Genomic DNA, 126,276 nt, shown 5'->3' with positions numbered 1-126,276 from the left:
AGAATGAAAGGTAAGTGTAAATGATGCTTGATTGCATTTTTTCATTTTAAGATGCTGAATGTTGTTGCGTCTTTCGGCTATTCCCAGTTAGGGGTCGCCGCAGCGGAACTCCGGTCTGCTAATGATTGGCAGTAGATTTTTACGTGCCGAGTTGCCAGCTCTGACGCAACCTTTAACGAAGGTGCGCCCATTCACGCATGTCTCCACACAGAAGACGCTCTAGCTGAGAATCGAAGAGGACAACATCATACTGTGAGGCGACAACGCTACCTCAGCACCAAAATGCTGAAAGTGATTTTTTTTTAAATGTCCTAGTGCGGTTTTTAGTTCATGCACGTTATAGTTTGTTTTGGAAGAATTCCCTGATATTGGGTTAAAAATACAGGTTCTGGCTTTAACGGAAACGTGATTGTTGCTGTCCTGTTGATTACTAAACCATGTTTTTTTTCCGCAAAGAATTTATTTTTATTGTATGTTATGACGTTCTAACTATTGGTAATATTATATATCTAGTACTTAAACGTCCTCCCTGTAATCGTTTTCTTCTGTTGATCTGCTGGACTGGAACTGATTTCGTTATGGAGGTTATTTGGGGCTTTTTTTGTTTTGCATGCCAGAAAGAAGAGTTTAGTAGCCATGCCTAAGAGTTGTGCAAATGATATTTCTGATAGGAAAACAAGTGTTCTTCAGTTCAAGGTAATTCTTCTTTTACTGGTTTTGACCACTATTTTCCATTGTGAGGTTTAACTCTTTTCTGTGACTTGCATTCTCTTCACATTACTAAAGGAAATTGACATATGGAACACACCTGATTTGCTGTAGTAAAGAAGCCTTCCATTCAAGGAAAGCATAGAGGCAGTTTACAGAAGTGTGGCTCCTTGTTCACTTTAAAGGAAACTCCTGTGTAAAGTCGATACTGGAGGTATTTTTGTGGACACATGGCACAAACCAGTCCTGAATAGAGGTTTGTATGGTGAAGTACGTTAATGGAGTTGAAGGCTGTTTGGGACACTCAAGCAAATTCTTAAGGAATGGGAACAAACAATGCTGTCATCCAGCTGAGAAAAAGAGTCATAGCTGATGAACTATATTATTGTTTACTAAATGTCTTGCTGTTTTAAACAATATTTGGGCATGTTTTTTGTGCCTCACTGTCTACTGTACTGTTGTGATATGTGAGATTTGTGAACCTTTCTCCTGGGCTCTCTGCTGAAAAGACCTTTAGCCAAGTCTTATCAGTCAACACTTCTAAACTTTTTCTTTTGTTAAGAATCTGGTTTCTGGTTGGCTGGGTTTCCATGACTATCTACTTTTCTGTTGAATGTCTTCACTCACTTTGTGATAGTGTTACATTTTGCCTGTGCCCCAGAATGGTGTTTTAGTTGGTGCAGAAAAATTCTTCTGTTATGAAAACCTGATGCTGTACATTTATACTTTTTGGAAGTGCTGTCGGTGTGTATAATGGTGAAATTTATTTTAATTTCAAGTTTCAAATGGGAGAGATTAGTTGTGCCGCTCAGAAAAAAAAACTGACCATACACTTTACCCACTGGTTACTATGAAAACACCTTTTAGTCCTTGAATGTGTTTGAAAAGTGTAGTGCAACTCCTTGCTGTTCTAACTTAATGCATATCAAGTTTACTTGCTGTGGGTTGTTTCCATTTTTTTTTTTTTTTGAAAACAAAATGAATGGAGTTTTTCTAAATATTATTTGTCTTTGCAGGTTTCAGTCTGAGGAAATGGTACCATTTGCTATTTGACGGTGGCACCTTCCAGAAGAAGTTGTATAGCTGAAGCTTTTGGCTTTATCTGCTTTTTTCACAAGTCCAGGCAAATTTTACTGTGGTATTTTGTGGCAACATGGGTGTTGGTGTGTTGAGCTGAATATTTGTTTCTTTGTAATCTAAGGTGTTTTGATGCGTTTCATCTTCCCCTCCCACCAACAATTTAGTATTTCTATGTAATGCTGCTGCAGTAAGCCCCCTAATCTTCATGGGCTGTGTATATATATGTATTTACGTGTCTGACTGCTTTCACCCTGTGCTTTATCTACACAGAGTTAAAGCTTATAACTGTAGTGCTTCCATTTTGGGGGTCATAGAGCTCTGAGTTAACTAAAGAGCAAGAGCCAGAATGCTGAGAGGCCTCAAATCAAGTGCTCTTTAAATCTTTATTTTTTTTTTCAGCTTGAAAGCTGATGCATTTAGGTCTGTATTGCCATGCACTTGTCTTAAGGTCACAATTTGCCTACCCAAGAGTGGAGGAAACTTGTGCTCCTATGCAGACCCACTTTTGGGTGGGGGGAATAACCAGTCACTTAAAATGCATTTTTAAAATAGCGTCTTGTTAGGAAAGTTTAAAGTGGTATCCCTAGTGTTCACACTTCCATCCATCTCAATGTTCTGGTATGGCAGAGTTGGCAATGGCTGACATGTATGTTTATTCTTTGGTTAGTGCACACCTTCATGCATGTAGTTAACAGTATAATGTCATGACTATTAAAGTAAGGACTGGATAAAGTGTTTTAGACCTTCACCTACATGTGAGTGGTGTAACACAATTGGTTGCTTAATCCTCCCATTAGTTGTAGACCTCTAAATCTGACCTTCCTGTAATCTGATTTAAAACACTACTCACCAGGTGTGTGCTCTTTTCAAACTGAACTGTCTTGTTAGCTGGTGCGTATATGGTGCTGATTGTCTGTTATGTACTGATTTACTACTGGATGACAGCTATTCCTTTTCCTGTAAATGTCTTTTGTTACATTTCACACTGAGCTGGCTTCCTTCATATAGTTAGTCTTTAGTCTTATCTACCCAGATACACTTGGTCTTGATGCTGTTTACTGCTTCTGGTTCTCTACTTGTATTAACTGCACTTTCTCCCTTCACACTGGTTTACCTTTTTGTTACTGTGTATGTTTAGTGAGTTTTACTGCAGTGGCTATTACACTTGTTTCATTCTCCTAGATTCCCAGTCCACTAGCTATGATGACATTTCCATTAGTTAACTGAATCTTGGACAGTGGCTGGAGTGTTGATCAGTCTAGTGAGTCTCAATTCAGATTCTCTGAACTGGATTTTAATATGTGTCTTGTTACAGGTCTACTGACAATTCAAGTGAGATTCACTGGATTGTAATCCACAATTACTCATTGAAAGATTAGTGTATCTCATTTGTCTTGTGATCACATGTAATTGACTTCACATTGGGTTTCAAACTTAATGTGTTAAGGCATTGCAAGTCACTTCTGTGTGCCTGACAGCAGTAGTATTGTAATGTAATATACAAATACTCCTCTAATAACTCTTATCTGTGACTACATTACATGCAGAAACTTAAGATACATAACACCAATACAATTTTTGCATGGTGTCTGCTCCATCCCCACCACATTCATGGTCACACTATCTCGGCTATAGTACAGTTCCCCACTCTTGTCATTCTAGTTGATAGTAGCAGTAGTTGACCACCTACAGCATGAAACAGGTTGACTAAATCCATGTTTAACCAACTGTTGAGAACAAATATAGATGTGAAGCTGGTGAGATGTTTGTCAGATTGCTGAGGGGAGAAGTATTGTAAATAGAGTTGGGTGAATGAGATGCTTGGGGGGGGGGGAGGCAAACAGTTGGAAAATTGTAGGGATAGCAATATTAGCATATTGTTCTGAAATAAGCCACATCTGCCTATGGTGGTCAGAGTAGGGGTAGAAAACAGTTGAGATTGGGAAATTTATGGAAACACCAATAGGATAACAGTGTAATTCTATGGGCTAGGGCTTGTAAAGGCTCCAGGCCCATTAGCCTAATACACACCTGTGAACCTAAATGATAAAATGGAATGAAAGGAAAACAACATGGAGGGAAGGAGGGCTGATTGAACCTAGACTCTGCACAGATTAAGTGAAGAAAACTATTTGGGGCCATTGAAACTGTCAATACATTTTTGGGAACTGTACTGTAATTGTCTTGTGAAATTCAATATGCCATAGTGGGATAATGCGCAATATTTGTGCACTTAGGCCCTTTACCATAACCTTTTATTCTCTGCTCAGTCATTTACATAAGTAATTTTACTTGCTTCATGTAATTGTTGGGGGTCAACAGTGGTAAAATGCACGCATTCTGTGGCTTAAGAGAATTTTTCCTAATTATTTAGTCTTCTGAAAAAATTTTAGCACTAGGTTGCTGTAGCCCCATGAAGTGAACGTTTTAGGTTTACAGCAATCCAGTAGCTGTAGCTGTTTCCTTCTAAAGACAGCCTGTGTTCTGTAGTTTTCAAGGTTAAGTACTGTAAGCTAAAGTGAACTGTTTCCCTCCCAAGAATTGAGAAATTAAAAAAAAAAACAAAGCAACAGTTTTTCCTTTGGTTGGTAAGTAGTTACTGAAATTTATGCAAACTGTACCATCTCCAGTGTCGTTGCCAGATAACTGTTTACGGATTTCTTTCTGTATACTTGATTATGCCATTGTTGAAAATATGCAAAGCCGTCAGAGCTACATCTTTGCCTACTCAAGAACTGAAGTGTAGTTACTTTATAATGAATACTATGAAAGGCTGTTTAGGATACATGTGCATAAAACATCTGTGTAATTCAATAAAATGCCCCCCCCCCCTTTTTTTTCTTTTAACTTCCTGTATTAAGCCTTCCTTTGCTGTCCTTTAGAAAGGGACTTTCCTTGACTTTAAATGTGAAAAATATATGGTCGAAGTATTCTGGAATTACCCAGGAGGGTGGTGTCTTGGATAGTGTTACACTGGGGATTTCCATTAAAGTTGGATAGTGTTAAACGGGCAATTTCCATTAAAAGTTGTATTCTGGAATTACCTGGAAGGGTGGTGTCTTGTGTAGTGTTACACTGGGGATTTCCATTAAAAGTTGTGTAAGGGAGCCCAGACCTGAATTTCTTCACTTCCTAGTATTGTCATTTAAGTGACGGACAGCTCTGGGTGTGTTTAAATCATGGCTTTTAACAACTCTTGCCCGCTGGTAAGTTTAGTTTTCATGAATAGGCAAGGCATACTACCTAAAATGATTTCCGTCATCCTTTGTCCGCACAACGCAACGTACAGAGGATGTTAATCTTTTATTCTACTAAGAAAAGCAGGAGAAGTAATTGGGGACAAACTAGCATTATGGTAGGAGTGAAGCTTGGATAAGCTGTTCTTGTGTTAGTAATGAGACTTCACTCCTACCTGTTAAAGATAACGGACAAAGGTAGGTAATCAAGCTATATCATTTAGTTTTAAAAGTATGTAACTGTAGCCTAAGGGAAAAATAGCTGTAGTTATGTTTGTATATGTGTAAGTTTATATCCTTGCATCCTAAATATTTAAGAAAGGGATTGCTAGCCTGTGTGACTGCGGTAGCGTTGTCCTGTTCGATTCTCAGCTAGAGCGTCTTCTGTTTGGAGACATGCGTGAATGGGCTTACCTTCGTTGAAGGTCTAGGCTGGCAACTCGGTACGTACAAATCTGCTGCCAATCTAGCGGACCGGGATTCCGCTATGGCGATCCCTAACCGGAAAAAGCCGAAAGATGCAACACAATTGCTAGCACTATTTGAATGCTTGCACCTTCAAGGAAGTTATTTTGACTGGTATGAGTAAAATCAGGACGGTGTTTCAGATCTTGATCCAGTAGAGATGTTGAGTTCACCAATAATAAAATTGTGTGCCTTTATCCCGTGTAATGTTTGTTTTTTTGTAAATTATGATGCATTTTGATAGTATAAAGCTGAAACCATCACGAAACCACACCATCGAACACAAAGCTTACAGTACACACAAACCAGAACACCTACACCACAAAACTCAATACACCAAAACACCACACAGAGACACACCTACACTATACACCCTACACATCCTTACTTCTTGTACAAACAGTAAAAAAAAATCATACAGCCAACATACACACTCATACCTCCACCTCCCTACCCTAACGCACTGCTACAAGTTAAAAAAACACTCACTCACCTTTAACTGCAGACACTATCCCAGCCAAACACCTCCATAAGATAATGCAAATGCATAAGAGTCCTAGTTGTGCTTATGCAGTTTTGTTATTTTGAAGTTTTGGCTTCATAGATGCTAATTGCTGAAATTCAGTATTTCAGTAATTTGTGATTATGAAAGTGAAGTCATGTATATAATATGGGTCCCCTTCAAAACATCTAAAGCCCATAACATCTAATGTCATAACCGTGAGACCAGAACATCTAAAACCCATAACATTGCATTTCATAACAGTGAAAATCACATGAAAATAACATCCCCTCCACATATAATCACGTATGACACCAAACACACTTTTTACTATGTTTCTGTGGGGTGGGGCTGGAGGTGCTTGATAGAGTGGGGTTAGGAAATTAACTCTTTCCCATTGTAGTGTGATCTTGGAGTTGGTATATTTCTGGGGGGGGTGCAGGGGGGGCTTGCCCCTGTGCCGAAACATAGTAAAAAGTGTGTTTGGTGGTATATGTGGAGAAAATGTTTTGTTGTGATTTGTAGTGCTAGATGTTATGAAATTTGATGGTTATGGGTTTTGGGATGTTCTGTTCACAAATGTTATGAAACTAGATGGGTTCATAGGTTGGTACTAGGTTATCAGCCGTAGGGACTATACAAGCCTAGCCATAACAATTCCCTGGCTATTTCTTCCCACACTAGTTACTTCCCTAGACCCCTGTCTAGCAGGGCGACTGACATGATCCCTGGGGTGAATTTTCTTTCTCCCATCCAATCATCAAGGTTCTTTTTGAAGAGGGACAAAGAGGAACTCTGCTTGATATGTATGGGCAATCTATTCCAGAGTCTGGGGAGTCTCTGGGTCAGGAACCTATCCCTCTAGCAGGTTTTGTTTATTGTGATGACAAGGTTTAGATCCCTGGAGCGTGTGGCTCTGAGGGATTGGGATTTCTTTAAGTGTAACATGTCCAACAGCTTTGGGTTTGACACTGTCTTGTATGTTGAGCAGAGATCGCCTCTGAGTGGACGATATGCGACAGAGTATAGGTGGAGTTTTTTAAGGCGGTCAGCCTGTGATTTTTTTTACTGAAGTATTTCTGCTGCCTTTCCAGTTGTTGCAGATGTCTTGAGAGGTACATACCAAACGGGGCATTGTATTCTATAATGGGTCTAATGAGGGATGAGTACAGTGGGGACAATGACCTCCCTTTTTCTGGATGAAAAGCCCTTGGTGATGAGGTGTGCCACATAGAAGGATTTCCTGACTGTTGTGGTGATGTGGTTAGCGAAGGTGAGATCACTGTCCACCTGTGTCCCTAAGTCTCACCACACTTTTGGTGTTTAGTGTACTGCCACCTATATGGTAATTCACGGATACATGTTTTTTTCCCAAAGGGGATAACTATGCATTTCTTGGCATTGAGCTTGAGCCCATGGCTCTGGCACCAAGCATCTGTTTCTGTAAGGCCCTTTTGTAGATTATCCACATCATTTGGGGATTCAATAATGGCTCCCAGTTTGCAGTCATCTGCGAACTTTGTTAGCCAGAGTCCCTTAGTGTTGGCCTGTACCTCGGAGAATTAGATGCCAAACAAGAGCGGTCCCAGGACCGAACCCTGAGGTACTCCACTTGTCTGGAGCTGGATTTGGAGTCTGCTACTTTTACAGTATGGGTGCTACTTTTACAGTGTGGGTTCTATCAGTAAGCCAGTTAGCAATCCATTGGGTGACTTAGGGATTAATGCCCAGCTTAGTAAGCTTATCTATGATTCCAGAGTGGGGGTGGTGTCAAAGGCCTTGGCAAGGTCTAGATCGGCTGTGTGGACCACCTTACCCTTGTCCATGGCTCTGGAGACTGATTCGAAATAGTCAGTCAGGTTCAGGAGACAAGATCGGCCCTTCACAAACCCAAACTGGGTGGGGTCCAGTGCTTGAAGGTTGTCAATGTCTTTGTTTATATGTTCCATGATAATACACTCCGTGGCCTTGCAGATAAGGCTTGTCAGACTGATGGGACAGTAGTTTCCGGGATCCAAGCTGGATTCCCCCCTTGTGGAGTGGGATAACTGTAGCTCTGCACCACTCAGTGGGCATGAAGCCTGAGGTGAGGCTATGATTAAACATGACACTTGTGCCAGTTCATATTGTAGTTCATGTAGTACACAGCCCGGGATGTCATCTGGTCCCATGGATGCTGTATTCTTAGATTTGGAGAGTGCATTTATTACCTGTGTGACCATTATTACCAGAATTTGGCAATCTTCCGGTATTGAGATGGGCCATTTAGGGGGTGAGAGGGGGGTGAAGTTTGCACTGAATCGATCTGCCAGGATATTGGCAATATCCTTGGGATCAGTATATTTAATGCCATTCTGTTTTAGCTCACAGCAGATCTGAGCATTGCCATTTAGATTCCTGGCATAGTTATAGAATGCCTTGTGGTTGTCTTTGGAATCTTTGGCAATTTTACTTTCGTAAGTAGCTTTTAGAGGATTGTATGAGGGATCTCAGTTTCTTACTGAGGCTGGTAAGGGAGTTTTTTGCATCCTGGGATTTTCCTCTTTTCTGCAACAGTTTCTTCCTTTTGTTGTAAAGTTTGTTTATGGCAGGGGACCACCAGATTGGCTTCCTTTTTTGGATGAGAGCATCTTGGTTCTATTTGGGATGGCACAATTCATGCATGAGTGGATGTGCTCGTACAGTGCCTTAGTGTAGGATTCAGCAGTTGAACTTTCAGTTCCTGTCTCCATGGGTGTCATGAAGTTTGTCACTTCTAACTTGAGTAGCATGAAATTGGCTTTGGAGAAGTTTTTTATGGAGGTTTCCTTACTGGGGGTGGGGGTGAGATGTGGATGGTGGGGGTGAGATGTGGATGGTGGGGGTGAGATGTGGATGTTAAGGGTGATTAGCTTATGGTCAGACCTGACTATTGAGGGGTGACCATAGGTGTGGAGCATCAATTTCCCATGTTGGTAATGAACAGGTCTAGGATATTGGAGCCCCTGTTGGGACTGTGGATTAGTTGATCCAAGGCATTGGCATTTATGAATTCCAAGAACTGTTGGGCAAAGGTGTTTGTACATGAGTAGTTTTCCCAGTTAATGGCAGGGTAGTTAAAATCACCCAGTATTAGGGTGTTTGGTTCTATCTTAATATTTTCCAGTATGTTTAGAAAGGTGTAGTGAGAATCTTGGGGTATGATGGGGGATCTGTAGCTACAATTTGGATTGCAGTCTTACCTAGTCTAGTGTTAGTTGCACCTGGAGAATTTCAGACTCATTGTGTTGGGCAACTAGCCTGGTGGTGTGAATATCTTTGGTGAATATTGACACTCCTCCACCTTTAATGTTTTGGTCCTGGTTTGATGGCCGAAAAGTGTGGCAAGAGTTGTAGCCTGGTATTGCAGGGGTGCTCTCTGTAGCCTTGAACCAGGTCTCAGTTACTGCACAGATATCAATGTTCTCCATTTTTAGGAGTGCCTCGAGAGAGTGCATTTTGAGGTTTAGACTTCTAGCATTGAGTAGCATTACCTTCAGATTTTGCATGCTTGTACCTGTTATGGTGGTGGTTTCGTCCTTTGAACTTTGCCTGAAAAAGGCAATATAGGGGTGGCAAGAGCCTTAGCCAGTAACGTGAATCCCAGGGCGACAGGTGCAGACCATCTCTGGCAAAGCATAGTGGTCTGTCAGTCATGTTGTCCCAGGCAGATGGATACTGGATCCCTTTTGAATGACACCAGAAGCTTAGCTAATTGTTGAAGTCAGTCATTTTGTCCTTATATTGTGGTATCATTCTGGGCAAAGGCAGGATGCTACTCAGGGCTAGGGTCATACCTGCCTGGGCCACATGATCTGAGAGCTCTTCCATGTCTCTTCATGTAGTTCAGGGAGGTACATCTCAAGTCATTCACTCCACCATGGACAATGACATAGTCATATTTGTACTTGTTGTGGAGTGACTTGAGTGAATGTGTTATGTGGCGGATCCTGGCACCCAACAGGCAGCTGACTGTAATTTTCTCCTTGTTCAACCTGGTGAGAGGGACATCAGTGTGCCGGACTATAGAGTCACCTATGACTAAAGTGTTAGGTACATTGTCTTGCCTTAAGGGCTGTTGCTGGGTGGCACAATGGTGTTGTGAACTATGTGACACTTTGGTTGTGATTGGTGTTTGTTTGCGTTTCAGCTTCAGAGGTCCTTGTTGCTTGGGCAGGTTACAGTTAAGGGCCTCTGCATATGTGGATTTAGTGTTACTATATGTGGGTGTTTGTGGTGTGGGTTTAGAAGGGCTATGTGTTGCTTGAGGTGTAGTGTGGGTGTTGACCTTCTCCTCTTGACTGTCTAGCACAATCTTGGGTGGAGAGAGCTTTGCTTCCATTTTGGCTATGTAAGTGCATCTCTCGCAGGTTGTAGTGTTGGGTGGTAGGAGGAGAGGGTTGTCTGTGTACATGAGGCAATTGTTGCATTGCTGCAGTATGCCCAGATTCACCAGGTGGACAGGAGAAATCACTGGAAGCTGACCCTTGGACATGCTTGGTTTGATGCTTTTTTTGTAAAGTACAGGAGCTGTTTTCCCTTGACTTAGAAAGGTACTTTGCAATTATAGACTGTTTAGTGCCTACTATTAATTTTTCCTTATTACAAGGAGAGTTGAGTGCTTGTATCAGTTTAAGGCTTTCTAGTGCTTTCCAGCAGGTATTAGAGAATGTGCTAGTCACAGGGATGCTTAAAGGTAAGATGAAAAAAAACAATGCACACTACAGTGTGCACTACAGCAGTTCGATGTGAACGCAGGTAACTTAAGTTTTACCTGCTTAAAAAGTTAAGGTTTTGTGGAGAGTTACTATTTTTAAAACAGCAAGATGGGTTGAAAGGGGTGGTCACTTTTGTATTCTGGTACTATGGAATACAGTAGGATGGCCAATAAATTTAAATAGTTGAAGGGGAGGGATTTCAAAAATGATGATTTTGTGATTACTCACACAAGCCAGTGAAAGTAGAGAGGAAATGAGATATATGGTCATATTAACATAAGAGGCAGGCAACTAGAAAGATGGTGGTATTTAACAAGACAACTGTAACTCGGTTGGAGGGCGGGGAAAAATTCTGCCTGACTCAGAAGAGAGAGCGCTGTGGTCTCTTTTGAAGTTTGCATATGCTGTTAAAGCAGAATGTAAGTAAAACACAAGGTAAAGAAAACAAACCACAGTATTCAAAATATAGAAAGGCAATAAAGTAATACAAAATACAAAAAATAAAAGCAAACTAACCTTTCATTCACAGCAAAGTGTAGCAGAGTCGGGATGAGCCTTTCTGGTAAAGATGGTATGGGTTTTAGATGTTTCAAAGTAAACGTGCTATCTATCTATATATATATATATATATATACATACACACACACTCACTCATCTGTCTCTTCTAAAACAAATTAGATGTGTGTGTGTGCAAAAGGACTTCTCCAAATGTTTGAAAAGGGGCAGGGGGTAGTGTTTCTGAACTGCTGGCTCTAAAATTAAGGCTTTATTTGTAAAGTGAAATTTTCCTAACAGTTAACTTTGCCTTGCCACATCAGTCTGCACTGCACTTGGGTCTAACCCCTCATCTCCACATATTGATAAACAAAGCTCAAAATTGTTACATTGGTGTGGATGATTATTTTACAACTATGATATGTGATCCAAAATCCAAGACTCATTCCACTGGAAACACTACTTCAGGGTTGTTTAACTTCTGTATTTGTGGGTGAAGGTGGGTAATCTTGATTCTATAAACTAATGGGCATTTTATTTCCAGTCCAAACATTCATTCCACTGGTTATGGCTAGTATATAAGTACACAGGTGTAATTCCATTCCTGGCAAAGGCATCAAGGTAGGGAACAACTCTTGTTTCCAAGCATTTCAGCACCACAGGAATCATTTCATTGATATATATTACTAGCAAATGCTTAAAACAAGCCCATGTACATATTTTTCTACACTATACATGGACATCATTAATGGAAGTCAAAGCAGATCTATTCAACACTTTTTGAAAATGCCTTTTTACCAGAATCAGTTTTTAACCCAAATTCAACATTACTCTGAATACAAAACCAGTCTGGAGTTTGTACTGTATTTGCATAAAAATAACATCTACCATCCCTTTGCAGTGCATTTCTGTATACAAGGGTCACAGAAAAAACATAAAGAGGGTAAAAGTAAGGTATGTCTGCTGCACCAAGGCACAATCACTAAGGAGGCAAATGGCTGTTTGCAAGAATGTTTCAAAACAAGTAAGACATTGTAAAGAGACACATTGTTCTCTCTCATAACTTTTAGTTTTGTTGTCATAAGTGCTGTTTCCTTTTTACAAATTCAGTGCATTAGGTGTACTGGGATGGTTTTGAATACTAATCTTAACTGGTTCAGCAGCTGTCAATGTAACGAGGTAGATCTTATTTATTTTAATTTTTGTGCTGTTCTTTTGCTTAATGAAAGTTGCTACTTAACTTTTTCAAATGCATCTTTTAACATCCCCAGTAAATCTGCTTATCTTATCCAAGAATATTGAAGGAATATGTATTGTGGAACAGGCTTCTTTACAATGCATGAATGATTTCAGAAGATGGTTTTGGTTTGTGTAATTTAAAGCTAGATAGACTTGTGAATTAGTATTTTGAGTTTCCCCATGCAGTATACACTTTTTCTTCAGGATTGCTAATGTAATTCAACGCATGTAACTGCAACACTGACTTGAGAACTACAGGGCTTGGATATCAGGTTTGTTTACATTGTTCCTGTCAGGTGACCCCCCCCCCCCCCAACATACATACACACACCCACCCATGACCATATGAAGTAACATTCAGAGACTGTACTGGTAGTCAGCAGCAGTGAGACCTTCCTGTGTACAAACATAATAATGCCCCCCCCACCATCATTATGGATACTGTAATGAACTGATTTAGTTATTAGCAGTATTTAAAGCAATGCTGCAGCATTAAATGACAGGCTTTTGACTGGATGTACTGCAAGAATGCCCTTTTTAATTCAGTTTGGTGCTGTAGGGAGTCGCTGCTGAAGCGTAAATGTCATCTCCTTAACATAAGTTAAACTGTAACAGATGGTAAGAACTCATAAGGTACAGGTCAATCAGTGCAAACTGCTCAATATTAAAGGGATGTTTTCTATTACCATCTCTGCTGCATGTGGTATTCCATTTTCTACTTCCAGGTTTTCAGTTTGTTCTGCTCTGTATGTTTTCATAATTGAATTGCCATGTCAGCAGTTTGCTTGTTGTACTTCCATATCCTTGTTCTTCATGAATCCTCCTGAATTGTATGACTTTGCGTAGGCACAAAGTCAAGTAAGACATATCTGTATAACTTTTTATTCAGTCATTCATTCCTTTCTTCTTTGAATAGAACAATCTGACCAGTACCTGGGTGTGTGACACAGAGTGGTAGATTCCTGACTGCATCCTAGCTGCCTGCGGTTCAACTAGCAGCCACCGCACTGAAGAGCCACTCAAGGAGGCGTGAATGGGGTTTGGTCTGCTCATTTCTTCCAGGTTGGAGAGGTTGTGTCCACTTGGGGGTGCATCTAGCCATGCTAGCTTTCTGATGGAGACTGAGAAGCTTACCATTTGTACCTTGGAGGGGCAGGAATGCTCTCTTATTGTATGACCCTCTTCTTGTTCCTGTGGGTGTGTGATAGAGACAGATAGGGAAAGTGAAACAAAAATGAAGTATTGTGTTGATAGTTCTGCTTTTCTCAGCTTCAGCCCTACCTCCCTCTCCTTCCTTGAAGACTGAAATGGTGTATTCGTTTTTCTAGTCTGAACCTTTTCTTCTATATTTTTACATCTTAGGTCTGGCCCCCAGTTTCTTCTTTGTGGCAGATGCCTAAAAAAAAAAAAAACCTTGCTTCTTAATCCTTCTTCAGCTTCTGATGCCCTCAGTGTCTTTGTTGTCCTGCTCTTAGGTATTGCATAATTAACACTATTTCCCTATCTCTAGTTTTCTATGTCTTGTATGTGCTACCCACATTGCTAATGCTTTATTCTAATGTAGCAATAGCAGCCTTCTCTTTTTGCCTTTGGTCTTGATATATCGGGCTATGACTTATCTACACAAGGGGTATCACTTCCACTTTCAAATACTGAAATATTGAATTTCGGTATCTTGACATGAAAATGGAGAAAGTGCACTCCAATGCAAAAGTAAAAAAAAGTAAAAAACAATCACTGTATTCAAAGTTCATAATACTGAATTTTCAGTATGTGATGTTATGTTTTTAATACATCCTCTACCACACAAACACATGCAACACCCAAACAAAACCCAATTAATCTATGTATAAGCAGGGGGCAAGCCCTCTCCCACTTGTCATGAATAACACAACAAACCCACCCTATACTTCTGTTACACAAACACACACTACATGTGTACAAAAATCACCACTTTCAACACTTACACACCCACCTACCCCAACCTACAAAAAACTTTAAAAATAACTTCCTACCCCAAACCCTTAAACAGTAAACACCTACCTGAATCTCTGTATATAACCACACATCGGCTGTCATCTCTATATCCCAGACCACACTGCACCTAAAAGAAACAGCAAACCATAATGCAAACACCGTACCACCACCACTACTGCAGATTTGATAACCTAACACGATAAAATGCAGTTTAGAATAACTGCACTTTCGACATTGTCATCTCAAGATACTGACATTTGATATTTCAATATATTGAGATTTGAAGGTGGAATTGCATAAGGTGCTTCAGCTGAATTTGCAGTGTGACTGAACAAAACATGCATAAAGCTTAAACTAAATCTACCAAGTCAAGTATAGTTATTCCCCACAATAGGATAGTAGTATATATGCAGACTTATTCAGCTGGTCGTTTGCACAGCATTTTATATGTAGATTCACCTATTAAGTTACACTCTGCTCTAGTTTAAACACAACTGCTTCACCATTTGGCCATAGCTTAATTATGCAAACTTTTGCTCTTGTTCACAGCTGTACTTCAATGCATACAGTCACTGGCCTACTCTGAACATCAGGCACTGTATTCACTGATTGTACTTAGACATTTCATGCTTTAACTGCTTGTTTGATTCAACATTAGTGTTCTGTTACTGTATCTTTTTTAATATGCCATACACAGTCTAGTGAAAACAGTTATTGCCTTTGAAGCCATACTGGTGAATCAGCCAAACCAGTCCAGTGACAGCTCTGTGCTACCTCTTAACTGTCCAAATTTTTGCCTCATACTTTTGGTCTGTTCCTCATAACACATTTTGTTTTCTAACAAATAACTGAGGATAGAAGTCAGAAAATAATGGCAGCCTTAGACTTTCAAGCTTTATACCCTTCAGAAAATTAATGCTAATGCAAAACCTGTTATTCTGTCAACTGTTTAATATTTAAAAATTGTCCCAATTTTTGGGCCTTTGTCCCCCCATTATTTACTGCTTTGTCCAGATTACTTGCTCTTAAGAGGTTGAGAGGTATGGCTCCTGTGCTTTACACTTTTATGAAGTGACCTATTTTAATACTTTCCTGTAACCCTTGATTTCTTTCTAAAAAGAATATATTGCATATGATATAATCTTATTTTGTTCGTAGTAAGCCTGGAATTAACTTTTCAATGCTATTATTTAGTCTTTTCAAAAATATGTTAAAAGTCTTAATGACTTCTTCATCTGTGACATGAAGAAATGTGGCACACTAATCTGTGTTGTGTCCTAAAGGCTACTTGGTGAGTTAGAGTAGAAAAATATTAAATTCAGGACTTCCTCTTTGCTGAGATGTTTTCATTCAGCTCCAGAAATTTTGGTGGTTCTAGGTTCAGCTTCTTGAGTGAAAAAATTTTGCTGGTTTTGATGAGTGATGGTCCTACCATTGCCAGTCAATATGTGATGGTCTCACCACAGCTAAACCAGTATGTGACATCCCCACACTGGGCCAGTAATCAAGGAGCCTGAATCCTCACCACTAACACTGGAGAGGGATATGCACTTGGAATCCAAATTGATACGCTCAGTATTTCCAGATGCAGACTGTTCGCATCAAGCACAATCTCTCTTAAGAGTGCACACGGAGCACACACAGCCCACAGTCTGATTTCTCTATATTTGTCTCCCTCAAGGTCTTCAGTAACACTCCTCATTGGTGCAGCTGTATTGGGTCCTCAGCTGAGTGTCCAAGGCCAATCCTTCATCAACCTTTCTGTAAACTCAGTGTTTCATGTCCTTGCCATAAGTAGCTGATACACACTGAAAGATTTGATTCTTTACACCCCCACCTCACGAAAGGCTAGCACAGATTTACCTGATGTACCCCCTTTTGCCCAGAGTATAAGGTAGTTATCATTACCAGCAGACACAGGGTGTCCAGTTATACTGTGTAGTAATAATAATATAAATGATAGTAAATGATCAAGATGGATAGGTCTTCTGGAGTGGCCCACCCATTGTCGCCAAATAAATGTAAGCACTCTCAAAGGTTAAGTATTTTCTACAAGGACCAGCCGTAATAAAAACTTTAAATATATTAAAAAAGAGGATGAAAATACTGTGTATATATATATATATACATAACATACACACACACATTTTTTTTCACTGTAAACCACAGAGTTCAAATCACAGGAGATATTAAAAATGACATTGATGGACAGATTCAGATAAAAAGATCTAAACTAAGCTTCACTATATTTTCCTGACTGAATCTAAATAAATTACTGTTCCATAATAACTTACTTGGACAAGGTGAGATGAAATACATGAGCAGTCTTTCTAATCATGTTCCCCAATACAGAATACTCCCTACTCAGAGATTACTTACTGTAAAATATAATATCCAAGATGGCATGCAGAATGACCTTATCTTGTCACCTACTCTAGCTTCTCACAGTAACCCCCTTTGAAGCTGAGACAAGAATTTAGCATAGACAGCTACAATACACATTTTTAATGTTTATGTCAATGCCTGGGGCTTCCCCTCTTTTTACTGTGCTATACGAACAAAAGCTCCTTCCAGAACTAATGTTTCTGACCCTATTCAGCACTGTGGAGTGATGTTTTAATGGTTTAACAGCTCATTTACATTTCCCTTATTTTTCTTTGTTAGCTGGTTAACCCTTGCTGTCCCTGTATTCTCTTAAAAACATACATTTAATTAATTTACAATGATGCATGTATATTTCTTTTCATTCCAGCAGGGTGCACTCCTGATACATCTTAACACAAGCAAACCTCACAAATAAATTTTCAGCACAAACGTCTGTACAGATCAATTTAATACAACTGACATATAATTATTTGTACATTCCAGCTAGCTGTACTGGTACAAGTCATACATCTACTGCCCTACTTCTCCCAGCATGGCTGGTGGTACCTCCTGTCATCACACCAGTGGAAACATGGAGAGCAAAACAAGTGAATCTTTGCAAATGTGAAGTTTGGAAAATGTGTGCAGCTTGAACAATGTATTATTTAGTGCTCTTAGTCAGCAAAAAATGAAACTAAGGGCAGTGTACTCTTAAACTATGATCAGCTGTACATGTTCTTAATTTACTCAAAAAAAAAGTAAACCTATCAGTAACATTTTTCCTTGTAACAAACTGCACAATCCCTATGTGTGGTGCATTGGTACTGGTGATGCATCCATTTTATAATTATATGTTTATACAGTAGTAATAAAGCAGTCTCATATCAGACAATCAATGTCTACATTTAGTTATCAATAACTTATGTGCTAAGCATGCAAATTCAGTTATCACAATCAGCTATTCTAATCAGCCTTAATCCCGGTTCATTAAACAGAAAACAGTTAAACACAGTTCGTTAAATAGAAAGTTAAACACACAAGTTAACTGTTCACAACCTAATTTGAGAATCAGTTCATGACCATATCATTTTATTTATAGTCTACTACAAGTCTTAACAATAGGACCAGTATCTTATCTTGTATGGAGTCTACTGTATTAAATAGAGCAAGATCTTGGGTACTTTGTTTCTTGTTAACATCCTCTTCAAGCTCAAATTCCATTACAACATCCCATGCAGCTACTTTTCTTACTATGAAGTTCTGTTTCTGATGTCTAATAGTTTTCAGTTCCAATTATTAATCTCTGTAATCCTTTTTTTCACTTCTCTTATTGATGGTGTGTCTGTGTTTTTTCATTTTGTAATTATAAATTTATTAGCCACTGACAATACTAAAGATAGAAACATTTTCACTTCTTTAGTACATGCTATTTTGCACCACCTCAACAAGAAACATCTGTGCTTAGGTTGAGTGTTGGCCCAGCTTGAGGCACAACAATATAAGAAATCGCAACGGCAGTGTAGCAAGAGCTGAAAATTTAAACGTCCCCAAAACAATCCTGCAATGTAAGCTTACAACTAGAGACATCATGAGATGCTTTAATTTAATCCTTTTGCTCTAAACCAGACCCAGGCCTGGTCAAATGTGTTACTTTACATATGAAGTCTATAACCATGTGAATTAAATCTGTCTTGCTGAGTTTGTGCATATCTAGCAAATTTAACATAGTCTGATTTTTTTTTTGTGCAACTTGTATCTCAGTCAAGCCATTTTCATTAATGCATCCTATATTTTTTTTTTTTTTGCATAAATCTGTATGTGTCATGTTGCTAGAATACAATTTCTGAGAGCAGTCCCCATGTAGATTCCTGATTCTTGCCAAGAAGATTGCCTGATCTCATGCAGCCAAAAGTGACTGACAGTCCCAACTAATGGGCGAACATGCATATTGCTTCCAACATACTGCCTGCCCAACTATAGTGTTACCCGGCACATGGCAGTAAAATGTCATTCCCATGAGCCCTCTATGTGTTACACCCCAATGTGCATGTGTAGCATAGTTTATACAAGCTGCTACTAGCATGTAAAGAGGAGTGGGCTTGCAGTGTACTGAGGACTGTTAATACTTCCTACTGCACTTACTTAGATGTTGGGGGTGTGTGTGTGGGAACATTAATAAAGAGCTGGATCACTACTGGTTTAACTACCATCATCAGGATTACAGGACATGTGCTGTATCCTGTTCAATATGTTGGAGAAATCCAAATCCAAAACTTCAGAAAAGACTCACAAATGGTTTGAATTCCCCAACACTGGAGATGTACTTCAATATCTAGGTCATTATGTAAATTTGGTGAATGATAGAAGAGGGCCACATTCTTACTTCCACCATCACTAGTTTATTTCACAGTCATAAAGTCTGTCATTTCATCACTTGAAACTAATACAGAAGTAAACTTGGCAGAGATGTAAATGGATACGCCTTTCCCCTCTTATTAGACCTATAAATATGTCCACAAAACTTTTCAGTTATAAATAAAATATCAAAATAATCATTTACTAAATAAGCTTCCAAGTCAGCTAGTTTATTGTTAATACTTCTTGACGTGGAGCCTCAATCCTCACCATTGGCAACAGCTAGGGGATGTACACACTGGGAGGATGACAAGTGCACACACAGTAAAGTGCAATTTCCCTTAAGAGCACACAGAGATCACAGTCAGTTTGGGGATGGTTTCTCCCTAGCTCACCTACTAGCACAGCTATAGTGTTGAGATCTCAGCCGAGTGGCCAAGCTAAGACCTCCAACTCTGTCCAACCATTGCTTCAAGTCCCTCCCCAAGTAGCTGATACACATACACTTTGAGATTTGATTAATTTACAGACACACGCACCTGGGAAAGGCTGGCACAGGTTTACTAGCTATGCCCCCTTTTGCCCAGACTATGAGGTAGTTCCAGCTGCCACCAGCCACCCTTATCAGCTACAAGGCTCTTAAAGGGTGTCCAACCCTACTGTGCAATGTTGCTATTAATCCAAATGGTAGTCTGACCAAGACTTGAAAGGCTATTTAGGACTGGCCTGTACAGTGTCACCAAATACATATGCAAGCACTCTTAAGAGCTTAAATATGTCTCATAAATAGCCACAAAGGTAGGTTTAAATATATTTAATAATAAATAACAAAAGAACAAGATGATACTCAGTAAATCAACACAGTCACTTCAGAGCTCAAATCACAGGAAATATTTTTAAAACAACATTGCAAGTCTAAAAGAGATACTGTGCCCTAAATCTTACTTACAGCCAGGCAAGTGCAAATGGTGATGATGAGTGGATGTTCTTGCTAGGTCCAAGACAACATACAAAATGCCAAGTCCTCTTTGAGAGAGTTCTTAAATTAATATCAAATATTACTGCTGGGTTAGCTTGGATGACATCACTTTTTCTCATCTGACTTCACTTTCCAAGCTAAACCTCTTTTCTCAAAACTTACACAATTTAGCAGATGTCTAAGTTAATACATAGCCTTCAGATGTTTGCACCTGCTAGAGGACATAAAAACAATCAAACACTTAACAAAACAATGCAGAAGACACCCGAGTTCTAGACATCCTGTCTCCTTGATGCATTGAAATTATATTTTATAGCACAATCACCAAAAAAATTAATTTCAACTTATTTTCTTGAAGTTTTGCAAGTTAACCCTTTTATGTTCTAGTTTCTACTGTTACGAATAATATACATTTGCACAGGTATATAGTTTATATGCATTCTGCTATTTTTCAGTAAGGTACACTGTGGACACATCCTTGAAGCTCAGTAGTATACAAACTTTGTTCAACACACACTTCTGTACCAGTAGTTTAATATACACATAGCGTATAGTTCTCTTAAATTTGTAAGACAAGCATATGAACTATGTTGGTATTCACAAATGACTGATTATTTACAAAATTCCAGATAGTTGGGCTGGCAGCATCACAACTTCAAGTATTAGTTAACATTTTAAAGAGTTCCTTTTTCCATTCATAGTAGTCACATCCTTCACTCTAAAAAGTTTTAACATGAACATTTTTCTTTAGAACAGACCTGTCTAGTGGGCAAGGCATGTGGCTGTACTGCTAGCAACAGCACTCACTGTTTAATTAGCATTTTGGCACCAGCAGAAGTGAATATGAGTAATTGCAGGCAGGCTGCCTTACTTTGGGAATGTGATGTGACAATTTTTCACTTGATGCTTGCTCAGTGGAGAAGACCATTTGACTAGTCGCATATGAATAGCTCAAGTGGGAAAAGAATGGCCATACACAGAGTTGCATGAATTTGCTTGCTGGAATGCTTTCATCTTAGCATGTCTCTAGCATGCAAGTTCTAGCTTAGGCATCTAAACTGTCTTGCTGCATGTGATGGTAGAGCACTAGGCACTTGTTTTGCACTCATCTGTCTTTGATCATGTGAAGGTAAGTCACCAGACATGCTTGCTTTGCACCCATTCTTCTTGATCTTGTGATGGTGAATCACTAGACATGCTTGCTTTACACCCACCCTTCATTGATGATGTGATGGTAGATCACTAGAAAAGCTTGTTTTGCACTCATCCTTCTTTGATCATGTGATGATAGAGCACCACACATGCTTGCTTTGCACTCATCCTTCTTTGATCATGTGATGATAGAGCACCACACATGCTTGTTTTGCACTCATTCTTCTTTGATAGTGTGATGATAGAGCACTAGAAAAGCTTGTTTTGCACATATCCTTCTTTGATCATGTGATGATAGAGCACCAGATGCTTGCTTTGCACATATCCTTCATTGATCATGTGATGGTAGATCACTAGAAAAGCTTGTTTTGCACTCATTCTTCTTTGATCATGTGATGATAGAGCACCAAACATACTTGCTTTGTACCCATCCTTCTTTGATCATGTGATGGTGGCTCACCAGGCATGTTTGCTATGTACCCATCCTTCCTTGATCTTTATATGGTAGATCACCAGGCATGCTTGCTTTGCACTCTTCCCTCAAAGATGATAGGAGGTGTTTACTCACCATACTGTTGGTTAGGTGTGATCAGGTCTCACAATCCTACGAAAGTGGGTTCAAGATGTGATATTACTGAAGAGAGAAAAACTTTAATGGACATTTGGGGAAGCCTGTGGTCATCTAAACCTAAGATCAACAAAATTGTTTTTTGGTAAAGTGGACCAGTATAAGAAGAAGAATTGAGGATAGCAGCTGGTTAGGGGAGATAGGAGATAATAGGGGCTTTATGGATTTTACCTTGTTGGCAAATCATGCTGGATTAGTTTTCATGTTGTTGCTTTTTGATTTTTTTGTTCATAAAAGGAAAATAATGGTGTAGATTAAGACTTAAATTGGGGAAGCAGATAGTAAATTTTCAGACTCCAAGATAAGAGACTACAAGTAGGGTAGCAGTTGGAAAACAGAAGAAAAAGTCACTAAAAAGTGAAGTGTTACAGACCTCAGTGCTGGGACTAGTTCTGACTACTATATTTATGGAATATATATCACATTAAGTTTGAGAACAACATCAGTTTTATGTTGATAGCATGAAGACTGGTGTAATGTTTTCAGATGGAGGAACAAGTTTTCACAGAGGCATGCAGCAGCTTGTAGGGTTGGTGGAAACCTAAACCAGAGATTTAGTGTAAAAAATAAAATGTGTACTTTGTGGGGAAACCTATGGAAAACAAATATTCATGCTGGGTGGAGTGACATCAAGTAGGATAGAGTCTCGTGAGAAGAATATGAGATTTGTAATCACCCCGTGGCTGGTGTGCAGTACATTTTTAAAGAAATTGACGATGGTCAGATGGATGTTAATTTGCATAGCACAACGACTGTATTCCAGAAGTGCTGGAGTCATCCTTCTGTTGCACGGGTTATTGGTAAGGCCCCATTCTGTCCAGTTTCAGTAACTATACAGAGATGGAAACACTGGAATAGCTGGATGTACGTGTGTTTAAGCAGATGTGGTTTAGATAACTGCATTATTAGGAAGTAACTGAATTGTGTGAAGTTAAGAAAAGATGAAGGAGATGGGTATGTGTAGCCAAAGGAATGGTTCATAGGTTAGTACTAGGTTAACTGCCCTAGCAAGCCATTTTAAGCCTAGCCAGTTATCCCCTGTGAGATTCACACCCTGTACCTTGTGTTTGTGAGGCAAACACCTTAACCATTAGGCCACCCTCCCAATGCTGGGGAATGTAAAAGTCAGTTTTGAGGAAATAGCATGTTATGAAGAGATATCTTTGTACTGCATCTCTGTAGAAGAAGTAGTGCAGTCTGACTCATACAAAGGGTTCAAAGCCTGAGACAGAGCAAGAAGGGTGGGGGAAGCAGCTATAAACAAAAATGCGAACCAGAAACCCTCATGTATTCTCTTATAAAAATATTAAGAGCTAAGTTCGTTAAGGTCAAGAATAGCATATTGGAGAGCTACACCATTAGCAAAATACTGTGGTAAGGCTGAGTGTCTTGTTTAACTGACAGCAGAGCTTAAACCAATAAATAAATGTACCAGATGCTAAATGTCACAACAGATATCAGCAAGATAAGATCAAAAAAGTGGGTGAAAGAAAAACATAATGGCTGGTATTCATAGTCACTTCCACAAATGCGACAGGGGTATTCCTGATGCTTATGAATGGATGTAGCAAAGACGAGATTTATAGAGGCCATTTGCGATAAAGCAAAAGGCCTTAAAAATAATGAGATGCAAATGAGAGCTGTTGTAAAACATAGTATGCTAATTTGCAATTTATAATCAGATATCTGCACGGTACACACATCCCTTGTTAAATTCAATGTTTCACTTTTAATATTGAAGTTGTAATCTGTGAACTTGCCCCTGTCATTTCTTTAGTAGTTTGACAAGTATGCACAAGCACTTCCCTGACACAAAAATGAATTATTTCCCCCAGCAACCCCTTCATTAATTTGTATTAAGTATGCACAAGCACTAAAATGATGCAATAAATAATTTTGCCTAGCAATCTCTTCAGCAGTCTGACCATGTATGCACAAGCACTTTCCTGATACCTAAATGTATTATTTCCCCAAATGTCCTCTTCAGTAACATTTCCTAGTATGCACAAGCACCAAAACGAAACATTCATCCAAGCAACCCCTTCAGTAAAAATGTCCATGTATGCAGAACCACCACCCAATCTCCCCATGCATCTCCATATTCTGCAAGAAAACCTGTGCTTACTGGTGTACATTCACGACTGTTTACATGCTTAGTATGCAAATGAGCTCATTATAGATTCATTTCTATGAATGGAGCTCACACATATGTGTAAAGCCCCTTAACAGCATAGCAGTTTCCCCCTTATTACTTATGAATTAAGCTTGTTACACTTTTGTGATGGGGTGGAGCATGTTCATAGAAATTCCTCTGCATTTCCATAATCATCCTGAAAGCCTGGGATTTACATAGCCATGTAGTGCTGCTCTTTGTTGATCACCTCTACGAAAATGCAAAGCCCCTGACTATGAATATTGCCCACTGTTTAAAAACAATGTGGATGAGCATGTGGCCTCATGCCTCAATGCCTCGAAATAGTGCACATATAGCTCTGCACTAATACACCACTGTATGTCATGCCTGCATCCCAAAACATCCGCAAAAGATACAAAGGGTTACACAGTAGTACATATTAGAGAAGACACAATCCCACACATTTTTGAACAAAGAGGCTAGAAAAAGATGTAAAATACTAAAACAGTAGTTTAGTCACAACAGAAAAGAGTAACCTGGTAGAAAAGAAATGTAACATAGCAAGAATTCTATGTAATACAGTACATTCCTAAAGACGAGACCTAAAAGCTTTATAATACTATATACCACAAACATACTGCTGAACTTCTCAGCACAAGAAATCTAGACAAAGCCAGAAGTAATGGTGTGAAAAAGACCTGACAGTAGGGACATGTTTTAAATATTGTTCCTATAAACTTAGAAAGTTGTTAAAATAAAAGTTTTGAATTATATATTTTCTGAAGTATAGAAAAAGTCTGAAACTCAAATGTCTGTCAATTATAATTATTTAGTGACTTTTAATGATTCAAAGATGGCTGCCATTCTGTAGACACTGCATATCTACAGCTCTTCAGATACTCGGAATAAAAATTAACCCTGAGGATATACTGCAAGTTTTTCTACACTAATTGTTGGCTAAAATTAATCTACTACAACTAAATATCGCTTGAGAGGTGAAGGAACCGGAGGAAATTAAACAAATTAACAGGATTGGATCTGATTGACTGACTGACTCTGAACAGAGTAGTAAACAAAGGAACTGTCTGAGTAGTAACCTTGGATATTTACCATTCAGTTATACTAAAGATCTGCTTTGCTCCACAATGTCAAAAGAAGATAAAAGTATGGAAACAACAACAACAAAAACCAAATTATCAGAACTTCAGTCACCAGAAAAAGATTTAACAACAAAAAGGCAGAAGATTACAAAACAGCAGGAACTTTCAAAAGCTGGAATGAAAAATAAACCGGATCAACTGGCTAATATTATGGAAGATATTAAAACTGCTTTGTTACCTATCCAAGAAGCTTTGAAAGAACTATCAAACCAGGTGCATTCTTTTGGTGCCACATGCAGTCAAATTCTCGAAAGGATGGATAAATCAGAAGCCAGAATATCTGAAAATGAGGACAGAATAACATTGCTTGCAAAAAAACAGACATTCATGACCTGGATATTCAGTCTATGCAAAATAAAATTCTGGATTTGGAGGCACGATCCAGAAGGAACAATATAATTATCAGAGGAATTCCAGAATCTATCCAATACAATGATTTAATTTCTACCATGACACAAATACTTGAAATGTTGTTCAATGACTCTGACATAGCTAAACAAATAGTTATAGAAAGAGCCCATAGAGCTCTCAGAGAAGCACAAGCCTCAAACATACCTAGACCAGTATACGTCAAAATACTCAACTACCAGGATGTAAACAAAATAATTTTAACTGTTAAAAAAAAATGGAGGTTATATTATGTGGCAGAATAATAAAGTTTCTATGGCCCAGGATTTACCATTGCAAATAAGGCAAGCTAGACAAGCATTATCTCCATACTGTAAGTTCCTCATTGAAAAGAATATCAAATTTCAAATGAAATACCCTAACATATTAATTTTTACAGTCGATGGCTCCAAATACTCCATATCTACAAAAAAGAAGCAAAAGTTACCTTTTTGAAGATTTTTAAGTCCCTTCCAGCTTCGGAAGCTTGATCTGGCCATCCAGTCCGTTTGCAGCAATGTGGATGCTGGGATTCCATGCTTACTACGTCTCGAGGCTTTAAAATCCTTTGTTTGTTCTCTTTTCTTTACCAGGCCCCTTGGTAAATGTTTACTTAGTTTCTTTTTACAGCTCCAGCTCGTCCACGAAGATTTTCCAAACTTTTATGGCTCTTACGAACTGAGCCCCTTCGCGAAGTAACAGGAAGTCCTTTGGGTGCTGCTGAGGGTCCGCTTTCGAGGTGGCATCCAGAAGTCCGTCCTTAATGGTTCCCCGTCAAGCTCCAAGACAGGATTACAAGCTCAGGAAGTAGGAAGATCTCTGTTGAGGAAGTGGAAGCTATTTGGACTGTAAAACGAGCATTCGTGGACATTTAAAGTATGTAATATGTTTTACTGGTTTAAAGGGAACTGTGAATTCATTCAGGTATGATTACAATTGAATTAATAATGTACTGGCTTAAAATGTGTTATTTAACTGATTGCTTAGAAGTATTATAGCTTTACCATAGTTATTCTTTTTCATTAGGTATGTTATGCTGAATATTGTTGTGCTAATAACCTTGTAGTATATTTTATTATTTGTTTTTCCTGTATTACTGATGTGTTTTAATACTGCAAATGTTTAGATAATAAGGGGATTTAGTGTTGGGATAATTAGTAGATAAAGAGACCATGAGACATTATATTGTGGGCTCTCCAGGAATGTGAAGGTTATCTTGTTTATATACTGGCATGTGGTTCTGACTGTTTTGAGGACTGTGTTACTCAGTCATCATTTCATAAATTTAACTATATTACCCAGTAAAGTGAAGTTAGAGTCCTATTTTTATTCACCTTATTTGCTGACATTACAATTCTAGATAATTTAGACTATATAAATAAAGTCAGATTTAATATTATACTTAAATGTTAAACATTTGCTTTCTCTGTAGTTCTTTTTCTCTCTTCTAACTAACAGTACATATGGTGAATTATCTTTAATTTAATAATGTTATTGTTTAATAGGGGTAGTGTCACATACTTGATTATTTTAGATTTAAATATGGTTGTTAGATAACTTAATGAGATACAACTAATTAGTATAAGTAATAATATATGAGAACTATTAGTGAGGTATGATAGTAACTATAAGTGTAATGAAGACCATTTACTTAATAGGCTTAACTAAATAGTGTGTTCAAGAGCTGTGGATATTCATCAGTGTTTATTAGGGAATGTTTTGGTTAGGCTTTGTAGAGTTAGATGTAGCTTTTATAGGTTTTTTGCATGTTTTTGATGTTATATTTTGTAAGATAAAGAATAGATGTTTAGTAAGGTTATTTGCCCATAAAAGTTTTAACAGTATAAAAAACCTATGTACGTCCTGGTCCAGGAGAATAGTGGATAGGCATTGGTTAGGGATGGGATGTCAAGATTGCTTCCAGACAATATATATTGTGCTATTATACTCAAATTTAGTACTGTTTCTCAATTTTAAAATATCCTTAAATGAATTAAAGATCTTAGTATGTGGATAATAGACTCCTGGAATACTAAAGGGCTCCAGAACATGAAAAAAAGGAAACAATTTCTTCATTTATTTTTCCAGTCAAAGGCATATTTTATTTTATTACAAGAAACCCACTTGACCAATGACCAATGTGCTGTCCTTAAGGATAAGAAATGGATTAGAGAGGTGGTAGCTTCAGAAGGGACAACTAATAGTGCAGGAGTGGCTATTATTAAAAATCAGTATCAAGAGAAAATTCTAGATTTTAAAATAGACAAAGAGGGAAGATGGTGTTATGTGATTATTTCATCTACACTTTATGATAAACCTGTGGTACTTCTTAATGTATATGCCCCATGTACCAATCAACAACTTTTTATAGCATCACTTTATTTTATCCTGAATCAATATAATAATTGTTATATAATAATAGGAGGTGATTGGAATACATATCAAGATCCCAAATTAGATAAATCAAGTTCACACAGGTCCTTTAATAATCAAGCAGTGATAGCATTAAAGGAACTTAAAACAGATTTTAAATTATATGACCCATTTAAATACACAAATAATCTAATAAATTCAAATAACTTTACTTTTTATTCAAGTTGTCATAAAATGTGGTCTAGGATTGATTTTTTCCTAATTTCAGACGTACTAATTACTTTAGATCCCTGTGTATCAATACAAGCTCGACACTTATCGGATCATTCTAGAATCACATTCATTTTTAACAAAGACACTAGAAATAGTAGGCGTCATAGAGGTTATAATTGGTCTCTAAATCCATATTTATTAAATAAAGAAGATATAACTAAAGAAGTTCAAGAGACCTGCAATCATCTACTAGTTAATCTCTCTAAACACCGGCATCCATCTGATATAGAATGGGCAACGACCAAAGCACAAATAAGAGGAATCTTTCTTCAAAAGGCTACTTATTATAAGAAAATACAAACTAGAGACATACAAGAATTGGAAACTAAAATTAAGTTACTAGATCAGGATTTAATTGGGAACTATAGTAAACAAACTGAAACGGAGTTATTAAAATGTCAAAAAGATCTTTTTTTACTACAAAATAGTAAATTGTCATTTTATGAACAGAAAATACTGGTAAAATACGCTAATCATATTCAGACCCCATCAAAAGCACTAGCTCGTATCATTAATCAATCGAAAATACCTTCTCAAATTTCTGAAATACAGTTTAATAATAAAAGATATACCAATACTGAAGACATTATGAATACCTTTGAATTAATATTCAATCAAATCTATGGCGAGCATCAGGAATTACTTAGAAATAAGAGTAATAACGATTTTCTGCAGAAGATTATCTTTCCAAAAATTGGTGATGAGTCTCATGAGAGTTTAATCAAACCAATTTTCTCTGAGGAGATAACAGATACAAGTAATAATTTGAAGCCACATAAAGCTCCAGGACCGGATGGTTTGACTTCTGAATTTTACAAAACTTTTTGTGATATCTTGGGTAAAATACTTCCACATGTATTTAATTATATAATTAATAATAAAATTAATGATCCGCATTTTAATGCCTCGAAAACAATTCTTATACCTAAAGAGAATGCAGATCTTCGAAATCCGGATAACTATAGACCCATTTCACTTTTAAATATAGACATGAAAATTATGACATCTATTTTAGCCAATAGATTGAAGAAGGTAATAAACCTAATAATATCTGATGAACAAGCTGGTTTTATAAATGGCAGACAAACTACTGATAATATGTTATCACTTCATACACTAATTTCTTATGCCACTCATAGAAATCTTAATGTTTACGCACTCATAATTGATGCTCAAAAAGCTTTCGATAGAGTTAATTAAAAATTTTTGTTTGATATTTTATCATATTTCAATATACCCCAAGACTTCATTTTAACATTAAAAAAGTTATATAATAATCCCTATACAACTTTATACATTAATAAAAATTTCTCAAAAAGAATACAAATTAAGAATGGTACCCGTCAAGGATGTCCGCTATCTCCTACTTGGGGTATATTGTCCTGAGTTGAGAGAGCTCAGCCTCCAGTTTGGCTAAATAGCTGCATCTCTCGCAAGTATTTGTGTTATGTGGGAGGAGGAGAGGGTTCTGAATTAGAGAATGTTTCACTTGAAAGAAAGTTACTGTTTGTCGTTTTTGCATTTAGTTACTTGTAACACATTGCACTCAAGTTACCTGGCACTTGCTCACTAAAGCAATTATATAAGTCAGCACTAAAAATTAAAAGCACTACACCCTCACTCCCCACTGGCCCTTGTTTTCAATTAAGGATTTCCCAATATTATTCTAGCATGTCCAAAGGTCAGTTGTCAATCTCCTCTCCGGTCCAGCTGGTGAATCTGGGAATCTTGAGGCAATGTTATAACTGCCTCATGTACACAGACAACCCTCTTCTCCTCCCACATAACACAAATACTTGAGAGATGCAGCTATTTAGCCAAACTGGAGGCTGAGCTCTCTCAACTCAGGACTGGCAAGACCAGACAGGAGGAGAAGGCAACTACACACACCACAAAACCAGCCTCACATAATGCTACCACTCCACTGAATCAAACACATAAACACACAAAGACATACTCGAGGCTCTGAGTAAAAATTTACCTAAACAGCAGAGGCCTCCAAAGCAGACACCCAAACAACTGCTACCTCAAGACACCCCACAAGCAACACATAAACCACAAAAGCAGTGTGCAAAGCAGTCACAGCCCTTAAGGCCAAATACAACACCAAACATACTTGTCATAGGTGACTCCATAGTCAGACACACTGACGTCCCACTCACCAGGCTGAACAAGGAGAGGGTCACAGTAAGCTGCCTATCGGGCGCTAGAATCCGCCACATAACACAAGCACTCGGGTCACTCCATGGCAAGTACAAATATGACACAGTCATTGTCCATGCTGGTGTGAACGACCTGAGACGTACCTCCCTGGACTACATGAAAAGAGACATAGAGGAGCTCTCTGATTATGTAGCCCAGGTAGATATGACCCTAACCCTGAGCAGTATCCTTCCTTCACCAAGAATGATGCCACAATATAGAGACAAGATGATCAGCTTTAACAATTGGCTTAATGTCTGGTGTCATTCAAAGGGGATCCAGTGTCTGTCTGCCTGGGATGACATGCTTGACAAGCCACGCTGCTTAGGGCGGCTTGCACCTGTCACCCTGGGATTCCGGATATTGGCTAAGGCTCTTGCCACCCCATAGTGCCTTTTTAGGCAAGGCTCAAATTCTAAACCTACCACCCTAGAAAACAAAAATGGGAAGAAACTGAGGGTAATGCTGCTCAATGCCAGAAGTCTAAATCTCAAAATGCACACTCGAGGCCCTTCTCAGTATGGAGAACATCGATGTCTGTGCTGTAACTGAAACCTGGTTCAAGGCTCCTGAGAGCACCCGGCACTATTAGGTTTTACCTCATATCATGCGTTCGCCCCAAAACCCGGACCACACCACAAAAGGAGGGTGTATCCATATTCATAAAGGATACTCACACCTCCAGGTTGGTGGCAACGCATCAAGCTTCAGAAACCATCCAGGTGCAACTAACCATAGGCAAAACTGCTCTACAAATTGTAGCATGCTACAGGCCACCCTCTCAAACTCAGGAACCCCACACAGCCTTCCTGAAGACACTGGAGGGTATAAATGTTTCTCCAAACACCATCATATTGGGTGACTTCAACTACCCGAATATAGACTGGGAACATTACTCAAGCCCTAACTTTCTAGCCCAACGGTTCCTGGAGTTCATAAATTCAAATGCCATGGAACAGCTAGTCACTGTTCCCACGAGAGGAGAAAATATACTAGATCTCATTGTCACAAACATGGGGACAAAATGCTCCACACGGAAGTATATCCCTCATTGGTGAGATCTGATCATAAACTAATCTCACTGGAAATCCACATCCCGCCCCACCCCAAGCAAAAAGACCATAGTGAAGAACTTCTCTAAAGCAAACTTCACACTACTCAAGACTGGTGTGGTATCCTTCAAGGCCCCTGAGCCAGAGGAAACCACAACCCAAGCTAGGGAAGCCCTTACAAATGCCTTCTATGAACACCTCCAGGACTGCATGGATCAGGCAATCCCAAATAAAACCAAGACTCTTTCCACAAAGGGCAAACGTCCAGTCTGGTGGACCCCAGCCATCAACAAACTTTACAATAAGAGGAGAAAGCTATTACATGATAGAACAAAATCCATAAAAGGGAAGTCACCCCTGATCATTATTAGTAAAAAATACGAGCACTCATAAAATCAACTAAGGCCAATTTTGAGAGAAAATTGCCATGGATTCAAAGGACAATCATAAGGCCTTTTTCAGCTATGTTAGGAACCTGGGTGGAAACTCCCAGTTATGCTCAGAATTAGTCCAAAATGATACAAAATCACTGAACCCACAGGCATTGCCAACATACTGGCAGACAGGTTCAGTGCAAACTTCACCCTCTCCCCTAAAGGAGAGATAACTATCCCAGCCGAGTGTAGCCTCCCGGACATCTCAAATGCGCAGGTGAAAGCTGCTCTCTCTAAAGCTAAAACACAGCATCAATGGGACCGGATGGTGTCCCCGGCTGTGTGCTACACGAGCTAAATGAGGAATTAAACCCGCACATAAGGCAGCTGTTTAATCTCAGCCTTACCACAGGATACGTGCCCAAGGAGTGGCGTGACGGCAACTGTGGTCCCACTCCACAAAGGCGGTGCCTCTACGGACCCTGGTAATTACCGCCCCATAAGCTTAACAAGTCTAGTCTGCAAAGCTATGGAGAGGATCATAATGGAGCTCATAAACAAAGATATAGGGGACTTGCAGACATTGGACCCGACCCAGTTTGGCTTTGTCAAGGGAAGATCATGCCTTTTGAACTTGGTTGACTTCTTGAAACAGTCACCAAGGCCATTGATGAGGAAAGGCAGTCCATACAGACTACCTTTACCTTGCAAAGCTTCGACACAATACCCCACTCGGGTATTGTAGAAAAACTTACCAGCTTAAATGTAAACCCATATGTCACAAGATGGGTTGCAAACTGGCTTAAGGACAGAACCCACAGGGTTAGAGTTGCTGGCGCTGTGTCAGACTCCAAGCCGGTCACAAGTGGTGTCCCACAGGGCTCGGTCCTTGGCCCCTATTGTTTGGCATCTACTTCTCAGAAGTACAGGCCAACATGGGAGGACTTTGGCTGACAAAGTTTGCAGACGACTGCAAACTGGGCCATAGTGGAAAGTGCATCGGACACGGATATCCTTCAGAAGGGACTCACGGAAACAGATAGCTGGTGCCAGAGCCATGGCCTGAAGTTAAACGCCAAAAAATGTATAGTCATACCCTTCGGGAAAAACAAGGTAACCCCAAGCTACCATATAGGTGGCAATCCACTAAGCACAGAAGAGGTTATCAGGGACCTGGGGACCCAGGTTGACAGTGGCCTTTCTTTTGACACTCACATTGCTAAAGTGGTTAGAAAGACCTTCTACATTGCCCACCTGATCTTTAAGGGATTCACATCCAGATCTAGTGAGGTCATTGTTCCCCTGTACTCTTCACTTATCAGACCAATGATCGAGTACAATGCCCCATTCGGGATGTATCTCACCCGACATCTGCAGCAATTGGAGAGACCCCAAAAGTTCCTCACCAAAAGGATAAAGGGACTCCAAAATCTGTCATATGCTGCCAGATTGAAGAAACTCCAGCTCTATTCAGTCGCATACCGTCTGCTCAGAGGTGACATGTGCCTGACATACAAGGCCATGTCCAACCCGGAATTAATGGACATGCTCCACCTCAAAAAATCCAAATCCACCAAAACCACTAGAGCAAGCGACTTAAACCTTAGCACAGATATAAATAGGACGTGCTGGAGGGATAGATTTATCACTCAGAGACTCCCTATGCTGTGGAATAAAATCCCGGTCCATGTGAGGCAGAGCACCTCGCTGACTCTGTTCAAGAGAAATCTAGACCTGTGGATGGGAGATCGTAGGTTTACCCCAGGAATCATCTCTGTGTCACTGCTGGACAGAGGCACAACAAACTAATGGGCACAGTATTTTTCATATAAGGGGTGGCGTAAGCCACAATAATTTGGGCTAGGCTTATAAATGCCTTAGGGCAGATAGCCTAGTATAAACCTATGAACCTATGAACCTATATTATTCAATTTATACTTAGAACCACTATTTTTACATATTAAGCAAAATATTTATCATAATGCTCCAATAATATATGGTATGAAAATATCCATGGCTGCTTTTGCTGATGATCTTAATATTTACTGTACAATGCCTGTTTCAGATATTAAGAAAATATTAAAAGCAGTGGAAAATTTTGCAGAAATATCTAATTACAAAATAAATTTAAAAAAAAAACAATTTATTTCCTTTAAAGACGCCTACACCCTTTTTGCTTTTACCATTGATAGGTCAGTTAAAATCCGAAGAAAAAATAAAATATTTGGGTATTGTTTTCTCAACAGATAATAGAGACTTTTATGCGAACAATGTTAAGCTAATTTAGGATCATATATTGTCTGATTTAAAAAGATGGAATAATCTGAAATTACCAATAATGGCAAAGGCTTCAATTATTAAAATGAATGTACTCCCCAGAATATTATATATTTTTCGAGCTACTCAAGTCTCAATTTCTAGGAAATTCGTTAAACAACTTCATACGGAATTAGGTAGATTTGTATGGGAACCTAGGAAAACTAGAATATCTTATGATAAACTGATGACTCCGAAAAATAAGGGTGGTTTAGAATTACCGAATTTTGAAGCATATTATTTAATAATAAATGCTAATAGAATTCTAAGAGTGGTTAACTTTGACAAGTCCAGTACTAAATGGTCACCCAAGTGGTTGATTCTGAATTACAAACATGCTGTTAGATTGGGTATTAATTTTAAGGCATTACCTTTTTTAAATAAAGATACCTTTAAAATGTACGCTTTGATGGAACATATTAGATTATATATAATATCAATACAAAACCTGTTTAAATCACTAAATCTCTTACAGTATATGATGACTTTCCAACCATTTCACAAGAACCCGAATTTGAAAATCGGTAATCAATTGATAGATCTTAAAAAATTCCCACTTATAATTGATCTAACCATACTTGATTTATATCCTTTTCTTGGTATCGCAATACACGACATGTTAAGAGAGATGAGCCTTCCTAACTCTTATTTAATTATAATGAGACAATTAAAGGATCTTTCAATAAGTTATTTTAGTAATTTCAAAATTAAAGAAGAAGACTTAACCATTTGTTTAAACTTATGCAAACTCTTATGCAGGACTTCAAATTTATAACGGCTTCATATAATTTGATAAAAGACGTGAAATATAATAACCAAATACTCTTATCCAAATACTGGAAAGATAAATTATTACCGATTGATGATAATAAAATATTGAAAGCAATTAATTTAACCTTAAAATCAGTATCTCTTCAAAAGCTATTATTTACTCAGCTGATGATATTTAATAACGCTTACTACACTCGTCTCAGTTTGCATAAATTCAACTCTAAAAATTCACCTAAATGCCCATATTGTATCGATCAAATGGCTAATCTTTTACACATGTTCTGGAGCTGTAAATGTGTATTCAAACTTTGGAATTCTTTAAAAATTCAATTACAAAAAATGGGTTATCAACAGTCCACACTTTCTTGGGAGTTTATGATATTCCTCCGAATAACTTGGACAGATCCCAAATGATCATACTCATAAATATTTTCTTGTTAATGAAGCTTTATATAGCTACAAATTGGCTGAATCCATCTCAGACTTCATGGGAAAACTTTAAAAGTGTAGCGATAAAACATATTTTAGCACATAAATTACTAATTAAAGATCATAAGAAAAATATAAATAATATAAAAATATGGGAGCAAATCTTTAACATTGTGTTAGCTTAATGTTCTAATCCACTTTTCCCCGGGAAGTACATACTTAATATGGAGATTAGTATAGATAAGTCTTATATTGATACTAGATTTTTTTTTTTAATACCTTTTTAGAATTTTATCTTAATGTATAATGATCTTATGTAACTGTTGGAAGCATTCATGTATATAATGTACATATGTTGTAGTATTGTATTAACAATTGGAAAAGAATAAAGATTTATTGAAAAAAAAATAATTATTTAGTGACTTCAATCCTCAGTGATTTACCAGAAAACCACACATTTTATGAGGAACAAACCAAAAATATCAGGCAAAAATCTGGACATTCTGTGAAAATCTGGACAGTTGAGAGGTATGGCCATAAAATGCAATACAGCAGTACAGATAAGCAGAAAGGAGAAAAAATTTCATGATAAGAAAATATAAAATTGGCAGCAGCTATGGGACATGCCAGTCTTCACTATCTTGTGAATGTAGTATGTGTACAATTGCATTTGGGCAGTGTGCCATCCAAAATATAACCCCAGCACCCACCACAAAGACACAGCATGCTGAAACAGGCCACCCCACTCCACATGTGCAATATTAATATGCAGGCAGTGCAATAGAGGGAATGACTCAATACTGAAGTAAAACCCCAGCACAAGTGCAGTCTTGTGTGTCCAAATAGAAGCATGACAACAAACTCACCATACAAGATGTCAGTCATGGCTAACACATTGAATTCTGCTAGGGGCAATGAGCCTGCCTGTGATGTGTGTGCAGGAATGATAATTAATGAACATGCATATGTGCAATGTTTGGAGACAAAACAGTCCTGCACACTTACAAGCCCAGAGGACAGAACACAATAGAAGTCATACACCATGTTGATTAACATGTAAAGGAATAAATAGCTAGCCAGACTACTAATCTTCACCACATTCCATGTATTCTTCTACATGTGTGACACATAACATTAAAGGCAGTGGAACATAATGAGACGTCATTCAACATGCATACAGTCCATACTACTAGCATATATTTGTCAAGGAAGGTACATGCCAAACAATGGTATGATACATAGACATGCAGGAGCCACAGACTAATTGAGGTACCTAAATATGGCTGCAGAATGGGGGAGATATATTGTAACAGCATATGTAAAACATGTTTATCTTTTTGTTAACCAGGTAAGCTCATTAGGCGCAACTTATTTCAGAATTATTCTAAGAGTACTGGTCTGTGTAGGTGATGAGCAAAAAAAATTACACTCTGCAAGTGTACATGAAGGAGTCAATTCTATGACTAAATGAAGTCATATGTAATACATAAGTCATAGAAGGCATGCGTATGCATATATGCAACAGATTTCATTACAGGGCACAAGAAGTTTTACAATCCCAACCGCTGCAGAACAGCAAAGTTCCACATTTGCAAAAGCCACTGAAATTATATGAGGCAGATGCACCAACATCATATGATCCCATGAGTGTGTTATGGTGTAATCCAACAATCATTTCCACACCACATATTTTGTTCCAAATAAAAGTATGACCGTATAAGGTATAACAGCTAATACAAACAGCCGGTAAGTAAAAGGGTCAACAAGCAGCACAAGTGCAAATGAATTAGCTAGTGTATACTGGCAGGACCAAACACGACAGGATGAGAATCGCTGATCAATGTTTAGTCCCAGGTACATTAATGTTCACAAATAGGCAGTAAAAATACATGCATGGCCAACTATGTGGACTCTGAAAAGTTAAGCACTGTGCAACAATGCCAAAACAAAATGCTCTGTATGTACAATAATGGTGGTAATTAGGACGTTAGTCACAATGCCACAGAGTATAGAAATGACAAGATAGCAGCTGCCAATATGCAATATCAAAAATAATGTAAGAAATGATATAACAGAAAATGTTCAGATGCACACAATGCAGAATGCATTGGCAATGCATGAAACACTGCTCTGTGTAGAGGTATGTCTTTATAAAGAAAGAAAAGATATGTGATGTATAATGTATGCAAATGAAAAAAATATGGTTTGTTTTCTTTTCTGTTAATGTATGTTTGCCTATGTCTTAAGTGATAATTTAATAAAAGTGTTTTAAAAAAACTTGGAAACCATATGTGTTGCTAAACATTGTTATTGACCAGTCCACTATTACCTTAAAATCTGTCCTTTTTATACATAAACTCAAAATCACTCAATTTTATATGCACGGACACACAAATTAATTTTACAAAATGGCTTAAAGGCATTTTTTGTCATCAATTATTTTTCTTACTTTACTTATTAGAATGAATTAATTCTTTGAGGTTTTTCTTCTTTTTTACTGAGGGCTTTTTGGCACCCCTGAGCACAATATATATATATATATATATATATATATATATATCTTAAAGAAATAAAATAAATAGATAACTAAGAGGAGAAAGGCAAAATATAACTTCTAAAGGAAAAAAAATCAACAATTACTGTCAGATTTGTATGAATAAATAGTTTAATAATATGTTAAGACAAGGCATATAGGCCTTAAGAAATGTAAGACACAGAGAATGTACTGCTACTCCTTTAACTTCACTTCTCACAAGCCTGGCCCTCTCTTTGTTGTGTGATCGACATCCCATAATACTTCTTCTAACTCATAAGGTATGCTGTACTTGTATTAAGTATATGACATCCTTCTTTTATTGGGAATCAGAAGATGCTCCTCTGTTATTATTCCTCACATTTATTTATTTATTGAATTTGTGTGGAGCACTGATCAATATTGACCAGTTAGAGTTTCAACCCAGAAGAAAGGCAAAACTGTATGCTTGAGAAGCATAAAATTAGACAGTGAGGTAAAATGCAATATCATGTATTAAATAAAGACCGTATACATAAAAATGCAGAAAATGAGCATTATTAATGTGTGACAGCATGCACTGATATATGTTATATACATTATATAAATGAAAATGAAGGTAACTTTAGAAAAATAAGTATAAAAAAGTAAAAAGTATAAAAAAAGGTAAAAAAAATTGCACTTTATTCATCTGCTTTTACTGTATTTGTGTTTCTTCCTACTTTATTACTAGGGGCATTGACTACAACTCTGAACTGAGATATATAACAATACGCATTTTTTTATGTATTTTTTTTATTGTATCTGCTTTATTTTCTGAAAAAAATATATACTTGTTTCCCGCCTTTCTAAGCTAGTTTAGTCCAGTTTTCAGGTTAGTGCTAAATTCAGGGCTGTGTTACAAATCTCTGTGTTTGCCATACCTTACTTGGATAGAAGGAAGTTTCTCTATTCACCTGTGAGAGAAGGGAGCTTTGAGAAGAATATCTTTCCCTGGAGGAGTGGTTTCAGCCAAGAAAGTAGTAGTTTATTGGCCATTTTGGGCTAAGTTCTCTCTCTTTAATTTCCCTGCTACAAAAACTGCATTTGCCTGGTTTTGCATGCCGGGCAGCACCGGTTAGCTAGGGTATATCTATTTCTGGCTCCACAAAGTCTCCTCTTCAATTTTTCCCTTGGAACTAGACAAACTTTTAACTTAAGCACTCAAGCCATTCATTTCTCAGCCCGGCACTTGCTCAAAACTCACAGCAAGCACTTATAAACCCTAGCACTACAGAAGGACAAGGCTCTCTATTCAATCTTACCAACCATTCAGTAAAACAGTTTACTGTACCTATCCAGGCATGTCCAAAGAGCAGTTTCAGGTGTACTGTCCAGTCCAACTGGTGAATCAGGACATTTTGAGGCAATGTTACAACTGCCTCTTGTACACAGACAACCCTCTCTCCTACCACCAAACACTAATACATGCGAGAGATGCAATTATACAGCCAAACTGGAAGCTAAGCTCTCTCAACCCAAGACTGGATCAGACAGTCAAGAGGAGAAGGGAAATACTGGCATCACACCACCAGTCTCAAATAGGTCCATTAAACCAGCACCGGCAAAAAACACACGTAAATACACAAAAACATACTCGGAGGCTCTAAATAAAAATCTGGAAAAGCAACAGAGCCCTCCAAAGCAGACATCCAAGCAACCTCCACCCCCCCCAACACAAACCATGAAACACATTCTTCACAAAACCAGTGTGCCATGCAATCACAGCCCTCAAGGCAAAATAACATACCCAACATACTAGTAATAGGTGCCAGGATCCACCACATAACACAAGCCCTCAGGTCACTCCAGAACAAGTACAAATACAACTCTGTCATTGTCCATGTTGGTGTGAATGAGCTGAGCCATACCTCCCTGGACTCCATGAAAAGAGACATGGAAGACCTCTCTGATCACGTAGCCCAGGTAAGTATGACCCTGATCCTGAGTAGCATCCTGCCCTCACCAAGAGTGATACCATGGTATAAAGAAAAAAAATATCAATTTCAACAATTGGCTAAGTTTCTGGTGTCATTCAAAGGGGATCCAGTGTCTGTCTGCCTGGGATGACATGCTCGACAAGCCACGCTGCTTCACTAGAGACGGCTTGCACCTTTCACCCTTAGGCTTTTGAATACTGGCCAAGGCTCTTTCCACCCCCATAGTGCCATTTTTAGGCAAGGCTCAAAAGACAAACCCACCACCATAAATAGCACAAGTAACAAAAATCTGAGGGTAATACTACTCAATGCCAGAAGTCTAAACCTCAAAATGCATACACTCGAGGCACTCCACAGTATGGAGAAAATTGATATATGTGCAGTAACAGAAACCTGGCTTAAGGCTCCAGAGAGCACCCCAGCACTACCTGGCTACAACTCATACCATACATTTCAGCCACAGAACCCGGACCAAAATACAAAAGGCGGGGGAGTATCCATATTCATCAAGAATACCCACACCTCCAGGTTAGTGGCACAGCACAATGCTTCAGAGATTATCCACGTGCAACTAACAATGGGCAAAACTGCATTTCAAACTGTAGCTTGCTACAGATCACCCACCATGTCCCAGGACTCCAATTCCGCATTTCTGGAAACACTGGGTAACATAAAGGTCAGATCTGCTCAGAGTTAGTGCAGAATGGCACAAAATACACTGAGCCAACCAATATTACCAACATCCTGGCAGACAGGTTCAGTGCAAACTTCACACCTTCTCTCCCCCAAAAGGGCCCATAACTATACCAGAAGAATGTAGAACCCCTGAAATCACAGACACTCAGGTTAAAACAGCCCTCTCCAAAGCCAAAAACACACCATCAATTGGACTGGACGGTGTCCCAGGCTGCGTCCTACACGAGCTCAAAGATAAACTAACCCCTCACCTAAACACACTGTTCAGACTCAGCCTCTCCACAGGCTACGTACCCATAGAGTGGTACACAGCAATGGTTATTCCGCTCCACAAAGGTGGAGCCACAACAGACCCCGGGAACTATCGCCTTATAAGCCTGACTAGTTTGGTCTGCAAGGCTATGGAGTGCATCATCATGGAACTCATTAACAGAGACATTGGGAACCTCCAAACACTGGACCCTACCCAGTTCGGCTTTGTTAAGGGCAGATCATGCCTCCTAAACCTGCTGGACTTCTTTGAGACAGTTACCAAGGCTATAGACGAGGGAAAGGTGGTACACACAGCCTACCTAGACCTTGCAAACACCTTCGACAATATTCCCCATTCTGGTATTGTAGACAAGCTCACCAGCCTGAACATAAACCCCTATGTCACAAGATGGGTTGCCAGTTGGCTCACGGACAGAACCCACATGGAGAGAGTTGTGGGAGGTAGGTCTGACTCTAAACCAGTTACAAGTGGCATTCCCCAGGGCTCAGTAGTAGGACCCCTCCTGTTCGGCATATACTTCTCAAAGGTACAGACAAGCACAGAAGACTATGGCTGACAAAGTTCACAGACGACTGCAAACTAGGGGCTATAATTGACTCCGGCTGACACAGACATTCTCCAAAAGGGTCTCACTGAGACGGATACCTGGTGTCAAAATCATGGGCTCAAGCTAAATGCCAAAAAGTGCATATTCATTTTGGAAGTAACAAAGTACCCACAAGCTACCACATAAGTGGTAGTCCCCTAAATACAGAAAACGTAATAAGGGATCTGAGGACCCAAGTAGATAGTGATCTCTCCTTTGATAATCACATTGCCAAAGTGGTTAGAAAATCCTTCTATGTGGCCTAACTAATCACAAAAGTGTTTGCATTCAGATCAAAATAAGTCATTGTGCCCCTCTACTCATCACTCATCAGACCCATCATAGAGTACAACGCCCCATTTGGGATGTACCTTACAAGACACCTGCAACAGCTGGAAAGACCACAGAAATACCTCAGCAAGAGGATCATTGGCCTCAAACAGATGCTCTATGCAGCTCGACTGAAGAAATTCCAGCTGTACTCAGTTGCATACCACCTGCTCAGAGGTGATCTCTGCCTGACATACAAGGCCATGTCCAACCCAGAATTGATGGACATGCTCCACCTAAAGAAAACCTTATCCCCTTGAGCCACACATTCTAGGGATCTAAACCTCACCACAGCAATAAATAGGATGTGCTGGAGGGATAGATTCCTGTCCCAGAGACTTTCCATGCTTTGGAACAAGATTCCAATCTACATTAGGCAGAGCTCCTCACTAGCACTCTTCAAGAGAAACATTGACGAGTGGATGGGAAACAGAAAGTTTACCCTGGGGATCACTTCAGTGGCTCTGCTAGACAGAGGCAGAGGGAACTAATCTTAGGGGGTGTTGAAAGCCAACACATTATGGCTAGGCTTATAAATGCCTTTGGGCAGATAGCCTAGTACCTACCTATGAACCTATAACAATGGGAATTGTAAGATGAGAGTAAGGAAGAGGATTTCCAAAAAGGAAAAGTAAAGAGCATAAGAAGCATACAGTGGCACAATATTTGGACTGTGTACGAAGTATCAGTATTAGCATATACATTTATACAGAGATTCTATAAAACTATCTGTACACTATAGCTAGTGAGTCATAGGACTGATACATTACTTTATCTGATAACATGTACATTCCAAGTATCACAGTGGATTCATGAGTCACAGTAACTGTCCAGTTTCAGTTCTACACCCTCATGGATGGTAGACAATGTTTCAGTAGGCAACATATATGGTATGCTTCTTCAGATTTCATGGCAGGTGAAAACAGATTATGTGGCACTTTGATCATTTAAATTTGCTCTTTCTGTTCCTTATTCACTCTAGTTTGGTTCTCAGGCAGGAAAACACTTGTTTGTAACTTATGATAAGTGCTATGGCTATGGCTGTCCATGCATATCATTTTCCTGGACCAAATAACATTTGGGATTTTGGTTGTGATCTAGCATGGTTGTTTGGATCTCTGATTTCGGAACTCTTAAGTTTTGATCTGGAATTACTCTAACCCTTCCTCCTTCATATTCTTGGCCTCACTGTCAAATAGTTGTAAAAGATTTGTAATTTGCAGTATGATACTAGTAATAAAAAAGGTGTTGGGAGCTTTGATGTCAGTATTCTTCCCACTGATAACCAGAAGTAGACCATCTTATTGCCGGCAGTGGAATATTTCTTTATTGTAGCAATGTTATAATAGCCCATTTGACATCCTTTCTGTGTTCCCAAAATTTTTCTGTGTTCCTTTTGCTCCATGGCAGGCATCCAATTTCCTTAATCTCCTTTATATTTTTATATTTTGTCTCAGTGACATCTGTTATTGTTTTTTTTCTTTTTCTTTTGCTCTGCTGTGCTCAGTATCTTGCCTACCTATGCTACCTGTATTATTTACATTTGACTTAATATTCCTTAGTCCAATTATCCCTCAGGGGACACTGTATCTTTTAGTTCCTATCACTATCTACTGCTTATCTCTGACCACCAACTTTTTATGTCTTTAATGTGTTAACAAGGAGGGCTTTTTTTTGCTGTCACCTTTGCTCTTTCCTCCTCTTAACTTCTTCTGTGAGAGTAAGTCTAGCTTGAGACATATGCATATTGTTCAGACTTACTATAAACTCTGTTTCTTTCAGACATGTACTAATGGTTAAGGGTCTAAGCAACTTGTGTGTTCGTCCACCTTATCCCCTTGAGCCACACGCTCTAGGGATCTAAACCTCACCACAACAAAAAAAGGACATGCTGGAGGAATAGATTCCTGTCCCAGAGACTTTCCATACTTGAATCTTGTTCAAACAATTCTTTCATAAACATATTCTCTTGTAGTACAGTTTTGTGCTAGAAATTCCTCTGTCCACATTCAGACCATCTCTGCTACTCTATTATCTGCCTACCACATCCTGTCCCTTTTGTCATTGCTCATAAAAGACAATAGGCAACACGACTGGAACAACTACTCATGAATTTATTATTAAGCACTTTTCGTCCAAAACATATAGTTGAACTTCATAAGATAAAAAAGATAATTACCATACAATAATGATTGGCAGCAGATTTTTTACGTACCAAGAAAAACTCACCTGATTTCCTAGCCCTTCAAAATTTAAAGAAGCAACACTTTAAAATCATGATTAAATAGCGAAAAATGTTTTCTTTCGTTTTTGTTTCTTATTGATAGTTTATACCTAAGCAGCATCAATATCATCTTAAAATACATATAAAATAATCACATATTGTATAATAAAACAAAAACATCATCTTAATAAGCTTTTCAGTTTTAAACAGCATGCTATAGAGCACATATCATTTAAACCTGGAAAATTATATGCATTTAGGCAAATTTGCCATAAAAGCTCTAGTTTTTCTAATTCCACCATAAATGGACCACCCCTTGGATTAATTTCTACTTGGTCCAAGATCCAAAATTTAAATGTGTGTTCTGAATAGAAGTTAATATGTTTTGCCAAGGCATTATCGAAAGTATACTCTCAGTTTTACTGATGTAGAATGATTCATAACATTGACACTTAGCCACATAGACTATTATTTTGGAATTACAGTTATATTTCTTCCTACTGTTTAGATGTATATTATTTACATATAATGAGGAACCTGGTGCTGCGGTAGCGTTGTCACCTCACAGTAAGACGTTGTCCTGTTCGATTCTCAGCTAAAGTGTCTTCTGTGTGGAGACATGTGTGAATGGGCGTACCTTCGTTGAAGGTTGTGCGTCAGGGCTGGCAACTTGGTACGTAAAAAATCTGCTGCCAATCATTAGCGGACTGGAGTTCTGCTGTGGTGACCCCTAACCAGGAAAAGCCGAAAGATACAGCAACAACAACAAGTGAGGAACCTACCACAATATATTTGCAATAAGGGCAAGTGCCACATTGCCTCATCCCTATTAGATTAGGGTGTATTCTGAATACACATTCAAAGAGATTTTTTAGGTTTCTACCTCTTCTAACTTTAAATTTGGGTTCAATACCTAGTTTTTTCCACAAGTCCTTTATCCTCCATAAGAATATTCCAGTTTTTAACAAGGATATTTTTTATATATTGATAATCTAGATTAAATGTAACAAAACTAGAAGTAAAATTAGTTCTAGTTCTCACCACAACCAAACTAGATTCATGCTCAGATCTACCTAATACTGAGTTTATTACAGATGGAGGACTGGGATTCCCCTAGTGTTAATAAGAATGGGTCTATAAACACCATTAAGTCTTTTATTTTTAACCTCTTCAATTATACTTTCTACAAAGGTACTAGGGTATGCCCTTTTAATAAACAATTGTTTCAAATGCTGGCATTTATTATAAAAATCTTCCTCCATAGTAACCATTCTGGTGGCTGTCACCAGTTGCCCCTTTACCACCAATCTTTTTTGGTGGTAAGGATGTTCACTTGTAAAATGTAAGAATGTATTAGAATAAGAGGGTTTTCTATAAATTTTTGCTTCATACCTCTTATCTGCATAATTCTTAATTAAATGTACATCCAAAAATGAGGTTTCACATTGGTCAAATTTATATGTGAATTCAAGAAATTCAATAGTTTGGTTAAATAGTTGACCAGATTTTCTGCTTCCTCTTTATTACCTCTAATTAATAGGAAGATATCATCCAGATAGCATGTAAAGTACACAGTTTTAGAAGCAGTCTCATTTATATTAAAATATAAGAGTGCTCCCAATAACTCATCAGTAAGTTAGCAAAACTGGATCCGCAGGGGGCCCCATTGCTACTCCCCTACTTTGAAGATAGAAATTCTCCTTGAAATATATATATATAAATTATTAGACAATGCAATATCAAGGAGTATTTCTACCAAGCCTATATCACGTGGGGGGCACCCTTATTTCTAAGTGTGTGACTAACCCACTCAGCCCCCAAACTTTGTTGTATTGATGTTTATAAGTCTCTTATGTCAACTGTAAGGAAATTATGGTGCTCATTAAACTCTGACTCATTCACTTTTTGAAAGAAGGACCAAGAATCCTTACATATTGCATTTTCAGTTGACACATATTTTTTAAGGATGGAGTCCACTACTTTTGCACATGCATATGTGGCAGAATTCCTGCCATCCACAATGGGTCTAAGTGGGGGGTTTGACATACTTTTTTGAATTTTAGGGACTCCAAACATGGTTGGTGCTACCGGTGCTAAAATGAGCATGTAATTAAACAAACTGACATCTATCTTCCCTTCAATAAATAAATCATTTATAATAATTTTTATCCGCTGGTGAGCTTTATTGTATTCATTTAATGAGGCCTTTTGGTATGAATCAGTAGAGAGTAAAAGTTCTATTTTATTCTCATAATCAAATCCATAAATTCCAGGCCTCTGCCTTTATCGGGCTTCATAATACACACCTTCGCTGTCTTTAACACCTTAAGCCATGCCTGTTCGTCCCTAGTTAAATTGCATCTTTCACAGACATTCCTATTATTATACTGGTATGTTCTAAAATCCAGCTCACATATTTTTTCAAAAGATTGTAATAAATTATGCAGTGGTGGATTATATGTACTTGCAATTCTGAATTGTTGCAGTTGTTCCACACTTCTGCTCCCAAACAATGCTATCAAGTTAAGCTTCCTAACATACATCAGAGGTAATAAAGAAGAAGCAGAAAATCTGGTCAACTATTTTAACCAAACTACTGAATTTCTTGAATTCACATACAAATTTGACCAAAATGAAACCTCATTTTTGGATGTACATTTAATTAAGAATTATGTAGATAAGAGGTATGAAGCAAAGATTTATAGAAAACCCTCTTATTCTAATACATTTTACATTTTACAAATGCACACCATTACCACCAAAAAAGATCGGTGGTAAAGGGGCAACTGGTGAGAGCTGCCAGAATGGTTACTACGGAGGAAGATTTTTATAATGAATGCCAGCATTTGAAACAATTGTTTATTAAAAGGGCATACCCTAGTACCTTTTTAGAAAGTTTAATTGAAGAGGTTAAAAATAAAAGACTTAATGGTGTCTATGGACCCATTCTTAGTAACACTAGGAATCCCAGTCCACCATCTGTAATAAACTCGGTATTAGGTAGATCTGAGCATGAATCTAGTTTGGATGTGGATAGAACTAGAACTAATTTTACTTCTAGTTTTGTTACAACATTTAATCTAGATTATCGATATATAAAGAATATTATTGTTAAAAACTGGAATATTCTTATGGATATAAGGGACTTGTGGAAAAACTAGGTATTGAACCCAAATTTACTGTTAGAAGAGGTAGAAAGCTAAAAAATCTCTTTGAATATGAATTCAGAATACATCCTAATCTAATAGGGATGAGGCAATGTGGCAATTGCCCTTATTGCAAATATATTATGGTAGGTTCCTCATTATATGTAAATAATATACATCTAAACAGTAGGAAGAAATATAACTGTAATTCCAAAATAATAGTCTATGTGGCTGTCAATGTTGTGAATCATTCTACGTTGGTAAAACCCAGCGTAGACTTAGAGGTAGGGTGTATGAGCATATATATTGCATTAATAAGCAAAAATTGGATAAAGCCTTGGCAAAACATATTAACTTCTATCCAGAACACACATTTAAATTTTGGATCTTGAACCAAGTAGAAATTAATCCAATTTATGGTGGAATTATAAAAACTAGAGCTTTTATGGCAAATTCGCCTAAATGCATATCATTTTCCAGGTTTAAATGATATGTGCACTATAGCATGCTGTTTAAAACTGAAAGGCTTATTAAGATGATTGTTTTTGTTTTATTATACAATATGTGATTATTTTTTATGTATTTTAAGATGATATTGCTACTTAGGTATAAACTAACAATAAGAAACAAAAAAGAAAGAAAACATTTGTCACTATTTAATCATGATTTTAAAGTGTTGTTTCTTTAAATTTTGAAGGGCTAGGAAATCAGGTGACTTTCTTTAGTCTTATTTAATCTAGTATGGTAATTGTCTTTTTTATCTGATGAAGTTCAACTATATGTTTTGGACGAAAAGCGCTTAATAATAAATTTGTGAGTAGTTGTTCCAGTCGTGTTGCCTATTGTCTTTTATGAGTTTTAGAAGTTTTGTCACCTTTTGTTATTGCTGCAGCTATCATCTCATCGACCCGTTCTGTTCCAGTAACTATTCCCCACACCCTCTGCATGCCATTTTAACATACAGAGTCTTTTTTTAAGAAAACAACCTGCAACAAGCCAGATCCTTTAGATGTGTGCATTTCTGCATAAAAGCCTGACCTGATGGTGGCTACTGAATCTTGACTCAAGCAGGACTCACACCATATTAATAGAAGTTTCAATTCTTTTTGGAATGCTAGACCATGTGGCAGGCATAAAAGTGTCATTTTCTTCTGATAACCTGCAAAAAAAACTACTTTGTTGAATATGGCAGTTCTGATGATTTGTTTGCACTTTGCAGCTAAGGTTCACATTGGAGAGGCCAGCAAAGTCTACTACCACTTGATTTTCTGATGTAGTAGAGCAGTAACCTTATATTTACTGATCACTCAGATCTTCTGGCACATGCTGGTTCAACCTGCAAGAGATTCACTTATTTATTAAATTAGAGTCAAGTCTGTCCATCCCAAACACTTCAGTAAACATCACCACAACAATACTACATTACTCCAGCACCAAAAGCTTACTCCTACATATGCTAAAGTAATACAGAAAGCTTTGTTGCCTAAGCCTATTAGGTGTCAAAGATATCCTGTTAGCTTACCTCAGCCATGTAGTAGAAATACTAACGCCACACCCAAATCCGCACCCATACATGCTACTGGAGGTCAGCTGTACTACAAGACTACAACATTAAGGTGCTATAACCCTGCAGTACATCCCAGAAATGTCTTAGTCATTGGTGACTCCATTGTAAAACATGCAGACACGATACTTACCAGGTTGGCAAAGAAGAGAGTGACAGCTACCTCAGTGGTGCAAGGATTATGAATATAATTAGAATCCTTAAACCCCTGCACCACCACATATACAGTTATAACTTTAAGAGGGTGACTGATCATAGACAGCCCACCCTCAGAGAGATGCAAAGACATTGTTAAGCTCTTGACTCTTGTCTTTGTGGAGGGCAAAGTACTGGCATTGAGCAACATTCTACTGTCAAGAATGATGGCTAAACTCAAAGATAAAGTAATTGACTTCAGTAATTGGCAAGTAATTTAGGGTCATTCTAGAGAAATCTAGTGTATGTGTCTGCATGGGTTAGAATGGTCAAGAGACCAACCTGTTTTTTGCATGCTGGCTCGATCCTTTGCTCCCCCACAGTTCCTTTCTATTCCCTCTGTTGACATCTGGAATTATTTTCACTAGTATTATTTACAAGGCTATGGAACATATTCTAGCTGAACTTAATAAAGAATGGTATGAGTGACTTTATATCTCTGGACATACACCAGTTCTGCTTTGCAAAAGACAGATCATGCCTGCTTAACCTGGGTGAGTTCTTTAAAAGGTTACTGAGGCCATGGAAAAATGACATGCTGTCCACACTGCTTATCTGGACCTTGTTAAGGCCTTTGACAATACCTAACCCCCAATGATGAGTTCATAGGTTTTTACTATGTTAATGACTACAAGGGCCTTTTTAAGCCTAGTCATGCATCCCAAATGTCTGACAAGTGCTGGTACATGTGATAAGTGTAAGCAGGGGCTTGGGAGATGAAACATTTACAAGCAGGGATGTGGGTGATGAACCATTTACAGGCTCCCTGTGTCCATTAGAGACATAGGTGCCAAACCAGGGGTGAATTTCCTGTTCCCCATACAATTGCTCAAGTTACACTTGAATTGGGTTAGGCAAGGAACTCTGCTTCACATGGATGGGGAGCCTGTTCCAGAGATGAGGTAGTGTATGGGATACATATCTCTCTCTCTCCAGCAAGTCCTGTTTATATCACAGGCAATGTTTAAGTCTTTAGAATGGGGTAATCCTGGTGCTGTTTGTTTTGTGGATATGCAGGAGGCCCATCAGAATGGGGTCTGGCAATGCCTTATATGCCAGGCATAGATCTTCCCTCAACAGCCTGTATGAGACAGAATACAGGGATAGGACCCTGAGCTGGTCTGCATAGGGCATGTTACTTATACCCTGCATTCTTTTAGTGAGGAACCTCTGTAGGTGTTCAGTTTGTTGAATATGCCTGGTTATGTGCATACCAAAGGAGATATTGTACTCAATGATAAGTCTGATGAATGCCAAATACAGTGGAACAATGACCTCCTTGAACCTAGATACCCTACCTTTGTTTATAAGTTGTACAACATAGAATGATTTCCTCACTGCTGTAGACATGTGGTGGTCAAAGGCTAGAGTACTTTCTATGTGTGTCCCCAAGTCCCTGACTACTGGGTCATCTCTGAGGGATGTGTTGTAGATATGATAGTTACCAGGGGTGAAAGACTTCCCAAATGCATTTCTTGGCATTCACTTTTAGTCCACTGCTCTGATATCAGTTGTTTCTCTGTGTCAGCCCTTCCTGGAGAACATATGTGTCAGTGGGGGATTCAGTGACAGCTTCTAATTTGCAGTCATCTGCAGATTTAGTCAGCTAGAGGACATTTACATTTGCCTTGACTTCAGAGAAGTCAATGACAAAAAGGAGCAGTCCCTCCCAGGACAGATTCCTGAGGGACTCTGCTCATGATTGGCCTCTTTGTAGAGGTAGACTCCCCAATTCTAACTCCCTGGGTCCTGTCTGTGAGCTAGCTGGCTATCCACTGGGTGATATAAGGGTTTGTACCTAACCTCTTGAGTTTGTTAACAATGCATGAGTGGGGCATTGTGTCAAATGCCTTGGCCAGGTCAAGGTAGACAGTGTGAACCTTTTTGCCCTCATCTATTGCTTTGGTGACATTCTCAAAGATATCCACCAGGTTGAGTGGGCATAACCTGCCCTTGATGAAACCAAATTGGGTTGGGTCCAGTATCTGGAGTTTTCCTATGTTATGATAATTCTTTCCATGGCTTTACATGTAAGACTAGTGAGACTTATGGGTCTTTAGTTTCCAAGCTCTGTAGATGGCCCACCTTTGTGCAGAGGGATGACTGTTGCTGTTCTTCACTCGTGAGGCACAAAGCTTGTTTGAAGGATACAGTTAAATAGCAACTCCAGAAGGCCTGATAGGTCATGTTCATGCTATTTAGAAGGCATCCTGGGATATTGTCTGGGTCCATTGATGCAGTGTTCTTGGCCATAGAGAGAGCATTAAGAACCTGTTCACTAGTGATAGTAGGGAGAGTTATATTTGATGCTATTTTATGAGGAAAAGTTGAGGGGGGGAGAGGGCTAAAGTTGGAGATGAATTTTCTGCCAGTAGCTTGGCTATATCTTCTGACTCAGTACAGGTGGCTCTATTAACAGTGATCTCTGCATACAATTGTGTATTGCCCTTGAGGGTGCAGACATAGCTAATGAATGCCTTGTAGTTGTCCTTGTCCTGGGAGGCCATATTTACCTCAAATTTGGCTTTGGTAGACGTCTTCTGAGTTGTTTGTTTAGTTTGATGGTAGTGTTTTTATCTTGCTGGGTGCTGCACATCCTATTTTCTGCCATGATTTTCTTCGCTCTGTTATACAGCCTATTAATATTGACGTTGTGATTCCTACAAGCTGGCTTGGTTTTTGAGTTCTGTACTTCTTTCTGGTGAGTACAGCTGCCTCTATGCAGCTATTAACACTCTTGTATAGGGTTTCTGTGAACAGTTCTACTTTGGCAGCAGTGTTCTTATTGTCTGTGGAGGTGGAAATTTGCCTTTTTATCACTTAATAGTAGGACGTTAGCCTTAGAGTTCTTGAATATTCCAGGGTTAGCTGGGTTCAAGATTTTATTTTTACTTCAAAGGAGGCCATTTTGTGGTCTGACCTCACCAGAGAAGACATTACCCAAGGGTGTGTACAGCACTCTCCCATATCAGTGAGGACTATATCCAGTATGGTTGCAGGCCTGGCTGGTCTGTTGACAGTCTGGTCCAGCGAGTTTGTGCTTACAAAATCCATTAATCTCTGTGCCTGAACGTTTGGTGTTATATATGATTCCCAGTTAATAGTGGGATAATTAAAGTCACCCATCAATATGGTATTGGGTTGGATGGTGAGTGTTTTCAATAAGTTTAATACATGGTATGGGTTTTCTGTGTCATAGAGTGGGATCTATAGCTTGCAAGGAGGTGATATTGGATTTTGCATGTGGTGATTTGAATGTGGAGAAGCTCAAGTGTATTGTCTTGTTTGACCAGGCTTGAGGTATATTTATTTTTGATGTAAATCAAGACACCTCCACCTTTAGTCCCTGTTTGTGGAGTAGCTGATCTAAATGTGTGGAAGGCATTATAAGCTTGCACTGCCAGTGTCTTCTCCATGGCTTTAAACCATGTCTCAGTGACAACACTGACAGCAGCATTCTTTAGGGTGAAGAGAGCTTCTAGGGAGTGGATTTTTTTGTTTAGACTCAGCACTGAGCATTAACTCCTTTAGATTTTCTTGGTTTTGATTTGCTATGTCAGAAGCACTTTCAATTTGGCAGTGCCTAAAAAGACACCATTGGGAAGGATAATCTTTTAGCTAATATTCAAAAGCCTAAAGGGGAGAAGTGCAGACCATAGCTGTCAAAGTAGCATGGTCTACTGACCATCTCCTTGATGCTGACAAATATTGCACCCCCTTTAGAATGACACTGGAAACTAAGCCAGTTATTAAAGTCCATCATCCTTTGTTCATAGTGTGACAGGTAGAATGCTGCTCAATGCTAGTCTCATACCAGCCTGGGACATATACTCCAAGAGTTCCATGATGTCTGTCTTCATATAGTCTAGGGAGGTACGCCTCGGGTCATTTAGACCCACATGGACGATGACTGTCATACTGGTACCTGTGGTCCAATGACCTGAGTGCGTATGTAGTATGGTGGATCCTGGCCCCTGATAAGCAACTGACTATGACTTTATAATTATTCAAAATTGTGAGAGGGACATTAGTGTGCCTCACAAGGGTGTCTCTAATTTACAGACTGTTGGATTCTGTGGTGGCTTTCTTTATGGGCTTAGAAATAAAGGCTCCATGAGATGTGGCTGTATGTGTTGATGTGGGTGTTGTTTTGAAAGAGTGCATTCAGACCTGCTGAGGATGTTTGTTATGTGTACTTCATCTAGGAGGGCTTTGGGATTTTGGAATGTTACATTAAGGTGTCTCAGCATATGTGAGTCTGTGTCTGATTTGAATTCTGTGTGATGGGTGCAGTGTGTTTACTATTGACAATCTTATTGACATTAGGAGTGCTTTTATGTGAGAGCTTTGCCTCCAGTGACATTGTGTAAATACATCTCTCACATATCATATCATTTTGCTTGAGAATTAAATGGTTGCCAGTAAACATGAGGCAATTTATACATTGCCTCAGGATGCTCATATCCACCAAACTGATAACGGAAATAGTGGGTAAGCTCATATCCATGACAACAGACCCTTTTTTATTGATTAGACAGTTGGAGTGAGAATAAAATTAATGTCAGGAGTGTATGGTTTGCAGCTCTGGGGGACAATCTCTCGCAATGAAACATTAACTCATATATAGTTTGCTGGGTAGAAATTGGCTATCTGACAGAACCCATAATGTTAAAGTTGAGGTATTTGTTCTAGACACACTAGTGGTGTCCCACAGGGCTCTGTTCTGGTCAGCCTTCTCTTTTGTATTTATTTCTTTGACATAAAAGCCAATATCAAGGGACTATAACTAACCAAGCTTGCTAATGATTGCAAACTGGAGGCAATTATCAAATCATATTCTGATACTCAAATTCTTCAGCAAGGATTGGATCAAACAAATACATGGCAAATTAATCATGGGCTTACCTTCAACTTCAATAAATATGGCATAGCTTCCTTTGGTAAGTCTAACATCAATACTGCTTACCATAGAGATAACATTCATCTTAAATCTGAAACAGTCATCAAGAATTTGGGTATTTATGTTAGTAAAAGATTCTCCTTTGATCACTACATCTCTGCGATGGTCAGAAAATACTGCTTTGCACAGCTTATTCTTTGTGGTATTTCCTCAAGGTCCAGTGAAGTTATAGTCCCTCTGTATTCATCCCTTTTAGGCCCACCATTGAATATAATGCACCCTTCAGCATGTACCTTGTTAAGCACCTAAAGAGACACTATAATGTTTTCTCACCAAAAAGATCTGAGGTCTCCATACTCTTAGTTACTGTGATAGACTAGAAGTCCTGTCCATCTACTCAGAATTATCCTAAGGGGAGAGCTATGCTTAGATTTCCATGCTACGAATGATGCGGGACCCTTTGAGCTTCTTCACCTAAACAGAACCACTGGTAAACACCCATTCTAAAACCCTAAACCTATACTACCACATCAACAACACTAGATAGCATGACAGATCCCTAACCAGTCTGGATGGGCAGATGGGCAATCCCACATTTTTAATAGGGTTGTGTGGAAAAAGTTTACATAATGGGGGACATTGTTAGTCTCCCAACAATATTGGGTGATTTGACTGAGCTTCTTGATGGCATTCTTGGCCAAAAGCTTATAAAATGTTTCCAGGTGTAGTATACATTCCTCTCCCTTCCTCTATTTTGCTCTTAGATAAACTGTTTCATTCACTTTCCTTTTTCTGACAAGGGAAATTTAGTGCTTCTAGGTTGCTGCAGCTTCACTGGGATTGGACCATTGTAGGTGACTGTAGGTCAGACTACTAGTACACTGCTCCCTGACCTGATCCAGCTTGTTCACACCTCCACCAGGCCAAATTCTAAAACTAGAAATTAATTTCTTCTTTATGTTACTCTAATTAATTGACTTTGTAGATATTAAAATATACAGTCATGTCCAATTTGCTGCACTGACTAGTCCCCTCCTTTTGGTCCTGTAAGACAAAAGAGAAAGAAATGATCTTCCAATGAAGCTGTCCTAGATTGTGCTCTGTTAGGTGAAACTGAATTACATACTAGTCAGTGTTGGTGGCATAGATGGATAAAGCCCTGACACTGGCTCAGGCAACCCAAGTTCAGTCAGAGTCTTTGCCACTTGATGATGCTGGCAAGGACAATAGGTGGATATATCCTGTGGAGGAGGGGGTGGATCAATATGAACACACTGTCACTATCCCCCTGAGAAGGGATAGTAGCACAGAGGGACAGCTTGGAGTGGGCAGGTGTTAGGCTCACCAAGCCACTGACTGGTGGCAACATCAAAGCAGGTGTGTAGAACCACATACAAAAGGTGGTATTGTGGGACCCCCTGGTGACACAATTTGTTTGTCAAGCCTAATCAGGGGAAGAGCATGGCTACAGAATTGCTGTCATTTCTGTGACACCAGAAAGCACCCTCATGGCTGCCTGAATGATGGTTTCCCTCAGATTTGCCTTGGGTCCAAGTAGAACTCCTGAAGTGGACAAACAAATGTGCACTGGCTGACCAATGGGAGGCTTGATGGTCAATAGGCAAGGGGGAAATCACGTAAAAGAAAAAACGTCTTGAGTTATATATTCTTTAGTAATGATCCAGAAACAGCCAGGAAGCTGTTTACGAAGCATCATTTTTAATTTAGGATAACAGTTTTCCAATAACTTCAAGAAGGGTCAGGAATACTAGACATTCCTGGCTAAAAGATGAACTTAAATCACGACTTGATTTTGAAGACAGCAGTTCATGTGGCTGCTGTGCTCAGTCTTGAAGTATGTTTATATTTCCCTGTGGTTGTGTGACCATTAAGTTAGTAGTTGTAATAGCAAAATGGGGGCAAAGTTCCCCACATGGGTATACAAGATGAGCTGCTTCCCTGAAAAAAAAACATAGATGTCAGTTGTGTGTTTCATGGGGGCTGGAAGGGGAGTCTCATTCCTTCTGGATCAATGAGTACAAATTTGTTAGGTTTTGTGCCACATTATCAAAGTGGACTCCCATTTAAAGAAGAATAATTTAGGCATCAAGATATTTATAAGGTTTACATGTTTGTCTTTGCCTTTGGCTTACAATATGGCTAAAAAAGGCTCATGGACTAGTTCTCACTCACTCACTCACTCACTCACTCACTCACTCACTCACTCACTCACTCACTCACTCACTCACTCTCACTCACTCACTCACACAAGTAGGAAAGAAAAAGAAAGAAAACAGATAACAAGATCAGTCTCTATGTGAATGGCACAGATGCATACGCAGCATTGGAGGATGTGGGGGACAGTCTGAGGAAGGACATTTGGTCAACAAGTAAATGGATAACATAATCAGCTTGTTTGTGGATGACACAGTGATACATGCAGCAGTTTAGGATGTAAAAAAAATTCTAAGGAAGGACTTGGGAAGGCTGCTCAAGTTGCTGAAAGATGTCAACTGATGTTCACTGCAGGGAAATGCAAAATACTGCACTCCAGCCACAATATCTCTGCAGGAAATATCAGCCAGGGAAAAGAACTAATAATCCAGAGCAGGAAAAGTACCATGGGGCGTTTAAATTACCTGGACTGGACAACCAAGAGCACAGTGAGACAACTGTAGCAGCAACAGATTTCTCCATGGTGTCACCCTCACAGGACTGGGTTTTAGGTGCTAAGATGTTAAGAAGTAATGACAGATGGAGAAGGTAATGGAGTCGGGGGGGGTGATGGATGAAGAGGTGCACAAAACTAAATTCACTTAAAAGGCAAGACTAGATAAGCTAATTATCTGTTTTTGCCATTAGGCAAACACAATTTAATGCTGGCCACTCATCCTTCTAAGTAAAGATTGAATAAAATGCCCTGCAGGCACTTCCACCATTTCATTAGAGTCAATATTATAACAGTAAATGCTTAAAATAGCAACTATACCAACTCCGAGATTGTACCATAGTGGAGGAAATGGCAAAGTCCCAAAAACGGGCCAGTGATTTTTTTCCCCTGGGAAAAAATCGCTGTTCCGTGTCTTCAGGATTTTGCCATTTTGGCATTTAGCTGTCGATTAAACAGCGTTTGCTATATTAAGTGTTCAGTTACTTAATAGGGAACCTTTCATTACCCTCTGCTAGTTTGACAACTGCATTGTTCGTGTGTATGTTTCTCCTTTATGTATATATGTATCACAGTAAGACCTCCCATTTGATTTTGGTCTCTCTGGACTTGTGTCTCCCTTTACCCTGTGTCTCCTGTACTGTATTTCTTGTTTTGTTTGACGTAGTCTGGTAGACTACAACATTCTTGTTCTCATTCTGACTTAGCTTATACTTTTTAAAGGCTTTTCTTTTATTTCCTTTGGCTTTTGTCATGTAGCCAATGAGCTATCTGGGATCCATGTTTAACATATTTAATTTATGAACTGCTGACAAATGTTTTGTTTTATTTAGGCTTATTATCAGTTGTACTAATCCAGAATGTATTCTTCTGCTTACATTACAGAACAATTCAAGTGAAGCTACAAACAGAATTCACGCAGGTAAATTTTCTTTAGTTGTTTGATTGATTACATTTGGCTATATTTTTCTCAGGTTGTACTGTTACAATATGTTCCAACAATATTGAGACTGATGCTTTAGACATGACAACTGGAGAAGGGGTGGTATGTCGTATGTACTCAAAACTATCTAACCAGGAACCATGCTAATTAGGGCACAAGTTCTAAGTTAGAATGATAGGAAAAGAGGAATGGCACTTAGAAAATAATGGCTGAAATACTGTAATACAAAACTGGTGCAAAATATTATTGAGTGTTGATGTTAGGATGAATCTAGTATTTTTTATTGAGACAATAAACCGGACACACACACACACGCACACACACACACACACACACACACACACACACACACACACACACACACACACACACACACACACACACCATGTGTGTGTGTGTGTGTGTTTATATGTATATGTTCCAAGACTCACTTTGTCTAAACTCAGAATATCTAAAACTTGAATCTTAATCTCATGTAGGCTAAAAGAGATTTAGTCCAATCACATTTGATGGAAATGTATAGTAGTCTCTAGAGAGTTAATGCTGGTATGGGTTTGGGTTTTAGGGTAGTAAGTCTTAACAAGGCAACTTATTATGGTATGCCATTTGTACTGTGTTAATGCCCACCTACAAATTTCTGTTTGTGTGCCAACAGTGATTCAGAGTGTGCAGTGTTTTCTGTCTTCTCTGTGTTTGTATGGCTGTGGAGTTAGTTTATTTAAGTAGGGAGTTGGGTGTGCAAGGGGGCTTCCCCCTTGCAAAAAGTCTTTTGGAGGAGTATTTGCTGTATATGATAATTTAGATAAAATGTGATTTGATTAAATCATTAGATTAAATGTATTTTAATTTAAATTAAATGTTTTGTGATTAAATTAAATGTTTATGTGTAATGTAATATATATATATATATATATATATATATATATATATATTTTTTTTTTTTTTATTTAATGTACAGTAATATGGGTCATGCGAGGTCATGTGAGTCAGAACCTATCTCAACAAGCAGTAAATAATAGTATAGAGTTAAACTACCCAGTGATAAACTTGTACACTGCAGGACAAATATCATAACTTTAAATGTACCCGAGGGCTGCATTATTTCCATAGATTGTTTAAACATAATAATATCTAATTTGCAGTTGTTGCTTTGTGAGTCCACTTTATTGTGCTGCACAGCTTCAGTATTGTGTGCTACCATTTAATAGGTTAAACACAATTTGTGTCATGTACTATTTGTTTCATGACTCCTGTTACATTAGGTATGCGTTATTGTTTAGGGGCATTACTCTACTTCTTGTTCATATTTTATGTTTTGTGAAATCCTGCTTAATTGCATCACTTTCTGCTGTGTATTACTTGTTTTGAATTCTTTTTCTAAGAGCAGTATATTATCACTTACATGCATCAACTTTTAGGGTAGGCTACTTGTTTTGTGACTCCCTTTCCATCTGATGAATATATTGATTCTTTCTCATGCATTACATTCCATATTGAATTACTTGGTTTCAAAATGTCACTGCATGCACATTATTATACAAGGACAGACAAATGTGTTAAATTACACTGTAGCCAACGTTAAGTAACCTACCACCCTACAAGTCTTAGACTGGTCTTCCTGGGACTGATGGCAATGGTAGTATATTCTTACGACTGTCTGCACAGAAAACCGGTCATGTTAACCACTGTGTAGCAAAAAAAGACACTGTTTAGTTACCATAGTACAGAGAAACAGAAACCATTAATGAAAAGAAATGACAACAACATGGCAGAATATAAAATATGGAGTAGCCTTGTTCTGACACTATTAGACCATTTGTTTTAGTTTTTTGATGTATATAAATGTAAAGACTACAAGCAGACTTCTTATTAGTAGATTGACGGGAAGTACAAGATAGTCATTTACATTCCTTGCTATTCTATATTAGATGTTTCTAGATGTTCTTATGAATTTTCCATGGAGGAATTTCCATGATGTGTCTGCATTCACACATCCTTTTTTGGCCGGAAAATAATAAGATTCTGCTTAGTATCTCACGATGGCTTAACAGTAGAGAAATTGATAAACCTTAAATGTGTCTATTTAGTTATTGTGCAGAAAAGTGTATTTCCCTTTTCCTTGCTGAAAATGCTCTGATGGATGTCCACAGGAAATGGCCTTTCTTATTTGCTGTTCCACCAGAATGCTGCATTAGTGATTGAGTTCCGCATTTTAATTCAGCTGTCGTGGTTGGAGGTCCTATTACTCATAAGCCTAACAGTGGTGGCGTTCTCCTGTATTACAGCACAACTTTGTTCCACACAGCAGCAGCTCAGATTAACAGGTAAGTATTTACAACAATAATATATTTTCAGGAGCTAAAATTCTCCATATTCAGTATTTTATGCTTCATCTATGTATGCTGCCAGCTTTTCAACATTCATCCTTTTAATTTAGTTTTTTTCTTCATTTGGTCATTTTTGTATTAGTGAATAAAGAACTCATAAGCTATCCTTCTTCTCCTTTTGTATGCTCTCCCTTAGCTGTATTTTGTATAACAGTGTTTTATGGTTTACTATCATGTACTCGACTCACAGGCGGTCGAGTCCACCTGGGCGAGTCCCACATTGCAAATGTTGTAATGTCAAAAACTGACATTACTGACTGTCTGCCTTGCCCCCTTCTGGACCCATGGTAATGCTTGTTCCTGGGTCCAGAACAGTAGGGGATTGGTGTTTGTGTCACGTATACCAGAATTTGGCATTCTGATTTTTGCAGAATGGTTTTGAGCATACAAGGACTCGACTGCCTGTGTGTTAAGTACATGATAGTAAGCCGTGTTTTATGCATACATTATACTGATTGCCATAACTGATTGTCTGTAGCTCAATTTGCTTTGTGGTCCAAGTCATAGCTTAAACAGTTTGAACTTGTCTGCCTGTAGGGTTTACAAAAACCAGGTAAGTAAGCAAATAAAATAAATTTAGATCAGTGCAGTGCTCCAATGAGAATGAACTGCGTATGTTTCCTGAAGGTAGCAGAAATCCCAGTATACATTTGTCAAAAGGGAATCCTGCCTTCCCTTAACTTAATCCCTTTACACATTGCAGCTCTAAATTCTGGTTACAATTTAGATGTGATATCTGAGCCTGGATTAGCAATCACATTAATATGTCAACAATGTTATGTCACCCGGAATACTTTTAGTTTTGCATCCCTAAGCTACATAGTAACTTTTGCTGGAGTAGCTGGTAGAAGATTATATAAAAATTGCAAATCTTATTAAACATCTTCTTCATGAAAATATGCACTGGAGAGTGTGGGACCGTTTCTAATGAAAGACACGTAATCTAAATATAAAATAATTGTTTTATGTTGCAGATAGGTAGTTAATAAATTGTATGAACAGCAATAATTCAAGGTCTTTATCTTCAGGAACTCCTGCTGGTAGTGTATTTCTGTACAGGTTGCTTTGTGAATTTTGACACTAAAAGGCAGAGGTTGCCTTGTAAATATGTAAATATTCTGTTGTTTAGATAATTTGTTGCCTTGTTACAGGCTGTTATGAGAATGACAAATAAGTGTAAGTGTTTTTTGAGAAGTATGGGATTTAAAGTGACAGAGGCCCCTTTTTTAGGTAAACAAAATCCATACTTTTGTATGTTGCTGGTGGTAAGGGAGGGGTTGATTATGGGAATCAGTGGCCTGGTTATGAAAGGACAGGAGAATTTTAGAAAATAAGGATGAAGTTTATCTGCATGCATAGATCTATATCAAGGAAAGCCAAGTATACGATTTGGAAGACTTGCTGGATAGTCTAGTCAGATAAAATGTTTGACTCATATCTGTATTCACTGGCGAAGTACATTTTGTAGTAGTTGATGGTCAAAATATATTATTCTGTGGATGTTACTGTAATATTTAATTTGGTTACAGGACTGTACTCCTATGAAGACTGGCACACTTAGCTAGTACTAAGGTGCACAGTATGTTTCTACGTATCTGCTACACATATAGGTACATACTAGGTGTATAACTAGGCAAACAAACATTTTTAAGCCTAGCCATGCATCCCAAATCTCTGACAAGTTCTGTTACCCTTGGTAGTGTAAGCAGAGGTCTGGGAGATTAAACATTTACAGGCTACCTCTGTCCATTAGAGACTTAGGTGCCAAACCATGGTGAATTTATGGTTCCCCGTGTAGTTGTCCAGGTTACACTTGAATTGGGTTAAGGAGGAGCTCTGCTTCACATGGTTGAGGAGTGTGTTCCAGAGAAGACGTATTCCCTGGGATACACGCCTGTCTTTCTAGCAGGTCTTCTTTATATAACAGGCAAGATTTAAGTCTTTAGAAGGGGTAATTCTGGTGCTGTTAATTTTGTAGATATGAAGGAGGTCTATCAGAGTGGTGTCCAAAGATGCCTTGCATGCCAGGCATATATATCTCCCCTCAACAGCCTGTTGGAGACAGAATACAGAGGCAGGGCTTTGAAGCAGTCTGCCCTGTATTCTTTCAGTGAGGAACCTGGTGGATGTTCCAGTTGTTGGATGAATCTAGTTAGGTACATACCAAAGGAAGAATTGTACTGAATGATAGCCCTGATAAGCACTGACTCCAGTAGAAAAATGACCTCCTTGAATCTAGATATTGTACATCATAGAATGATTTTCTCACTACTATAGACACATGATGGTCAACTGCTAGATTTAAGGACAACAATGGGATTCTATTATTAAATGCTCAACTTCTCCGTCATTTTTCTCCCTATTTAAAATCCCTACTATGAATAAACAACAATACAACATTTAAAATATTTTAAATTGACTGTTTCTCTCCACTAGAAAAGTACCTTACTGTACTATGGGGGTTTTGCTTTCAAAAAACTTTTATCCAACCCTGGAAAAGCTTGCTGCCGTCTGCAATTCATTGATGTCATCAAGACCAATGAATACAGGTAGTTTTCTGGCAAATTCCCTCCCCAAACTGACATCATCACAACCGTCCTAAAAACTCACCCATGCTGTGATGTCACAGCTCCCTGGTCCTTCCCCTACACATACAGAAAGTAAAGGCTAGAACAAGGAAACAGTACATGGGTCAAGTCTACTGCTGTGAGCTATTAATCACAGCAGGTAACAGCTCAAATTACCCATAGTACTTTGACAGTTAAGGAAGTTAGATGTGAAGGGGGATGGGAGATGAGTCAAAGTAGTACAATTCAGGCTTAATAAAAGAATGCAATTTAGCCATACGTACCCAGGGAGTGGCGCACTGCAACTGTGGTACCACTTCACAAAGGCGGTGCCTCCACCGACCCTGGAAATTACCGGCCCATTAGCTTGACAAGCCTTATCTGCAAAGCCATGGAGAGGATCATAATGGACCTCATAAATAAAGACATAGGGAATTTGCAGACTTTGGATCCAACCCAGTTTGGCTTTGTCAAAGGCAGATCATGCCTTTTAAACTTGGTTGACTTTTTCGAAACAGTCACCAAAGCCATTGATGAGGGAAAGGCAGTCCATACAGCCTACCTCGATCTGGCTAAGGCCTCGATACAATACCCCATTCGGGTATCATTGAAAAACTCATCAGCTTAAATGTCAACCCATACATCACAAGATGGGTTGCAAACTGGCTGAGTGACAGAACCCACAGGGTCAGAGCTGCTGGCGCCATGTCAGACTCAAAGCCTGTCACAAGTGGTGTCCCACAGGGCTCAGTCCTGGGCCCACTCTTGTTTGGCATCTACTTTTCCAAGTACAAGCAAACACAGGAGGGTTATGACAAAGTTTGCAGATGACTGCAAACTGGGCCATAGTAGAAAACACATCTGACACAGATATCCTTCAGAAGGGTCTCACAGAACGGATAACTGGTGCCAGAGCCACGGCCTAAAGTTAAATGCCAAAAATGCATAGTCATAAAAACAAGGTTACCCCTAGCTACCAAATAGGTGGCAATCCACTGAGCACAGAAGAAGTTATCAGGGACCTGGGGACCCAGGTTGATAGTAGTCTGTCATTCGACACCCATGTAGCTAAAGTAGTTAGGAAGACCTTCTACATTGCCCACCTTATCATGAAGGGATTCTCATCTAGATCAAGGGAGGTCATAGTCTCCCTTTACTCATCACTCATCAGACCAATGATTGAGTACAATGCCCCATTCGAATGTATCTGACCCGACACTTGCAGCAGCTGGAGAGGCCACAAAAGTTCCTCACCAAAAGGATAAAGGGTCTCAAAATCTGTCCTATGCTGCCCGACTGAAAGAACTCCAGCTCTATTCAGTCGCTATCATTGCTCAGAGGTGACCTTTGCCTAACATACAAGGCCATGTCAAACCCAGATTTGATGAATATGCTTCACCTCAAAAATCTAGATCCATCAGAGCCACAAGGGCGGAGACTTAAACCTTGACACGGCTATTAATAGGACGTGCTGGAGGGATAGATTCATCACCCAAAGACTCCCTATGCTGTGGAACAAAATCCCGGTACATGTGAGGCAGAGCACCTCGCTGGCCTTGTTCAAGAGAAATCTTGACCAATGGATGGGAGATCGCAGATATACCCCAGGGATTACCTCAGTGTCACTGCTCGACAGAGGCACAGCAAAATAATGGGTATAGTTCCCCATACTAAAGGGGTGGCGTAAGCCACAAAACGATGGGCTAGGCTTGTAAATGCCCTCGGGCAGATAGCCTAGTATGAACCTATGAACCTATGAACCTATGAACCTATAAATAGTGCTGTGCAAGTTTTAACATCTGAAATTCATTTTTGACCTGTTTTGCAAAGTATACATGCTGTAGGGATGATTCACTCCTGTATATTCCTCCAGTTCCAACCAAGTGCACCTCAAACTGAAGAATTTAGATTCCATGGCTTCAAGCACTTTTAGACATGCTGCTTCTGACACCAAGCCCTTTAGACATCCCACTTCTGACACCATGTCACTCATCCCTTTCTAACATAGATGACAAGCAGGTGGGATACTTTGTTTAGCTGCTTTATTATATAGAAACATATCAGGATGGATAGCAGTATCATAAAATATAAACAAACTGGTTAACAGACAGACCTTACATACATACAGTACATGCTTAGATCTCAACAGCTTACTACTAAATGGAAGTCAGACTTGCATGTGCTCAGTATTTATACACTTGTGCAAGCCCTTGGATAGCTTCTTAAAGGTACATACACACACATTGGTTTCATACATGGACTTATACAATAGATAAATTATCCCATTCCTAAATGTTTGAGCCGACACCCAAAATTGTGCAGATCATGGTAATAGGCCATTCCTTAAAGAGTCTTCAATCATCTATCCATCCATCCATCCACCATATGTTAGCCTGATAAGCCTTACATCTGCAGATCAACTGCTATATTTAATTGAGAAATAAATGAGATCATATTAGCTATTTCAAAGTGCCAGGGACTGAACACTTAAAGGAACTCCGATAACATGGTGGAACTGGAAAAATGTTATGGGCAGGATTCATTAACAGCTACATTAAGTGCAGCCATTGTGTACATGGAACAGGATGTCACCCACACTATATCACACTATTATTCAATCAAACAAAGGCAAACAGCAGAATATACTAATGAAAGCATAAGTCGGCAACTTATATGCTAATTAACCAATCTAACATGGTAGAGCTGTTCAGGAAGCTAAAAAGTGATCATGTACACTCAGTATAGCCATTTGTCTTGAAATTCAAAACTCTTTGGATTACAGCCACAATTACACTTATAAAAAAAGATGTTTGTAGTTGCTACTGCCATGTATGTGCAACAGGCTTTCAGTAATGTTGCTGTTACTGTTGCCAGTCCTTTGTCAAAAAGAAGGCCTTTTATAACCTGTTTGACTTAGTATGGACTGGATGACACAGAAAATTGCACAGCAAAACAGTGTAGACTGGTAAACAGTATAGTAAATATGCCACCTATTCCACCCTCAATTGAGGCCCAAGGTATGTGTGGAACCTATCTGAAAAAAAAATAGCTAACTGCTTAGTCCCATATGCAAGTAGTTATATGTCCTTAAAATGACACATCTGTTCTGTGTACAGTTATGACAGTAATACTGTATGACTGTTCTGTCTTCCACACATATATGGAACCATAACTGCATTAAAAATGTACAAAGGCCAGTGCACACTCACCCATCACTGGTATGGGGTGGCAGTGGGGGAAAATACATGAGGGCAAGCCTAACACCAAAGAAGTTGAATTATTATAGGTTCATAGGTTCATAGGTTAGTACTAGGTTAGCTGCCCTTGCGAGTCATTGTAAGCCTAGCCAATTAATCCTTGTGAGACTCAAACCCTGTACCTTGTGTTTGTAAGGCAAACACCTTAACCATTAGGCCACCCTCCAGCAATGTATTGCCTACTTGAAAGTTCTGCAATGGTGTTGTCCTCCATGTCAGAACCTACATCTATGATTTTGTGTGAATTCTCTGCTAAGAAGCTAAGAAATGGCATTCCTCATTTAACTACATGTATTTAGTGGCATTTTTTAGCTGTAGTTCTGTGTGACTTGATGTTCTCTGCCTGACCAATCATTGCCTGAATGTGATTTTGGATTAGAGTTATTCATTTAACATTTGGCTACTTCCATTTGTTTATCTTTACACTCAGTACTGGCATAACCAGTCAGGAGGAGAAGGAAACCACACTCACTACAATTCCAGTCTCACATAGACCTACCACGACAGCAAACCAAACACATAATCACACAAAACATAAAAATCTGCCTAAGCAGCAGAGACCTCCAAAGCAGACACCCAAGCAACCGCTACCCCAAAACAAAACACGTGCAACACATATCTCACAAGCCAGTGTGCCGAACAGTCACAGCCCTTAACACTAAACAACACACCTGATACACTTGTAATAGGTGACTCTATCGTCAGGCACACTGACAGAGGGTCATGGTGAGCAGCCTGTCGGGTGCTAGGATCCGCCACATAACACAAGCACTCAGGTCACTCCAAGGCAAGTACAAATATGACTCAGTCATTGTCCATGCTGGTGTGAATGACCTGAGGACTACATGAAAAGAGACATAGAGGAGCTCTCTGAGCATGTAGCCCAGGCCGGTATGACCCTGACCTTGAGTAGCATCTTACCCTCACCAAGAATGATGCCACAATATGAAGACAAGATGATCAATTTCAACAATTGGCTTAAGTACTGGTGTCATTCAAAGGGGATCCAATGCCTGTCAGCTTGGCATGATATGCCGGACGGCTTGCACCTGTCACCCCTGGGCTTTCGGATATTGGCAAAGGCTCTTGCTACCCCCATAGTGCCTTTTTTAGGCAAGGCTCAAAAGACAAACCCACCTCCATAAGTATCACAAGGGATAAGAAACTAAGAGTAATGCTACTCAACGCCAGAAGTCTAAACCTCAAGATGCATGCACTCGAAACTCTCCTTAGCATGGAGAACATTGATATCTGTGCAGTAACAGAAACCTGGTTCAGGGCTCCCGAGAGCACCACAACACTACCAGGTTATACCTCATACCATGCTTTTCGGCCCCAAAACTTGGACCAAACCACAAAAGGAGAGGGAGTATCGATATTCATCAAAGATACCCACACCTCCAGGTTGGTGGCAAAGCACGAAGCATCAGAGACTATCCATGTGCAACTAACAGTGGGTAAAACTGCCTTCCAGTTTATAGCCTGCTACAGACCACCCTCCCAAACCCAGGAACCCCACTCGGCCTTCCTGAAAACACTGGAAAATATGAAGGTCTCTCCAAACACCATTATATTGGGCAACTACCCAAACATAGACTGGGAGCATTACTCTAGCTCCAACACCCTAGCCCAAAGGTTCCTAGAATTTATAAACTCAAATGCTATGGAACAACTTGTTACCACTCCCACAAGAGGGGAAAACATACTGGACCTGATCATCACCAACATGGGGACTCTATGCTCCAGACCAGAAGTGTATCCCTCACTGGTAAGATCAGACCATAAACTAATCTCACTGGATATTCACATCCCGACCCCACCCCCTGCCCAGAAAACCACAATGAAAAACTTTTCTAAAGCAAATTTCACACTCCTCAAAACCAAGGTTGAATCCTTCAAAGCCCCAGGGCCTGTGGAAAATGAATCCTTTATAAACGCATTCTATGAACACCTTCAGGAATGCATGGATCATGCAATCCCAAATAAAACCAAGACCCAATCCTCCAAAGGCAGACGTCCTGTCTGGTGGACCCCAGCCATAAACAAACTATACAATAGAAGGAGGAAGCTACTAAATGATAGACCAAAATCCCAAAAAGGGAAGGCATCACTGATCAGTATTAGCAAAAAACTATGGGCACTCATAAAATTGTCTAAGGCCAGCAAATTGCACAGGACACTAAGGATAATCACAAGGCTTTCTTTAGTTATGTTAGGAACCTGGGTGGTAATTCCCAGATATGCTCAGAATTAGTCCAAAATGACAAAAATCAACCCACAGACATTGCCAACATCCTAGCTGACAGGTTCAAACTTCTCACCCCTCCCCACCAAAGGGCAAATATCTATCCCAGCAGAGTGCTGCCCCTGACATCTCAGATGCCTCCAAAGCAAAAACACAGCATCAATGGGACCAGACGGTGTCCCGGCTGCGCCCTACATGAACTCCAAGAAGAGCTAAACCCAAACATAAAACTACTGTTCAGTCTCAGCCTTACTACAGGATATGTGCCCAAAGAGTGGCATACAGCAACAGTGGGCCCTCTCCACAAAGGTGGTGCCTCAACGGATCCTGGAAACTATCACCCCATAAGCCTGACTAGCTTGGTCTGCAAAGCTATGGAAAGGATCATCTTGGACCTCATAAATAAAGATATTGGGGACCTACAGACACTGTATCCTACCCAGTTCGGCTTTGTTAAGGGCAGATCCTGCCTCTTAAACCTGGTTGATTTCTTTGAAACAGTCACCAAGGCCATTGGAAGGTGGTCCACACAGCCTACCTGGACCTCGCAAAAGCCTTCGATACAATACCCCCACTGGCATTATAGATAAGCTCACCAGCCTAAATATAAACCCCTATGTCACTAGATGGATTGCAAACTGGCTCAAGGACAGAACCCACATGGTTAGAATTGCTGGAGCCATGTCAGACTCCAAACCAGTTACAAGTGGTGTCCCACAAGGCTCAGTCCTGGGACCTCTTGTTCGGTATATATTTCTCGGAGGTACAGGCCAACACGGAAGGACTGTGGCTGACCAAGTTCGCAGATGACTGCAAACTGGGCACCATAATCAACTCTCCAGCCGACACAAGCATCCTCCAAAAGGGCCTCATAGAAACAGACAACAGAGCCATGGCCTCAAGCTAAATGCCAAAGTGTATAGTCATCCCTTTGGCAAAAACAGTGCTCCACAAATTACCACATAGGTGGTAATCCATTAAGTACAGAAGAAGTAATTAGGGACCTGGGGACCCAAGTTGATAGGAATCTCTCATTTGACAACCACGTGGCCAAAGTGGTTAGAAAAACATTTTATATAGCCCACCTAATCATGAAGGGATTCACATCTAGATCAGGGAGGTCATCGTGGCTCTTTACTCATCCCTCATCAGGCCCATAATTGAGTACAATGCCCCTTTGGGATGTACCTTACCAGACACCTGCAGCAACTGGAAAGACCCCAAAAGTACCTCACCAAGAGGATCAAAGGGCTCAAACAGATGCCATATGCTGCCCGCCCGTTAAAGAAACTCCAGCTCTACTCAGTGGCATACCGCCTGTTCAGAGGCAATCTGTGCCTGACGATAAAGCCATGTCCAACCCAGAATTAATGGACATGCTGCACCTCAGAAAATCCAAATCCCATCGAGCTACGCCGGCCGAGACTTGAACCTCAGCACTGAAATAAATAGGACATGCTGGAGGGACAGATTCATAACCCAGAGGCTCCCTTCACTCTGGAATAAAATCCCAGTCCAGGTTAGGCAGAGTGCCTCATTGACTCTCTTCAAGAGGAATCTTGATGAGTGGATGGGAGATCGAGGTATCACTTCTGTGTCACTGTTAGACAGAGGCACAGTATACAAAAGGGCATAGCAAAATAAATTTAAAATGGGTGGCTAAAAAACTAACATTCTGGCTAGGCTTATAAATGCCCTAGGGCAGATAGCCTAGTATGAACCTATGAACCTATGAACCTATAAAACAAAGCAGCAGTAAAAAGCACTTTGAAAGTCTGTTCTGTGGCATCTGCACTGTTTGTGTTTTAAGTTTTCATTGAACAGCATGAAATGTTACTTAAAACTTACTGACTGAAAGACAGCAGTGTTTACATGTAAAATCAATGCAGTCACAACAGCTTTAGGAAGAAAGAGGCCTATGTGATGCTATTATTTACAGATAAGCACTGCATTGTGGGATACCTAGAGGCAGACTAAACAGTCAGGATAACTTCAAGATGCTAGACTCCATGTGATCAAACTCAGAAATTAAGTATAAAAGTATTTAAAAAACTGTAAATAACCCCAAAGTGGTGTTAAAATGTAGGAAACACCAAACCATGATGAAATAAACATGTTTCTGGAGTCTGCGGGATAAGTTCTTCTTTAATGTCTATCTGTGTTCCCAAGTCCCTGACTCTTAGGGGTGTATTGTCAATATGGATGTTACCAGTGGTGTCTGGCATCCAGAAGGATACTATTATGCATTTCTTGGTATTTAGTTTTAGTTCATTGATCTGACAGCAGTTGTTTATCTGTGTCAGTCCCTCTTGGAGAACATTAGTGTTTGTGGATGCTCCTAATTTGTGATCATCTGTAAATGTGGTCCGCTAGAGGACGTTGACATTGGCATTGACTGCAAAGAAGTAGATGCCAAAAAGGAGCAGTCCCAAGACTGATACGTGAGGGACTCCACTGTGAATGGCCTCTTTGTAGAGGTTGACTCCCCAATTCTAATTTCCTGGGTCTTATTTGTGAGCCAGCTGACCACTTCACATAAGGGTTTATACCTAATGTCTTGACTTTGTCAACAATTCCTGAGTTGGGTATTGTGTCAAATGCCTTGGTCAGGTCAAGACAGGTAGTGTAAAGCATTTTCCATCATTCATTTCTTTGTTGACCTTCTCAAAGAAGTCTACCAAGCTGAGTAGACATGACCTGCCCTTGAATGTGTTGGGTCCAGTGTCTGGAGGTTTCCTGTGTCATTATTGATCATTTCCATGATAATTTTTCCTATAGTTTTGCATATGAAAATAGTGAAACTTATTATGGGTCTGTAATTTCCATAGTCTGTAGATGGCCTACCTTTGTGCAGGGGGTGGCAGTTGTCATTCTTCATTCTTGAGGCATGAAACCTGTTTGGAGGTTATGGTTAAAGTGATTTCAGAGACACTGATGCACTGTTTCGTGCTATTTAGAAAGCAACCTGGAATATTGTCAGGGCCCATCAATAAAGTATTCTTGGCCTTAGAGAGAGCATTAAGGACCTGTTCCCTTGTGATGGTTGGGGGAGTTATATTTGATGGTATTTCCTGAAGGGAGGCTGAGGGGAGAGAGAGAGAGAGAGAGGTAAAATTGAAGCTGAATTGTGTCTGCCAGAAGGTTTGCTATATCTTCTGGCTTAGTGTAGGTGGCTCTATTAACAATGAGCTCTACACATAACTGTGTATATTCTTTGAGGCTGCAGACATAAAGAATGCCTTGTGGTTGTCCTTGGCCTGGGAGGCCAGATTTACCACAAATTTGGCTTTGGCAAAGTAAATTTGTCCTCTGAGTTGTCTGTTTAGTTTGAGAGTGCCTTCATCCTGTGGGGTGCTACACCTCCTAATTTTTTCCATGATTTTCTTCCTTCTGTCATACAACCTATTAATGATGTTATTCCACCAGGGTAGCTTGATTTTGAATTAGTTCCTGATGGATACATGTGCCTCACTGCAGCTATTAACATACTGTGAATAATTTTGCATAGGCAGCAATTTTCTCAGGGTTTAGAGGGACTGGAAATTTTAGCAAGGTATGGCTTAATAATAGGAAGTTAGTCTTTGTGTAGTTGCTGAACATTCCAGGGTTAGCTGGGGTTCCAGGTTTTATTTGACATTACCAGAGAGGACATTACACTTGGGGCTGTGTAGTGCTGTCCCATATTAGTGAGGATCACATCAAGCATATTTGCTCCCCTGGTCATCATGTTGACAATCTAGTTGAGAGAGTTTGTCTTTACAAAGTCCGGGAATCTCTGAGCCTGCATGTTTGGTGTCGTATATTATTCCAAGTTAATTTTGGGGTAATTAAAGTTGCTCATGAATATGGTATTGGCTTGGGCAGTGTCTCTGGTAAGCTTAAATAAGTGTTATGGCTTTCCTGGATCTTAGAGGGGGCCTATTACTTGCAGTGATGTAGTGTGGGATTTCGCTTGTGGTGATCTGAATGTGGAGAATCTCAAGTGAATCATCCTGTTTGACCAGCCTGGAGGTCTGTGAGGTATATTTACATTTGATGTAAATAGAGACAGCTCCACCATTATTCCCTGCCTGTGCAGTAGCTGGTCTAAATGTGTGAACGGCATTATAGCCTTGCACTGCCAGGGTGTTCTTTGTGGCTTTAAACCTTGTCTCAGTGACTGCACAGATGTCAGCAATCTCTAGGATGAGGAGAGCTTGTAGGTAGTGACATTTTTTGTTTAGACTCCAGGCATTGAGCAGTAACACCTTTAGATTTTTTTAATTTTGATTTGCTATGTTGGAAGGATTCTCAGTTTGGCATTTCCTAAAAAAAGGCGCTATGGAAGAGGACAATGTTTTAGCCAATATTCAAAAGCTTAGAGGGGAAAGGTGCAGATCATCTCTAACAAAGCAGTGATGTCTGGCCGTTTCCTTTCATGCTGACAAAGATTACACTCCCTTAGAATGGCACCAGAAACAAATCTAATTATTAATGTCAGTCACGTTCGGACTGTATTGTGGCATCATCCTTGAAGAAGGTAGAATGCTGCTGAGTTGTAAGCTCATACCGGCTGGGACACATATTCTGAGAGCTCCATCATGTCTCTTTATATACTCCAGAGAGGTACATTTCAGGTCATTCACGCTCACATAGAGTATGTCTACATGTTATTATTATTATTATTATTATTATTATTATTATTATTATTATTACTACTACTATCATTATTTATGTCCCAGAGAGAAACGAAACCAACAGTTGCCACTGATCACCTCATGGGTATCTCCCCTTTGTAGGGGGGATAATATATTTTGATACCCTTATCTTATACTAGGTAGAATGGAAAAGCTGGATGACAGCTGGTTGTCATATGTAACATTGTTAGGTTTACTTTTTATACCTCAACAATCCTTTGACTGATCCTCTGTTTAAAATGTTCAGTTCACTTAATGCCAGCCATGTTGTGATTGTGCCAATGGTTTGCCTTCATATGTCCACCAGTAGATACTTTTGTGCTGAGAAACACCTCTCCATCTCCCATAATGTAATATATGTCCTCTGGTTACTCATTTCTACCTCTCATTACTGCCCCCACCCAAACATCAGGTTAGTTAGTTAAACCCAGGTTATCTCTACTATAGTCAGGACTCTAACCTCTCTGGCAGTACAGACAAAACCAGCAGGTTATGTTTGATCCAAGGATACCTGTTTCCTAAAACGTATCCCAGATGTGTAAAAGACACAATTCAACACAATAGTTAATCTGCCTACATAGTATAATCCCACTTCGTTATATCACCTTAATAAAAATTATTTATTTATTTTTTTCCATTTCCAGATTGCTGCCATCCACACAGCTAAATCAGAAGGCCATGATTTGATATGGTAACCTCTCCATCCAGCCAAACTGCACTCATTTTATACCATACACAATTATTTAGATACCATTTAGTAGTTGCTGCAAAATAGTTAGAAAATATAATTGCAAAATGTGGAAAATACAGGCATAGATTTTCTTAATTTCTTTCACCACAAAAGATTGAAGTAGATCTCATATTTTAAAACTAAAACTGTTTGTAACTTATTCCATGGCATCCAGCAATTAATTACAAAATTCATAATCATAAAAAGAAAGTTGTTATTCATTTTAGTAATATTTTTTGCTTATTTACCCCACACTGACCATCACCTGCTCCTAGTGTCCTTTCTTGGTTTCTGGAAGGTAAGGGTTTTAAATTCAAGGCTAGCAAGCGTGAGTTCCAGAACAGCAAAAGTGAATGTACTAAAATGGTGCAGAAGGCTATGGGTTTTATTCTCACACCAGGTGTATCAATTGCTGACACTACAGTGCAGCAAAAAGGGGCTGCCGCACTCCTGAGTGTGTCACCCTTCAGATAAGACATTAAGCTGAGATGCCATCTGCTTGAGTTGGAGGTAGCACAGGTGGATGTAAAAGGTTCCATGGCACCTCCCAAAAAGAGTAGGGGTCCCTTATTTATATACAAAAATAACTCTTATTTAGAAAATATTTACATATTTATAAATATATGTATATGTACAAATATACAACTATACAAAACTGTTTACACATATTCATAATTTCCTTTACAATCATACTAAATGTTCATCACTATTAGATCCCCCACTTTTTTTCCATAACCACCATCTGATTTTACTTAATATTGTTGCTAAAATCCATTTACTATTAAATATAATTTAATTCATTCTTTCATTCCATATAACCCATATAACATAAAATAATGTTTTACCTACTCTTTTAACACATTCTTTACTTCTATTCTTATAATATCCATATTTAATCATATCCATGTTTATTTTATCCACTTCTTTTATATCTTCAAAAAATCTGCTTTACATAGTTTTCTCCATAACTTTTTTACTCTTTTAAATTTCAAAAGCACATGTGCCATAGTTTCTTGTTCTTCTTGACAATGTAAACATATTCTATCGCTCTTCTTTTTATATAGCATATTCCTTTTACCGACACTTTATCTGTTACCAGTCTCCACAAAAACACTCTACATTCAACTTTATGATTACACCATTTGCTTCTTTTTTATAGCTTTAATTTTCATCTGATTTTCCCATGGTTTTACATAGTAATGTTTTAACATTATGTTCTTATACCATATTTTTCTGTCTCTTTCTACAGCATCCCTTTTTATTTTCTACAAAAATATTATTTCTTTGTAACATTTTATTTCTTCATTTATACACTCTTTTTTTCTCTTTTACTTTTTTTACCACACCCCACAATGTATCATACTTATATTTATATAGTTTTGCTATTAATCTCTCATCTTTTTCATTTATTCACTTTAACACTTTGTACAAATTTAATGAAGCAGTGTATACCACTGGGTTAATTAACCCTAAACCTTCTTTTTTAGTAAAAACTCCTCTTTTTACTAGGTTTAATCTAGAACACCATATAAATGAAAAAGTTATCTGCAATGATTTATTTTCAAATGCTGCTGGCAACATAAATACACTTGCTAAGTGTGCTATTTTCCTATCAGTACTGAATTTATTAAATAAACTTTTATCTGAATGATAATTTATATTTCTCCAGAAAAGACATTTGTTTTATTTCTTCTAGTGTTTTTCCCATTGAATCATACTTATGTCTTTATTCCCAAATGTTATACCTAGTACAGAAATTTTAGTTGTAAAATATATATCCCCGATCTCTACTACATCAATTAAACCTTTACTTTTCTCTTTATTTAAAGCAATCCCTATCATCTCTAGATGCTCATTTGTGTAAATTATTACTTCTTTTATCCAATTTTTTTGCAATTATTATACTATCATTTGCATATGCTAACAGAACTGGAATTCTTAACCCTTGTGGTGTTATATACCCCGCCTTCTTCATTTTGTAATTTATTTCACATAGTATCACGTTCATAACTAATGCAAAGAGTACACAACTCATTTGAAGGCCCTGTCTTACACTATTTTCATATCTGCCCCTTGACTTAACCAGACATTTACAAGTATATTTACTTTATTATTACTATACGCTGACATACTTGAGTTCCTAATGTTCTCACTCATATTATATTATTTCTTTATTACCTATAAGATTTCATGTCCAATTGTGTCAAATGCCTTATAAAGATCTCCTGTTATGATTTTCACTTCTGCTTTTCTGTTCATATTAACATCCACAATTTCTCTAATTATATCATTAATAATTCTTACCACACTTCCCCTTTATACTATATATGTTATCTTCCATAGTATTTTCCACTTTAGTTTTAAATCTGTTTTGTATTATTTTCATAAAGATTTTATAGTCATCATTATTGAATACTATTGGTCTTCAGTTTTTATTTCTCTTTTATCTTACTTCTTCCGTTTGAATTTAAGTATTCCACTACATAATTTTTTACACATAAAACCTTTATTTAACCATTCATTCAGAATCCCTAAAAATATTTGTTTGCCAGTCCTTTAAATTTCTATACATTTCATACCCTATTCCATCTGGACCTGCAGCTCTATCTATATTTACTTGTCCTAATACTTTATATAGCTCATTTAAAGAAATCTCATTTTCCAATTCTTTATTTTCTTTTTCTGTTAACTTTTTTACTTTCCATGTTTTTTAAACTACCTTCTTTTTTCTTTAAACATTTCTTGCACATATTGTACTATACAAATCATAATCTTTTCCTGAGTTCTTTCTATTTCTCCTTTTACATTTTTATTTCTGTTATTACACTACCATCTCCCTTTACTAATCTGCTTAAGTAACTCGTTACTTCTTTTTCATTGTAAAAATATATTTGCTTATATAACAATTCTTGTATTTTTTCTTCATTTCTTTCATATAATTCTTTTTCTTTGTCAAAGTACTTTCTATCATTATATTCTATATTTTCCAATGCATCGTTATAAGGGATTTTTGATATTTTTTGTCTCTACTTTTCTCACATCACATTGTCTTTTTTATATCTATCCTTAAATAGCATCTACCATTCAGACCAATTTTTGTAAAATATTCTCAAAGTAATATGATTTTCCCATAACTGTACTACTAATCTCTTTCCTTCTTCATTCCATGCTTTCTCATCTGTCCTTTTTATCCCTTTGCCTATTTTTATATATTCCTTGTTTTCTTTTATCTCTAGCCACATTGCAAGATGATCAGAAAATCCAGTTTCAACTACCTCCCTTCTCCTATAACTAAACCTGCTGATACTATAAAATAATCTATGTTGGTTCTATACATACCTCTTTTGGAAATCCACATTTTTTTGTCCCAGAGTTTTAACTGGCCACATCATATAGCTTCTAACATTTTTCTTATATCATTTCCATTATTTTTATGTTTGCCTCTTAAATCATAGTTAAAGTCTCCTGTCATTATAAAATTCATATTTATCACTACATAGTCTAAATCTGATGAAATATGCTTTTCCTTTTTTTTCAGTTAGTATAAGCATGTAATGTTATAATTCTATATACTTGTTCTTTCCATTTTAAATCTACAATGGTTAATCTTCCCATTTTTGCTAAAGCACATCTAATATTTTTACTGTATTTCTACAGAATATGGCTGTGACACCTGTGCCCTGGCCCAGCAATCAAGGAGCCTCAATGCTCACCATTAACACCAGTGAAGGAGTCTCGTGTATGAGGAAAGGATAACAAATACACACAGTAAAGTGCAATTTCCCTTAAGAGCACACAGAGATCACAGTCAGTCTGGGGCTGGTCACTCCCTTGCTCCCCAGGTCCCCTGTAAGACTCCTCACTGGCACAGCTATATGGTCCAGATCTCAGCATAGCTGGGCAAGCTAAAATCTCCAGCACCCTCTCTGTCCAACCAGTGCTTCGTGTCCCTGCCCAAGTAGCTGACACACACACACACACACACACACACACTTTGAGATATGTTTATACAACCACACAGACACTCCTAGAGAAGGCTGTCACAGGTTCTCCAGCTGTGCCCCTTTTACCCAGACTATACGGTAGTAATTACTGCCACCACTCAGCTAATACTTATCAGCTACTCAAAGGCCCTTAAAAGGGTGTCCAATTATTACTGTGCAATATTAGTATCCAATTGATAGTATAACCCAGGGCCAAAGCTGTTAGAGTGGCCTTGCACAGTTTTACTAAATGCATGCAAGTACTCTTAAGAGCTTAAATTATCTCTACACAAACCAGCCACAGTTAAAAGGTTTTAAAATATTTAATAATAAATATTAAAACACAAGACAATACTTTCTACTACACCGAGCTAGTCAGGAGTTCAGAGATCACACAGGAATACTTAAAATAATTCAGTAGTACAGTTCTGACATCACAGAAAAACACTTAGTGTAATCTTTCCATAGTTTCTAGCTATCTATAAAAGAAAACACAAGTCTAAGATAACTTACATAAGACAACAGGCAGAGTGCTGAGAGTTAGATGGTCTGCTCAAAAATGCTTCATAATCTCTGGTTCTCACTATTTAAATTGAAACTGCAGTTCTGATAAAACATTACATCATTTCACACTTTTCTGGTGTTCCCAGGCTGACAGAAACTGCATTTACATTATTTTACATTTAGAGCAGTAAAGGACATTCCACATGTAAATTCTGGTCATTAACTTTAGCCTTAAAACAATAGGCAGGAAGCCTTCCTCTAGCTGGACAGGAGCCGACTTATAAACATCAAAGACACTCATGAAATAATTTTAATTTCAAAGGACCAACAAGAAATGCTTGACTTAGCTTTCTTTACAACATAGGGCAATGTTGCCACATTGTTTTAAGTTCAACATTTCACAGTATTTACAAATGATAGAATTATCTGCACAATTCTATCTGGCTAGGCTGACAGCCTTCACCCATCTCTACTCATCTTCACAATGGCTATTCCACAACATCTCTCATTTCCCAAATTCCAAATGATCTTTCCTCTCCATCGTTTCTGTATTTGTAATCTCTCTTCATTTGTTAAAAATCTTGTGTCTTCTAAAATAATTATGTCTATATCATATATATTACACCACTGCAAAATTCCTATTCTTCTTACTATGTCTTTAATACTATTCACATGTGCTGACAGCACTGTAAATTTTTCATTTCCCCCTTTCCTTAGATTCATGGTTTCATAAGTTCATAGCTAATTATTAGGCTAGCTTTATTAACAAGCTATTGTAAGCCTAAGCATTTTCATTTCCAAAGGTGAGAATCAAACACTGTACCTTGTGTTTGTGAGTCAAAAACCATAACCAATATACCAAGCCCTAATCTTTAACCATATGTATTCTTTTTCACCCATTTTCTTTCTTTTTTTTGTACTTATCCCTTTAATTTTTCTATCTTTTACCCTTTTGCCAACAGAATTCTTTTTTCCTTTTACTACCTCCCATTTTATGTCCTCATCACTTATTTCAGAACCTTCTTCTACACCCTCGTTATTATTTTTTTCTCATCTAATTTTTTTTTCTATTTCTACTACTTCTGAAATTTCTTCTCTTTGTTTATTTCTTACTCTTTATTTTTCCTTTTCCTTACTGTTATTTTCATTTTTGCAATCCATCCATAAATGTGCAATTTTGTTACATTTATAGCATTTCAATTCATTTTTTTAATCATGTCCCATTTCCCCACAAAAATAACATTGTCTTTTGTCACAGTTACTTCTTTTCCACAAAAAACATGTTTTGGGTTATCCCCAGTATTTTAAAATACCCCCTTTCCCCTCCATATTTATCATGCTTGGTATATATATAATTTTTCTCTTTCTATTTTTAACACAATATTACAATCCCAGGCACCAGTCCATAAAATCCTTTTGTCATAAACATTTGCAGTGTCCAATACTTCTTTACATAAAGCTTTCAAATGTTCTTTCAAGGTCTCTCATTCTACCTATGTTCAAAATTGTACATGAATCTTCTTTTTTGTTTCCTTGTAAATGCTATTATCACATAAAAATTCCATGAGTCGCATTCTCTTTTTTCATATTTTCCAAAGAAAAATTTCCATTGAAAAAAACAGTCTCAATATAATGTCACAAAATGTCTCTTTGTTAATAAGAATAAATGCTCTTACTTCTGTGCTTTAACACCCAAAAGTGCTATTAAATTGTCCCACACTTCATATATGTCCATTTCTTTGTCTTCTTTACTTTGAATCTTTACCACATACTTCCGTTTTGCATTTTCTTTTGCCTTCTTTTCTGCTACTCCACTTTTGCCTTCTTTTACTTTCACTGCATGTTTTCTTTTCTATTTCTTTACTATTCTTCAAGATTGTTTCTGTATCTTCCTTTTGTATTTTCTCCATAATGTCCCCTCCGGAAACATCTTCATTTTCTTTCTCACTCTGCACCAACATTTCTTAAAGTAAATGATCTCACGACCCTCCTGATTGGAGACTTGTAATTATACATCCTTCATTTGCTGACTCATCTCCATCGAACAAGTTTCCTTGAAACATTTCTTCAGAATCCTGCACACATTCTCCAGTCTCAATATTTGCTTTCTCCTTCATTTTAACACTACTCCCTCATCTTCTTTCTCTCCATCTGCCTCCCTGTTTCTCTGGACCACCTCTGCACGTGGAACGGAAACAGGAAGTGTTCCTCCAAAATGGTTCCCACTCACAACAATGACAAGTAGGGGTAGTTCCCTGATGTCCTTGCCAAATATCTCCTAGTAGTATAAATAACACCTCTGGTCTTCCCTGAACTGAGACCACCAGTCTAGTGGGGCTAACATGGTAAACAAAAAATAAATAAAATATATATATATAAGTTCAAGACTGCTGTGTCTCAGATTCTTCCCTTTTCTCTAACTTATTAGTGGAACTTGGGGAAGCTGTACTCCCCCCTACATTTAGGATACAGGGGGACTTGCCCCCAAAAAAGTCATTTTCAAGGAGAAGAACGTGTCAATATTCACTGTTGTCTTCAAGTTCCACTATTTCTTTTTTGTAATTTCAGGACTTGCAATTGTGGGTCTTGAAGCTACAATAGGGATCCCAATTTGTGCATGGTAGTAAACATTAGTATATTGCAAGATTCCCATCCCAGATGGGCTAATGAACACAGATGCAAACAGTGGGAAGCACACCCAGTACATGAAGTTGTACACTTCTGGATCCCTGTAGCCAACATTTCCTCCAACCCTAATTTAATACTGGGGACCTGAGCAGAGATTAAAGAGTTCCACTTCAGTGTTATACTGCTGCCCAAAAGATTTTTTGTTTTATGTCCAACCTCTGATCCTGTTCCTACACACCAAAGAAGTGTGATACAACCCTGGAATTCCGCAGATGTCTGTCAATGGGTCTCCAATGTTTTTGTGATGAGTGCTGTACCTGCTCCCATTACCACCAAATGAGACAGTGGCAGGACCAACCAAATCCCTTATCCTTCCCTAGGCTAGGTAAGGCAGAAGATTCTCATATCTTCCTACCCCACCAGCCAACTCCATGAATAGAGGATATTCTTGAAACATTGCAGAAAAGCTATATTTGGTATTTTAGCTCTGGATTTCAGATTATTCACATTTAATTAATTTTGTCATCCAGCTACATCTTACTAAACCTTTTCTAAAAGGAAACAAGATGATAGGTGGTTCCAGGGCAGTAGAATACCTCCTCTGTTATTGCAAGCTGCTTTTTCCCCTTCAGGTTTTTAATTTAGAAATGCAAATACCTATACAAGTGAACTACTTTTTTCTTTATAACATCTGTATTATGTAGCATGAATAACTATTAAGCAATAATTGCAAAGGATAGCTACAGCCATATTTTGAGTAAGGAAGTACATGCAAGTGTTTCTTTAAAAATGTTGCATTTTATGTGACACTGACCGAGCTTGGATGAAAATTACATCTCTCTCTCCCCGGTATTATTCAATACAGTGTTACTTATTCACCAAAGTGCTGTTGTAACTGAAGAAAATGTAACATTAAAGCAGATTTCAGGCAGGGGTGTAGCTAGGATTTTCAAATTTGTACTCACAGCTCTCAAACTGCTACCCCCCTCCCCAGCCAAGCTACGGCCATTCTTGTAATTCACGGTTCACTCTTTTAGTGTCGATGAAGATGCATTCACTGTAATGCCTCTTCAGTAATGTGATATAAATTCACTCAAACTCGGTTCCTTGAATTGAAAATGAACCTGAAAGTCAGTTCTTTGAAAAATGCAGCATGGTAGTTGGGGTAGAGGATTCATGCTTTTGTTTTCTGTAACTAAGGTACAGGTTTTGAGCTTAAGTAAATTACTAACCACCTGCTACCCCTAACTAGGGTGTTTCATTCACACACACACACACCCCTACCTACCTCTTGGTGCAAGAAATATGGACAAAGCCTAAAATAAACAGGGACAGATATTAAATAATGCTCTCGTGAACTTAGAAAGTTGCTAGAATAACAGGATTTGTGCTAGTATGAGAAAGTTGCTAGAATAACAGGATTTGTGCTAGTATGAGAAAGTTGCTAGAATAACAGGATTTGTGCTAGTATGAGAAAGTTGCTAGAATAACAGGATTTGTGCTAGTATGAATTTTTCTAAAGGACGTGAAGTCTGAAACTCAAATGTCTGTCATTATTTGGCAACTTAAGCCTTCAATGATTTTCTAGAAAATCACAAAATTTATGAGGAACAGACAAAAAATATGGGGCAAAAATCTGGACATTCTGCAAAATTTGGACAGTTGAGGGCCAGCACACATACAAGTACACACACACACACACACACACACACACACACACACACACACACACACACACACACACACACACACACACACACACAAGTTCTTTCTCTGTCTGCCGTTTACTGAAATACTTTACATTAATTGTAGTTTCACAAATATGTTTCAACAACCTTTAATGGACCATTACAAGAATTAATTTGAAAGGAGAAGAGAATTCTGGGAGTCAAGTTGGACTGATGAGATAAGAACATTAAACATGAGCTAATAGTGAGAGTAAGAATCTGAAATAGCGGAAATGTAACTTATTACAACAGAGTGAAGAGAAGCAGTGACTAAGAGCTCAAGCTACGATCACGCATGAGGAAGCTGCATTGCACTTCAGGAGAATAATCAGCAGTGCTGAAATAAATTGGATTTGTCATTATGGGTGAACGCTGGGATCATGCTTTAGACAGTATAGTAAAAGCATGGGAAAAGGCAGGGATGCATTTTTCCACTGAAATATGTGCAGCTGTGTTACTGCACACACAAGTCATGGAGAATGAAAGATGGGGCACAGAAAAGATTAAGGAAAAACGGTGGTTCAAAAAGCAGTAGTTCATACTCTAATGAATATGGAGAAAGAAGCAGTCTGATTAGCTAACTATGTAAGTGTTGTGTACAGACCACTTGAAATTGCACTGTAGCTTTATTAGGAAATACTGTTTCTGGTTTGAGCCTTGCAGCAATAGAAGCTTTGTCATTGCAGTAAAGTAGCTGTATTTCTGTCACACTTCTTTCAAAACTTAGAACTTGTATTTCTTACAATAATTAACCTAACATATGCTTTCTTATTTTTTTTTTTTTTTAGAAAAGAAGGCTTTCGGATCCTAGGCCTTGTACGGTTAATGAAAATGAATCTTTCTACAAGCTCAGTTAATTTATCTAATATTGTATGTGCCCTTCAGTCGATCTCACTTTATCAAGAAAATCAGTAAATCCAGGCGGTGCAAGGCTAATCGTACAGACAAAATTGTAGTGCTGTCTGTAAATCATAGAAGTTCAGAAGTATGAAATGTATTCCAGATTTAGTAATTTTCACACTTTTGTAGAGGAGAGATGCATTTCTGAAGCTACATTCTTAATAGTCCTTTCACCCACTAAAAGGCTGTCTATTTATGGGACAATTATACCCTAAACTCAAAATGTCCTTGTACTAAAGTGCATTGTTTTCAGTTCAAAGTGATGGACACACTGCCACCTATACCTGTAGCATCACTTAGCTGTTTCACACCTTCTGTCATACTGCAGTGATCTTCATATTTCTCATTGTACAGCATGTTAGGTTTAAATGAAATCTTGTGACAGTTTTCTGTAGGAATTCATGTGTACACATATTTGTATGTATATACTGACATATGAATCAGGGAAAGATGATCTGTTAAACCCAAAAGACTGAAACTACATTTCTAAGTGTAAAATGCGTTTTCACTGAACCTATGCTGCAGTCATTGAAGGTCATATATTTTGTAAGTGGACAAGATCCTCTGTGTTCTCACAAGTTGACCCCTTCACACCCCACTATCACAAATATACTAAATGCATAGTCAAACACTGCAGAAAAAGGTCAGATGCCTTCAACATGCAAATCCTGTCCCACTGTATTTACGAGTTCACTACAGCTGCATGCATTGTAACATACAGCTACACAGCACGGTCAGCCGTTATAAAGTATTTTCTGTCTAATACATCAAACGATACTTACAAAACCCCTGACATGTTTCACATATGCATCAACTGAATGTTCCACTTACTTTAACTGTCACCAAAAACAGTGTTCACTGTAGTGTCAATCTTTAAAACCACAATTATTTAATAATGAATTGAAAAACCATCTACCTTGGCTTCACATGGATATTATTTATGCTGTTTACACATTACCTTCAGTACCAGTTTTCAGACTTTCTCACAATGCTGTATACTGACTTTCTACTAAATGTATTAGTGAATGGCACTCAGTGTATTCTGTTCATGTTACTGTATTGCATATGTTTGCTTGATCCTGTAAAAGTTTGCTGAAAGGCATATAGGTCATGCCTGAAAAGGTCCACTCAGCCCAGTGTACTTATACCTGCCCGGTTAAAAAAATGGTAAATAAATAAACTCCACCATTTTGGCAAGGCCATAGCTAGGTCATCTGACACCCCCTTAACTCACAATTGAAAGGCACAAAGGGCTTTCGGAAGATGAGGGCCAAAAAGAAAATGGGGAGTTATGCTACTTGCTACAGCGACTAACTCTCTGAGCCACTAAATACAAGTGCAAATGAAGTACTGCTATTAATTTAAGAAGCAGCAGTATCACCTTCAGCTTCTAAAATCAGTGCAGGAACTACACTTGTACCCCATGTACACTTACATATTGTTTCTCCTAACACCTTGCACCCAGGATAGCTGCCCCCATCATCCCAGCCTGGTTATAGTTCCACATATTGGTTGCACCCAGGCTCATTCCCAAACAGCCCTGTCAGCAAACAGATTATAGTTTAAAGTCCACAGCTTCATTTCAGCCCTGTATAAAACCTTTGACTTAGTTTTCCTTCAGACTTCATCATCACAAGCCCCGAACTGGCCATCAGAAGTCAAGAGCCAAGAATCTTCAAGTACAGTTCTACTCCATAATGGACTTCCCAAGTGAGAAATTACCTTCATTCTTTGCTCTTTCCAGGTTGCAAACTTTTTATATACCACAGATAAGCAATAAGTGTCTCATTATTATATGTAATGCAACCAATTGTCTAGCCAATGATTGTGAGAATTTAAAGACATAAGATACTCCCCATTTCCAAAACACAAGATTTCACACTGTCTGTCTATCTGTCTCTCTCTCTCTCTCTAGTTATGTATGTAGATTTTATATATATATATATATATTTTTTTTTTTTGAAGGGCAGTTAATAAAGCAGTTGTTGTTTGACATGGGATTTTTTGACTACATTTTGCAGGCACCCATTTAGTCAACTGCTAAATGCTATGAGACCACTGCTTGCTCCCCTTCAAGACCCATGGCAGGATCTGTTACAAATATTCAGTGTTTTGTAATTTGTCAGAATGGGACTGATATTTTGTGAGTTGAGTATGTGCAATTTGTCCTTTAAGAATAAGCACATACATGATTGCAATCATGCATACACACTTGTCCTAACAGTGCACCCTGGTAAAACGTGTGGTGTGATCATGTTTATTGGTTACATAGTGTATTTGTAATACTTCTTACCACCACCCTGTGCATGTCACCAGATGTTTATCACCACATTATGTATATCACCCATCTCAAACCTAGCAACTACTTACAGTAACCTAAATTCATTCACAGTTAAAACAGTAAAAATGTAAGAAGCTGGCACAAAGGAGTAAAGTGCCGATAGTGACTTTGGCAACGTGAGAATGACCAGTGGCTTGTGCTGGTGTTGATGAGGCTTAAGCTTGCTCATCTCTCTTTGTGTTGAGGAGTGCATGTACAGGCACCTGCTCTGTGGTAAGAGATGAGGGGTCATATGTATGTGTCATCTACAATAGGAAGAGGATCCTGATTATGCTGCACATTAAAGAAGGAGAATTTCCAAAGAACCGCCATCATACACTTAGGAAACCACCTTAGCAGTGATTTCCTTTGGAAATAGTGATTGGTGATTTTGTCTTTGCAAAGCTGAGCTTGACCAGCTGACACCTTGCTCAAACTGAGCTCAACAAGGTGAAAGAAAGCCATTTTGCAATGGGACAAGCTAATTTGTCCCATCAGTGCTTCACACGCCCACGGATCTCTTCCTCGCTCACTCTTTCCCTCCCTGCCTACTCTCATCCCTACATGTTACCTTAGCAAACCCATTCTACAATACTACCACTTTTCAAAGTATGTCTAAGCTTAGTGCTAATGTTCTGATTATTGAATCACAAAAATAAACTGCTTGTTTTCCTTTTGCAATCAATTGTGTTTGTGATATTTTTTTCATTAAGATGATTGTTTGATTTGTTGGCATCAATCATGTTTCAGTATTTTAACATTTGGAACAATTCACATAGATCTTTATCTATATGTTTATATAATTATATCTACATATTTATGTGTAAATGTAAATGAATCCATTACATCAGATAGAACACTTGTCACTTAAGGTTAATATATTCATGGCATAATGACTTTGCTTATGTCAGTAACATCAGGCATGACTAAAGCAATGCATACTCAAGAGGGATGCTTAACTTCTTTTACCCTACAGAAATGTACTTTACCGTACCTTTTTAGTCTACCTGGATAATCCACTAAATGTTAGAAATAAAATTAATTTCTAATCCTTGGTTTTCAGTTTTGAGACAAATTTCCTTGAAGAGAGAAGTTTCCAGGTAACTGCAGATGCACACATTTTTAAATGAAAGAAGAAATTACTTATTACAACATTTGGTATTATAATGGCCCAAAGAAAAAGACAGACCACATGCCATTCATTAGCATTTACTTTAGGTTGCAGAACTGGCAGTTTTTAACTCTGCTGTTTGTTATTTGCTAGTAATTACAGGTGTGGGGGTAGCCACATTCTTTTATTTCCTGTCCTTGCCTATTTAAGTGGTACAGTGTGACATATTTTCTGCTTAAAAACCTCAGCTTTGGCCGGCTAAGAACTTGGTTATATTCAACTGGACGTATAAGAGAATTTAAGTACCTTTATCTGCACTTTTTTTAAAAAATATACAGTATTTAATTTGATTTAAACTGTGTTGAAGGAATATTTAACTGAACTGGCAGTTTTAACTCTGCTGTTTGTTATTTGCTAGTAATTACAGGTGTGGGGGTAGCCACATTCTTTGATTTCCTGTCCTTGCCTATTTAAGTGGTACAGTGTGACATATTTTCTGCTTAAAACCTCAGCTTTGGCACTAAGAACTTGGTTATATTCAACTGGACGTATAAGAGAATTTAAGTACCTTTATCTGCACTTTTTTAAAAAAAAAAATACAGTATTTAATTTGATTTAAACTGTGTTGAAGGAATAGTTAACTGAACTGGCAGTTTTAACTCTGCTGTTTGTTATTTGCTAGTAATTACAGGTGTGGGGGTAGCCACATTCTTTGATTTCCTGTCCTTGCCTATTTAAGTGGTACAGTGTGACATATTTTCTGCTTAAAAACCTCAGCTTTGGCCGGCTAAGAACTTGGTTATATTCAACTGGATGTATAAGAGAAATTTAAGTACCTTTATCTGCACTTTAAAAAAAAAATACAGTATTTAATTTGATTTAAACTGTGTTGAAGGAATAATTTAACTGAACTGTCAGTTTTAAACTGCCCGCCCCTCAGCCTGCCTCTGGGCCCATCTCATTTGCTCACTCAACTGAGTGCAGTGAGATCATATTCTGATTTCAGGCACTCCTACTGTGTACAAAGAGAGCATCTGGGAAACAGACAAAAAAAAAATAAATAAATAAAGCTTATTTCCTGCCTTTCCTGTTAAGTGGTATAGACTATTTGTAGGCTTCTGAGCCCCCAAGCCCTTCTGTGTTTGAGGGAAGCCTTCTATTTTGTTTTTTTTTTTTCCTTATAACTAGCCAGTTTTCTGGTTTCAGCACTCAAATCTGTTTCTTTGATCTCAGCACTTGTTCAGATTAAAAAAAAAAATTTCATCTGCTTTTACTGTACTTGTGTTTCTACCTACTTCATTTTACTTTTGCATCATCTTAAAAATACTCAGTTTTATTTATTACTGCTTGGTGTAACTCATTCTAAGCCTTTTGGTTTAAACACTTGGGCTTCGGACCAGTTGTTTTGCACTGAGAGGGTTTGTAGTCTGCACTGTAGTGGCAGAACAGGTAGCTTACCTCCTTCTAGGTTGGGAACTGCTGATTGAGGGCTCAGTGTCTGTTATTCTAAAAGTGTATTAATTCTGGTTTAAGCACTTGGGCTTTCAGGCCAGTTATTTTACATTAAGAGAGTTCATGGTCTGCACTCTTGTGGGAGGAGAGGCTGGACTCTGCCCTTCTGAGCTGGGAATTTCTGGTTAAAGGCTTATAGTGCATGCATATCTGAACTGCTTCTTACTGAAGTTGGTGCGCCTTCTTTGCTGTGGCATAGACTGGATTTGGGCCTGCTGGATCTAGCTTTGTTTGTGTAACTTGAGCACTAATCCAGACATTCTCTAAAGTATTCAATTGTATTTATTACTGCTTGGTTGTAACTTGATTAAAGTGTAGCTATCTTTCTAAGTCTTTTGGATTAAGCACTTGGGCTTCAGACCAGTTGTTTTACATTAGGAAGGTTTGTGGCAAGCACTGTGGTGGCAGGACAGGTAGCTTTCATCCTTCTAAGTTGAGAACTGTTAATTGAGAGCCCAGTGTCCAAGTGTATTAGTTCTGGTTTAAGCACTTGGGCTTCAGGCCAGTTATTTTACATTAACAAGGTTCATGGTCTGCACTCTTGTGGGAGAAGAGGCTGGACTCTGCCCTTCTGAGCTGGGAATTTCTGGTTAAAGGTTTATAGTGCCTGAATATTTGAACTGTATCTTACTGAAATTGGTACACCTTGTTTGCTGTAGCATAGACTAGATCCAAGCCTGCTGAATCTAGCTTTGTTTATATGCTTGTTGTTTGTTTGCTTGTTATTTCCTGAACGCTAATTACAACTCCTAACACGACTTCTCAGTGCTTCTGTGGATCACTAGTGATATCTGCATTGCTTACTGTACTTATTTCCTTGTTTCACTTGAAAGAAAGTTACTGTTTGTCATTTTGCATTTAGTTACTTGTAACACATTGCACTCAAGTTACCTGGCACTTGCTCACTAAAGCAATTATATAAGTCAGCACTAAAAATTAAAAGCACTACACCCTCACTCCCCACTGGCCCTTGTTTTCAATTATTAAGGAATTCCCAATATTATTCTAGCACGTCCACAGGTCAGTCGGCAATCTCCTCTGGTCCAGCTGGTGAATCTGGGAATCTTGAGGCAATGTTATAACTGCCTCATGTACACAGACAACCCTCTCCTCCTCCCACATAACACAAATACTTAGAGATGCAGCTATTTAGCCAAACTGGAGGCTGAGCTCTCTCAACTCAGGACTGGCAAGACCAGACAGGAGGAGAAGGCAACTACACATACCACAAAACCAGCCTCACATAATGTTACCACACCACTGAATCAAACACATAAACACATTAAAGACATACTCTGAGGCTCTGAGTAAAAATTTACCTAAACAGCAGAGGCCTCCAAAGCAGACACCCAAACAACTGCTACCTCAAGACACCCCACAAGCAACACATAAACCACAAAATCAGTGTGCAAAGCAGTCACAGCCCTTAAGGCCAAATACAACACCAAACATACTTGTCATAGGTGACTCCATAGTCAGACACACTGACGCCCCACTCGCCAGGCTGAACAAGGAGTGGGTCACAGTAAGCTGCCCATCGGGCGCTAGAATCCGCCACATAACACAAGCACTGGTCACTCCACAGCAAGTACAAATATGACACAGTCATTGTCCATGCTGGAGTGAACGACCTGAGATTCTCCACAATAAACAGGAATGGCTCTCTTTATGTAGAGCATTACCCACCTGGTTCTTCCTTCAAAAATGATGACTATAAAAGTGAATTTAACATGGCTTAACTGGTTTATTAAAGGGATTTCTCTGGGTGAACAAACCACGTGCAAAGGGTTCAGACCCCGGACCGGTATTGGGTAAGCGAAAATGTTTTGGCAAGGGCTCAAAAAAATTTTCCTTGAAGAGAGAAGTTTCCAGGTAACTGAAGATGCACACATTTTTAAATGAAAGAAGAAATTACTTATTACAACATTTGATATTATAATGGCCCAAAGAAAAAGACAGACCACATGCCATTCATTAGCATTTACTTTAGGTTGCATAATGAATACAACAAGATAGAAACCATATCATATACACACTGAGCTCTGAAAACAGGTTAGAGGAACCTAATATTTTAAGGCTATGCACACATATTACAAAGGGTATGGGTAATTGATAGACAGCTTTTCCTACTCAGTAGCACATATAGGACAGTTGCCCCTAGTGCAAAGTATTAGGTAGCATGATCAGGAGACAAGCTTACACTTACTTTTTTTCTGTACTGAAAGCAGTTCCTTCAGGACAGCAGCAGACATGCAGAGACACACACACACACACACACACACACACACACACATACACACACACACACACACACACACACACACACACACACACCCTACCTGATAATCTGTTCGTGATTGCCTTCCAACTATATTTCCCGCTCGCAGCGATAATCCATTTGTCTTCTTCCACTCGTTTGCTCACTACTGCACATTTCCCGCTCGTGGACATGACGTGAGCTCACTTCTGACAGGCTGGAATTCTCCTTAAAGGAGCCAACACTCATTCAAAAGGAAGAAATACGTACTTTTTTTTTTTTTTTTAAAAAGCTACCCCCTCTTCTAAAAAAGTTGTACTGAACTCAGTACAGTGTGTATGCCTCCCGACGTCCCTGATTTCAGGCAATGTTTACTCCTGGACTGAACTGTGGTGACTGCATTACCCCAAATGTAAGCTTACCTTGCTGTCTAACTTGCTCATTTGTGTGAACTGATCATTCTGTGCAGAGTATGCATAGAGCCTACCACCCACCCACTCTGTCAATCATTACATTTGTATGCTGTTTTTGCAATATGCCCATTTCTTTTAGATATATTCTCTTTCTAGCCTTACAATCTATTTTTATTAATACTTGTTATGTAACTCATATTTTTCTGTCATTTTTCTTAAACTTTATTCTTTTCCCACAAATAAACATTGTGAATGTTGTTCTCTGTTTTTTTCCTTAACTTAAATTAAGCTATTTTATCAACTTCTGTTGTGTCTGTCCTCTCAGATACTAACTCTTAGTAATTTTAACTTTTCATTAAGTGAAATTCATAGCCAGTCTCTTAGCAAAATGGTCAAGAAGCAGGACAATTTCATCCTCTACCTTAGATAGGAAACAAAATAACCCAAGAGCGTTTGCTAAACCAAAGAACTTCAAGAGAAAAACACTGCTAACGCCACGCTATGTATGCTTGAGAAGTCAGGAAAAATATTGAAATAACTCGTGCAGACAGCGTCTGGTAAAAATCCACGTATTTAATGTAATGTCATACAAAACACCACACAGTAGTAAAAACTAGTTGAGCACTTTCACCTGTAAGTAATACAGGCTTCATCAGAACTGAATGCCATATTGAATTCCTAACCATATTTAAAAGGTCTTTGGCACCAAAAACTATTAAAGGTGTACACACATAATTAATATTTTGTATGCACCATACTCTAAAGTTACTTAAACTAATGTAAGCTGCCAAAAATATTTCAAACAAGCTCAAAAATATTAAAAATATTAAAAATATTACAAATGCAAGTAAATAAACATGCTATATTATGAATGTGTATATTCAACACTAACCCCAAAAACTTGATAAATATTCACTAAACATCACTGAATATACACATTAACACAAATAACACATATTTAACCACAATAAATACACTATAAAACATTTTTTATATAAATATTAATGACTCAATTTATATAGTAATGGCTTGATAGTCAAACTTTCATTCAAACCTGGGGCAGAGGCTGCATCAGTATAAATTTGCCACCACATTTCTCTGTATGATAGATGGCCCTTCTGATCGCCTCCCCTAGGGTCTGCTTTAACCATATCAATTATACCAAATGTAAATTTATGTTCAACTCCTTGTTGTTTGATATGTCTATAAAGGGCATTTTTTTCATCATTCTTTTTAATAGAATAAAAATGACCGTAGATTCTTTTGTTCAGCTGTCTCTCTGTCTTTCCTATATAGAACACTGAACAAACTGTGCATGGTGCAATATAAATAACAAATTTTGTTGTGCAATTTCCTGATTTAAATCTAATAAAAGATCCAGTCACGTTATGGTTGGAGAGACAAATATAATGGTTTCGAAAATAGCAATGACAAAAATCGGAACAGACATGAATCCAACCAAAGTTTTAATCATGTTCGTAAGAACTCACATTTTTTCAACAGCAGAAACCACGACAGGACAAGAGATTGGAAGTGGGGTGGGAATTGGAAGAAACCCCTATATTAAATAGAAGTATTATACATAATGAGAACATTAAGGAACAAGTAGGCAGAACTTGCAATAATGCTTTGTATACAGTGACGAACTCACAAGAATATGAAAAAGAACAATATAAATCAAATGAGAATGAAGGTATATGTACTGTAGGTGTTAGTAACAGTTACAAGAATTTCAACATATTTAACTATACAGATTTGAAACTGGATGTTTCACATTTTAATTTATTTTCAAAGGGTTTGAAATATATTCCAACTTCAAACTTTAATGTTGTGGACAACATATGCCAAATCAAACTGTATACTAGGAAATTGAACTTGGCTGTTATGTTTTATAACACAGCAAACAAAGAGTCAAACTGCATTAATGAATGTAAGGTTTTAAAAAAGAAAAGTACATTTATGCCTACATGTCATCCTACTATAGGGGTATTTGAAAAATCGGTAGTCAAGCAGGTTTACCAGTTAAACAACAAATTAAAGTTCAATAAATATGAACACAATTTATCGAAAGAAGAACAAGCTACTTTAACAAATATTAGAAATAATAGAGACATCAGAGTCATGAAACCGGACAAAGGTGGGGGTATAGTTATCTTTGACCAATTAACATATGCTTCGAGGTTATTTGATATATTACATTCTACTGGTAATTATGAAATTGTTTCAACTAATGAACTTAATTTGGCTTACAGAAGAATAGACTCTCATATTGAAGAATTTCTTATTGACAAACGCATAACTCTGGACACTTATAATTTTCTCAAGGTTGATCATCCTATAGCAGCTACTTTAGCTGGAATTCCCAAAATTCATAAGAATCTGAATGACCCCCCCTTTAGAACGATTGTCTCTGGTAGTTGATCCAAAACATTCCCATTGGGAGCAGTTATCGATAATATGTTAAAGCATGTCTGTGACAAAATTTTTCATTTAGCCAAAGACTCTTGGTATTTTTTATCCCATTTTCCTATTCATATTTGCAATAAGGACATTTTATTTGTAACTGTAGATGTCATAGATCTTTTTTCATGCATACCTAAAATTGAGGGGCTAGAAGCATTCAATCGAAGTATTTACAAATATGCTGACCTTGATTGGGATAAGATCTGTTTAATTACTGATATGATGAGTATAGTATTAGACCACAACTACATATACTATGAAGGTGAAATATTTAAACAAACCAAAGAGGTAGCAATGGGTGCTGCCTGTGCCCCTATTTTCGCCAATATGGTAATGTTAGATTGGGAGGAATCTGTTATTTTTACAAGTGATTTCTATAGACACATCAAATATTATATACGTTATCTTGATGATATTTATATATTATGGGATGCTAATGTTGAGACTCTTATGAAATGTATTGATTATTTGAACTCCAGCAGTACTTTTTTGAAATTTACTTATGCACAAAGTCATGAAGGTCTAGCGTATTTAGATACATTTGTATTTATAAAAAACTCCCATTTTTCTTCGAAAATTTATAGGAAGACTACATTTTCGAACAGTTATCTAGAACATTCTAGTAACCACCCTAAGTCCCTTTTGAGAAATATTTATAAGGGACAACTAATTAGAGCTGTAAGAATGACCTCTGACTATTCTGATATGACAGTTGAGGTAGCGTATATTACCTCACTATTTAGAGACAGGGGCTATGACATTAACATGATGTATGATCTAAGCAGTCAAATAATTAGAGGATGGGGTACTAGATACATACCACTACTAGGTTTGGAATCCAAAAATAGCAATGTTACCATTACTAAAAAAACTTCTTATGTTGATTTTTGTAGATCATGTATTTTAGAATATGGACCTTTTTCTTACAAAGTCAAAGAAATTTTAAACAGTAATTGGAGTATTATATTGGCAGACACACAAATAGCGAACATATTGGGGCATAGACCTTGTTTTGTGAACAAAGTGGACCCCAACATAAAGAGATTGTTGGAAAATCCTCCCATACAAAAATCAATTACATCTAAGAACACTCAAAAATGTGGTAGATGCAATTGGTGTTTTGCTATTAACAATAGTCAAAGCATTAGGTTGAATAACGTGACTGGATCTTTTATTAGATTTAAATCAGGAAATTGCACAACAAAATTTGTTATTTATATTGCACTATGCAGTTTGTTCAGCGTTCTATATAGGAAAGACAGAGAGACAGCTGAACAAAAGAATCTACGGTCATTTTTATTCTATTAAAAAGAATGATGAAAAAAATGCCCTTTATAGACATATCAAACAACAAGGAGTTGAACATAAATTTACATTTGGTATAATTGATATGGTTAAAGCAGACCCTAGGGGAGGCGATCAGAAGGGCCATCTATCATACAGAGAAATGTGGTGGCAAATTTATACTGATGCAGCCTCTGCCCCAGGTTTGAATGAAAGTTTGACTATCAAGCCATTACTATATAAATTGAGTCATTAATATTTATATAAAAAATGTTTTATAGTGTATTTATTGTGGTTAAATATGTGTTATTTGTGTTAATGTGTATATTCAGTGATGTTTAGTGAATATTTATCAAGTTTTTGGGGTTAGTGTTGAATATACACATTCATAATATAGCATGTATATTTTTAATATTTTTAATATTTTTGAGCTTGTTTGAAATATTTTTGGCAGCTTACATTAGTTTAAGTAACTTTAGAGTATGGTGCATACAAAATATTAATTATGTGTGTACACCTTTAATAGTTTTTGGCACCAAAGACTTTTTAAATATGGTTAGGAATTCAATATGGCATTCAGTTCTGATGAAGCCTGTATTACTTACAGGTGAAAGTGCTCAACTAGTTTTTACTACTGTGTGGTGTTTTGTATGACATTACATTAAATACGTGGATTTTTACCAGACGCTGTCTGCACGAGTTATTTCAATATTTTTCCTGACTTCTCAAGCATACATAGTGTGGTGTTAGCAGTGTTTTTCTCTAGAAGTTCTTAGATAGAAAACAGAAACTTTACATTGCAATTGTATTCCTCCCTCTTCCCACAACAAAACAAATGTGATGCTCCACTAAAACAAATAATGCTGCATCATCCTTAAATATTCTAGTGATTCTTGGTGACATCAACATAAACCTTCTTGACTTTGAGTAGAATGACATTAATGAAATCGTAGCAGATCTTGGTCTGCAAGAAACAGTGCATTAACTCCACAAACAAAATCTAAGGTCAGGTAAACACCACTTACTGGATTCAGTCATAAGTAATATCCACCACTCCATCTCCTCACTTACATGTGCTTCCCTGCAGCCTAAGTGACTACTGCCCCAGTACCTTTGACCTTATTCTCCCCTTTCAAATAATATATTACTCAAAAAGACCTTTTCACTACAACAAACTATATTTAAGAAGCCATTGACAAAGGAATACCAACAGGCACCCTCCTTATAGACCTAAGACATGCATTTAAATAAGAGAACCACTTTCTCTTGATCATGGTACTGTCTGTAAATGGTTTTCCTCTTGTCTCCATGTCACATCATTTACAGTCAGGTATGGGCAAGTTGCAATATGAGATGTTCTTCATAACTCTTGACCACATAGTCTGTTTTGTTTGGGAGCAACAGATACCTACCAGATTCCTCATTTTTCCTTCACTTCATAGATGAGGCAGTTAGCCTTATTAACTATGTTCCCTGTTTTAAATATTTTGGGGTTCTAGATTGACCAGCACCTAATGTTTGCTGAACATATCATCCATGAGACTTAAAAGCTAAACAAAAGAGTGACATTTTTTACAAAGTGAGGAATTGCCTCACTCCCAGTTCTAAGCAAAATTTTAGGCCTTGCCACTTTATATCCATCATCTTCATAAGGTTCCTGTCATCACTTACATTAGCTAGCAAGAATCAAATATTCTCTTTATTCTATAACAAGCTGTTTCATTTGCTGCAAACTTAATCTTTATTATCATTGTATTCCTCTCTACCCTCTGTAATGGCTTACTCCTAAGCATAGACTCGATCACTTCAGAACATGCAAGTACAACTTAGAGACTCTTAAATTCTGACCAGTAGCACCTCTGTAACATTAGACAAACCAATAAATTATTTAGGAGCATTAGTATTATTTTACAAGTAGGGTGAAGATTACAAAGATCAAATAAGAAAATAAATGCTCACAAAGCCATACCCTGGGATTCAGAAACATTGCTTATACAGCTGAAGTTGCATAAAGTGGCTCTAAGCCAATTAACAATGTAATATGAGACAATGAGTGTAATGACAAGTAATTAATTAAGGGATCTTCTGGCTAAAACTTTATTGATCATGAATGGAGGAGCATACCATGACTGTGGTTATATGACTGACAAAACCCAGTTGCCAGTGGTTTACTATTGTTTATTCAAACAGAAAAACATTTTCCGTTCAGATAAACGAATGGTAATACCAAAAGTAAAAAAAAAAAAAACTTACACAATGTCGAACCAAATGCTCGACGCATTTGACTCGACATTGTTGTTAAAACCACCACATGATAGCTGTATATGAGCTGACGTAAATCAAACTCTTATACAGCTATCACGTTTTTGCAGGGGGGAAAGCCCCCCTGCACCCCCACACACCCCCTACTTATATATTCTAACTCCGAGATTGCACTACAGTGGGGATGTGGATGAATTTCCACTCCCCACTGTACCGCAATCTCTGTGCAGATAGTCAGTTTCCACTTGTGCGAATGCAGTTGTGCATTCGCATAAGTGGAGTCGACTATCTGGTGCAAACGTGCTTGTGCATTCGACATTCTGTTTTTTGGCACATTGCAGCCGATAGAATGTCATTTGCACAAACAATAGTAAACCGTTGCCAGCATGTGGTATACCTCTGCCTATGTGTGCCCACATGCACATAGCCGTGCTAGAACTGCCACCCCTCCATTTTCTTTCCAGACTATCTGGAAATCAAATTGATTCTCCAGTAGTTTGTAAAACACTGTACAAACTCCAGTATTCTGTTTCAAAAAAGGAAACAGAGTATCGGAGTTTGTAAATCGGCTGATTTACTATGCTTTTTTACAGAAAAGCATAGTAAATCAGCCGAAAGCAGGTATTAGGAATGGAAAAAGAGGGCGTTCCTCACCCGATGATGTCGTAGTGATGTTATGAAATTGGCAGTGTATGGACGGGAGAAAGCGCAGAGGTGGGTGTGGATAATGGTGATGCGAGGGGTGTGGTCTTACTCTGGTTTTAGCCACAATGAAAGGTGACAACCCTAAGCCATGCCATTATGAAAACTGCTGACAGCCATAGGGTTGCCACCTTTTGTTGTGACTAAAACCGGAGTAAAGCCACACCCCTCGCATCACCAATAATCCTGCCCACCCCCTCTCCCACCCACATCCCACCTATTTTGTGACATCACAATGACATCACATGGTGGGGAATGCCCTCGTTTTCTGTTCCTCCTGCCTGTTTTTGGCTGATTTACTATGCTTTTCTGTAAAAAAGCATAGTAAATCAGCCGATTTACAAACTCTGATAGTCTGTTTCCTTTTTTGAAACAGAATACTGGCATTTGTACAGTGTTTTCCAGACTACCGGAGAATCAGTTTGATTTCTGGATAGTCTGGAAAAAAAACAGAGGGGTGGCAACCCCTAGACAGCCATAATAAGGGCATCCCAGCAAAGTCTCTACCAATTTATTTTTTATAAATGTGAATGAATTAGGTGCATAGGATAGTCATAAAGGGAGGAAGAACAAGCAAAGGAACACAGAGAAGGACACACTGAAGGAAAGACTTAGATTCGGGGGCATTTTTCTTTGTTAAAGGGGTGTCCATTTTTAAAGGGTAGGGGGAGAAGGAAATAAGGGGAAGATATAGGCAAGAAAGAGGGTATGAGCATGGTAGTAGGGGCAGACAAACACAGAACACAGACAAAAAAAAAACAGGGGAGGTGCTGACACAAAAGGGAGGCACAATGGAGAGAAGCAGACAGACAGAGGGAGGATATTTGGTGATGGGGTGGCCTGAACTATAGACAGGATAGGGAAGTGAAACACATCAAATGGGACAACCATGATGGAGGAAAGGGTGGGGTGACATCTCCCTTTCTTGCTGCCTATGGTAGCACCCAGCCAGAGGTCAGTCCCCTCCACAGCTGTTCTCTCCATTGGATCATGCTTCTGTTGGTGCAGTAGATAGGGTCAGGCAGCAGTGCTAACCTAACAGTCACACAAGTACTTTCTCCAAGCAGTCATGAGGTTGTCAAGTCACTGGTCTGCCACCACCTCCAACACCATCCTCTGCAACTTTTGATGGATAACATATCAGGATCTACAGGCAGTGTCCCCAGAGGATATGACAACACCCTCCCAGTGGTAGACTACCAGTGGCCACAATGCAGCCCCCCTAATCCACCCCAGATGATCTATGGCAGGTTGACTGTGTGGTGATCTCTGCCACACTGCAGACATAGTGGGAAGTTAGTGTATAAATAGTAATATAAAAAGAGAACAATAAAACATCAAACATCGAATAATCATGTAAATAAAGGATCGTGAGAAGAAGAGAGAGAGATCATATATGAAAAACAATAGTAGCAGTTCCAAGTATGATTATCAGGTTAAAAGTAACTAGAAAAATACAGAAATTTTGTTTGGTATGCATTGGCATTTTGGAGGATTTTTTGATCGGGTAGACTACTAAGTCAGTTTCATGGGGCATGAAGACACAGATGTTACCTATAACCCTCCAGTTTATATGTTGGAGTACAATGTAGGTGGTGTGCTGGAGGACAACAGGGGCCATGGAAGGTGTGGGGGAATGCCCTAATGCTATTTGTGATGGCAAAGGGTGAAAGAAGAGCATGGCAGACTTGGCTAACTACAGAAATTGCAGGGCAAAATGTTGATCGTGTTTGTCGGTCATAGCAATGACAACTAATCCAATGGCCTTAGAGTGACAGCTATCAGCATATGACAAACAAGTACTATGATATTTTGCAAAAAGGGTGGGTATAATGCTTGCATGTCCAGAATATGGCAGTATAAGTGGCACCACCACTGACTTTGTTTGAGGCACTGAAAGCAGAATATAGGGAAATAAATGTAGCTGTTGAGTTGTGTAGGACTGGTAGGGTTGTGGAAGACTACAGTGCATTGTAAGAGTGCAAATGCACAGGTGTGTGTTACAGCATGGCACTTGGTATCATCTAAGGTCAAGACATGCCAGGCATGGGATCCTTACCGTAATTGTATAGAAACCTCTTACAGATAAGGTGAGTAGGAGAGTATCTTTGCCTGCCTGGAAAGTGCAGGGGTGTCCAGAGTTGTGGATTCCTATGAGTAGTGGGTGTAACTAGTAACCACAACATGCTATTAATTTGAGAAATATGTTGCTGTGACATCTGTATGTGGCTATACTAACTCAGTTATGCTGTTACCCCTGCTTCTAGAGAAATGGTTCATGCACCCTTGAAAGAGGATTTATTTCTTATCACTCTACAAAGGAGGTGAACAAATTAAAGAAAATGAAAATGTACATAAAACATATGCCCTGCAATTATTATGGCAGTTATGCATTACATTACACTGAAATGCAGCTGTCAGGCATACTTACTGCAGAACTCATGGGCACTCTGTCTGACTTCTACTTCCTATAGGCTCACAAGGTAAAGGCCGTGGCTCCTGTGATCACTGCAGGGGTGCCTGCACTACTCACCAGATTCGGTATTGCCAGTTGCAGCAGTCACCACCCTGGTAAAGCAGTGACAGGCATCCACTTTATATTGGAGACCCAGCAACTGCTCATGGTGTTCTGTCAACATTAGGTACAGAAATATTTTCCTTTCCATACAGTACTAGCTGGGAGCTCTGCCACACTCAGTGCCTTCAGAATCAATGACCACTTCATAGTTCACAAAGGAATATGTTAGCACATCCATGTCAATGCACTGTTCTGCCACAGTGGGCATCAGGGCAGCACAACAGGTTGTGAGGTCACCATGCAGTTGTATCGAACTGCATGTTATAGCAGAATGGTATTTGGGTGTGACTAACACTGTGACGTGAATGAGCATAATCCAGAAAACCCACATCTTGCACCATTACTGTTCTTTAGCAACTTTAGGGGCCACAGAAAAATGTTATGTATATCCACAAGACTGTGGTGGTTAGTGGCCTGCTGATGCATTTGCAGTGCTCTTTCTGTATACTCATGCATGTCCACTGTCAAGTACAAACCTCATATTGCAGCCTTAAGCAAATGCATAGTACAAAAAAGTGCAATTCAGAGACACTTACCCAAAACTGACTCATAAGCATAACTGCCAAGCTATTACTCTTAAAACTGCAAAATAACTACAGTGGCAGCCATAACAGTGCTCACACACTATGGAATTTGTAAAATAGTTTCATAGGTAAGTACTAGGCAATCAATCTGCAGACTAATGCAAGGACAGCCAAAAAACCTTATTCAAAAGGTATCTCTAACTTCAAGGAGGGCAAGACAAGACAGACCAGGGGAAATTTGAGGCTGCCCATCCAGTTATCTAAACTGACCTTGAAGGTGGCAAGAGTGCTACTCTGTTTGACATGTAGTGGAAGTTTGTTGCAGAACTGATGAATACATTGAGATATTTAAGTACCATGCCAACATATCTTATTTATCTGTTGATGAAGGTTTACTTCATTTAACGAGTATTTGAGGTACAATTGGTTCTGTAAAGGAATAGGAGGTCAAATAGGGTTGAATCTTTCATGTCTCAAAAGGCTAGGCACAGATCTCCAAGAGACTTAGTTCAGAGAAATGGCTGGCAGTCTCTCCTGATAACTAAGATTTTTGTGGCCACTGATCTTTTTAGTTATGAATCTGTGAGGTCTCTCAAGTTTTGTGGTATATTTAGACAAATATATGTTAAAAGGTCCATTATATTTTATAATGGGTCTGATAAAATATCAGCAAAGGGAAATTGAGTCTTCTTCGATCTAGTGAAGATGCCTTGGGAAATTAGATGAGCCAGATAAAATGTTTTCTGAGCTACTGTGGAGACATGATGGTCAAATGATAAGGAATTATCAGCAAGAGTGACCAAATCCCTTACAACGGTGCCTAATTCAATGACCTATTTAGTAACTGAATCTGTTTTGTTTCCAAAAATGAGCTGTGTTACATTTTTTTACAATTAATTTGAGAAAATTATCCTTGCACCAATTGTAAACATGGTCTAACCAATATTGGAGCAACTGTGAGTCATATGAAGATCAAATAACAGCACCCAGTTTACAGTCATCTGCAAACCTAGTTAACCATAGGTCAGAAGGCTGGCCTGAAAGTCTGAGAAATAAATGCCAAGTAGGAGATGGCCCGAAACTGAGCCCTCTGGTACACCACTAGTAACTTTTTGATTTCAGAAGTGGCACCTGTAAGTCTAACCACATGGGTTCTGTCAGACAACCGGTTAGCTATCCACAGCACAATATAAGGATTTATATTCTGATTAACAAGTCTAGTTATCGATTCTATCGATTCGTGCCTGCATGTTATAAACTAAGAGATATTTTTGAAAGAAGAGGTTATCCCAGTGCATTTATCATGGATTTAGCCCTAGACATTTGTACTAAGAGAGGAAGAAATTTACTGTCCTTTGTTAGGTAAAAAAAAAAATTGTCCTCCTTAAAGGTGACCAAGGAGGTGACCAGTTGAATACAAACAGAGCTGTGATTCTTACTTTTAACCAAGACTTCCAAGTTATTAAGAAGGTGATTGTGAAAAACTGGGACATTTATTCCACAGATAATGGCTTATATCAACAGTTAGGAAAGAACCCTAGAGTAGCTTACAAAAAAATGATGTGAGTATTAAAAACCTCCTGGAGAGATATATGGAAGTCAGTGTCCCCCCTGGTATTTGGTCCCGTGGATATTGTAGTCACTCAGTGTCACAGGGTTTTGGAGGGAAATACTTTTTTGCATTAAAGGTTATGGAGACATTCATATTGAACTTAAATGCCACTGTTTTAGTAAATAAGTGGTATATATGGCTCAATGTGTTGAATGTCCCTGTTTTTATATTGGTAAAAAAGGCATTAAACTTAAGGATGTATCAACATTTTTATGACATTAAAAAGAAAGATGATCTTAATGCCTTGTATAGACATATTAAGGATACTAATGGTTATACTTTCAATCTTTATATAGCGGACAATGTGAAATTTGATGAAAAAGGAGGACCTTGGAAAGACTGCTTAGGAGTCAAAGAGCTTAAATGGGAGCTCAAAACTAATGCAACAGGTACATTTGGGCCGAATGATATGGTGTCTATTAGCAGTGTTCTCAGGTGGAAAGCAGCATTATAACATGAAGTGAAAGATTTAATTATTCTTAATAGGTTATTCCTAATAGCTTATTTTTAACAGTTTTTTTAACAAAAAGAAAAATATATATATATATACATAAATTATTGCGGGTATTTTAAATTGTGCTTGATACTTTTGTTTTTTAATTTAATGTTTTAACTCAATGAATGCAATGAAATAATATATGTTGTTTGACAACTTGTCAGATTGAGGAATGAAGGTAAAAAGAATTAGAAGAGAAATAGTTATTTACAGGAAGTGCTTTCAATTAAATGAGAGGGGTGGGACTTATATTATAAAAGAAACAATGGGGAATATGTTGTTATTCTGATGAAGTCCCATTGACCAGGGATGAAAGCACTTAATGTGTTTTACTTGATGTATTTGTTGTTAAATCAAACTTCGTGAATTGGTTTGCTCTTAGCAATTCAGTTTGGGAATAATATCAAAGGCTTTGGCTAGACCTAGATATGCTGTATGCACTACATAACCACTATTGACTGCTTTGGTTACTTTTTAAAGAAATTAATGAGGTTAAAAGGCAGGACCTTCCTTTGACAAAGCCAAATTGATGAGAGTCCAGGGCCAAGATATTTTCAATGTCCAGAATAATGAGGACTGACATAATGTACTCCACAGCTTTACATATGAGGCAAGTGAGACTACTGGGTCTATAGTTACCAGTGGTCTGTGGTATGGACAGTTTTGTGTAATGACATTACAATGGGTGTTTTCCAAGTTTCAGGAATGTAACCAGTGGAGAGGTTAATACTAAAGAGGTTTTGGAGAGGTTCACTCAGGCCATATTTGGCACTGATAATCACGTAGCCCAATATGTTATCCAGGCCCATGGATGGAGTATTTGTAGTTTTTGATATGGCTATAAGGGTTTGGTCCATAGTGGTTAAAGAGGCTGACTGGGATTGTGGAACCTGTGGGATAGCTATAACTATGGGTGGAGTAAAATTTGCACTAAATGTTTTAGCTAGGATATTAGCTGTTTCCTCTGGGTCGGAGACTGTAGGGACTAGCTCCAAACATTGCCAGGTGTTAGTTCTTAACTTCTTGACATAGTTAAAGAAGGAGTTGTAGTTATTTTTGGTTTTAGTGCCTATTTTACATTCATACCTAGCTTCAAGCTTCCTAATAGTTCTTTCTTAGTTTGCTTAAGTGTGCTCTTAAGGTATGTAGAATGAGACCTTTTATAAGCAGTTTCTTTCTATAATTTACTTATACATGAATTCCACCAAAGGGGTTTGTTTTTAAATTTCTCATTATGTTTGGTCCAGATAGTGGCTACCTTATCGATGCAACTATTTAAGTGGGAGTAGAAGTCAAAGGCATAAGTAGCAGCTTGAGTAAAGGGATCCTTTGGAAGGGGATTGCAACACAATTTATTTAAGTCATCAGGTAACTGAAAAAGATTTGCTTTTGAGAAGTCCCTAAACACAGAGCTGTTTACAGAGGAATTACAACCCGTTTTAAAAGAAAAGGTGACTAAATTATGGTCTGATTTAACAAGACATGATGACACATAAGGAGATGTAGGAAAAGTGGCCATATCTGTGAGGACTAGATCCAGGATATTGGGGCCCCTAGTAGGATGGTTAGCTATTTGAGAACGAGAGTTAGCATTTATAATGTCAAGAAAGTGCAGGTCATACCGACCATTTCCAATGTAGGTCATCCAGTTTATTGATGGATAGTTGAAGTCCTCTAGTAGAAAGAACTTGTTTTTTGTATGGGAATTTCAACTAACATGTTAAGGTACGTGTTAGAAACTATCTTTCTCAGAAGGGGACATAGAGGGTGTTCTTTTGCTAGCTATGAAGTAGTAGTTTGTCTTGTTTATAGTGATTTGGACTTCTAGGAGTTCAAAGGTGGTGTCCCAGGGAATCATTGATGAGATGATAATATCCTTAACAAATACTGATACTTCCCCACAATTACTAGTAGGTCTGAAGATGTGATAGGTGTTAAACTCAGGAAAAGAGAGAGTGCTTCCATTGCTCTGAAACCACATTTCTGTAACTACACATATAGGAGCATCTTCAAGTTGCAGAAGAACTTCAAGTGCGGGCATATATTTTTTTTTGTTAAGACTTGTGGCATTGAATAGAGCCACATTGATGTGTTCCAAATTAAAATTAACTTAATTAAGTTGAAATGTCCATCAGATGGACTTTGCCTTGTCTGAAAAAGGCATTATGGGGGCAGGAAAGCCTTTAGACAGAGTTCAAAAACCTTGGTAAGAGAGATACAGGCTATCCCTGGCAACATAGGAAGACGTGTTACCCATCTCATCCCAAGCTGATACTTACTGGATCCTCCTAGAATGACAATTGCTACATAGAGAATTATTAAAAATCAATTGTCTTGGCTTTAAATCTAGGCAACCTTCCAGGTGTTGGCAAAATACCACTCAAGACCATTCTCTTTCCTGCCTCAGACACATGTAGACCAAGCTGTATCATATCCTTCTGCATATCCCTCTGCGTAAAGCATTTAAGGTCATTCACCCCCACATGGGCCACTGTCAGGTTGTAATTGTATTTGTCAGGATAGAGGGATCTAAGAATCCTTGTTACATCCCAGATCCTGGCTCACAAAAGACAGCTGTCACCCTATTCTTATCCAGGCTAAAAGGTGTGGTGTTCATATGCCTTACAATAAAGTCACCTAATACTTAAGCATTAATGTGGGTTGATGCAGTCTTAGTGGTCAATATCGGCTTGGATTCTGCACTGTTGGGACTCTCAGAAGTATTTGGCCTAGATGTAGGTGTGAACAGTGAAAATGGATGTCTGAGTTTTCTTAGTCTTTAATGTGCTTTACCACAATAGATGCTGATTTACTGGAAGTGCTGTGTGTGTTTGTGTGTGTGTGTGTGTGTGTGTGTGTGTGTGTGTGTGTGTGTGTGTGTGTGTGTGTGTGTGTGTGTGTGTGTGTGTGTGTGTGTGTGTGTGTGTGTGTGTGTGTGTGTGTGTGTGTGTGTGTGTGTGTGTGTGTGTGTGTGTGTGTGTGTGTGTGTGTGTGTGTGTGTGTATGTTCTGCTTACCGAATGCATTCTGAGGTGAAGTTAAGTAAATACTTACATATCTCACATACTGAATCATTTTTAAGTAGCAATAAAGAGTTTTTGGTAAGCATAAAGCAGTTACTACACTGCCTCAAAATGCCTAGTGCTATCAGGCTGGCTACAGAAGGTGAAACTGAGACTCCATACTTGCCAGAACAGGTGACTGGGTATAGGATAGGTTAATAACTTATTTTTGGTATAAGATATTTAATTAACACCTATGTGGTGTAGAATGTTGCACCTCTTACAGCCTACACACATCCTTGCATTCCAGAGCATTTTCTGAAAAATCAACTTAAAAAGCACATAATAATCAAGGCTTTTCTACTGTGGGGCATCCTAGATTAACAATCTTAGTGTCATTTTATTAATAAATCCTTGCCTTATCCAATTCTGCCTATTATAAAGTGGTAAGTCATTTAGTTAAAAAGTCAAGCCCAAGAAAGGTCTGGATGCCATAAGGAGCTATGGGTGTTAACTGAAAGTATACAAAAAATGCTCTATAGGCTTGAATAAGATATATAAGAGGATATGGAAGACTTGGCTAGAAAAAGATAAGTTAGGATGTGGCTAAAGGATAAAAGAATGGGCTGCGACTACTGTAGCAGTCACAAGTGCAAAACAGAAATGTAAAAGTGACAGACTATGAAGGATACATAAGAAAATCAGTAACAGTGGCAAATTTAACCAAATAACTTTACCCTATAGGATAATGTGATCTCTACCTAGCCAGTAAAAAGAATGAACAATGGGTTGTGTAACTCAATAGATCCAAATACAATAAATACATTAATCTAAATGAGTAATTTCAAGTGCAATAAAAGTACAGCAGTCACCAAAGTAATAAAGCTGTATCACAAAGGTACCCATGCACTCTATAGTGTAGTACTATGGAGCAATAACTTTAAATACATTTTTGCAAAGGAAATGGCATGAACAGGACTGGATTTCTCTAGAACATTTACAACCACTCCTGTTAAGTGTTCATGGGATACGTCAGCAAATTTTGGGGAACAGATCTGCTATATCTGCTGCTATTCTACAGTTGTGTGAGTGTTGGGAGTTGTGGCTTGGTAACAACTACCTGCTGAGTGGAGGGGGATAGGCATAGAAGGCGTGATTAAAATCCTATGGAGTCTACTGCTTGTATACTTTACTCTTACAGCATAAGGTACAGTAGCAGAAGGTATGGCTTATAGGCTTTGTGAAGAGGAGGCCAGCGGCTGCAGGTTTCACATTGCTGTCTACTTTTGCCTTTCTGTGTAATGTGAGGGTGTAATTAACTTTCAGACTGTTTCTTTTGGTGTTATGTACTGTTGGGGAAGGTTTCTGAAGATGGAAGAGTCTCCCTCTTTTTGATGGGTGTTTGGGGGGGTGGTTTCTAAAAATGTGTGTCCAGAGTTGTGGATGTAGGAAGGTGGAATGCCTTTATAACTTGTCTCTTTAGGTTGTGTGGGTGGGAATGACCATGCACTTCAGAATATCTTCAAGCCTTTTGTGATATTGATTGGTGTTGCAGGGAATTTCCTTAAAACAATGATCAGTTATGGTACTTGTTTTAGGGGCAGTGGAATTACATGTCCAGCTATGCATCTCTGGTGTTACTGCTGTGGGAGAGGTAACCACTTTTCCAAATCTGTTTCTGAAGTTCTTTTTGTGGGGGAGGGGGGGTTATAAAACCCTATGGCAATTCTATGGAATGCTGTGTAATAAATCTGCAATATTTGTTCTAGGCCAGTGGGTGTGGAGGGGGGGGGGTTAGTAGGACAAACTGAAATGTACTTATACCTGTCTATCTGGGGACCATCATAGGGGGTGCTAGTGAAATCATCACAGATGGCTTGCATTAGCTATCAGTGTTAAGCGTAGTATTGTAGTGCACACATAGAAAGGACAAGGACCTCACACCTGTGGATTATGGTCATGCAGTTAGTGCACCTGTGTTGTGATTGACAGTATGTCATGGGCAGGGTGGGTGACATAAAAAGGCATATAGGTATATCAACAGGGTATGCAGCAATGCAACAATAAGAGGGACAGACAGAGTTCAGTAAACCAATTTATATTCATCCACAATTGCAATAGACAATGTACGTGTGATGTTGGTGGACACTGTCGACAAAACACATGGCATGCTGCAGATAAAAGCTCTAACTGCAATGCCATCTTTCACACGTACATTCTGCTTTTTATATATGTATATATGTGTGTACGTTTATGCAAGCATGTGTGTATGTTTCCATTTGTTGTTTTATTTCTATCTATTTTACCATTTTTGTAGAATTGCCCTTGGCTGCATCTGTGGTGCAGCACTGGTGCCCACTCCTACTAATGTCCCCATTCTTCGCCCACCAGCATATCATCTGCCTCCAGGCTTGCCTGTCTGTCAGCTGATGTAGGTCCTGTGGTGGGGGAGTGACTTGGGTGTGTCCCCAGTGGCCCCTGGTAGTTGCTCACCAGCAGAGAATCCCACAGTTCCTTCTAGTGATGTTGCCAGAGGGGGGGGGTCACACTTTATCATCCAGTGAGAGATAGAACACTTGATGGAGGAGTTGGTGGACCAGGCTTGAAGCCTACACTGGTCTCCTGAAAAGGGTCCTTGTGCATCTTACAGAGTGCCACCACATCATCACAATATGAGACATGGCCCAGTGGAGGGGGAGGGGCAGTCACAGTGATGACTGACCTGTTCCTGGGTTTAGCTCAGGCAGTACAATGTCAGAAATAGGGTACCCACCCTATTTAAGGTCACCATCTATTTCTCTTAATGCATGACATTCCCTATTTGGACATTTGTGCCCTTCAGGAGAACATGACGAACGTCCTGAGATTTTAGGACAAAAATTGTGTCCTGTGTTTCCACTAACAGTTCCATAAAATACGTATTTTGTATCTGACGTATCTTAGTGTAATATGAAGTAACAGAAATTACTCAAATTCTGCAAGAGTGAGCTTTTATTTAGGCAAAAAAGTGATTTTCAGTCATTTGCACTTGTTGAGGGCATAGTTCGTCCTGCAAATTCTCACATTAACATAAACGATTACCCACTTTGGGCATTTGAAAATGTAGTAACCCTAACTCTTTCCCCCAGTCCTGGTGTTCCCCGTCCTTGTATATCACCTCTCACCCTGTTTGTTGTCAAATCCTCACATCACCACTTATTTACCCTCTGTCTATTAATATATTTATTATCAACACCCCTTTGTTTCAAAACCCCACCTGTTGGTCTGTTTGTGCTTTAGGTCTGTTTGTATATTCTTGCTTCTATACCTCTGTACTTTTTTTTTAAAAGGGCACCTGTCCCACAAAATGTGTGTGTGTGTGTGTGTGTGTGTGTGTGTGTGTGTGTGTGTGTGTGTGTGTGTGTGTGTGTGTGTGTTTGTGTATGTGTGTGTATGGTTTCACTTTACAATCCCAAAATACTGAAATATCGAAATTCAGTATCTCAAGACTGTAAAGCCAAAAACTTCAAAACCCGAAACCCCAAAAGCGCGAAATTTAAAATCGCGGCTGCCCACATACACACTCCACACACAAAACATCACACATACACATACCCCCCAACCATGCTGAATTCGTTTTTAGAGTTCTGGGACTCAAATGAAGGGGTGCCACGATTCCCGAGTGGCACCCCTTCATTTCCAATTTTTTTCCTTGTTTTTTTAATTTTCTCACTGTTGGAGTTGACTTCATCACATGCGCAATGGTGTCAGCTCGGTCAGGGCTACCAGCCTGTTGGAATTGAGCTCAAAGAGCTCACATATTTCCGGCTGGCCCTGCAAATCGGGGCAAGTGGGAACATCAACAAACTAATGAACGCGGGAAACAGCAGTTACAGGCTAGCACTACATTATGCATTATTATTTATGTTCAGACCGGGGAACCAACGGATTATGTCAAGCAGGAAACAGCACCACGATGATGTTTGGGCCAGGCAACCAGTGGAATGAGCTGAGCAATCGCTGCAGTGGAATGAAGACTCCAGCAGTTACAGCACTATCAGCGGAATAAAGACTCCAAGTATGGAAACATGTAGAGAAGGGTGTGTGTGTGTGTTTGTGTGTGTGTGTGTGTGTGTGTGTGTGTGTGTGTGTGTGTGTGTGTGTGTGTGTGTGTAGTATACCACTTAAGTTGGATGAGTGGCTGCATAAGTGAAACATGCTGATTTTGTGTTTTGTGTTTGTGTAGGAGAACTAGGCACGTACAGTAACAAGGCACTGTGAGATACACTGGCTTGTACAGGGAGATAAAACTAAATGCTTGAATGGAGTTGGTGGGCTACAGTCAGCGATTATGTCCATGTAGAATAAAACTTAATGGACAACACAAAAACACATACTCCAAAGACTTGTCATATATGTCTGCACGGCAAACCTCTCAGTGTACCCCAGACATTGCTTATTTCTTCGCACCTTGTCTGTTAGTGCAGTTTCCTTATCTCTGAAAATCATTTAAAATATATATGTTATTTTTATCAGGCACTGTTTTCTACAGAAACAAAAGATGAGCTTTGCCTTCAGCTTATTGACAAGCTTCACCAGAAAACTTGCATATTTATTATCGAAAGCGTAGCTTGGGGGCATCTCCAGAAGAAAATGGAAATCTGCCTCTATGTCAAGTTGTTAACACAAACACAAAGGAGACTATGTAGGTGGTATTGTCTAAAAAATGGCTGATTCCATATGGTTACATGAGACTTAATCCATAAAACTTTACCGAACATATTTTAATTAAAGTATGGGCTATTATTTTCTAAGGTGTGTGTGTACTCAGCCTAAAGCATACCTTTCAACTGTACAGAATTCCTCGGTAAATACCAGTTTTGAGGGCAAAATATTGGGGTGCCACGAATTCCCATGTGGCCCCTTTAATTTCCGAATTTCCTGTTTTTTTTTTTTCAAACTCCTGATGTCATCACGTGCAGGGCGCGTGATGACGTCAGCTTCTGCAGACCGGTCTGTGTGTGTACAATACATCTTTCTTCTCTGGCCAGGTAAAAAAATGTATATTTATTTCTTAACAGACGTATGTGTGGGCGGGAGAAACGTGCTTACTTGATTTCTTATTTATTTACTTACCGGCTGCAGGAGAATGTGATTGTAGGCAGAAACAACATATTTTCTTTCTTAACGGAGTCAGGCTTAACTTATTATTTTTACTTAACGTACGGGTCGTGTACTTACTTGATGAGGATCTCTTGTCTTAATGCCACAGATGCTGGCTTTAAATCTGAGTTGGATATGTTTAGGGACAGATTGCGAGTAAGTGGGTACAAGGAAAAAGAGATAAAGGCAGGTCTTAAGGACATGGACATCTACAGACAAGAGAGAGCTGCCCCATACTTTTCTGGTAATAACAGTAATGCTAGAACCAGTAGAGAAAAACAGTCTGGTATTAGGATACCGATGCATTATACAATGGATAATGTGCCATTATAGACATTATCAATTGTCACTGTCGTGTCCTAACCACAGATTCAGTCATCAGAGAAATTGTAGGGGACACTCCGATATTTAGATTTAAGAATAAATCTAATCTTAAACAGTTGTTATGTCAACAACATCACAGACCAGGTTTAGGTGGGTGTATGGGGACTACATCTTGTGGCCATTGTAACTTTTGTGAATGTGTTATGTCTACTGACAGGTGCATACATCCAGACACTGGACAGATGCATATTCCGGCATAGAATGAGGGAGCATCTATATGCCATTAGGGTTAAGTACATGCAAAATGCATTAACAAAACATGTTCTAGCGTCTGGGCAAGAACATCACTTTAAATTTATGGTTATAGACTATGTGCAGCCCATAATTAGGGGGGTAACATCAGAAATAATATGGAGAGGAAAGAAGCCAACTGGATAGTAAGGATGAGAGCTGATAAAGGCTATGGCCTTAATGAGAGAGCCTCTATCAAACCTATTTTGAGATCTAAGAGTTTTGTTGTTTCACATTAGCCTTATAAATACACTGAGGGGGTGTTTAGCCCTTTTTTACCTTTGACATATATATATGTATATATATATATATATATATATATATATATATATATATATATATATATATATATATATATATATATATATAGATAGATTTGTAATATTATATGTGATCAGGGTAACACAAAAATGTTTTAATGCAAAAGTGAGGTTGGAAATGAACGCAGCTTTAGTTTTTAGATAGGATGACATATATTGAGTTTGTGCCCATGTCTCCCTTTTGACTCCATGACATTTATGGATAGTGAAATATTTACATTTATGTTCTGTTTAGAAATTGTTTTGTAGGATGTATATATCCTTTGATTGCTCTGAAAATTTATATTTATTTTTTATACAGGTAGAATGGCTAATATGTCAGCTGATTTATTTTGACTGTTTTAGGTAGAATAGTTTCAATTTTAAATGTATGCCCAGTGACCACATGTGTAGTGTTTCATTTAAGGTTTTGATTATGTATTGTTATGTCTGTTATAATGACAGTTTTTTAGTGTCAATGTTTAGGGATAAAGTATGTATATTTATTGTTTTATATTGTGTTATCTGGCAGCAGGTAGAAAATGAAGCTGTTTCCCTTTAAATGGTTAAGTGAAGGGCTCGCCCTTGACTGTTGCAGCATTTAAAGAGTGCAACTGTAGCATTTGAATTTTTAAGGTCTGAGGAAGCAGTACGTGAAAGCACTAACCTGTTGGATTTATGTGAATAAAAGATCTTTGCTTTTATACATCCTTTGAGTATTCTGGATAATTCAAGTGAGCCTGGTCGCCTCCTGTTGTTGGATTTACTTGATTACTTGTTTACCGGCTGCAGGAGAATGTGATAAATGATTGCAGGCAGGAGAAATAGCATATTTCCTTACTTAACGGCTGCAGGCTTAACTTAACATTACTTTTACTTAACATACATGTCGTGTGCTTACTTGATTATTTACTTTCTGGCTGCAGAAAAATGTAATAAGTGATTACAGGCAGGAGAAACAGCATATTTCCTTACTTAACAGCTGCAGGCTTAACTTATTACTTTTACTTAACGGACGTGGGCAGGAGAAAAACGTACATGTGCTTACTTATTTATTGACTTACTTACCGGCTGCAGAAGATTGTGATTGCAAGCAGAAACAGCATATTTCCTTACTTAATGGCTGCAGGCTTAACTTGGTACATTTACTAAGTTAATGGATGTGGGCAGGAGAAAAATGTACGTGTGCTTACTTACTTGTTTGCTTACTTACCAGCTGCAGGAGAATGTGATTGCAGTTTGCACACAGGAGAAACAGCATATTTCCTAGCAGGCTTTACCCAACAGCAGCTTCTTTTCTTAATGGATGTTTATGTGGGCAGGAGAAATGTACTTGTGCCTACTTGACTACTTATTTGGGAGAAACAGCATATTTCCTTATTGCAGGCAAGAGAAATAGCATATTTCCTAGCAGGCTATACTTAATAGTAGCTTTTTTTCTTAACAGAAGTTTATGTGGGCAGGACAAATGTATGTGTGCTTACTTGACTACTTATTTGGGAGAAACAGCATATTTCCTTATTGCAGGCTTAACTTATTACTTTTACTTAATGGACGTGGGCACTGGGCTGGAAAAACGTACATGTTTTACCGGCTGCAGGAGAATGTGATTACAGGCAGTTACTTAACAGCAGCTTCTTCTTTTATGTAGTGTGATGTTGTTGCAGGCAGGAGGCTTTACTTAGCAGCAGCTTCTTTTATTTATGGTGTGTATGTGTGACAGCAGCGTCTTCTTTTATTTATTGTTTAATTACTTACTTACCGGCTGCAAGAGAATGCGATTTCAGGCAGGAGAAACAGATTCAATTGTGCAGATGCATATATGAAGCTGGATACAGTTGATCAAGCAGAGAAGATAAATGTGCCTGTATTATGTTATTAGCTAACTAGTTAATGGGTTGTAGTGAGAGTATTATGTCGTATGTACGCTGCTTCTTTAAATTTTGTGTTTACTGTGTATTCTTTAGAACAAATGGCTTTTATGTGGGAGAGGGGTGTGGTATGGAGTTTTGTTGTGTGCAAATGTATTTTTGGTTTCATACTTGTGTGTCTTCCTGCTATTGAAGGTGGCCTACCGACAGATGGGTCAAGAAGAGGGTATCAGGGTTGTCACTTGGAATTTGCAGTGGAACAGTTTTGCAGCCAGCTCTTGATTTTATTAAGTATTTTTTGTTAGCTACTTATGTGTTGTATAGCTGTCTTGATTAATTTCAGTATGTTTACATTTTGAAAGGCAGTTTGCAGAGAAAGTAGTCCTTACTGAGGATCGCCTTGTGTTAGTGATGCAAAGTGTTTTGTTTACTCCTTGTCCACTTTTCAGTTTCCATGGGTTTACAGGATGCCTTTTAACTTCTTGGCTCAGTATTTCATGACAAACGCAACATTTTATTCTAGCAACTTTCCAAAATTAAACAAGTAATATTTAAAATGTGACCCTGTTTTTTTACCTTTGTGTTCCCTCCCAAAACATGAAATTGAAAATAAGTGCGAGAAGCTGTGCAAGATGCCTATGGCTTACACTACTGTCATTCTATTTATAGTGTGGGTATAGAAGTAGACTTTTATGATGGAAATGTTCTGAATTGGGCAGTTTTGTCATTATTGGTTCATGCATTTTGTTTCATTGCCTACAGTACAGCCTACTAGAAAAAATGTTCAAACAATAAATTTACAATCAACCAATCCCTTTCTCCATCCTTCTCACAAATTTAACCACACCCATACATCTTTTTTACTACCAGTGACTATAACCCAATACTTAAGAGTATTTTACCATATCCCTTTCCTATTAGCTAACAAGTATTAATTCCTTCTCTAAACGCTCTTCTTATCCAATACCACCTTTTTTAATTTTAGACTTAACTCCTAAAACTTCTTATACATATCTCTACAAGATACCTTTAGTAGCAAAAACTAAAATGACCAAACCAATACTCTTAGCTTTAATTTCAATTGCTCTCACCTCTACCTACCTCATCACCTCCTTTGAAAAACTGTACTATTACCATTTTAATTACTCTCCAAAACAAACAGCTATACATACTCCCATACTCCCTAATATTCAAACTAATGTCACTTTTATTACCATGTCACTTTTATTACCACCTATCTACTACCTAAATATCATAGATTCTCCCACATTAAATACAATAAACCCACAGTAAAGAAAGTAAAATATCTAACCAACTTTATAAATACTTCTACAATCAAACTAAGTAATCCCTCCTTAAAGGAGAACAACGGGTTATTACAGTACATTGCTCAAACTGCTTGTTTCTCTATTTCCCTCTTACTTGCTCCTGCCTAACGAAATCCTCAATACAACTTTAAAAAAAAAAAATCCTACTGTTTTACCTCCTAGGCACCCTGCCTTTCCGTACTATTTACTTCCTTTTTCAGTCTGAGTTTTCGCGCCGTAAAAAAAAAACGGTAGCTGGCTCTTGAGTGCTGACGTCAGGACTACTGTACTTCTGCAGTAGTTACTGGGCAGTTTCCTCCCACAGACTGACGTCAGCACCCCCATATTTGCATGTTCCATTGAACTGGACAATGAACCTCCCATTTAGTGATGTCAGAGCTGTCGTGTCCAGCCCACTCCATTAGCCTAATAAAAATGAATAGGTGCAATATGGAACTCCTTTTCTTTCTGTGTGTCAGAACGACTCCATTTTAGTGATGGACTTCATCAACGCATTGGATTGCCTGCATCATCTCAGCCATTATTTCACTTTTTTACCAAGGTAAGTCTTTCTAATCAAGAATGCTACAGGTAGCTCATGTTTGCTTTTTAGAGGTAGCCATGTATTATTCGCATTTAAACTTTTATTAGAGTGTGGTCATGTTTTTGAGGGTGCCACGTGCTTCACTGGTTGGTTGTGCTTCACTGCACTGCTGCTGGTTTTAGTAGAATAATAGCTTTTAATGTGTTGCTGTATTCTCTTTGGGTGTACTGGTCAATGTACTACTACTACTGTTTTTATCTGCTTTTTCAATTTGTGTGCGCGCTGAAGTGCGGTAAGTGCTTAGTTTAATTGGAGTAGTGTGCATGTGTGTGAATGCCTGGAGTCACTGTATGTGTTTGTCGTAGCTGAGTCTGTCGTTTACATTTTGTTTATTTTTTTTCCCTAGTTTCATTTCGTTTTGGCTGCCCATTAGCGCAGTCAAGCTAAGCGCTCCGGTTATTAAACTGTTTTGTGTGTTTTTTTTTTCCCTAGTTTCATTTCGTTTTGGCTGCCCATTAGCGCAGTCAAGCTAAGCGCTCCGGTTATTAAACTGTTTTGTGTGTTTTTTTTTTTTTTTTAAGAAATACTTATCTTACGCCGTTTGTTTTTATTTATTATCATGACATCTATTCGTTTTGTGGGCCATACACTACCCGGAACAGAGGATCAGCTAAATGACACTTGAATGGAGGTTATATATAGTTTATGTAATCTGAAAGCGATGTTTTGTATTTCATTTTGTAGTTTACGATGTTTAACAATGACATCAGCAAAGAGGGTATGGAAGCGTTTCCAGTGCTTCGGTAGAAAGCAGGCTAGAAACATACCGTAGATGGACAGTGTAGTTTGTGATGGAAGGCATGGTCCTGTTGCTTTGCCCCCCCTCCCCCCCTTAGATATAATTGGTGACAAGAACTGAGGCACTTTTGTAACCATATGCTTAGCTGTCACACGATTGTGCATTTTATCTCCCTCATACAGACTTGAAGTTTTTGTCTGGGTAGTAAAGTGAGAAACAGGAGGCACAGAGACAGTAGTAGGCAAGATGGATTGGGGAAATTTGGACAATTAAGCAGAGGACTACATAACATGGGCAGAACTTTTCAGAGAAGTACTGACATATGGGTTGCACAGAGTAAGGTAGAGGGGGGTAAAGCCTCTACAGAAAGATCAAAGAGAGAGCCAATGAATTGTGTAAGTCAGACAGCAGTGACAGCTGATGATGACTAAACCAGAAGTGAGTGTGCAGGGACAGGCACCACTCTGACAGCAGTCAGGGGAGCTGAGTGGGGGTGGGCAGGGACAGAGTTGCATACATATGGGAGTGACAGAGGGTGAAGAGCATGGAACAGTGTAAAGGGCTTTTAGGAAGACTGCAGGAGAATGTGTATGAAATTCAGAGAGGCTGGAGGTAGTGGAACTGGTAGACAAAGGAAGCTGATGAGAGAAATGCATACATGGTTTTGGTGACTGAACACTCTTTCCAAGGATTGAAAGTCTTGACGTGGATGACAGGAGAGACTCTGCTACAGTCAAACTAGTTTTTATACTTAGTGAGATGTGGTGGGAGGTAACAAGGTAGTCATCAAAGAGGAAGAATGAACACCTGTGGTGCGTTTAGGCATCACTGGCCTTTTGGAGGAGAGAGTTTCGGTATTATCGAGCAAAGACAGAGAAATGGCTGAAGTATGCCAGAATTTTTGGTTGGAAGTAGCATTCTCAGAAGCATTGCCTTTCCTAGCAGCCATCACACTGTGGAAGAGGAGGATTGGAGAGTATTGTGACTGGTAGAAAGATGAGGAAGACTTGTAAGAGAGACCAGGTGTGTGCTAGGGAGAATATTTGTCTTGGTGTAGAGTGGAAAGTGTTTTAGATCAAGGTTGTAAATGCACAGCTCCATGGTTTGTAGCTTTACATTAAGATGGTAATAAGGGAGGGTTGTAGATACGTTGGATAGGTCTTCAGGGGGTTGAAAGAAGGAGACATAGAAGTAGCACGGAATGACTTAAAACATGGAATCCTGGAATGGAAATTGGGGAACTGAACTTATTGGTGCAGAAAGGGAGGATGGATGTTATTGATGTGATAATTTGACACTGATGTGCCATGGTGTAGGTTGCAGGAGTGGTGGGAAAGGATGGGGTAAGAAACAAAGGCACATTAGAGGTGCGAGTCTGGGTAGGAAGGATGTGGGAAGCAAGAGGCATTAAGGCAGGAAGGCAGAGGTGGACATTGGTATTGTATCAAAATTCCACATTTACAAATTTGGAACCCTGCATCAACACTTGGTTACAATAGAGACCAGTGATACTTTTTTTTCCTTGACTATTTTTAATATAGGTTCATAGATAAGTGCTAGGCTAACTTCTCTTGGGGGAGGTTGCAGTTTAAGCTTAGCTAATTTCCCTTGTCTGTGAGGTAAACGCCTTAACCATTATGCCAGCCCCCTAAATGGCAAACTATTCTGCTAAAATTAACTTGTGCTCAGATCTTCAGCATGCTAACCCCTGAACCATGACTTTAAATTTGTGCAGCTCTGGTCTGGAACATGATTTATGAAAATGTTAATTAAGATTGTGCAGCAGCATCTTGCATTTTGGGTGGCCATGGTGGTGCAGCAGTTAATGTTGCCACCTCACAGCAAGAGGTTCTCGGGTTCAATTCTCTGCTGGCGTGCCTTCTGTGTAGTCTGCATGTCGTGTAGGTTTCCTCCCACATCCCAAAGACCTGCTGTAGGTGGATTGGACACTCTCTAAATTGGCCCTAGGTGTGAGTGTGTGCCTTCTATGAAGGTTGGGTGCCGGGCTGGCAAGTTGACACTGTAAAACCCCACTGCCAGTCATGAGCAGACAGGTGATCTGCTGTGGCGTCCCCTAACCGGGAAAAGCTGAAAGAAGATTAGTCTCTCTCATGCTGCCTTCACACAGTATCATGGGTGATGTCGTTTTTCCCTGCTTTTTTTGTTAGTTGGTGTGATGAAGTGTGGGTAAGTGTTTACTTTAACTGCAAAGTGTGCAAGTGTGTGTGAATGCTTCGAGTGACTGCGAGTGAATGTATGTGTTTGTGAGTCTGGTGTTTATGTTTCAGGCGACTTATTTCCTTTTTTCATTTTCGTTTCAGCAGGCCATTAGCTGAATCTGTTGCTTCCCAAGTCCCATGCTGCTGAGTGTTCCGTTTTTAGTTTTTTCTCTCTTTTTATTTTATTTATTTAATTATTTATTTTGGGCTGCTTAATACACTCTGCTGTCTTTAGACTGTGCGACTGCAAGTCTGAGTGAGTGTTGAGTCAGTACTGAGGTACAGATGAGTGTGTTTGAGTGGTACAAGGTAGTATGTCTGCATCCCGAATTGGTACCATGCAGTTGTTTTCACAAATTTCTTTTTGCCAGCATGAGCGAATGCTGTCGGTCTTGTCAGTGTGTGTGTGTATATATGCAAGCAAGGGGGGGTGCATGCAAGCAAGGGGGGTGTGGTTGTGTGTGTATGCAAGCTAGGGGTGTGTGGTTGTGTGTGTGTATGCAAGCTAGGTGTGTGTGTGTGTGTGTGTGTGTGTATGTGTAAATGCCGGGGGGGGGTGAGAATCGTACCTCAACTGAAATGAATGTCTCCATTTTTGGTGCTTGGACAAACTTGATTGAAGAGGTCAGTGCAGAAAATGTTCATTTTGGGTGCTTGTGCATACATACGCAAAGCGAGGAAGGGGTCTTTGGGGAAAAATGTGTAATTTTTGTGCTTACTAGGTATACAAACACAACACTCAAGTACTTATTGGGGAAAATACTTAATTTTTGTGGTTGTGCATACATGAAAAAATAAAGGGAACAATGGGGGACACGGTTCATTTTGATGTCATTTGGTAGTGCCTGTGCATGAGCAGACTATTGAGAATGTTAGGGGCAGTGATTAATTTTTTGAGCTTGTGCATACATGGGCAAACCTGACTGATAACGTCATTGGAAAAATGTCTTTTCTGTTTGTGTGATGAAATAGTCAAAGTAAAGGGGTCAATGGGGAAAATGTTTTTTGTGCTTGTGCATACTTGGACAAAGTAATTTAGGCAGCCTTGGGGAAATGATTAGTTTTGATGTCATTTGTTGGTATTTGTTGGTGCTTGTGCAGACATGGACAGACTACTTGCAGGGTTGTTAGGGACAATGATTCGTTTCTCGTGCTTGTACATACATGGACATACCTTAAGGGGTAATTGCAGAAAATGTTTCTTTTTATTCCTTGTGCTTACACAGACCAACTAATGGAGGGGTCATTGTGAAAACTGTTTATTTTCTGTGCAGCGGCAGACTACTGAGTGTGTTAGGGGAATGTTTCGTTTTTGGTGCTTGTGCATACATGGACAAACTTGACTGAAAGGTTCATTGAGGACGTTGTCTTTCTATGCGTCTGCTTATATAGGTCCTTCAGAGAAATGATTAATTCCAATGTCATTTGGTCCATACTATGCATACAAGCAGACTACTGATGAAGTTGTTGGGGGAACGTTAATGTAGGCAACCTTGGGGAAATTAATCATTTGGTGGTGATTGTGCAGACATGGACAGACTATTGAGAGGGGAAAGTTTCACCTTTGCTGCTTGCGCAGACATGAACATACCTGAATGAAGGGGTAATTAGCGAAAATGTTTCTTTTTTCTTTGTGCTTGCATAGACAAACTAATGGGGGGGGGCATTGTGAAAATAGTTGTGTGCATAGGCAGACTACTGAGAGTGTTAGGGGCAATGCTTCTTTTTGGGTGCTTGTGCATACAAGGACAAATCTGACTAAAGGGGCCATTAAAGATAGTTTCTGTATATTGGTTGTTGTTCTTACATTGACAAAGAAGGGGTCACTGGGGACATGCTCCATTTCTGTGCTTGTGCATATATGCCAAAACTATACAAGGCCTCCTTGTAGGAAATTATTAATTTTTTGTGTAATTTGGATGCTTAGTATGGCTTACAACACACTACTCATGAAGTCGTTTGTGAAAATGCTTTATGTACACATTGAAAAGTACCTTGGGGGAATATGATTAATTTTCATGTATTTTGGTAGTGCTGCCGCATATACGAAAGGACTGCTGAGGGTTGTTAGTGCAAATTTTTTTTGCTGGTGCATGTGCTTATTTCTACAATGACTGAAGGGGTCATTGTAGAAATCATTTAACCACTTGTACGTACAGAGACAAGTAATGAGGGGCTCATTGGGGACAAATGTTTCATTTATGTGCTTGTGCATACATGGATAAAATAATTGAGGGAATCTTTGATAAAGTGATTCCTTTTCATGTGATTTGGCAGTGGTACTGCATACATGCACAGCCTACAAACTGGTTAGTCATCTTTCATTGTTTACTGCTTGTGAATACATCCACAAATCGGACTGAAGGGAAAACGTTGTATTTGGGTGATTGTGCATACATGTATAAGTCAGTTGGGCAACCATTTGGGGAAACTATTCAGGTCAATGTCATTTGCTGGTGCTTGTGCATACATTGACAGACTGCTGAGAAGGTAGTTAGGGTAAATGTTTCATGTTTGCTCCTTGTGCATCCACAAACAAACCAGACTTAAGGGTTGTTGCAGAATGGCTATTTTTATTGCTTATGCTAACATAGACAAAGTAATGAAGGTGGTCTATATTTTATTTTATATTTATATAGCTCCAAGATATAAATTACATTATGGTAGATATAAATTTAAACATCATTAACAGTCTTGGTAAAATCACCAAATCAGATTACATCCCTTTAAAATATGATACACCATATAGATTTGCAATAAGCAGGTTAACAGAGAATCAGTTTTACATTTGCAAGTTCTAACAGTTTCACACAGTATGTCAGGTGTTTACCAGCTCCTTATAGGTAGCTGCTTCACACACTTCCATAGGCAATAATGTACATCTGGTCTGTTTTAGAGAACTACTGAGGGACTTAGTTAGGAGGATATCCATGCTAGTGGATAGGGATTAGTCAGGTTTGGAACATGGACATTGCCAGTGCCTTAGTAAGTATTGCTTGACTTTTTTTAAACTGGGTAAGGGAGGGCTCAGGAGTGAATACAGCTGAAAGAGAGTTCCAAATCCTGCCTACAGAGTTAGCTAGTAGATAGTCTCCAGCCGCATTTTTGCTTTTGGCAGTTTGCACCATCTGTTGGCAAATAGAAGGGACCTTAGGTTACTATAGGGGTAAATAATTTTGTTTAATGCTGGTGTGGTAAAGAACTTTGAGCGATTATCAGTTTGGTGTAATGGTGAAGACTAGGCCATTCAAGCCACCATAGTTGAGTTAGGTTGAGACAGTGGTGAGTCCTGTACGTTATACCAGTGGCAAATCTGGCCATGTGGTTGCAACACCTAGCAAGTTTGCTAAGAGTGGCTTGATTCAGAATAGTGGAGACTGGAGAGGCATATAGTAGGGTAGACAGTGGGAGCGAGCTACCAACATTTTGGCGAATGGAGTGAGGAAAGGGGAGCCTAGTTTTCTTTTAACTGCTTTGATAGTTTGACTTGAATGTCATTTTAAGCTGTTATCAATGGTGACTCCTAGGAATTTGGTATGCACATCTGGGGTTCACTGTGCCATTACTGGATTTTATAGAAAAGGAGGGAGAGGAGGACTTGCAAGTTGGTGAAAATTTAAGCAACTTAGTTTTGTTGGGATTTACGATAAGATGACTGTTTGCAAACCATTGTTCAACAATGTTAAAAGTATTCTGGGTTAATGACTTAAGCTCAGCTGTGGAAGAGGCTGCACAGATTAAGGTGGAGTCATCATTACAGGTGCAAAAGCTTTTGCAATTTAGATATATATATATATATATATCATATTGTGCATGCATACATACATGCAAAGTGTCTGTGTGTCCATAGGTGGGTACTAGGCTATCCACCTGAATGCATTTATAAGCCTAGCCAGAATGTGTTCGGTTTTGCCCCCCCCCCCCTCAGATTAATTCCCTGTGCCTCTGCCCAGCATAGCCACTGAAGCGATCCCTGGGGCAAATTTTTGTGCTTCCCATCCACTCGTGAAGGTTACTCTTGAAGAGTGTTGGTGAGGGGCTCTGCCTAATGTAGATGTGAATCTTGTTCCAAAGCATGGGAAGTCTCTGGGACAGCAATCTATCCCTCCAGCATATCCTATTTATTGTTATGGTGAGGTTTAGATCCCTAGAGCATGTGGCTCAAGGGGAGTTGGTTTTCTTTAGGTTGAGCATGTCCATCAATTCTGGGTTGGACATGGCCTTGTATATCAGGCAGAGAACCTCTGAATAAGTGGTATGCAACTGAGTACAGCTGGAGTTTCTTCTTACAGCATCTGTTTGAGGCCAGTATTCTTCTTGAACTTCTGTGGTCTTTCCAGCTGTTGCCAGTGTCTTGTAAGGGGCATTATACTCTATAATGGGTCTGAGTCAGACCTCTCAACCAAATGGGGACATATTTCAACAGAATCAGGGACACATCAGGAAAAAAGTCAGGGACATTTTTAAAATTAGACCTATTGCAGGGACATTTTTAAAATTAGTCCTATTGAAGGAGAACAATGTGATAGTAAATCACATTCCTCAACTTGCTGCGTCTTCATCTGCTTTATTTGATCTTGCAAACATAAATTTACACAGTAGCTAAAAAAAATTATTTATTCCACTGTTTTTCTCCTCGCAAGCTTTTTTCCCGTAGTATGTTCGTTTCCATTTCAAACTGAATTAATCCCGCCCTATAAAACCCTCTAGCTGGCTCTGAATTGCTGACATCAGGACTACTACACTTCTGTAGTAGTTACTAAAGAGTTCCCTGCCACAAACCGATGACATCACTCCCTTATTAGCATATTCTACACAAGTAGCCAGTGAACCTCGTAGAAAGTGATGTCAGTGCTGTCTTGTCCAGCCCACTCGATAAATATAATAGAACGCAGAATGTGCTGTGTGGAACTCCCTTTCTTTAGAAGTGAATCCTGCCGGGACATTCTACAGAAGGACTAAAACGTTTGCCTGCCTTCTCTCTTTTTGGTGTTAAGGTGAGTTTTAATCTTTTTGGTGTTAAGGTGAGTTAGCAAGAAATATTGTTTCTAATTAGGGTGAGTGTTACTGCATTAATAGTAAAGATGTTTTGTGCCCACAAGTTTTTCGCTAGGAGTTATTTTCACTGTGATCCACGTGCTTCAGTAGATAGATGTAGTATAGAAATATATACTTTTACTGCTGCTAGTTGCGTAATAATGGCATATTCACTGTGTACTGCTTTGTTTTCCGATGCTGCTGCTATCGCCTTTGTAATGTCCGTGGGTGTTAGATGCAAGCTGCTTCTGAGTTTGTGTGTAGTCCGCGTGTGTGTGAGCAAATGGTAAATATGTATGTCCGAGTGGCGTTTGTTTAAATTCAGTTAAGTTATTACTTTTGAGTGTTCCAGCTGCTGTTTTCTTTGTGTGTGTGTGTGAGAATGCTTGGACTTATTGTGTGTGAATGCTGCATTTTTTTAATTGTGGAGTCCTTTGTGTGGTTGATGCCAATGGGTAATGCTGCTTGTTGGCATGAACTACAAATGCAAGTGCGTCTGAGCGATGAAGTATGCTAGAGTGTGTCTGTGTAGGATACATGGTTGGCGATTTATGTTCAGAAAGAATTAATGTTTTCTTTTTGGGGGGCTCGCCATGTGCTTTATTTGCGTACCGCTGCTGCAGAGTTCTGTTCAATGGCTGCTGAGTTCGGAATGTGTTTTTTTTTTTTAATGTTAAATTTGCATGTGCAAGTTTATTTTTTAGTTGTAGCTCAGGCTGCTGGATCTTGAAATCCGATTTGTGTGTGTTATTTCTTGGATGGTGAATTACCAACCTGTCAGAAAATTAACATTTAGGTTCATAGGTTCATACTAGGCTATCTGCCCAAGGGCATTTATAAGCCTAGCCCATAGTTATGTGGCTTTCGCCACCCCTTTAGTTTGAATAAAAACTATGCCTATCATTTTGCTGTGCCTCTGTCAAGCAGTGACACTGAAGTAATCCCTGGGTATATCTGCAATCTCCCATCCATTGGTCAAGATTCCTCTTGAACAAGGCCAGAGAGGTGCTCTGCCTCACATGTACCGGGATTTTGTTCCACAGCATAGGGAGTCTCTGGGTGATGAATATGTCCCTCCAGCACGTTCTATTTATAACCGTGTCAAGGTTTAAGTCTCCCGCCCTTGTGGTTCTGAGGGATCTAGATTTTTTGAGGTGAAGCATATTCATCAAATCTGGGTTTGACATGGCCTTATATGTCAGGCACAGGTCACCTCTGAGCAGCGGTATGAGACTGAATAGAGCTGGAGTTCTTTCAGTCGGGCAGCATAAGACATATTTTTGAGACCCTTTATCCTTTTGGTGAGGAACTTTTGGGGCCTTTCAAGCAGCAGCAGGTGTCTGGTCAGATACATTCCGAACGGGGCATTGTACTCAATCATAGGTCTAATGAGTGATGAGTACAGGGGGACGATGACCTCCCTTGATCTAGATGTGAATCACTTCATGATCAGGTGGGCGATATAGAAGGTTTTCCTAACTACTTTAGGAGTGTGTGGGGTGCAAGCAAGAGTGTGTGTGTGTGTGTGTGTGTGTGTGTGTGTGTGTGTGTGTGTGTGTGTGTGTGTGTGTGTGTGTGTGGGATGCAAGCAAGGAGAGTGTGTGTGTGGGATGCAAGCAAGGAGAGTGTGTGTGGGATGCAAGCAAGGAGAGTGTGTGTGTGTGGGATGCAAGCAAGGAGAGTGTGTGTGTGTGTGTGTGTGTGTGGGATGCAAGCAAGGAGAGGGTGTGTGTGTGGGATGCAAGTAAGGTTGTGTGTGTGTGGGATGTAAGCAAGGAGTGTGTGTGTGTGTGTGTGTGTGTGTGTGTGTGTGTGTGTGTGTGGGATGCAAGTAAGGAGAGTGTGTGTGTGGGATGCATGCAAGCAAGGAGAGTGTGTGTGTGTGTGGGATGCAAGCAAGGAGTGTGTGTGTGTGTGTGTGGGATGCAAGCAAGGAGTGTGTGTGTGTGTGTGTGAGGCACGCAAGGAGTGTGTGTGTGTGAGGCACGCAAGGAGTGTGTGTGTGTGTGTGTGAGGCACGCAAGGAGTGTGTGTGTGTGTGTGTGGGGTGCAAGCAAGGAGTGTGTGTGTGTGTGTGGGTGCAAGCAAGGTGTGTGTGTGTGTGGGGTGCAAGCAAGGAGTGTGTGTGTGTGTGTGTGTGGGGTGCAAGCAAGGAGTGTGTGTGTGTGTGTGTGGGGGGTGCAAGCAAGGAGTGTGTGTGTGTGTGTGTGGGGTGCAAGCAAGGAGTGTGTGTGTGTGTGTGTGTGTGTGGGATGCAAGCAAGGAGTGTGTGTGTGTGTGTGGGATGCAAGCAAGGAGAGTGTGTGTGTGTGGGATGCAAGCAAGGAGAGTGTGTGTGTGTGTGGGATGCAAGCAAGGAGAGTGTGTGTGTGTGTGTGTGTGTGTGTGTGGGATGCAAGCAAGGAGAGTGTGTGTGTGTGGGATGCAAGCAAGGAGAGTGTGTGTGTGTGCGATGCAATAAGGAGAGTGTGTGTGGGATGCAAGTAAGGAGAGTGTGTGTGTGGGATGCAAGTAAGGAGAGTGTGTGTGTGTGGGATGCAAGTAAGGAGAGTGTGTGTGTGTGGGATGCAAGTAAGGAGAGTGTGTGTGTGTGTGGGATGCAAGTAAGGAGAGTGTGTGTGTGTGTGGGATGCAAGTAAGGAGAGTGTGTGTGTGTGTGGGATGCAAGTAAGGAGAGTGTGTGTGTGGGGGTGTGTGTGTGGGATGCAAGTAAGGAGAGTGTGTGTGTGGGATGCAAGTAAGGAGAGTGTGTGTGTGTGTGTGGGATGCAAGTAAGGAGAGTGTGTGTGTGTGTGGGATGCAAGTAAGGAGAGTGTGTGTGTGTGTGTGGGATGCAAGTAAGGAGAGTGTGTGTGTGTGTGTGGGATGCAAGTAAGGAGAGTGTGTGTGTGTGTGTGTGG

The 126,276-nt window shown here is 38.8% G+C and overlaps 1 long non-coding RNA gene across 1 annotated transcript; it reads left to right on the top strand.

The window, feature by feature from the left end:
• Positions 1-4,807: 4,807 nt before the first annotated feature.
• Positions 4,808-84,918, top strand: LOC122813541. The gene is made up of 4 exons (XR_006366703.1): positions 4,808-5,222; positions 57,347-57,383; positions 59,555-59,728; positions 82,897-84,918. It is a non-coding gene; the product is annotated as an uncharacterized LOC122813541 (long non-coding RNA).
• Positions 84,919-126,276: the final 41,358 nt, after the last annotated feature.

This window comes from Protopterus annectens, chromosome 10.part0 (assembly GCF_019279795.1).
Source record: "Protopterus annectens isolate FY-2018-M chromosome 10.part0, PAN1.0, whole genome shotgun sequence".
Taxonomy (NCBI): domain Eukaryota; kingdom Metazoa; phylum Chordata; order Ceratodontiformes; family Protopteridae; genus Protopterus; species Protopterus annectens.
This window is presented reverse-complemented; position numbering and strand designations above follow the sequence as displayed.